The sequence below is a fragment of the Delphinapterus leucas genome, chromosome 7 (assembly GCF_059928025.1).
Source record: "Delphinapterus leucas isolate spDelLeu-1000000601 "Yukka" chromosome 7, BTC_Dleu_Yukka2, whole genome shotgun sequence".
NCBI classification, from domain to species: domain Eukaryota; kingdom Metazoa; phylum Chordata; class Mammalia; order Artiodactyla; family Monodontidae; genus Delphinapterus; species Delphinapterus leucas.
Genome location: NC_143135.1, coordinates 46639089 through 46783267, shown reverse-complemented (window position 1 = coordinate 46783267; position 144179 = coordinate 46639089). Strand labels below are relative to the sequence as shown.

The 144179-nt window shown below is 41.7% G+C and overlaps 1 protein-coding gene and 1 long non-coding RNA gene across 2 annotated transcripts in view; both read right to left on the bottom strand.

Moving 5' to 3' along the window:
- LOC149748724 (uncharacterized) overlaps positions 1–12051 on the bottom strand; it is an 80031-nt gene extending 67980 nt beyond the window's left edge. The window contains exon 1 of the long non-coding RNA XR_016393822.1: positions 11765–12051. This is a non-coding gene — a long non-coding RNA (uncharacterized LOC149748724). The remainder of the gene's footprint in view (positions 1–11764) is intronic.
- A 30746-nt stretch (positions 12052–42797) lies between these two features.
- STK33 (serine/threonine kinase 33) lies at positions 42798–122353 on the bottom strand. The gene is made up of 12 exons (XM_022563195.3): positions 122129–122353; positions 120945–121058; positions 117087–117200; positions 114327–114431; positions 109480–109618; positions 107143–107231; positions 105200–105284; positions 94294–94369; positions 90126–90238; positions 89585–89670; positions 62224–62418; positions 42798–45305 (listed from the first exon to the last, which is right to left on the bottom strand). The coding sequence occupies exons 1-12, from the start codon at positions 122351–122353 to the stop codon at positions 45087–45089; spliced, it is 1560 nt and encodes a 519-aa protein (XP_022418903.1). The 3' UTR covers positions 42798–45086.
- Positions 122354–144179: the final 21826 nt, after the last annotated feature.

Genomic DNA, 144179 nt, shown 5'->3' with positions numbered 1-144179 from the left:
TGCCCTCAGCTTTGAAGGCCCTTCCACTCTCTTGTCCTCCGTGGGAAATTGTATTAGTCCTTCAAAGCCCCAACCCATTGCTCCTTCCATGAAGCCAGTTCCAATCTCCATTTTTCCTCCCTTGAGCTTCCAGACAATAAGTACAAAAGTGACAGCAACCACTTCTATGGCACTTACTCTGTGCCAGCACTATTCCAAAAGCTTTACCCCACTAACTCTTTTCACCCTTACAGCTGTATGAGGTAAATATTACATCAGTCCCATTTCACAGATTAGAAGACTGAGCACAGAATAGGTTAAGTAATGCACCCAGGGTCACACAGCTTGTATGGAGTGGAGCTGATATTCAAACCTCGACAGTCTGGCTCCAGAGTCTTAACCATTATTTGAGACTCATAGGTTTGGGTGTTGGTTATAGGCTTTGTTTCCTTCTAGGGTATGAAGAGGAGTGCTTGGGCCTATGTCTACTTTACTGCAAAGCCCTTTGCCTGAGAGTGGGATTGAATCCCACAGTTGGCTGATGACCTGGCTGGGCAGGGGGCTCTGATCCCCACCCCCAAGGCCAAGCTGCATCATTAGGAGCATCCCATAAGGGCAGGTCCCCCCCACAGGGCACCATCTTCAGCCTCCATCCCTCTCTCCCAGCACCTGGCTTTTCACAGCATTTCCCGTGTGTCTCTGGAGCTGCCTGGCAAAGACCCCCCAGTTGGATCCGACAGTCCTCAAATCAGCTCAGGCTCTCTAGCAGAAGGGTCAGTCCAGAAACTTTCCCCTCCAAATCCCTTCACTCTCCCACCTCTACCCTCCACCATGTTCAGCCCCAGACAAGGGTGAGGTTGGAGCCCAAGACAACAGGCATCTCCAGAACTTCCCTAAGAGGCCTTGCAGAGTTCAATTCAAATTCTATTATCCTGCTCTAGTCCTAATTCCAACTATTGACAATCCCAACCTCGTAATCTTAACACCCCTTAGAAAGTTATGGCTAATATTAGTCATAAAACCACTACATCTATGTTACCACTGTTAAAGGCCAGCAACTCTTATGCCAACAGCAGGTAATGTGCCCAGGGCCTGGCACAGAGAAGATGCCATTAAACTTTAGTCTCCCTTCCTTCCTTCCACAATTATATATTGAGCACCTGCTGTGAGCCAAGGCCTGTGCTGGCTGCTGGGGGAAGGGCTGAAAGCCAGACCACTGATATTTGCGGTTAACATCCATCCATGGCATGAGGTTTGAGAACACTAGCAGAGGGAAGCCCAGAGAGCTGAGGACACAGTCCCCCACCTGGAGGTGGTGTGTGTGTGTGTGTGTGTGTGTGTGTGTGTGTGTGTGTGTGTGAGAGAGAGAGAGAGAGAGAGAGAGAGAGAGAGAGAGAGAGAGAGAGAGAGAGAGAGAGAGAGAGAGAGAGAGATGGGCAGGGACAGGCAGGAAGGGTCTGTGGGCCAGGCTGAGCAGCTTGGACTCCACCAAGGTGCTCAAGGAAGTGCTCTGTTCTAGGAAGGAAGTGCTCTGTCCTAGGAGGCAGGCAGACCAAGGAGGACAACTAAAATGGTCAGGAGAGAGATAATGGCCACCTCTCCTAGCGAAGTGGCAACCAGGTCGGAGAGAAATGACTCTTTGACAGAGTTTAGTAGGTTACGGTTAATTATAGCTTCTAGTTATCGAGCGACAACTGTGTCCTCGGTGTTAGACCTTTGTGCCTTATATCCATTACCTCCATCCTTATAGAAATCCTTCCACCAAGGATCTATCAGCCACACCCTGGCAGAAAGCAGATGGCACCCTCAGACTCAGCACCATGAGAAGAGTTTAATCAACGGACTGTTTCACAGATGTGAGCAGGGTGAAGGAAAGCTCTAAAGAATGGTGTCGTACCCTAGAGCTTGGAACCATGGGGAGCCATTACTAGCCCAGGTCAGAAAGGAGATGGGGAGGGAGCAGCTACTGGGACCCAGAGAGAGGAGAGCTGTGGGGTGCCACCATGGAGGTGGGGTGCTTCAGCTGGGGGACACAGTGAGCCCGTGGTGACACTGCAGGAAGGAGAACTAGGAGAAATGTAACAACCACATGAAGGCAGACCAGGTGACGAGCCTCCTGGGCATGGAGTGGGAGAGGACAGGCCTAGAGGGCTGGAGCACGTGGCCAAGGCCAGAGGGCCTGGGGACTGAATGCAGAGTCGAGGCTGACCCAGTTTCTGGTTGGACGTTAGTGGCAGATGGTGGTGTGATGCTCAGAGACAGAGTCAAAGGGAAAGGAGGGCAGGACCTCTGTGGCGGGAACGCTCCTGCCTCCACCCCGAGGCTCCCACGTGGCCTGCACTGGCTCTGTGGCGTGGAGGACCTGCCTCGTCTTACCCCTGGTCTCCTTCTTTCTAAAACAAAGCACTTAACCAGCTACTTGAAATGGCCTCCTCATGTCCCCCCACCCAGCTCTCATCTTTCTTGCCGCCACAACTCTGGGCTGGCACATGGCACTTGGAGCCATGTTTTAGGGAACATGAGCTATCTGGGGAGAGTAAGGCCCAGCCTCTGGAGTCGGGAAGAACTGAGCTGGGCAGGCACAAAATGGCAGAATTGTATACATTCAGATGTGCAAAAGCACAGACCTTTATTTTCTATGACTCATCTCATCTTGCTCTTGCACTTATATTCCCACCGATGCCTGGGAAAGGAGTGGGGGAGATCCTTTAACTCATCAATTAAAGATAGCTCAGCCTTTTCCTGTTTAAAACAGTCTCTTTCAGGTTAACTCAACATCTTTTGCATAAATACTCAGTCTTTCAAAATTCAAGCTCTCAGGACGCTCTCCTCTTTCATTATGTCTTCATTCTACTCCCTTCTTGCAAAGACGGCAGCCAACTGCAGGGGGCAGCTGGCACCTCTCATGGGGGCACAGGGAAAGGCATTAGGAACCCATGCTGCCCGTTGTGCTCTCACTGGTCTCAGACAGTGTGACCAGCTCCTGGTGTTCACCGAGGTGCTGAGTCCTTGAGTCCCATCTTGGCTTCTAGTCATGAAGCCTGCATCAGCCAGTATAAGCTAGGTTATGCCATGACAACAAACAGCCCCCAAATCTCAGGGACGTATTTCTCACTGTGTTACGTGTCCATCACAAGTCAGCCACGGGCTCTGATCCATATCATCACCGTCCTCCCTCCAGGACTCAGGCTGATGGAGCAGCCGCCATCCAGAACATCGTGAATGACGCAGCAGAGGGAAGCAAGGGCTGCGGAGGGTTTCACTTCAGTGGCTAAGTGCTCTGTCCTAGTAGAGGCACTTTTGCTCGTGATGTTTTGACTAGCACTAGACACGTGGTCCCACCATGGAGCCAGGATCTCAGACCTGCCCCATGCCAGGAAGGGGAAAGAAAGAAACTGGAACGCTTAAGACCCCTATTCTGTAGCCTCCAGTACGTGACCAACACCAGACCTACTTGAATGTGCCATCACTCTTCCCAGCATGCCCTCTGTGGGCTGGGAACACAAACTGCCTTTCTCTACCTCCCCCGCCCCCCCATGACAGAGTGCTGGAGGTCCTGTGAGGCTGTCTTTCGGCTTAGTCACCCGGGTACCTTCCTTGGCCATTTTTAAAAAAAATGTACGTATGTATTACTTTTATTGAAGTATAGTTAATTTACAATATCGTGTTACTTTCAGGTGTACAGCAAAGTAATTCGGTTATACATGTATATGTATACATCTATATTCTTTTCTTCTATTCCTTTCCATTATAGTTTATTACAAGATATTGAATACGGTTCCCTGTGCTATACAGTAAGTCCTTGTTGTTTATCTATTTTATATATGGTAGTGTGCATCTGTTAATCCCATACTCCCAACTTCTCCCTCCCCGCCTTCCCCTTTGGTAACCATAACTTTGTTCTCTATGTCTGTGAGTGTGTTTCTGTTTTGTAAAGAATTTCATTTGTACTACTTTTTAGATTCCACATATAAGTGATATCACATATTTGGAAAAGACAAAAGCTGCAATTCAAAAAGACACATGCACCCCAGTGTTCATTGCAGCACTATTTGCAATAGCCGGGACATGGAAGCAACCTAAGTGCTCATCGGCACATGAATGGGTAAAGATGTGGTGGGGCTTCCCTGGTGGCGCAGTGGTTGAGAATCTGCCTGCTAATGCAGGGGACACGGGTTCGAGCCCTGGTCTGGGAGGATCCCACGTGCCGTGGAGTGACTGGGCCCGTGAGCCACAACTACTGAGCCTGCGCGTCTGGAGCCTGTGCTCCGCAACAAGAGAGGCCGTGATAGTGAGAGGCCCGCGCACCGCGATGAAGAGTGGCCCCCGCTTGCTACAACTAGAGAAAGCCCTCACACAGAAACGAAGACCCAACACAGCAAAAATAAATAAATTAATTAATAAACTCCTACCCCCAACATCTTCTTAAAAAAAAAAAAAAAAAAGTAAGTCTCCCCAGCCGTAAACCAGGGACAATAGCGCCTACCTCATAAAGTCACTGCACTCAATAAAAAATATCAGCCTTCTAAAAAAAAAAAAAAAAAAAGATGTGGTACCTATGTACAATGGAACATTACTCAGCCATAAAAAAGAATGAAATACTGTCACGTGCAGCAACATGGGCGGACCTAGAGATTAGCATACATGGAGACTCCCAGCCCCATCTGGGTGACCAACTCCACTTCCCTGGTGCTTACTCTCCGGGAGCAACCAGGGTGTTGACACTTTGCCTCTCTTCCTACTCGCCATTTCAGTGGTGCCCGTCCCTTAACTTCCTCTGCCTGTGGAGGGGAACTTCCTCTGTGTAACATCCTCCAGCCTCCGTCCTCCCCTCCCACACACCAGCTTGGCTTCTCCCTCCTGGCCCTCTGCCCCCTCCTCCGCTTCACAGGCTTGTCCTGGGAACACCTACTTCATAAACCACTTGTACACGATTTCTCATCTCAGGGTTCACTGCTGAGAACCCAGCCTGAGACAGCACAGGCCCCACAGAGCTGTAAGCAGGCACAGGTAAGGCTGAGCGTATCAGCTACTTACTGAGCGCCTACAGTGTGCACGGCCCTTCACGTGCGTGTCTCATTTAATCCTCGCAACTGAACTTCCAGCTAGGAGATATTATTATCCCCATTTTACAGATGAGGAAACGGAAGCTTAGAGCAGTCATGTGACTCGCTGAAGGCCATCTGGCCAGTACACGGCAGAACGGGATTTGGATCCAAGGCTGTGGGACCCTGTAGTCAACCTCCCTAACACACACCCCACCCCAGGATGCACAGTGGGTGAACACAGCCGAGAGTCCCGTGACAAGAGGTAAGGTAGTTAGTGTGAGGGAAGACCAAGATCCTTTTTGGAGGAATTATGGAAGAGCAAAACAGAAAGAGCTCAAAGTGGGGATATGGGTGGAGAGGCAGACCCCAGCCAGCACATGGGATTGGGAAGGGGCTGGGCTGAGCCAGCCCACGGGCACTAGAAGAAAGAAGCGTCAGACTGCACACTGCTCCCTCTCCCGCCCACACCGACACACACGGCCCCACCAGGATACGCAGTGTGGCACGTGCACGCGCTACTGTGACACAGACACACCAGGGACGCCCGGGGGATTACAGCTCACACGTCACCATTCCCTTGCAGAGACCCTGGTTACACCACGTCACTCTCCTGATTTCGGCCACCTCCTCTTGTACTAGAACACTCCAAGCATGGCTCCAGCCCCCAGGGAGGAAGGGATAGGCCCACTGGGAGACCCAGGGCAGGAGGGTCTGCTCAGAGAGGGTCCTGGGTTGAGCTTGGAAACACAACCCCTACAGGACATGTTTGGATCTGAATTGGGAGAGGGATTACCCTGATCCAGCCCCTGATGAGGGAGCCAGGGGAATAGCATGGACCTCAGCTGGGCAGTGAGGGTCAGGAGGGGAAGACAGGAGTGGCCCTGTGTTCCCCTCCTGTGACAACAGGACCTGTCACAGAGCAGCTTCTGCCTAAGACCTCGGAGGCCGCAGGAGTGGCTATAAGTCAAGTGCAGCCAACCCGGGAGTTCAAAGTTCCCCTTCCTAAGATCTGGGGCCAAGCTTCCACCTGAGCTGTGGACAGGGCTTACAGCTAATGGCAGGTGTGGGTGGGTGGCCATGGCTGTGGGCAGGAGAGAGAGAAGAAGGAAGCCCAAGATCACTGTCCTTTGGAGATGGTGCCGCACCGCCCACACCGGCAGCAATGGAAGTGACTGGGGACCTTCAGTTTCAGGGCTTCCATGGCATCACCAGCCCCTAATACCCTTAGTCTCAGAAAATGGTTGGGGCAGGAAAGGGGACAGGGACAGGGGACAGAAAGCACAGAATACTGGGCTAGAAGCAAGAGAAGGAGACTTCTGGGTGTTCCCCGAGGGTGAGCTGGAGTGGACTCTGGGCATGTCATGCCTGGTCTTGGCCTCTGTCTGGGTCCCTAGATGGTACCCCCCAAATGAGGAAATCCTACACCCTGACACATACATAATCCCAACTGCACCCTCATCCAGGAAAAGATCCTTTCCCCCAAACCAAACTCCAGCTCTATTCCCTAACCTGACCTCTCTCCTAAGCTCCCATGGAAGCCTCTCTTGACCCCTGACCTGAATCCAGCCTTACGTCCAGCCTACCCTGACTGAGCGCAGACCCAACTGGAAACCTCACTCTTGCTCTGCCCCGACCTTGAACATCCTCCACGAGCCTACGACCTCGGTCCTGACAGCTCCACGCTTGCCTTGGCCTGTGCACGTCCAGGGACGCAGCTTTGTTACAGTAAGCCCCCTACATACGAAAGAGTTCCATTCCATTCTGAGAGCGCATTTGTAAGTCCAATTTGTTCGTAAGTCCAATAAAGTTAGCCTAGGTACCCAACCAACACAATTGGCTATACTGTCCTGTACTGTAATAAGTTTATAACACTTTTCACACGCATAATACATAAAAAAGAAACACAAAAAATAAAGAAAACATTTTCAATCTTACATACAGTACCTTGAAAAGTACAGTACAACAGGTGGCATCCAGGGGCTGGCTTCGAGTGAACAGGCAAGAGGAGTTACTGACTGGAGGAGGGAAAGGAAGTGGGAGATGGTAGAGCTGAAGGATCATCCGTAGGGGACTTACTGTAGTTTAAAAGGACCGTGCCCGGCACCTGGCGGCTGCCAGCCTCTGCCCGCCCCACCCTGAGCGCCGCAGGGAACCACCTTAGAGCGGTCGGGGCTCTGAATTTTTCCGGCCATGCCTGCGCGTGATGGATGAGCCCTGGCATCACCAGCACCACGGGAGGGATTCACCCATTTCCCCGCCTGTCACCTCGTCATACTTTCTAAAGCACAGTAAGCTGACGCCATCTCTCAACATCACTTGACTCCGTCCCTGCCCCAGAGGGCTTCCTTGGGGCCAGGACCTAGAAGGGATAGCCTGGTGCGATTATTTCGCAGACACGGACGGGCAGGCTGCATCAGCTGTCACACATTCTGCTGGCCTCCTGGACGGATGTCACTCCAGGCCCCCTCTGCCTCAGCCCCAGCACTCCCGGCTCATCTGAGGCCTCCGTGTCACCATGAGCATCCCCATTGCCTTGGAGCGTGAAGGAGGCAGGTGAAGCAGAGACCTTTGTGGCCCCTCTCCCATCGCCTTCCCCACCTGCAACTGTCCCAACAGACTGACCGTGAGCTGCCCCTACCGCTGTCACGGGACCCCACAGGCAGTGGGTGGTTGGTGGCTGCATGACCCATTGCAGAGTTGGGTGCTGGTGTGGCGGAAAGTGGTTCAGGAAGAAGCCTGCAGGTAACAGGGAGGAGGGATGCTGTGGCAGAGCCTGATAGGATCACCCCCTGGGACCTGAAAACGTTGAAGGCACAGCCCCCCGGAAGATTGGAGTTAACCACAGACAGAACGCTAGGGTTGCAGCCCAGGGCTCAGAGGCAGAACCCTGCCAGGGGGAGACGGAGAAGCATTTCCAGACCTGGGGCCCCAGCCTGTGGGGTTGTCCGGTGGTGTAACCCCCAAGGTGCAAGGTAGGTGCTAGGGTGCCCCCCAGCCGCACTGGGTCCACAGGCTCTCACAGGGCCCTGTGCCTGACCGGACCACGTGCCCCAGCCTGGCATAGTGGGAGGAAAGTAGGGTGTTGACGGGAAGGTTTCTCCTCAATATAAGAAATGACTTCCTAACCATCACAGTATCCAATTTAAAAGAAAATCTAAAAAGAAGACATGACATCAACTCTCTGATTGTTTGTGGGCTTTGAAGACTGACTGTAAAACCTCCTCGGTAATTAAGTAGAATGACTCCATTTTGCCACATAAGTATGGTTATTGCTCCTGGGTGGCTGCAGTTAATATAAAAGCAGCTTAAGGAAGCCATCATCAAGGCATAATGAGTTTTTAAATATTAATTCATATGTTAATAACCATTCTAGGTTAAGGGTGAGGTTTTGTGCTGTTAGCTTACTGCCAGGGACCCAGGAATGCCTGCATCCTACCCTACATAACCTCCACTTCCTGGCGGGACTCCTGGGGGAGCGAGAGCACAGCACAGATCAGAGCCCTGCTTTGTTCATAGCTACGTGACTGACGTGTGATGCCTAATGCCCAGCACAGCGCTCTGAGTGGCCAGAACCTGGAACATGGAGCATCGGCATCAGTGGGCCCGAGCACTTCCCCAAAACTAAATGTGGCATCAACACCTCCCAAGGAAAGAGAGTGAGGCCCCGGGAGAGGTTCTCAGTCCACTTCTCCTCCCAGGATGTACAATCAGAGGGGATGCTGAGGAGGGGTGGTCGCAGGACCCAGGGCTCACGCCCTGCCTGGGTCAGCGAGATGCCGTGAACTTAAATCAGGGTCCACTAAGGCCATGACCTTGGCCCAGCCGACGTCCTGAGTTCTGACCATGCAAGTTGGCAGAGCCCTCCTTCGGTGGGAGGTCAGTAGTCAGAGGAAGGTCTAGGAAGGGGAAAGTGGAGGGGTGAAGCACCCTGTTTTTATTCTCTCTTGACTTTCTGGTCTACCTAGTGGGGTGCGTGACTGCCTCCTAAGGGAGGGGGCCACAACCAGTAGCCCATTGGTACAGTTCCATTCCCAGCTCACGAAGGCCCCTTGGTCAATACCTACTGGAGGGATTTCCCTGGCGGTCCAGTGGTTAAGACTCTGCGCTTCCACCGCAGGGGGCACGGGTTCAATCCCTGATCTCACATGCCGTGAGGCACGGTGTGGCCAAAAAAAAAAAAAAAACCTACGGGAGAGCTGCAGGTCCAGAGGTCTCTGAATAGGTTAGAACAGGACATTAATTGATAATTGAATAACCCAAGGTTGTCCCACACACTTAAGTCAAAAATTCACACACCCTTCTATTTCCCTACCTTAAGTTCTGACCAGCCCCACTGCCCCAGCTAGTTCAACAAAGGGGGCACCACAGACAGCACAGGCGGCAGAAGTCTAAGTGGCAGCAGAAAAGTCCCCCCAAGTCTGAGCCTCACCTCCTCATTAAGTTCTTACAGAGAAACTAACGTCCAAAATGAAATCCCTTTCTATGTGTTAATCCATATTCAAAATTCTCCCTTCCTATCGTTTTCCGGCTGTCTCAGAGAGAGGGGGCCTTCCTCGGAGGCCTGGGGGGTGTTGAGGGTACCTCTTTACCGTTGCAGCCTTGACCAAATTTCTTGGGAGTGGTTTTCAAAGTTATGTAGAGCGAATTCAAACTCTCTCATCTGTGCCATTTTTCCTAAAACTCCTAAAAAACTTCAGCCACAGCCCCAGTTCCAGGCCATCTGGAAACAAATGCAGCCACTTCAGCAATAAATAACATTCCCCAAGGTAAGTGAAGTGAAGGTCTGACATTTCTATAGTCAGCCATGGACCACAGCCCACATTGGAGCCCTGGGCTGGGGAGTGAGAGGACAAAGGTCAGCTTTCAACTCCAGCTCTGACCCTGTGTGGCCTTGAGCAAATCAATTCCCCACTGTGGGCCTCAGTTTTCCCCTTCTGCAGAATGGGAATGACAGTCCCACCTCACTTCTTTCCCAGAGCTGTGGGGATAAACCAAGAGGAAGCATTTTGGAACTGTAAAAGGAGATGCAAGATGAGGATGGTCTGTAAATGTATCCCCTCCTCCCTTCCTTGGCTTTCCTCCATGTGGATCAGCTCCAAGGACATGGTGGCATCAGTGAGGAAAAACCCCTGCCAGGCCCAGCCTGAGCCAACTCCCAGAGGCTTCCCACTCCTGCCCCCATCTCCACTCTCACCCTCAGGCCTTATCTCCCTTCCTAATCCACCCCCACCCCCCATCTTTGCTTTCCCTGATAGAGTATCCTAAGGCACAGGCCTAAGGATACCTAGTTGTCAGGGTCTGAACTCAAACACAGAAGCACACCCCTCAGACGCCCCACATCGAACCCAGCCCCGCCCAGGGCAGTGCAGGTTACATCTTGTCAAGGAGCTTTCTCTCCCAGCAATCTGCCCGGGGGCGTGAAGAAGTCCTGAATGCTGTGAACACGGGTCTCCCACCTTCTGTCCAGATGGTTTCAAACTTGCTGGGACAGAGGGCTGAGCCCCTTTCTGGGGAGGAGCGGCAGCTGGGCCCACGGAGCAAGGGGAGCACTGCCGAGCAACCCCTGCGTCAATTAGGACCTGATTAGCTGGGAGGGGGCCAGGTGGGCTGCTGGCTGGGCGCCGGCCCCTCTGTGGCCGCAGCCTAGCTTCCCTAATTAGAAGCGGAGCCTGGCAGGGCTGGGCAGACTTCACGCCGAGAGAGAGGAGAGCGCCAGGCAAGGCCTGAATGCTTCTGTTTCTGATCTCTTCTTGCAGGTAAAAGAGCAAAGCTGCTGCAAGCTGCTTGCCTTTGGGAGGAGGGGAACGAATGGCAGGTTTAAGCAGGGGCCCCTGTCTGCTAATTGCAGCTCCTGATGCTTGCCTGGGGGCTGCAGAGGCAGGTGTAAGGGTAGGGCTCTCATGCTTTCCCACACAGCCCCTTCCCACTCTGTCCCTGCCAGGTGTTCATGCTCTGAGTCCCTGACAGGCACCCGGGAGAAGATTCCTGAAGGTTGCTGACTCTGAGTTCTACCCCCAAGCTAGGAAGGCCACTGGCATTCTGTATGGGGTGACTGATAACAGGGGAGGTTAATATTCCACATCTGACTACTGAACACCGAAATGCGGCTGGCATGACTGAGGAACCCAATTTGTAATTTTATTTGAGTTCATTTAAATAGCCACATGGGGTTAGAGGCTACAGCACTGGACAGCACAGATCTAGACTGAAGAGAGGAAAATGTTGCCCAAATTCCTCCCAGGTTGCTTGGGGAACCTGAGGAATGGCATGACTGTCCCCCGACCCCATCTTCTCCACCCGCCAAAGGACTTTCTTTTCTCTCCATGTCAGCCTGGGTCCCTGCCCCAGGAGCTCCAGGCCCTGCTGGCTGGGCTTCCAGGAGCAGTTGAGGATTGAGGTTAGAAGCACAGGCTTTGGGGCCAAACAGACTGGAGTTCAAATCCATCCCTGCTCTGCCACTTACGAACAAACCACCAAGCTTTCCTGAACCTCGATTTCCTCATCTGTAAAATGGGTATCATAAACAATACTAATATCCACTTCGGTTACTGTGAGGATTGAATGAGTTAATACATGTGAAGCACCGAGACTAGTGCCTAGCACACAGGAAGCACTCAAACAAGTGGGAGTTTTTGTTGCTATTACCACCACCACAATCATCACTAGTTAGCATGCAAAGCAGCAGCTGGAATTAGAAGGAAGTACGGACAACTACCTTCTGGAGGGAGACCACAGACCTTAAAAACGCAGCTTGTGGGCTTCCCTGGTGGCGCAGTGGTTGAGGGTCCGCCTGCCGATGCGGGGGACATGGGTTCGTGTCACGGTCCGGGAGGATTCCACATGCAGTGGAGCGGCTGGGCCCATGAGCCATGGCCGCTGAGCCTGCGGGTCCGGAGCCTGTGTTCCGCAGCGAGAGAGGCCACAGCGGTGAGAGGCCCGCATACTACAAAAAAAGAAAAAGAAAAACGCAGCTTGAGTCACAAGCTTCTCCTTGAGCAACAGAGAGTAAAGGCCGTCAGGAAAAAAACCCAAACACCCAATAATGGGGAGAGGGGCCAACACCTCTTGCTAGTTGAGGAAGTGGTCAGAGTATGGATTCAGACCTAACTATTGCTACCACCTGGGTGGGGCTGGGGGTGGGATGCACCAGCTGAATGGGATCTGTCAGATGTTATAGGTACAGTCAGGCCTGAAGCTCACCCTGGTGGGGACAGAGACAGGACAATGCTCCCAGAGCTCCCACGTCCACTTTTGACCATGGGCCTAGCGCTCTTCCTGCCCACAGCTGTCCTGGGAGACCTGGGTGGCACTGGACCTTAAAGGGGAGGGTGGGGGTGGAGGAGTGTCTCTTCCCCCTCCCCCGCAGGTGCTCTGAAATGCATGACTGATGTGAGACTCTGCCCCGGGCCACAAGGACAGACGCCAGCTGGTAGTGGTGAGGCTTCCCTGAGAGAGGTGGGTGGGATTTCAGGCGGAGGTTTGCAGAAGACCCTTGGTGGCGCCGTGGCCTTGGAGCTGGGGGAGGCAGATGAGGACTGAAGGGCACCCAGGCATCAACGCCTCCTCTTAGGGTCTGAGGCCTGCGGTGACACGCCTGGGAAATTCTGGAGGAAGTCCTGTTGGCAAGGGCTCTAAACCGCGGCCCCCCCACCTCCATGTGGCACAGCTCCTGTCAGTGCCAGGCCGGGTGTCTGGGGGAGCCTGAAGCCCTCCATCTCCTCTGGCTCCGGGAAAGAGCGACAACAGCTGTCAGGTGGCTGGATCGTTGACCCACCGTTCTGGGCTGGCTGTCGGGGAGAGCCAAGGCCCTGGGTGGCGCTGGGAGCGCCCAGGGACGACCCGCCAGGCCAGGGGAGCACTCTGGAGAGACAGGAGCCCGAGCCCAAGGTGACCCCGAGGGAGAGGAAGCTGTCCCGGGAGGGGGAGGGCGAGCGCGCACAGCTTGATTGCGTTGAACAAAATGAGGGCGGCGCCCCGCCTCCTGGGCACTGCGGAGGTTTGGGCCAGCGGCTCGCTTCTCCCTCCCTCCCACCCCCGCCGCCCCCGCCCCCGCCCCCGCCCGCCTCCGGGCAGGGCTGTCATCAGACTCATTGGCTCCCAAGTTCTGAAATGAACTCTGCTCCAAGTAATTACAGCTCTTCAAGTTTCCCGTCCTCTGTTTAAAGAATTCGTCCTCTCGCCCTCAATGCCCCATCGGCTCCCTAATTAGCAGCGCGCGGCGCGATTACACATTCTCCGCAGCTCGCTGGGTCCGGCCCCTAATGAGTGTTTGTGGACAGCTGGGAGCCGGGCCGCCACCGCCGCCCCGCCGAGCCAGGAGTCAGGGCCCAGGAGTGCGAGCTGTCAGCTCCGTGATGGGGCTGGAGCTGGTCGCAGCCCCGCGGGCCTCCGGGAGGAAAGGCCTTGAAATATAAATGAAGATGAATATTCATATTTGGTTCAATAAGTGCCAACTATTAATATACATGTCTGTCGGGAAGAGGCGGCAGCGCGGAGCCAATTCTGCCGGGCATAATTGGGCTCCTAATTCACAATTAGCCTGGAGCTCCAGGCCTGTGCACCGCGGGAACCCGGGCTCTAACGGTGACAGGGGCAGGGACCGGCCTGCAGGGAAGACCCTGCACACTCCAGGGTGCTTCTGCCCTGAGACCCCTCCCCGCTAGAAGAAGGCAGCCTGCAATCCCCTCCAGGAATCCCACAGGAATTAACGCGAACTGCGATCTTCAGGTGGACCCCAGAGTCACATTTGAACCACACACACTGCTCCTCTGTGAGGCTGTCAGCCCAGAGGGCTCACGCCCAGTCTGTAACCAGAGCTCCACACCAGGAAATGTCTAGAGATGCATGAGAATTGAAGCCAGAAAATTGTAGGGACTCAGCCCAGCATGGCTGTTGTTCACCCTAAAGGCTGGCTTTCTGGGGGTCCAGCCTATGTAGCCAGAGGGACTCCAGGCACCGCCCCACCCAGGCTCCTGGTGTCACTCAGCCTCTCTTCTTCACCCTCTCTCGTTTCCCCAGACTCTGCTCAGATGTCCTCCATTATGACACAGTTGCCACCAGGCCTTCTCTGCATCCTAAAAAATCATAGACCGCCTGCAGGTGGCCGCAGAGCCATGCTGAGCATTACCCTCGCCTGCAAAGTATCCTCAACTCGGAGACAACAGGGAAGAAGACCTCAGGGCCAGGGACTGGGCGGAGTCACAGCCCAGGAGGAGGGCATGTCTGAGCCCTGGGAATGAGCCCACACCAGCGGCAGCTGTGCAGAACCCCTTTGAGCCAATAGCCCATCCTGCCTCCAGCACACTGGTGGGTGGGGTGCCAGGAGGTCCCTGGCTCAGCCCCAGATCTGCTTCAGCCAGGGTCAGGGGCTGAGGTCTGCCACCGGGCTAAGGGCCTGCCTCTGCCCTCCAGCCAAGATCCAAACCTGCCCAGATTCAGCTCCAGTGGGGGTGAGAGATGGGCGCTCATCATGCCAGCCTGGGAGTGAATGCAGGAGGGCGGAAGCTTGGACTTCAAGCTTGTCCAGGGACATCCTGGGCAACAGCCAGGAACAGGTTGGAACAGTGAGGGGGAGGTGGGAGCTGTGACAAGGCCCTGGGGCAGGCCCCCCAGAAGGCCTGGTATGATCAGGGCCTGGAGCATTGCACCCTCTCAACAGCGTGTGAGGTGGATGCTGCTGTAATCTGCATTCTACACATGAGAAGGCTGAGGCACAGAGAAGTTAAATAGAGGGAGTAGAGAGGAAGGCTGAGCACAAGCAAAGCCACTCACCAGTCTGATTCCCAAGGTCTGCAAAATGGCAACGCCACATGGAGCCTGCGGGGAAGGGGGTGGTTTCCCGTGGCAGGCAAATGAGAATGATTTTAAATGGATTTTCTACTCTTTCTCTTCTTCTTCCTCTTTCCTCCCTTCCCCTCCCTCCCCTGCCCACCCCTTCCCTTTCCTTCCTTTTATGAACAACTCTGCCCCAAAGCCATTAGGTGAGGCCAAGCAAGGTCACTGTCTGCACCGAAGGCCAGGGGAGGCCACAGTGGCCCAGAGCAGGATGTCATGTTGGAGCCTGAGCAGATGAGCCGGACTCCCATGTGAAGGGGAGTGTCTACCTCGGTGGGTCAGAACACAGGGTGAGGAAGTCACCTGGGAGAGTGGTGCAACAGGGGGAGCCTGACTACATACAGGGTATCAAATGCATAAATATACGGAGGCTAATGGGATCCATGTTTCACGCTATGGGGGAAGGGAGTTACAAATAAGGAAAGAGAGAAAACTAGAATGATCCTGGGTCGGAGTTGGAGTTGGCAATGGGAACTCACAGTTCTCGGTAAAAACAGATGAGACAGATAGATGATAGATAGATTGATAGATAGAAGCAAAAACATAGACATAAACATGATCTGTCAATCAATTGACCTATATTCATCTATTCCTCTGCTCAGTCCACCAGGAGGACCTGCGAACAGTGACACACCAATAGCAAAGAGCATACCTTGCACCCAGTTCTTGCATTCTAAATATACTTGTCCCCTAAAATGAACCAGGATTTCTTGGAGGAATGCCCGACTCCAGGGCGAGAGCAGGGAAAGTACCAGATGAACCTAGGACATCTTATTGTGCCAAAAAGCCAGTGTACTCAAATCCTGATGTGCATATATCAAAAGGAAACAGAAGTCAGCTTGAAGGGGCTCCCATGGGCCAAATCTGGGGCAATTTGAACATCAAAATAAATAATGATGGTAGCAGTTTACAGCCCATTGAATAAAATAGGAAACCATGAATCCATACTGACATGAATAAATGAATAAATGGAAAATTTAATGCGGAATGGGATATTTACATAGTCTCAAAGTACCTTCCCACATAGTTATTAATTACAAAGGGAAAAAGAGTGATTTTGCAATGGAGGAGTCCAGCAGACACCATCTTAAACAAGTGATCAAAGTGAATGTCAGTAATGGAACAAATCAAAACTAGGCACCACCTGACTGGAGACAATAAGAACCTTACATCACGTCTGTCGTATTTCTGCCAAAAATGCTCCGTCTGAACTGAATCTTGAAAAACGTTGTACAAACCCAAACTGAGGGACATTCTACCAAAGAACTAGCCTGTAGTCTCAAAAGTGACAATGCAAGCAGAGGTTGAGGAACTGTTTCTAGATTGAAGTAGACAAAAGAAATATGACAACTAAATGAGACGTGATCCCCAAAACCTGGATCCTTTTGCTATAAAGAGCATTACTGGGACAACTGGTGAAGCTTGAGTGGGATCTGAAGACTAAATGGTAGTTAGGTGTTGATGTTAACTTACCGATTTTGCTGGCTGGCTGGTGGTTATGTAGGAGAATGTCCCTCTTGGTAGGAAATGTACTGTAACCCATGGGGATGGGAGGTGATGGGGCATAATGTAAGGAACTTATTTTCAAATGGTTCAGGGAAAAAGACAGTCATGTGTTCTGTAGTTGCCACTTTTCTGTAAAGTTGAGGTTATTTCAAAATAAGAATTAAACTTTATAACAAATGCTGGAGAGGGTGTGGAGAAAAGGGAACCCTCCCACACTGTTGGTGGGAATGTAAATCGGTGCAGCCACTAGGAAAAACAGTATGGACTTTCCTTAAAAGAAGCAAAAACAAAAAATAGAGCTACCATATGATACAGCAATCCCACTCCTGGGCATATATCTGGAGAAAACCATACTTTGAAAATATACTTGCACCCCTATGTTCATAGCAGCACTGTTCACAATAGCCAAGACATGGAAACAACCTCAGTGTCCATTGACAGATGACTGGATAAAGAAGATGTGGAAGATACATACAATGGAATACTACTCAGCCATAAAAAAGAACGAAATAATGCCGTTTGCAGCAACATGGATGGGCCTAGAGATTATCATACTAAGTGAAGTAAGTCAGAAAGAGAAAGACAAATACCGTATGATATCACTTACATGTGGAATCTAAAAAATAGGACACAAATGAACTTATCTACAAAACAGAAATAGACTCACAGATAGAACAGGCTTGTGGCTGCTGGGTGGGCATGTTGCAGAAGGGAAGGTCTGGGAGTGCGGAGTTAGCAGATGCAAACTAGTATATATAGGATGGATAAACAACAAGGTCCTACTGTACAGCACAGGGAACTATATTCAATCTCCTGTGATACACCATAATGGAAAAGAATATGAAAAAGAATATATATGCATGTATAACTGAATCACTTTGCTGTACAGCAGAAATAAACGCAACATTGTAAATCAACTATACTTTGGTAAAATAAATTTTTTTAAAAAGAATTAAATTTGAAAAATGTGGGGGAGGTCCTGCTCTGGGCTGAGGCCCAAAGCTGGACGAAACAAGACCACAGTTGCCCATGTTCTAGGGGAGGTGCTAGATGCTCCAGGCAAGGCTTGCCAAGGGGAGGCCCAAATCGGCCCAGGTGCCTCGCCCAGTCACTTGCTTCCAGATGGTCGGAGGGAGAAGCCAGAGACCAAAGAAAGATTTGGGAGCCAGGAATTCTCTGGAGAGATCGCGTATTGCTGCTTACCTTCCACCTGCCCCAACGGTGGGAAAGGGCTGCCAGGCCATCGAGGGGGTTCTTGAGGGAACATGGCCTGTCCCCTGAGTTTGAGGGCAGGTTTCTGACATCTTCCAGGAAAGTTTGAAGGTCAGAGGTCAGCTGCAGCCACCTGTGCTGCAGAGAGAAGAGAACTCACCACCCCGGGTGGTCCAGGCACGCTGGTGGAGTTTGGCTGGACGAAGGTGAGGGTGTCCCTAGGAGCAAGGGAAAGGTCACAGGGCTCAGCTTTCTTGGAAGAATCCTCCCCAAGGAGACTGTCTGGCAGGGCACAGCACGGTGACTTCAGGAGGTGACTCCAACAAGAAGGGCACACAGAAGCCCAGGGTGGTTGAAAGGACACAGTGAGCTGAGTTCTGAGTGCCCTAAGTCCATGGGTCAAAGTGAGCGCTTACTCAGCACCGGTCCGCAGCCTCCAGGGCTCATTTTGCATGAGAGTCCTGCTCCAGAACCTTAACACAGCCCCTGCCTCCTACCCCAGCTTGTTCCAGCTGCTGCTCAGATACAGATGCTTGTAACAGCCAACAACTGCTGTGACATCACTGTGACAAACCCCTCCAGAAGTGCACGGAGACAGCAGCATTTCTTTCCTCTCTCTCAGGTCGACAGGTGAGGTGGGTGGCTACTTCAGGATGCAGACTGGCTGGGTTGGCTGCAGGTCGTTGTTGGCTTTAAGCCTGCTCCTTGGGCCCAGCAGAAGGGGTAATAGCTCCCTAGGCATGTGCTTGTTACCCCATCAAAGGAAACAGGAGGCTGAGCAGAAACACAGGGCCCTGTCCCAGAGCCCACACACTGTCGCTTCCACTGTCCAGACAACTCACAGGATGTGTTAGTCTTCTACTGCTGTGTAACAAACTACCATAAACCCAGCCACCTAAAACAACATCCGTTTATTAGCTCGCAGTCTGTAGGTCAGAAGCCAGGCTTGGCGTGACGGGTTCTCTGCTCAGGCTGATATCAGGGTGTGAGCTGACTGTGTTCTCATCTAGAGCCCGGGATCCTCTTCCAAGCTCATTCCTGCTGTTGTGGTTGTAGGATGGTTCCTTGAGCCTATTGAAGTCCCCACTTCCTTGCTGGCTGGCAGCCAGAGCTGTTCTCTGTTTCTGGAGGCCGCCCACATTCCTTGTCACATGGCCTTCTCCATCCTCAATATAGCAACGTTGCAGCAAATTCATCTCGCGCTTTGAACCTTTCTGACTTCCCTTTCTGCTGCTGACCAGAGAAACTGCTCTGCTTTTAAAGGGCTCACTTGACTGGGTCAGGCCCACCTGCATAATCTCTGCCTTGTAAGATCAGCTGACCTGGGACTTTAATTACATCTGCAAAATCCCTCCATAGCAGCACCTAGATTCATGTTTCATTGCATAACTCGTGGTCAGGGAACTCGGGGGTTGGAGGGCATCTTTAGAATCCTGCTTAGCACACGTGGCCAAGTCCAGCATCTATGGGTGGGAGAACATGCACCTCCCCAGAGAGGCAAGTGAAATGTTACTGAACCATTATCTCATCTATCACGTGTTCCGGAAAAACCTTCTCCAAATCCACTCATCTGACCACTAGACAATCTTCAGCAGTACCTGGGCAGAACCCCACAGAAAGGGAGGGCCCCAGGCCTGTTCCCAAGATGCTCCATCACTGTTCTCTTCCCAGGATGGACTTGGGTGTCTGAGCCCCACGCAGGCCCCGGGACCCTTCTGAACCCCCTTCCTCTGGCCCCCTATCCTGTCTCACTGCGGGCGGTTGTCCAGCCTTCACTTCACCTGGGTGAGCCAGGCCCTCCAGTCCTGACTAGGCCCCTTGATCTCCCAAGACACTCCCCCCATGCTGGGACAGAGGCTGAGGTGCAGTCCCTTCCTCCTGGTCCCCAGGCCATCTGCCTCTCTCCAGCCTTTGCTCTCTGCAGTGCCCTTGTGCACCAGGCTCATGCAACCTCCAGGCCTTTCATCACGCTGGCTGCCCCTCCTGCTGAGTTTCAGGGCTTTTCCTCTTTGATCCCTTTACCCACATCCTTCCAATCCTTCAAGGCCTAGTTTACTCACTCTTTCAGGAAGCCCTACCAGACTACCCCCTGGACCCTGTCTTACTCTGCTCCAGGGCTGGGTGGAACTCCTTCTGGAAGGGTCAGGACAGGGTGGGGGGAGCCCTGCCCAGTGGTAGCACAGTTACATATGGGGGTTGTTCCTTGGAAGGGAGTAAGCACCCTAAAATGCCGGTGTTGCCCTACGTGATACTCTGCCCTTCACGAGGGGGTGTCCAGCAGGGGCAGCTGCCCTCAAGCCCACACGGCCCCATAACCACCCCCCTCCAGTGTCCCACACCACCCTCTCACATGCCTGCCCGGGCTGCTGTGCTCTCTGTCACACACTCTGGGACCCCCGCCCAGAATGGTTCAGTATTTGGGCTGCCTCTGTTTCCCTAGGTGTGACGTGTTTTTGAAGAGTGTCTATACCTCCTGGGACTCAGGACCTGGACTCAGTTTGAACAGAGAGGGTGAGCTAGCTCCCTGGGCTCTGGCTCTGACCATTCTCTGGCTGGCAGAGTCTTGGGAAGGGAGGGCCTGGCGGAGCAGCTGAGGGGCCTTGAGCACAAGGTCACAACTTGGCAACCGAAAGCCAGTCGAGCGCCTTCCATCAAGTTTTTAACTAGAAAAATAGTGTGCCCATTTCTCTGTAATACACCTCTGGGCCTTTTTATTATGACTTCATTTCCCCTTGTAATATTGGAACGTCTCTATAATTGTAAAAGTGTAATAGAATCTAATAGAATTTCATTTGGCGCCCGGAATGCTCTGTGCCATGGCCGCTCATTCAGAGTGAAATAATGATGTCTAATGCCCACACATGGCTCCCCGTGACCTTATTCAATCTTGGGGCTGATCGGGAAATACATTGATTCAATTATACACTCATGACAAATGAACTCAAAGAAAGAGGAAAAAAAGGTCAGCATATATTTGAAAATGTAAATCTTAGCAATGTCTTTGGGGTTCGCCCCAAAAAAAGAAAAAAGCCATTTCAAAATGCCATTTGTGGCTAATAGTGTGGAGTTCCAGGCTCAATCAGTGAGACGCATTGGGTGGCTGAAAAGGCATTAAGGGGGTGCTGCTTCTTTAGAGCAGGGATCAGGCCCAAATCCACCTTGAGCAGCTCTGCCTGCACAACCTCTCCCGGCACTCCCTCTTCCCCCAGAGCCAGACCTCCCTCCTCCCTCCCTCCTCCCTCCCTCCCTCCTCCCTCTCTCCTTCCTTCCTCCTCCCTCCCTTCCTCCCTCCCTCCTCCCTACTCCCTCTCTCCTTCCTCTCTCCTCCCTCCTCCCTCCCTTCCTCCCTACTCCCTCTCTCCTCCCTCTCTCCTTCCTCCCTCCTCCCTCCCTTCCTCCCTCCTCCCACCCTTCTTCCCTCCTCCCTTCCTCCTTCCTCCCTCTCTCCTCCCTCCTCCCTCTCTCCTCCCTCCTCCCTCTCTCCTCCCTCCTTCCTCGCTCCTCCCTCCCTCCCTCCCTCCTCCTGCCCTTTCTCCCTCCTCCCTCCCTCCTTTCCTCCTCCCTCCTCCCTCCCTCCTTTCCTCCTCCCTCCCTTCCTCCCTCCCTCTGGGGAGAGGGTGAGGAGGCAGGGTGGCAGGGTCAAACCACCGGCCATCTGGACAGAGTGAGGGCAGGGAGGGTTCTGGGTGTGCTTGGGCTCCAAGGTGGAGGGTGGTGCCCCCCAGCAGGGCAGCACAGCAGACGAAGAACAACACCCACAGCCAGGTAGTGGTGGACAAGGAGTGCCCAGAGGAAGGAGGAACACCAGGAGAGCTGGATCACACGAGTCAGGCAAGGGAAGAGTTTGAAGCAGGAGAAAAAGACCAGTCATGTCAAATACTGTCAAATTCTAGAAGATGGAGACACATAAAACTCCAAGGCTTTCACAGAATTTCTCCAATCAAAAAAATTTTAAATTACGACTGTCTTACAGCAAAGTACATAAATATGAAGTGTGCAGCTCGATGAGAGTTTTAGAAATTTATATATGCCTGTAACCACCACCCAGATGGACATATGGAATACAGTTGGCCCTCCGTATCCATGGCTTCTGCATCCGCAGATTCAGAATATTTGTGCATTGACAATATTTGGAAAAAATAATTCCAGAAAGTTTCAAAGAGCAAAATTTGAATTTGCCACATGCTGACAACTATTTATATAGCATTTACATTGTATTTGCAACTACTTACATAGCATTTACATTGTATTAGGTATTATAAGTAATCTAGAGACAATTTAAAGTATACGGGAGAATGTACATAGGTTTTATACAAATACTGCACCATTTTATATAAGGGACTTGAGCACCCTTGGATTTTGGTATCCAAGGGAGGGCCCTGGAACAAATCCCCCAGGGATACCGAAGGACGACCGTATTTCCAGCACCCCAGCGGCCTTCCTCATGATTCCTCAGAATTAATAACCCTGCATCCCCCTAGGTAAACACCATTCTGGCTTCTATCCCCATACGTTAGTTTTGCCTGCCTTTGCACTTCTTATAAATGGAATCATAAAGTATGTACTTTTCTGCCACTGGCTTCTTTCCTTCAACGTTGTATCTGTGAGATTCATCCATGCTGTATGTACCAGCAGTCCTTGCTTTGCACAGCAGGACTGTGAAATGAATATGCAGGCTGAAACCATGCAAAGCAATCTTGATGATCAATGGGGAATATTATGATTGCTCTGTGACTTTTAAAATTTTTCATCAAAACATTAAAAACTCTCTTCCTGTTGGTTATAAATGTATAGGGAAATGAAAAAATAGGAACACTAATATTTAGTAACCTGTCGTTTAAAGCATTAAAAATTAAAGTGTTGTATTTCTTTGTAAAAAAACTTATCAAGAGCCGTTTGAACAGTCCTCGCCTCCTTCTGCTCGCGTTATGTAACTTACAATACAGAGCGAGCGTCTTTTCTGTGCCTTGGCAGACTGTCCTGCTGTTTTCTAAGTCTGGATCAGCTTCCAACGTTGTGCCTTTGTGCTTTCAGTGTGGTGAAATATCTCTGAAAGTTCCTTTAATTCGAAGTTTTGTGTGAGCTTCACTTTCTCTGGGCCATCTTCATCCTTTCAGTCACAATCAGGTTCCAACAGTGGCTATGTCAGCATTCTCATGATCAGCTATTTCTTCTGTAGCTCCACTTAACATCTGATTCAAATTTCAATTCCATCATTATCGATTTTCGTTTCTTTGTTGCACTTTCATCTTTGTGACTAATTCCTTCTTTCACTTAACGAGTTTTGTAAAGTGTTGCATGTATTTATAACTTGGAGATGAGGAGGCAACACAATGGCACACTTTGCTGTCTGTTCGTGAAATAAACAGCAGATGCCCAGTGGCTAGTCACCCACAGACACCCAAAGAAGTGACATGGCTGGTCACAGATCGTGATTTGCAGACTGAAGACCAGGTAGGGAAGTTTGTATTCTACGCGGTTACAGTTAATATACCATGGTAACTAAAATTTGAACTGTGTTATTGGGAAACTGGTATTATCTAACTAAACTGTGGTAACTGAAATTTGTGCATATTGGAACCGTGTCAAAGGAAGCCTGCTTGTATAAATAGGTGGTTCTTTTTCACTGCTGTGTACTACTCCATTGTATGACTATGTCCCAATTTATTTGTTCCTCTCGCTGTTGATGGACACTTGGGTTGTTTCCAGTTTGCCTCTATTATGAATAAAGCTGCTATGAATATCCTTGCACCTGTCTCTGTCAACATATGAACTCATTTTGGTTGGTTAAAGATTTTTCTACCCAATTATTTCATGTGTCCCCAGGCAAGTCCCCATCCCCACAGAGCTGGGGCATCTGAGCAACATCTGTAAAGAAAGAGGAATCACAGGGTCGTAATTGCACTGAGATGGGAGGTCCTTCCCCTCTTCCAGACCCATTTTACAGATAGGAAGATAGACTCTAGATCCAGAGGGACTTGCTTGAGGTCACTCAGAGTCAGATCTATGGGGCCCCATTCAACCTGCCCTCCAGGAGGCCGGCCTGCCTGCCCTGCCGAGGGCTGCCCTTGAGGGTCAGCCGTCCCAGCTGTGGAGCTAGAGTTTGCCTTATTCTGGGGCTAGTGGGACTCTCTCTATCTCAATGGGAAAATACCTTCATCCCATCCGCATGGGGCTGACGTCAAATCAGGTGTATGGGGCCGGGAGGCCCAAAACGGGAACCTTACCTTCTCCTGATACCCCAGAAGCTCTCAGTAAAAGCTCAGCCGGCCTGGCTGCCCCATTTAATTTTCATAATTAGCTGACAGCTCATTAGCAGCTCATTAGAAGCCCTGAATGCAGTGACAGTAACAAATTCGGTGCAACCAGGCAGTCCGGGGGTGTCCCCAGGGGAGTGACCCAGGCTGGGCTTCAGAGTGGGGGGCCACTGGGAATGAGCTCAGCCACTGTGCCCATGTCTGAATCCTCAGTCTGAATCCTAGTCCTTGGATACCATTAAAATATTCCCTCCCCCAACCACCTGCCCACTGACACTTTCCAGCCCTGCCCCCAGCTTCAGGACCCTTAGCTACCCTCCCCTGCGCTCCTCTCCTGTGAGGACCACATAGGAGAAGGCAGTCTGGCTCCAAGATAGGAAGGGGGACCCCAAAGCTGTGAGGGACCCCAGAGAGCCCAGACTCTCTGCCCAACACTGGGCACCAGGCCAAGCCTGGGAGACTCAAGTGCCCCCTGTCCACTCACTGAGTCCTGGGGCGCATGCTCTCTAAACCCTTCTCCACTCGTCCCTCCAGCTCCGGTCGCAGCTCTGTCCGTTGGTCTGTCTCAGTCTATCTCCATTCATTCAACATTCACTAGGCACCTATGATTTGCCTGTTCTGGGCTAAGTCTGAAGCAGCTACAAAGCTAGGTTACGTCAAGTCCCTAATAAAGGACTCATGACACAGCGGGAAGGAGAGGAGTAAACAGACATTACAATCCTGTGAGGTAAAGGCTGGATAAAGGCTGGAGTAAAAACTGCAGACGCATCAGAAGAGGGGACTCCAGGACCCCAGGGGTTGGACCTGTCAGGGGAGGCTGCCTGGAGGAGGCAGCATCTGAACCAGGAGCAGGAGTTTGCTGCTTGCTCTTCAGACCACCGCCTCTGTGCCTTCACCCTTCTCGCTGCAGCCCAGGCCTCCCCTCCTTACAGCTGAGCCCCTCCACCACAAGGTCTCGGACCCACTGAAGGCTCCAGGGGCAGAGGCCAGAGACTGGGGATGGAGCCAGCCCCATGGGAGACAGCTAGAGCCTGGAAGGGGCAAGGAGAGACAGAGTGACTTTTCCTATGGAGAGCATGGGAGAAAGAGAAGAGAAAACGGGGTGGGAGGGGGTGGGAGGGGGGAGGAAAGTCAGAGGGGAAGAGCCCAGATGGTCCCAGGCTCCCACAGCCCTGTGACCTTGGGCAAGTTGCTTCTCTCCCCTGGATTTCAGTTCTGTCTCCCCACTGCGCTCCAAGGGAACCTTGCAAGGTAGGGCCTCACCATGGCCTGGGTGAGGCCAGGGCTGCCTGGTGTGGCCACCAAAGGTCAGGGCTCTGCACGGCCGGCCTGCCTCCCGATCCTGAGTTCCCAACTCCACCTCAGGGTAGCCATACGTCTGCCACTGGGATCAATGGGAAGCCATTATCATCACCACATCTTAATGACACCAATTAATTCCCCATCTGTGGGTCCCCTGCAGCCTTCAGTGCTGAAGGTTAAAGGGAGGGGCACTGGCTCAGGGTGGCTCTTCTCCAGGATGAGTTACAGGCTGGTCTGTGTGGCATGTGTGTATAAGCATGTGTGTTCATTACCCTTGCGTTGCCTGTGTATAAAGGCAATGTTCATCTTTTACTGGTTTATGTGTGTACACGTGTGCACTCTGTATGTGTGCATTGTCTGTATACAAAATGTTTATGGGTACAAAGTGTAAATCGTTATATATGTGCAAAGTACGGTATGTTGTTATGTGTACAACGTATGTGCATATAAATTATGCCTCTATATTACGTTTGTACATAATGTAAGGTTTATCTGTGTGCACTGTGTGTGTGTGAAGTTTCTGTGTGTGAGTCCTATGTTGGTGAACACCAAGAACACAAAGGATTTGCACCTCTGTATCCACTCGGATTGTGTGTAAGGGTGCATTCTGTGTCTGCCTGCCTCACTGTACACGTGCCTGTGAATGTGTGCTTGTACATTCGTGTGCTGACTGTGAGGGGCCCTGGCCAGCAGATCCCCCCTCTGCTGCATGGGCGTGGGGTAGGGGGCAGAGGCTCCTCTCTGCTTCTTTGGGGACTGGGGTTCTGCTCTTGAGCCCAGGGTTCTCAAGGGTAGATCTTCTTGCACTCTGACATGGACCTGATGCTGCCTGAGCTTCGTCTGTGTTTTGAAGGATGAATAGGAGTTCACCAAGTAGTAGAGAAGGGAAGGGGGTTCCAGGCTAAATGTTCTAAGTGTGTTACACACACATTCATATAATCTTCACAGCAACCCTATGGAGTGAGCACTATCATTATTTCCATTTTACAGATGTGGAAAATGAGGCAAAGAGATGTTTAGTAGCTTGCCCAAAGACACATAGCTTAAAAGTGGGACAATCAGGATTCGAACAGACATACACTCACACCCACATTGGCACATATACACAATGCTCATGTAGACAAGACAATGGACACACACTCATGATCACACACACATGCTGGGCACACACTTATGCACCTACACACATTGCACACGCCCATATCCAGGCCGTGTCCAGTGTCCCCAGCTGTCCAGAGTGACCCAGACCAGAGCAGAGCTCTAGCTCAGCCCTGGCTTTGCTGGGGTGGGCATCTGGGGGGAGGAAGGCAGTGAGCATGAGATGAAGGAGGACCAGAGGGAGGTGCCTGGGGGTTTTCTCTGCCTTGTAACCCTACCCATGCAGCCCAAGAATGGAGGGCAGGGTCCTCGCCACGCAGCACACCCGAACAAACACACCTGCTTTGCAGATCTCAGCATGGCCTCACTTTCTCCAGCAGCCATGGGGGAAGAACGCTGCCCACCCTGTCCCTGCCCAAGCCTGTGGAAAGGACTCTCTGGGAAATGGGAACCCCCATCCCACCCAAGCCTCACATGTCCCCAGTCCCCTCAAGGGCCAGCAGCCACCTAGGTTCAAAAAGATAAAAACTAAAGCTGCTGTCTGCCCCGTGCACGATGCTTTCTCTGGCCCAAGGAGGCTCCCTGAGGGCCAGGCTGTCCCTAGCCTGTGCCCTCAAGGTCAAGCAGTGCCCCGGCCGCACCCTCACACCCAGAAGGCCCCGGACAGCTTGCCCTGCCTGCCTGTGCCAGAAAGCCGGCTTGCCATCCCTCCCCTGGGCTCTCTCTCTTCTTAATTAACAGGAAGCCATTGTGAATACTAAAGAAGAAATTAGCACCTGTCAGTCATTTCTGGGTGTTTTTAGATTTCTCAAGCCCTCTTTAATTAACCCCTCCAGTTCCAAAGCCCTGCCCCCCCTTGGATGGGAGCCAGGCCCCTGCCCTTAAGGACCCCAGGCTAGCTGGTCTTGACTCCCTGTTTAACAGCAGCTTCCCATTCATCTCAGGCCCCCAGTGGGGGCCCGAGCCACCCCAAGATGTCGGGCAGTCAGATCAAGACATGAAATATACATGACCTTTCACCTTCCACTCCACATCCGGGAATTTATGGAAAGGAGCTGATCACACAAATGAGCAACATGTAGAAGGAGCTCCATCACAGAGCTGATTGTCACGACCCAAAGTCACAACTACATCCATGGGTATGGGATGGCTTCTTATGGGCAAACAGTCCTGTAGACAGTGACACAATAACAGTGACATAAATCCGTAGTTACTGCCATGGAAACTGTCCTTTATACACTGTTTTGGCAAAGCTGTAGGTTACTAAAGTGCGTTGGTAATATGACATTTACAGAAAATCTTATTCTTTGAGAGAGAGTGAAAGAAAGGAAGAAGGCTCAAGAGATGGATGTTTTGAAGTTCCCAAAATGTTAACAGATATTATCTCTCAGTGGTGAAATCAGGTTGTTTTTTTTTTAATTTCCTTTTTTTCCATTTCTTTGTGGTGAAATATATATTTGAACATGTCTATTTCTATATTTCTATATATACATATATATATTCAAATCATAAAGTCCCGCAGAGGTGCACTGATTTGATGGAGGGCGCTGACTGAAAGGCTGCATGCAGACAGGCAGGCACTCGGGGCCCCAGGGGCGGTTGGTGGGATCTTCTAACTGAAGAGGGCCCGGGAGGAGCCTCCAGAGGGCAGGGGAGCTGAGCAAGTCCTGCCAGAAGAAACTTCTTCATTTGCGTGGAAAGCAAGACTATTTGGGACAGAGGGTGGGGTGGGGGACGGGAGGGGCCTGGAGGAGAGGTCTGGAGCTGGCAAATAGGCCCAGCCTCTCTTTTCCTGTCCCTCCTCTCCCCCACTCCAGCAGGGGAGAGAGTACTGCTGGCTTGTGCAGGGAGGGAAAGCCCCGGGGCTGGAGCTCGCAGGCCTTGGTTCCCATTCTGTTGACCTCAGTTTCTTAATTGGAAAATTCTGAACTCTCAGAGCGTGGAGACTCCTTAGAGGCTGGCCTAGCAAGGCCCCAGGACTTGGGGAGAAGCAGACGGCCCCCTGAACAGCTGAGGGTTTGGGTCAAGCCTGGTCCACCTTGCTCTGGAGGCCTCAAGGGTCATTTAGGCCTGAGAGGCTGGAGCTTTATTTAACCTCAAGGCCAAGCCCGAGGAATGCCATGGGCAGACTTGCAGACCAAGCACCCAATCCTGTGTGTCTGTTTTCTTCAATGAGGACTCAGAGCCCTGGGTGGGGGGGGGACCCCAAGCAGAGGCAGGTGTCTGTTATCTCTGAATTTCTGACTGGGGTCCTTCAGCTTTAGGAACAGAATAGCCCACGGGCTCCAGCTGCAGCAGTGGCCAGTGAAGGCAGGAGGAGGCCAGCCCAGGCCACCTGCCCCTCCCATAGGCCAGGTCTGAGTTTGGACTGGCTTGGGGATGCCTGGAGCAGAGTTAAGGGTCGGGAGGGGAGAAAAAACAGCCTATTCAGGCCCAAGGCATGAAAAGCTGAGCGTTTAGACAACTCTCCTCAGTGCTTTCCCCAAGCGAGGCCTTAAGGGAGAAGCACAGGGCAACACCAGGCCAAAATTCTCCATTCTTGAGGCCGAAGTACCACATCCAGACCTTCAAGATGGGACCTCACAGGGGCAAATGCAACATCCTGAATTTCTGGTCAAAAAATTAACTGCTGGAGGCACATGAAAAGATGCTCAACATAGCTAATCATCAGGGAAATGCAGATCAAAGCCACAATGAGATATCACTTCACACCGGTCAGAATGGCTACCATCAAAAAGAACACAAAAAATGTTGGCGAGGATGTGGAGAAAAGGGAAACCTAGTACACTGTTGGTAGAAATGTAAACTGGTGCAGTCACTGTGGAAAACAGTATGGAAGTTCCTCAAAAAACTAAAAATAGAACTAGCATATGACCCAGCAATTCCACTCCTGGGTATTAAAAAAAAACCAACAACCCAAAACACTAATTCCAAAAGATACGTGCACCCCAATGTTCATAGCAGCATTATTTATAATTCCCAAGATATAGAAGAAACCTAAGCATCCATGAACAGATGAATGAATAAAGAAGATATATATACACACACACACAATGGAATACTACTCAGCCACAAAAAAGAATGACATTTTGCCATTGGCAGCAACATGGATGGACTTGGAGGGCATTATGCTAAGTGAAAGAAGTCAGACAGAGAAAGACAAATACTGTATGATATCACATATGTGGAATCTAAAATATACAACAAACTAATGAATAACAAAAAGGAAGCAGACTCACGGATATAGAGGACAAACTCGTGGTTACCAGTGGGGAGAGGGAAGGAGGGAGGGATAAAGTAGGGGGAGGGGATTAAGAGGTACAAACTATTAGGTATAAAATAAGCTACAAGGATATATTGCACAACATGGGGAATGTAGCTGATATTTCATAATAACTATAAATGGAGTATAACCTTTAAAAATTGTGAATCATTATATTGTATACCTGTAACTCATAATATTGTAGAGCAACTATACTTCAATTAAAAAAAATGAACTGCTGGAGTTGAAGACGGAGGAGACCAGGCAGCTCACGTGAAAAACGGGGCTGGAGAAAGACCCTAGAAGCCCCGGGCAAGTGTGCCGTGGCCACAGGCATCCAGTGCCAGAGTGCGCCCAGCCACGAGGAGTGGCCGGGAGGTTTGCTTCGGTCCCACTGTTCAGCCGTGGCTTCAATGATGGGCTCAGTTTCAAGGACCATATTTTCAGAGGCTTTGACACCCTGGGTGGTCCAGAGTGGGATGAACAGGAGAGTGATGGGTCTGGAGACCATGAACTGGGATGAGGAGAGGAGACAGTGAGAGAAGCAGTGGGGCAGCTTGTTGTGAAACAAAGCCAGGGGCATGGCTGATGTTGTCAGATCTCTGTTGGGCTGACAGAGGATGGACCACGGGGTTGAATTGTGTCCCCCCCACCCCTGAAATTCATGTCCACCTGGAACCTTAGAATGTGACCATATTTGGAAATAGGGAGGGTCTTTGCAATGTAATTAATGAAGGCTCTCTAGATTAAACCATAGCCCTCAATCCTATAAGAAAAGGAGAGGACACACAGAGTCTCAGGGAGGAGGCCAAGTGAAGAGGGAGGCAGAGATTGGAGTGATGCTGCCACAAGCCAAGAAGCACCAGGAGCCACCAGAAGCCAGAGGGCGCAAGGAAGCATCCTCCTCTAGAGACAGCATGGCCCTACCAACACCTTGATTTGGACTCCTGGCCTCCTGAACCGTGAGAATTCTGTCGTTTTAAGCTACCGACTTTGTGGTCATTTGCATCGGCCGCCCTAGGAAACTGATACAGGAAGAATGGATGGGAGGAAGATTTTAGAGTAATAAGGCGGCTTTTCTGCCCTGCAAACCGGTTCATCTGTACCAGTTTTCTGGGTTCCACATATATGCATTAGTATATGATATTTCTTTTTCTCTTTCTGACTTACTTCACTCTGTATGACAGTCTCTAGAAATAGAGACACAGATGTAGAGAACAAACGTATGGACACCAAGGGGAAAGTGGCAGGGGAGGTGGTGGTGGTGGGATGAATTGGGAGATTGGGATTGACATGTATACACTAATATGTATAAAATAGATAAGTAATAAGAACCTGCTGTATAGAAAAATAAATTAAGTTAAATTAAAAAAAAAAAAGTCTTTTCTAACAGCTGGAATCACACAGAAAAGCAGATTGTCCTGTAAGGTAATGAGCTCCCTGTTGCTGTAAGGGCTCAGGCCAAGTTCTGTGAACACCATCAGGCCATTGTAGGGGTGGAGGAGCCCACTCTGGAAAGGGTGGGGGCTTCTGGTGACCCACATAGGTTAATTAGACCAAGATCCGGTATTTCTGACCTGGGCTGATGCTTGGCCTGGGAAGGAGTGGGTGGGAGTGGGGCAGGGGAAGCTTGCCCATACTTTGCATTCTCACTACGCCTGGGCTCCAACGCGAGCAGTAGACACCACGGTCTGTCAGGAAGACCCTTGCCACCCAGTTAGAAACTAGTAGAAATGCAGGCACTCAGAAGAGGGGTCTGGAGACAGTGTGCCTTTCTTTGGTGCCGGGCATTGGGGTTTGAGGCCTGCTCCTCACGCAGCCCGGTCGCTGGCAACCCCACAGGCCTGGGCGAAGGTCAGCCGGTCTTGCGCCCACGGTCTGCACGACTCAGACAGGCGCCATCTCCCCCACTGCCCTAAGCTGCACTCAGGGTCACCCACTGCAGGCTTTTACGATGGCCTCTCACAGCCAAGAGCACCTCTTCACTTTTAACACCTTCCTCTGGAAGAGGCGCACCAAGATCACATCTAACTGAGCTTGCTCTGGTAACTGCAGAGAGCGTGCAGGCCAAGCGGCCAGAGAGGCGGAGACCGTGCCAGACCAGCCTGGGTGCCAGCCCCTCCACATGCTCTGGGACCCTCTCACCGGCCAGTCACTCTGGGAAGCCCTGCACGGCCCTTGGGAAGATGAGGGCCGGCATGGAGGCAGCCAGGAGGGCTCACCAGGAAACTGAAGGTCAGCGGGAAAGATGGCCCCAGAGCAGGGGGTTTGCACAACAAGTGCTCTGACAGCGGCAGAGTCTGTGTGTCACTCCCCCCGCCAAGAGCCCCATAGGCAGGCCCAAGTCTGAGGGCCTCCACTGACCTTGACTGGGCCCTCGGCTTAGATGACTGGGCTCCATGCCGCGTGGTCTCTCATCCTCCAGGAGGCTGATCTGGGCTCGTTCTGATGGGAAGGCAGGGGAGCAAGAGTGTGAATGGAAGCACACGAGGCCTCTGGAAGCTTCAGCTCAGAAATGACATGAGTCACTTCCAGCCACATTCGACTGGCTGAAGCACGTCACAGGCCAGCCCGGGCTCAGGGGCGGGGAGATAGACAGTAAAGCCACGCTGCGAGGGTACGGCTACACGTGGAGAGCCCAGCCACACATGGATGCTGAGAAAGCTTCCCAGGTGATGTTGGTAAGACATCCCTACTGCCACCCTCCCGGGAACCCCGGGGATAAAGGCACAGGGATGGAGGGGGGGCAGTGCCTGGCAGGGGATGGCAGTGACAGTGTGAGGGCCGGGCTGAGGCCAGGCATGGCTGGGAAGAATATGAGGGAAGAAAGGTAGGGAACGGGCGGGGGGTGGGCTTGCCACAAGGAGCCTAGGATGGCCTCAGGTCCGATGGCTCAAAGCATCACCAGGTCACACTGGCTCCACTGCCACTGGGACAGACCCTCTTCGCAGGTGGCTCATCCCAACGGCAGAGGCCCAGGCAGAAGGAAGTGGGGCCTGGAGCCCCTGGAAAAGCACAACTGTCCTGAGCTGGAAGAGCCCAAGCTGCTTCCCTCCTAGGTACATCCCGGGACTCCTACCTTCCAGCCGTGGTTGTCAAGCGGGGCTGTGACTGCAGCCTCGGGAGCTCAGGGTCCTCCTCTTGCCACCAGTCCAAGCGCGCAGGCCCTTTTCTGGCTCTTAGCCACGAATCACATGCATTCCCCTCCTCCCTGTCTTCCTTCACCCCAGGCTTCTTTACCAATGCGAAGCGTTGTAAGCCTTCGAGGTTGTTAATGCTAATACTTATGTGTGCCTCCTGGCTCCCGCCTGAGCTCCCAGCTGCCTCACATTTCAGTTACATGGCCTGTGGGAGGGATTCCAGAGCCCTCTCCAAGTTCCCGTGCCTCTCTCTGCCTCTGGGCTCCCATCACCTCTCACTCTGCTCTTGGGTCTACCTGAGCCCACCTCAGGGGCGCTCAGAGCACAGAGCCCAGCCCATCTGGCTCCATCCCCACCCCTTGCACTAAGGCACTTTGCAAGTTGGGAGGAGGGGGAGATGAATAGAGGCAGGGGATTGAATTAGTCTGCTTGGGCTACCATAATGAAATAACACAGACCATGTAACCCAAACAACAGAAATTTATTTTCTCACCGTTCTGGAGGCTGGGAAGTCTAAGATCAAGGCCCAGCAGGGTTGGTTCCCAGTGAGGGCCCTCTTCCTGGCTTGCAGACTGTGCCTTCTCACTGTGGCCTCATACAGCAGGGAGAGACAGGGAGTTCTCCTATGTCTCCTCTTATAAGGACCTCCATCCCATTGGATCAGGGCCCACCCGTATGACCTCATTTAACCTAATTACCTCCCTCCAGACCCCACAACCACATACAGTCGCATTAGGGATTGGGGCTTCAATATATGAATTGGGAGGGGGGATACAATTCAGTCCATAACAGGGATGTTGACGCAGAGGTCACGTTACAAATGGAGGGTTTCGACCATCTCGTGCTCCTCTCACTTCCTTTCTCAGAGCGATGGGCACGCCTCCCCGACATCATATCTCCCTCAACACTTCCCCCTGATTCAGGCCTGTCGCTCTCTTCTAGTCAAGGACCCACCAAGCAGTGTTTTGCAAACAAGTGGAGGACTTTCAGTGAATAACATCTTCCCCATCACGTAGCCTAAATGAAATTTCTTAGTGTGTTTCCAGAGTCTGTGAAAGATCCTGCTGCCCAGCCCCGCTGAGAGTCCACGGCACCTGAGTGCACTTGCAGGGTCCGAGCTTTCCTGAGTGGTTGTGGTTTTAATTAGCTACAGGCTACTCTTAATTTAGCTTCATCATTATCCATTCAGTTGCTTGTTGGTTAACCCTGCAATGTGTAGGGATATATAGTTGCAAAAACAGGGTCCCCGGCATAAAACTTCCCACTGCCGAGGGCTGGAGGTGGGCATTCACGCTGGTGCAAACATGGAACATTTCCGTCCTGTTCCTACCTTGGAGGTACATGTTACTCACCATCCCTCGCCACATTGCTGCACAGAAAGAAACTCATTACTGGTAATGAACCCCTAGAATCTGTATTAGTTGAATAACTAGCAGTGCACCATCAAGGTAAGAATAACAGAACTACTGCATGATTTTCAAGTTCACAGAGAATTGTTTTATAATCTGTTTAAGCTTATATTCATTAATAGTAAATATGCAGCTCATACATGCTGCCAGCAGCCAGTTGTCTGCAACTTACTTACTTGAGAATTCTCTTTGCCTACAAAATGGAAGCAGGTGGGTGAGCCTTGGAGGGAAATTCAGCTTGGAGAACACAGTCCACTGCCTGGGCACTCGGGCTACTGAAATTTCCAGACTTCCATCAGGACACGTGCACCCCCTTGCTTCCTTCCCAAGCCAGCCACCCATAAAAGTGTCCAGAGAGGCCCCAGGGGGATGAGCAGGGTCAGTGCTGTGGTTCCAGCCCAGGCATCACTGAGTGATACCCAGCTGGGGCAGGGCTCTTGGGAACGGGAGTCTCGGCTGAGTCTCGGGCACCTGGGTCCTGGGCAGGTGGGGCAGACAGTGAATGTGAGCCATCTGTGTCTAAGCCTGTCATGTGAGCAGCTCAAACCCGTTCCCCGAGGCAGTGAGGGTCAGAGATCGCACACGAGTGTGTGTGTTTGTGGGGTGTTATGTAAAACCCTTAGCCCGGGCCAGGAGAAGGCAGGAAGTTGAGGCACAGTTGGGAGCTCCTTCCTCCCACCTGGGTGCTTACGTCATCAGCTGGGATCTCTGCAAGTGGACGAGGTCTGCCCTAACGCCTTGTCTGGCAGCCTTGCTTTTCATCTCTTTTAAATGAGCCACATCACGTCTTCTGGCTGCCACACACTGGCTCCTACAGTCCTTGAAGTTCCCAACACTCTGCCCGGGTAGGAAAGGCCCCTCCGTGGCAGAATCTGAAGCTGTTCTGCTAGCGTCTGTTCTCTCCTCCTTGGTGTCCCATATCCCTCGGAAGGTGGTCCATTCATCAAAATTAGTGACCTGACTGTGCCCTTTCACACCCTGTAAAATCCTCCATTTTCCTTTAAACATGTCAAAGCCAAAGCAAAACCTGGAAGGTAGAAATGGTGTCCTCCTTAACCCAGAATGACCAGTAAATACCCCGCAGCCCTGGATGGATGCAGTTGTCCTGCTGCCAAGGTGGGAGCACTGCAGACCCCTCAATCTTCACAAATCCTCTCTAAAACACATTCAATCTCATTTTAAATCTCTTAACCCCCAAAGGCAGTGATGAGGACCCATGCATGATTGATAAAGGGTATTCCAAGAAACCCAGGTCAGCTGAGAGTCTCCTGCTGGTCCCGCCCCCTGAGGGTTAGGCTCCTGCTGCAGCCTCGTAGGGAAGGAGGAGGGAAGCTGCTGGCTGAGGAGATGCTGGAGCCTCTGCCTGCTCTGGATCTGGAAGGTTCGTCCCATGGGAGACATCCTGAATATAGAGTCCTGAGAGAGCACCCAGCTCCCAGCTCCCACTTCCAACTGGGACACCTGCCTGGCTTCTAATCCAGTGGCCGCCGAGCAGCCAGAGCAGCCCTTTCACTGAGCCTTGCTGTACAGAGAGGGGCTGGACCACATCCTACCCTTTTCACCCCAAAGATGCCTTTTATTATTTCTTTTATGGACTCTGTGTTTTGAAAGATTTTGTCACCCAAAAACTTCAGGTATGAGTGTGGCCAGAGCCGTTCATCACAGACAGAGATGCTCTCTCCATGACGTTCCTTGACATTTGAAAATAGCCTGCAAATCCCATTACCTGCTTTGGGGCCCAGATAGGAAGCGGAGCTGTTGTGTGTCAGGATTACCTGGGGCGCCCTGAGGCCTGGGAGCGGGGAAGGCCTGAGAGGTCTCTGAGGGCTCTCCCACCGAGTCCCTCTGTGCACAGTGACCCTCCTCCCACAAACTCCACCCTCTCCCCGCCCAGCAGCTCACATCCCACATCCCAGGCACCTCGGCACTCATCACCACCCACATCCACCATCATACAGGCTGAGTCCGCAGCAGGGGCTACATAAGGAGGTGCCCAGGCTGCTCCGTCCCACCATGTCTCGGTGGGACACCTGCGATTTGGGCCTGGCTCTCATCACTTTGGACACATAGCGTCTTGCTGGGCAGCTGCTGCCACAGCCCCTGGCTCCCCAGGAGCTGCACAGAAGCTGGGGAAGCAAAAGCCCTGGAGAGAAAAGTGAGGGGCAAGGGCCTCAGAAGTTATGCCCTGGTTTCGAGGGTCACGTCTGAGCCTCTGCTTCAGGCAAAGAGCAGCACGTGAACAAGAACACACGTGAGCAGCCCCAGGAATTTTCACGGAGGTCTGGGGAGGCAATCCTCGGACAAAGACTCAGATTCCTGCTGGTACCAGGGGGGACGGCTCAGAGCCATTTAATTTAGGCATAGATGTTCCTGTGTCCCTGTGGCCAGGGAGGGTTGGGGACATTCGGTTACGCAGACACAGAGGACGCCCTGTGCTCATCCTGTTGGGAGGGCCCGGGACAGGTCCCGTCTGAGGCTGCAAGCCTCTCCTGCCCCACAGTGCCACCCAGTAGTAGGAAGCCACTAATGCATCCTCGGGCAAGCAGCCTTATGATTCAGTTTGCGCCTTCTCCCCTCTCCGTATAACTCAGTGGGTAAATAGACAGACACTTGAGGAAAGTGAGTCTGTCTTCCCGGCTAATCTCAGGGCTCCGTGCCGCGGACTCAACCCAGGTGCACTCTCTGTCGCCCCCTGCTGGCATCCCGCTGGGAAGGGGCTCTTTCGTGGTCACCGAGTGTCTGCCACAAGGACATCGATAGGAAAATAAAATGCTTCAGGGACACATCGTCATTAAAGCCTGTCCTAGTAAACTCAAACCAGACTGCCCACAAATCCTTGCTAATAGGAACATGACGGGCCCCAGGGATGGGGGCCCCGTGTCCAGAGGACTGGGGGTGGCAGCCACACTTGGAGGCCTGGGTTCATTTTGGATGGGCCAGAATGAAGGGCCAAGACACACGTCATCTGAGGAGGAGTCCAAGAGAAGTGGAGACATTTAGACTAGAGAAGGCTCACAGGGCTATGGGGATACCTTCAATTCCTAAGGGGCCGTTACGTGGCAGAAGGAAGAGACTTTAAATAGTTCCCAGGGGGCAACTAAGGAGCAGGTGTCAGTTAATATGAAGACTCTTCTAGCACTTGTGTGTTTCCACGGTGGAATTCATCTGCCTTGAGACACAGGGAGCCCGTCCATCCCAGGGGGCGTGTCCCCTGAGGCTGCAGTCGGGACCCCTCCCCCGGGGAGAGTTGGGCAGAATAAATGGTGCAGATAGCCCATGATTCTGCAAGTTGGGCTTCAGGAAAGTCTCTGGTCCATCACCTTCTCATTTACTGCTGGTGGGAGGCTACCGAATGATGATTTAGCTATTGAGGGTGTTACCTATCACCATCCAGATCCGCTTAATCAACCTATAAGGAGGTGTGGCCACATCCCCTAGGGATACTTCTCCAAATGGCATTCATGTCATCCCATTCCATTCTCATCCTTGTTCTTGTCAAAGCACAGTCACTGCCCAGTTCCTGAGTGAGGGACACAGGCTGCTGGGTAGCCAAGATGGTGCCTTGATGCCTGGGTCTCCCTTGGGCCCTGGGTTCTGTGACCCCTGCCCAGTGTCCAGAAGCCCTTGTGCAAAAACTCACGATTAACTCTGGGTCTCTCTTCACATGCTTTCTCTCCTCTAGGCCACTTTCCCCTCTCTCCATCCACCTTGATTCACTCCAGACTTTAAGTCCATCTCAAGCAGCCATCTCCACTTCAAGGTCTGATGGCATCTCAGCTTAGCCCTCTTCGGTCCACTGCCCAGCTTAGCCCTCTTCGGTCCTCCTCAGTGAGGGAAACCACCATCAGTCTGGTTACTGAAGCCAGAAGTCATTCTTGACCCCCTGCCCCCTTTTCTTCACACTTCACATCTACTCATCATTTGATCCCATCAGTTCTATCTCCAAAACATATTTCATATCCACCTACTTCTCTCCATCTTCTCTGCCACCATCTTACTCCATGTCCTCTAACCAATCTCCCACCTCTTGCTCCACTTGCGTCATTTGTTACAGAGAAGGCACAGAGATCCTTTAATCAGATGCCATTCCCCAGCTGAAAACTTGTTGATGGTTTTCTGCTGTGTTGAGAATAAACAGGTTCCTTCCCGTGGCCCCTGAAGTCATGCAGCACCTGGCCTCTGCCTCTCCCTCACCCGTGTTGTTCTGGCCTTTGGACCAAGTCCTAGAACCCAACAAGCTCTTTCCCCTTTCCTTCTGCCTAAAGCATTCTTCCCTTTAGCCTTCAAGCATCCTCAGAATTGCTCTCAGATAAGGTTTCTATTCCGTTATTCTCTATTACATTACTCTTTCCTTTGCCGCTCTAATCACAATACACAGCTATTCTACTCTTTGTATAGGTCTCCATCATCTTTCCCTCCCTCTTCCAAGGCTGCAAGCTCGTTAAGGGCAATGACCTTGACAGTCTTTTCCATCATTTTCTGTCCAGTGCCTGTCACAGTGCCCGGCCCATAGTAGATGGTCAATAAACACTTCTTGGATGAAGGACTGAGTCTCTCAATCCAATTCTATTGAGTTCTTTGTGCTGGTGCTGCAGAGCGTGGTGCTGGTCAACATGGAGGAAAAGGAGACGTGGGCAGTGCTCAGACTGCTCTTCCCCTCCAGGCAAGCAGAGTGTACTGCGGGCAAGACATCCCTGCTGAGATTGAACACGGGGGTGGGGGACCCAACAACGGTTCGTGGTCAGGGACTGTGTTAAAAAAAAGAGTCAGCTGAAAGTTGCTATAAAATTCAAGTGGCTGAACGACTAAGTTCTCTACTGATGGGAGGAAGGATGTCAAGCTACAACCAGGTAACTGCTTCTGGAGGGAAAACAACGCTTGTAAAAAAATTACCCATTTCAATGGGCTTTGGGATCTTTTCCATTAGAAGCCCTTTCTATCAAAGTTCCAAAACAGCAATGAGGATCTTGTGTAAGAACTCCCTCTCTCCTCCGGGGACCAGCGCCGGCAGCAGACTCAGAGATGGGTGGCGGCTGGCAGGTGGCACCACCCTTAGCTGCTGGGCTTCATTCCAGAGCAGATGTTTGCCTCATCCTGTACCACAGAAGGGGTCCGAGGCTTCAGAAACAGTCTGTGCTCCCTGAAGCAGGGAGCTGTCCGTATGACGAGGAAAATCATCACTCCACCTGGCATTATCTTAAAGTGGTAAGTGATGGCAAATGCTAGAGATACTGGAGAAGGGCGAGGTGGAGAAATGGTCCAGCAGCTGACTTGTGAACTCCATATTTTCACAGCTACACACACTACCTGATGAAGAAATATGGGAAATCAAAACATTTATAGTGATTCTTAACCCCCACTGCCCTGCGATGGGAACTACAGCACTTGGCGCCTGGTAAGCATCAATCTATCATGTTTGCACAGACAGGGCGGCTTGCGTGAATTCCTGAGGAGGCAATGGAGCCCCTTTTCTTTCTTCTGTCAAAAACATATTCAAAGGCTTCTAAAGACTGCTCCTGACAATGACCTGTTAGAGCATTTAGAACTTATTTGTATTATGCAAAGTCCTGCAGAATGCAGCTCTCCCTGGGTGTGGCTGGGTCTTACTCAAATTTATTAGCATGCAAAATAATCCTACTCTGTTCCGAAACCTCAAGGCCCAAACTTCACAAAATTACCTCGACTTTTGCTGGAAGACAGAACGTTCAGGAACCACTTGGCCTTTTGGAACTCTGAGATTGAACTTTACAGCAGTCTCAGGCCTGAACTACAAATGCCTGGAGACACACTTGAGCCTGCTGCCTACGTTCAAATCTTGGTTCTGCTACTTCTTAGCTGTGTGACCTTGGACAAATTTCTCAACCTCTCCGTGCCTTAATTTATTCCTCTTTCGAGATTGTTATAAGGATTAGAAGAATACGTGTAAAGGGCTCAGGATGGTGTCTGGCATGTGGCAAGTGCTCTGTAGATGTTGCTGCTATTATTACATTATGACCCTGAAGAAGGGCTTTAGTTAAGAGACAGTGATTGCTTCCACTAATACAGCTCAAAGTCCAGCTAACAAGGGGACTCTGATCTCTAGTAAACTCAGCGTGAACCAGTGCCTGGACCAGGAAATACTGGCTGCTGCCTTGCCCCTGGTCAGCCTGGAGATGCTGACTCCTGGGACGGCACAGTTGCCCTGGGGATGGAGACAGCTTTCTGTGCTGATGAGAAGTCTCTCCCAGACAACAGGGTGATGTCAGGATCTTGTCTGCAGACCCCGCCGTGGGTGAGAGGGTCAAAGCTGTCTCAGCCCCCCAAGGGCAGGGAGATTTATGTAACCTCCGTATCAATGCCAAGGATATGCCTGCTCTGGAGATGCTACAGAGTCCACTTAGGAGAAGTTCATACCGGGCGGAGGGGTCCGCACTGCATCTGTGGGTCTGTCCTCTGTGCCAGGCCAGGAACCACTGCATGTTTCGCGGAGAAGGGCCTCTGAGGTCTTCACCTTGAGTTCACTGGGTCCCTCAAAGATGTCTGGGGTGGCACCAGGCAGCCAAGAGGGGAAGGCTCTAAGAGAGCCAGTGGTGACATTGCCATAGCCCTATCAACCTTCCCAGTGTTCCACTGTCTCCTGTGTGTTGCTGCTTGAAGTGAGGTCGCTGGGGCAGTGGTGGGGATCCGCGTGGCTCTGGCTGAGGGCTGCTCCGGACAACTTAGGGAACAGAGAGAGCTGGTTATACCAGCAACTGAGGAAGGCAGCCACAAAAAAGCAAGACAGACACTGCTTATGGTCTTCCTTTGAAGAACAAAAGCAAAGAAAATTGGCTCACCCATGAGAGAATGAAGTGATAACCATGTACTGAGCAGAAATCACAAGCCTGAGCCTGCTCACACAGGAAAGTACAGGATCCTGAAGAATAAAAGTGAACTATGTGAGACCTCTGAATAGCGAAAATTTTTACTTTAAAATGCTTTGTAAAGTGACGTTAGCACTTGTAGAGAAGAAACAAATGCACAGCCCAGGGAGACGTCTTGTCTTCAGGCTGCCTGTGCTTGCCCTGGAAGCCTCTGCCGAGCCCTGAGTCCACAGCCAGGAGACGGCGAGGGTAGCTCCCGTCCCAGCCTGTAGGTCCTCTTGGCTGTTACAAGTCAAGTGTGGCTTTCTTTTAGGCTCCCAGAGGCCACGGTTGGAATTTAAGACCTAAATTTCAGCCTTCTGGGTCCACACAATCTCAGATCCACCTGGGCAATGCTAGATTTATCTCACTGGGTCTAGGTTCCAAGCTCAGGAATATCTCCCCTGTCACCCCCTCGCTCAAGCCCCAGTGACCACCCAAGGGCATCAGTTTGTTTCAGGAAGAACCCATTTATGCTCTCTGCTCTTCACTTTACTGTCATTTGGTAGGAGATTGGCAACCATAGACAAAGCTGCCCCAGGTCAAAACAATGCAAAACTGACAAGGGTCTGGATCACCTTGGGTGTCAGGAGGAGACAGATGGTACTCACTCAAACGGGGTAGTTGAGAATCTAACAAAGAGGCTACTTGTAAAGGTACCAGAGAGTTTAGGGAAACCCATGAAGGAAGACACAGTCCCCAGGGCAATAGCCCTGGTCTTAGCCTGAAGGGGCGGGGAACACAGCTGTGAGGGAGCGCTGCCGGCAGGAGCTGAGGTCTATAGAAAGAGAATGCAGTGACTTCCCAGTGGCCCAGCACTGGGGGAATCAAGGCCTAGACCTCTCCGCTCCCTGAGTGCCTGTTGGTGTCCCCCACTGACAGAAGCCCAGCGAAGCCAGAGGCCAAGGGAGCCTGTTAATTCACTCCTGAAAGATCACTTCTCTGAGTGGAGAGGGCAGAGCAGGGCAGAGTGGTTCTGGAGGGGCAGATGGAAAATATCCAGCCCAGGGTCATTTCCCAGAGGCCACAGCTTCTTGGTCTCCAGCCAAGTGCAGCCATTATGGAACACAACTTCCCTGGCCAATTTCAAAGCTCTGCTTACTGCTGGGAATGCATGTTTGAACAAAGCCTTTATTCTCTATTCCAACAGCAGGGCTGGAATTTAAAAAGCTTCATTTTCAAGACTGGCTGCTTTCAATCTTTCTAACCTGGAACTTACATTTTGGAGTCAAATAGAATTATTTAAACAAAGCATTTCAGTGATAAGCACAAAGTGTTTTGAATTTTTTCTCCTTTCCCCTCCCTACGCCACATAACGTTCCTACTCAAAATGTCAGGACCATTCTGTGGCCACCTCTTACAACCGGCCTCTCTCAGCTTCCATTTCCCCAGGTCTTTGTTCTTCAGCCTGTGTCCTCACCCAGGTGTGCTGCTGTCCAGGCCACGAGAGGCCAGTCCTAATGCAGACTGGCCTAGGACAGGGACCTCTCTAATTACCCCAGGAGCACTTTCGTCCTCTGACTCCTGCTTCCGGGTTTGGCAGAACCATGTGTTGTTATCCAACCAGTCTTCCTTATTAATTACACTTTGTTCTCTTTTTGCTCCCCTGACCCCAACCCATTTTCCTGTCTTCTGTGATTTAAGTCCATCTCTGCCATCCTCTTGTTCTCCTCGGCTGAACTTCTCCCCAGCCCCCGGCTGGCATTTATCTTTTATCATATTCCTACTGCCTTGACCTGTCTGTTACTCAAGTCAGAGTGTTGACTGGCATTTGCATTCCTTGGAAATGACACCTGCTCTGCACTGTCCTGGGCAGACTGTGTCCCTGTGGGTCATAACGAAGCCCAGCCCTCCATGCCGTGGTGCACAGGAGGTGTCAGAGTGATTATCAGTGCCTTGGAGTGGGCCTAGCAGTCACTGAAAACACATCTGAAACAGAAGAGTAACTATTTTCACAGCCATGAAAGTAAATGGAGAAATCAAGGCCACAGATCCCCAGATAGTAAAGAGGTACACAGTTGGAAAACAAAGCTCAGATATGGCCTGGCCCAAGTGTGTTCCATACAAATAAATAACAAATAGAAATAATACGAAAATTCTCTTTAGAAAGAGTGAGCTAAGTCCCGGGCAAAATGATTCTATGTAAATCAAGTGAAGGTCTGCACAGAGGACAGCTAATAGAACGCATTTTCTGGTAGATGGACAGCTGGCCTGGCCTGGTGCTGGGGTGGGAAAAGGTACAGATGTACTAAAACCTTATAAAATGACTTCACCTTTCACTTAGTGCTTAGTTCTGGACCTTTGCTCAAGTTTACTGAGCAGAATCACTAATTTAAGACTGAAGAGAATGGTACAGATGAACCGGTTTGCAAGGCAGAAATAGACACAGATGTAGAGAACAAACGTATGGACACCAAGGGGGGAAAGTGGGGGGTGTGATGAACTGGGAGATGGAGATTGACATACACACTCTAATAAGTGTAAAAGAGATAACTAATGAGAACCTGCTGTATAGCACAGGGAACTCTTCTTCGCTGTACAGTAGAAACTAGCACAACACTGTAAAACAACTATACCCCAAATAAAAAAAACAAAAAGACTGAAGAGAAATGTGGATAGAAATTTGGATACTATTCAATTTAACAAGAGTTCTCCAGTACATGATAGAGAAGAAGGTATCACCATGAAAGTAAGAGCAGTTTTGAACACAGGAACTACCCCATTTTCAGGCCCAGGGGAAGGACAGAATCCAAGCCACTGTCTCGGTTGGCTTTTCTGCCGGGAGACCAGTCACCTCACCTCTGCCTCTGGGAGCACCTCTGGGCAACGTAAATCTCCACTCAGCTGAGGCTGGCTTCTCTGTAGGTGAACAGAATACGCTCCTCAAAGATGGCTCACTAATCCCGGAGAGATGGTTTACGGGCTCCTGGCAGGACTGGAAGTAATAGTCAGGAAGGAGAAAGACCCTGAAGAAGCTTCAACTCCAGTTTTAAAGTAAAGCTGGCAGATTCCCCCGGGGAAGCACCTTGAAGGCACTGAGAAAATACTGGCCAAACTACTCAGCCAGGGGCAACATACGTCAGTGTTATCGCTGACCCATTTGGAGGCTGGACGGTGTCTTCCAAATTTATCACTAGAAGCACGTCTACTGCCTTCAGCCATTGAGGGGATTTATGTGCAACTAGTACCTGCTCAGCTGGCCAGGTGTGGGGCATTTTGGAGGCTTAAGTGACAATCCCACGAGGAGCTGGCATTAACCTAGGTTACTTACTTTATAAAGGCAAAAGCAGATGCAAATTGCTTCCTCAGAGTTTGTCTGTGAGGCCAAGGGAAGCATCTCTTCACCCAGTGTGACCTAGAATGACGAAACTATTTGTCCAGCTGCAAAGGAGAGACCTATAATACTAAGAGGAATGATGTACCTTCCCCTGTGTCCAGCCTCATGACCATCCCCAAAGATGTGTGCCTACCTTTGCAGCAGCAGGCCAAGCTCAAAATTTGCTTTTTAGGGCTTAGAGGACCTGATTATAGTCACCTCTTGTTCACGTAAAAATTAACATGCATGGGTGACATCTGGTTTTTTATTGATTCGATCGATACGTTGGGAATTTAGCAGCGTGTTAATGGCAAACAGTTACAAAATCCATTTTTCTACATTTAAAATAAGCTGTCTTAAACAATCTACAGCAACCTAAAATCATAAGAACACACGTGAATGGCTGAAGCACTTCTGCTGTTACGCTTATAGACAAGTTTATTAGTCATTTCCTAACAAATCTTCTAGTGCAAAGTGCACATAATCATTTGGAACCTCCACTGAGGTTCTGGCTCTCAGTTTCCCCTACAAATAATTGCGCCTAAATGTAAGAATCTGAAGTACAACTGGACAAGTGTGCCCACAGCCTTGCTTTGAGGGCATCCACTCCTCTGAACAACTCTCAAAAACACCTTGAGTTGATTTCAGCTGCACAAGCCATCAAGCCTGTTGCTGGCTGTCCTTTAACCCCACTTTGGAGTTGACTGCTTCAATTTTAAAACTGGTGCAAACACTTGGCGGGGCTCAGAGCGGCTGAAACGCTGAAACCTCGGCACACTATTGTCCTTTTCCCCTCCTAAACCCTCATTGCACTAGAAAGAGCAGCTCTGTTTCTGTACTGTTCAGTGTTGTTTGAGTTTCTTTTTGGTTCTAGGCAGGGCAATGGATTTAGCAGTGCCTTTGGGTGCTGTTCCTTGCCCTGAAGTCGTGGGGGGTTTCTCTATTTCTCCCTTGAGTTCAACTGAAGGGAGTCTGCTAGATATGTAACTTGAGTAACTCATGTCCAAGTCATCCATGTTTTCCTTCTTACTGGGCACAGAAGTCTTTTCATAAGCAGTGGGCTAGAAAAAAAAAAAAAAAAAGGCCTGGATTAATTTTGCAGACACGAAGCAATCTACATCAATTCAAAGAAGCAAGGGGCTACAAAGTTGTCTAGGATGTGCAAGTTGGAGCTCTATTCGGATGTGAGATATAAACTAATCACACTGTGAAACTGTTATTGAACGCCAGAGAAAGCTCCTTTAGCATCTTCAAGAAAACGGAATTGTTTAGTGTCTGGGGTAGAGCAGGCTACAGGCACAACTTCAAATCCACTGCCCTGCAAAATGAAAGTAAATACCTGGTACCATTCACACAGGCAAGTCCATCTGGACACAGTTGTAACCATTCACCTTTCCGGGTTTCTCGATGAGCTTTGACATGTGTATGGGTTCCCTGACAAGCACATCATGATTATTCTTTCTAACCTGGGTATAAAGTTGCTGCATGTGGCCCGCTCCTCACATGCTCACCATTCTCGGCATCCATTCCAGGGACTGGCTTCTAACCCCAGTCACACCACTTGGGCGGGTCTGAAGACCTTTTGTAGTCTTGATGCCTCACTGTTAAATGAGGAAAATGGTATTTGCACATTTACTACATGGGCTTATTATGAGAATGAACTAAGGTGGTGGCCACGAAAGTACTCTGTGAGCTTTAAAGCACGAAACAAGTAGAAGGAATTTTAACAGGCAATTGTGTTTTCTCAGGTCACTGCACCCCACAGCGGAGGAAACGGTCTCTAATCCTGCTGTTGTGAGGGAAGCAGAGTCCATTTTGCCCTTAGACCCATTTTAGAAATGCTCACTTCCCATTAAATGAAGCTGGGCATAGAGTTCTAAAACAGCAGAGAACGTCTCAGGAGACCGGCACAAGCAGGATGGGGGATGAGACACGGAGCTATAGATGCAGCCAGCTCTCACGTACACAGAATGAGCTGGGAAAGGACTCGTAAGTTTAATACTCTGGTTGACTGAAAGCATACACACGAGTTAATAATCAGGTTAACAATTTTCAAAGAATGTGAAAAGATTACATGTAACACAAAACAAATAAACCTGGTGTGTGCGTGTGTTGTTGTTTTTTGATCACTCTTGTGATACAAGTGACCATGTTTTATACACAGTAGCAGTACACATTTGTCCAATGAATAAATGAACTCCCAGGGCTGCAGCAAAACCTCAGGTCATTTATGGATTTTTGGTACCTATATTTCGAGAAAAGAGAAAGTTTACCAGATGTTTGCTTACTGCAGACAGTCCTTAAATATGTGCCTCTTCAAACTATCATTCTTGCATGACCTTATAACAGTATATACGCTAATTCTTGAGCTGGTAACTTTGCACGTTGAAAAATTAATTTGTATAAATTTGGAAATGTAAAAAGGTCCTTTTCTTTATAGATTCATTTTCTCAGGAAAATTTCTGGGTTGTTTCTCTGTGTATTCTTTCAAGAAACAGAAAACAAAATGTGTTAGCCTTCAGTAATACAGGTTGTGTCTTCTCCTTGAAAACTCCTTACGTTTAGCAACAGGGTGAGAGTACAACACCCCTGATGTTCCAGCGTCTGGCTAAAGACAAGCTGCTTTGTTTAGTACAGAACTGGTCCCTAGCTTGGACATTTCAATTCATAAAAATTTAAGTCACTTGACATACAAATCCTTTTAAAAGGTGAATCTTAAGTTTAACCTTCTCTCTTTTGACATTTCCACCTCTGGAGTTATCACCTGAGTAGTTGAGGAAATGGTTTTCATCATGTCCACTACAACAAATAATCTATAGAATAGGAATAGAGACGCAGTCATTTTCTTTTTAATGTGTTCATATTCATATCTGGTTTAACATTTCCATTCTTCTTCACTGTTCCATTTGCTAATTAATGTACTTGAGTCATTAAAGTAGACTCAGAAGTTGAAGTCACTGGGAAGAAATACTCAGAAAGTCTCTATGGGCAGGATTAGTGATATAGATATTGTCTTCTTTTTTTCAAAAACACTGAAGGCTCTGATTTCTTCCTGGATAAGATATCTTAAGATAATTTGCAGAATCTTCTGGCGCAGTGGAAGGAAAAAGGAAACTAAACTAAACTGTTTGGTTGCTTCAGTGTAGGAACACATTTCTCAGTTTCATTCTAGAGCAAGATGAGAAAATGATATTACTCAGCCACATTTATCTATTTTATTTACTTATATATAATTTTCAAGTGAATCAGTTTTTAAATAGGTAGTACATCCCCATGACTTAATATTCACAGTGTTCAAAATCTCCTCCTTGCCCCCTAGTTAACTCAGCTCTGCTTCCCATCCAAGACAACGAATACTATCAGTTTACAGTGCACATTTCTGAAGAGATTTTATGTAACTTCAAGCAAATATTAGGTGGAACCAAATGGAAGTCGTCATCATTTTTGCAGGTCAAACCAGCCTAATAATGGCAATTTCATATGGTTCAATCTAATCCATATATTGACGCACTTTACTCTCACTTTTTTACACAAATGGTAGCCCACTGTAAACACTCTTTTACACCTTGTTTTTTTTTTTTTTTTTGCGGTACGCGGGCCTCTCACTGTTGTGGCCTCTCCCGTTGCGGAGCACAGGCTCCGGACGTGCAGGCTCAGTGGCCATGGCTCACGGGCCTAGCCGCTCCGCGGCATGTGGGATATTCCCGGACCAGGGCACGAACCCGTGTTCCCTGCATCGGCAGGTGGACTCTCAACCACTGCGCCACCAGGGAAGCCCCTTTGATCTTTTTAAACTAACAATTATCTTGAACATCATTCCATGTCAATACATAAAAGAGTTCTCATTCTTCTTTCAGCTATGCAGTGTTCTCTTGTTTGAATGTACCATAATTTATGTAGCCAGTTCCTTGAGAATGGACATTCAGGTTGTTTCCAATCTTAACTAGTAAAAATAATGCTGCTGTGAATAACCTTGTACTTGTGTCATTGTGTACATGTGTAAATAATATATCTACAGGATATACATTTTAGAAGTAGAACTTCTGAGTTAAAAGTTGTATGGATTTGTGATTTTGCAAGACATCACCGTATTGCCTTCTACTGCAGTTGTACCAACTTATACTCTTACCAGCGACATTACGAGTACCTATTTTCTTATTTCTTTTTCAGTTTGGTATTTAATACATATTAAAACTAATATAGTCAACCACTTTTTTGTTATTATGAATCTATTTTTTTAATTGAAGTATAGTTAATTTACAATGTGTTACTTTCACGTGTATAGCAAAGTGATTCAGTTATACATATATTCTTTTTCAGATTCTTTTCCATTATAGGTTATTACAAGATATGAGTATGGTTCCTTGTGCTATACAGTAGGTCCTTGTTGTTTACCTATTTTATACATAGTAGCATGTATGTGTTAATCCAAAACTCCTAATTTGTCTCTCCCCCTGCTCCGAGTATCCCCTTTGGTAACCCTAAGTTTGTTTTCTATGTCTGTGAGTCTAATTCTGCTTTGTAAATAAGTTCACTTGTATCATTTTTTTAGATTCCACATATAAGTGATATTACATATTTGTCTTTCTCTGTCTGACTTACTTCACTTAATATGATAATCTGTAGGTCCATCCATGTTGCTGCAAATGGCATTATTTCATTCTTTTTTTATGGCTGAGTAATATTCCAGTGTGTGTGTGTGTGTGTGTGTGTGTGTGTGTGTGTGTGAACCACATCTTCTTTATCCATTCATCTGCTGATGGACATTTAGGTTGCTTCCACATCTTGGCTATTTTAAATAGTGCTGCTATGAACATAGGGGTGCATGCATCTCTTCGAATTATGGTTTTCTCTGGATATATGCCCAGCAGTGGGATTGCTGGATCATATGATAGCTGTATTTTTAGTTTTTTAAGGAACCTCCATACTGTTCTCCATAATGGCTGCACCAATTTACATTCCCACAGTGTGGGAGGGTTCCTTTTTATCCACACCCTCTCCAGCATTTATTATTTGTACACTTTTTAATGATGGCCATTCTGACTGGTATGAGGTGATATCTCATTGTAGTTTTGATTTGCATTTCTCTAATAATTATTAGTGATACTGAGTATCTTTTCATGTGTCTTTGGCCATCTATATGTCTTCTTTGGAGAAATGTCTATTTAGGTCTTCTGCCCATTTTTTGATTGGGTTCTTTGGGGTTCTTTTTGTATTAAGCTGTATGAGCTGTTTGTATATTTTGGAAATTAATCCCTTGTTGGTAGCATTGTTTGCAAATACTTTTAGTCAACCATATTTTAACTGAGGTTCAAAATCAGCCTAAAACTGGCTGCATGGAAACAAATCACAATGTTCGTTCCTTAACTCCCTGGTAACATCAATGCAAGCCTATTTACCTAAATGCAAATATTTACTGCAAATGCTTAAAAGCTTCTGTGTATATGTGTGTACCTTGTAAAATATTATGTGTGTATGTACTTCACCATTTCTCTTTGCTAATTTGCAGTTTCATTAAGTTTAGGGTGCCATTATTTAGGAATCAGAATCCTAAGAGCTTTCCTAAAGACTGAGTCTCCCTTCTTAAATAGCCCCTCACTAAAACCGTTCTCTGATGCTAATAAAACACAGATGAAGGCTGGCCCACATGATGCCCTTCAGGCCAAGTTACAGCTTTCTTCACCAAGAGCCAAGCCTCTCATCTCCTTGGGATATAAACAGCCAAGGCGAATTCCAACTTCCAGGCTTTTCTCTAGGATTTTTAAAAGGATTTCTTCTGTAAGTGTTAGGCTACCTAAATTTTAAGTTTCTATTTTTCTTCTCTCATAGCTGATGGGATTCTTCAGGGATCTATGCTGTAACTGATGCAATTTTACAGTTTTGTAAGAAATGGAAAGTGAAATTTCCAGAGAAATAGAAAGTGAAATTGCCAAGGCTATAGACGTTACTAAGATCTTCCAGGTCATGAAAGGCGTATAGAAGGTGATGAGCTCCCATAAGATTGTACAAAGCGGGAGAAAGATGAGAGAGGAATTTCAATATTCAGTTCTAGGGGGAAAGAGTCTACCTAAATGATCATTATCAGACTGTTGGTCATAATTATCAGTCCAAAAGAGGATCTAAAGAACACTGTAGACTGTTTTCCAAGAGAGGATTTAAAAATCATTGTAAACTGTTCTCTAAAGATACTGTTGTAATATACCATTTCACAGTGACCAAGAGAACCTGGCTATCATCAGAAGGCATCTTAGAAATCAAAGAAAAAAATTCTTCTATCCTTATTTATCATGAAGAATTCATATCTGAAATACTGCAACCAGTCTGAATAGATATAAAGGGACCAGAGAAGGTTTACAGACAGGCTACTGATGTGCTAATGGGTGGAGGTTCTTTATGAGAGAGTTCTTCAACCTAAAAATATAAAGAATAAGAGGATATATATACATATATATTTATACACACACACACACATATATATATATAATCACAATTTTTAAATGCAGAAGGGTAAGATTTCAGCACTGTGAAGCTAGACAGCATCTCTGAGTGCTGCAGTCAGGATGGTTACACCAGGGGTTCCCCCAAGCAGCATTTCAGCTGTTCCTCATCTTTGACAGACTCTTACCATGTGGGACTGCTGAAGAAGAGTCATTCCTACTAGAGGCACAATGATAGAAAAGATGACCTTACAAGGTTCCCTCTGGTTCCATCTTTTTGTAGTTCAGCACCCTGGGCCTGATTTCTCCAGATGATATTATTAATCTTGAGAAGGGGGTTCCATGTGTGCAAGGGGAGATATATAACCAGAAAAAATGGGCTAAATACACATATTTCATTATTCACTGGCATAACTTTAACTTGATGAACTCATCTGGTGATAATGGATGCAAAACCTGTAAGCTCTAGGCATATCCCTGCAAGTTAATACCAGTGCACCATTACTAGAAACTGTTACCATTTCTCTAAATTTTGAGTAAAATACATGCTATTTAAGTCAAGTGGTTTATCACCATAGCAACCATTTCTAGAGTCACACATTCAAATTATAGGCCTGCACAAGGTCCAAGTGACAGAATATTCGGATATAAGTTTTCAGCTATAGTTTTACTTGCAATGGTCACCCACTTTCTTTCACATTCCTGTGGTTTTCGGAAGGAAGAGGAAGGGGGAAAAAAAAGCAAAGGGAAGACGAGAAATTGACTTCCAAACATAGATTTCTTATATAAGCCTACCCATATAAAGAGCAGGGCCTTCTATGGCGTTAATGAAAACAAAATCTAACTTGTAAATTAGAGAAAGATATAAATATCTCTCTTTTCTTTTTAATTAAAGTATAATTTACATACAGTAGAATGTGCAAATCTCAAAAGTATAGTTTGATGAGTTTTGATAATGCATAGAGCTATATAACCAACACCCCAATCAAGAAATAGAACAATTACCCAAGAAGTTCCCTCATGCCACATTCCAGTCAACTCCCTCCCATCCTGGGGCTATAAGTGTTCTGACATTTTTCAACATAAATTACTTTTGTTTTTTCTAAAACTTCATATAAACAAAATAACATATAGTATGTACTCTTTCGTGCCTTGTTTCTTTTGCTTAACATGCTTTTTAAATTTTGTTTTGTTCTGTTTTGTTTTTTGCGGTACGCGGGCCTCTCACTGTTGTGGCCTCTCCCGTTGCGGAGCACAGGCTCCGGACGCACGGGCTCAGCGGCCATGGCTCACGGGCCCAGCCGCTCCGCGGCATGCGGGATCTTCCCGGACCGGGGCACGAACCTGTGTCCCCCGCATCGGCAGGCGGACTCTCAACCACTGTGCCACCAGGGAAGCCCCAACATGCTTTTTTTAATTGAAATTTTTATTGAGATAGTTATAGATTCTCATAGTATTATACCATTTATGAGATTCATCTGTGTATTAGTAGTTCATTCCTTTTTACTGTCAAGCAGTATTCCATTGTATGAATATGTCACAATTTGTTTATCCGTTCTTCTATTAATGAATATTTGGGCTGTTCCCAGTTTGGGGCTTTTTTTATATAAAGCTGCTATAAACATATTCTACTAATCCTTTTTTGAACTTACATTTGGGATTGCTGGGTAAATGCTAAGTAAATGCTTAACTTTATAAGCAGCTGCCCAACTGTAGGCCAAGAGGACCGCACCATTTTGTATTCCCCCCAGCAATGTAGGAAAATTCCGGTGGCTCCAATATTTGCTAAAATTTCGAGTTGTCAGTCCTTTTAAATTTTGGGCATTCTAGAAAGATTGTAGTGATATGTCATTGTAACTTTTCCTGATATCATTTGCATTTTCCTGATAACTAATGATGTTGCACTTTTTTTTATATGCTTATTGACTACTTATATATCTTTCTATCTGAAGTGTCTGTTCAAGTCTTATGGCCATTTAAAAAAATTAGCTGTCTTTTTATTATTGAGTTGTAGGAATTGTCTTTATATTCTGGATACAAGTCCTTTGTCAGATATGTTTATTGCAAATATTTTTTCCCTGTCTGTGGCTTGCCTATTTCTTTTCTTAATATGCTTTAGATGAGCTAATATGTTTACTTTTGCTGAAGTCTATTTTATCCATTTTTAAAGGGCTTTCTGTGTTTTAAGAAATCTTTGACTACTCTCTGGTTGGAAGATATTATCCTATGTTTTCTCATAAGAGCTTTATAGTTTAGCTTTTAAACTAATTTCTGTATACAGTGTAAGCTGGGGGGGGGGTCAAAGTTATTATTTTCCCATATAGATGTACTATTATTCTAGCACCATTTATTGAAAAAACTATCCTTTCTCCATTGAATGGCTTTGAAATATCTGTAAAAAATCAACTGCCCTCATAAGTGTAGGTCTCTTTCTAGACTCTCCATTTTGTTTCACTGATCTATTTATCTACTCTTAAACCAATACCACACTGTATTGATTACTGAAGCTACACAGTAAATGTTGAAATCAGATCATATAAGTTCTCCAACTTTGTTCTTTTCATGTTATTTCGGCTGTTCTAGGTCTTACATATTCCCAAATAAATTTTAGAATCAACTTGTCAATTTCTATCAGAAAAGCAAAAGCCCTAGATTTCACTTGGGGTTGCTTTAAAGTTATAAATCAGTTTGGGGAGACATCTTAATAGTATCAAATCTTCCAATCCATGAACATGGTATATCTCTCCATATATGTCAGCCTTCTTCAATTTCACTCAGCAATATGGTGTGGGGGTTGGTATATATATTTCACATATATTTTGTTAGATCTATCACTAATATTTTATGTTTTACAGTAATATGTTAAGTGGTTTAAAAAGCTTTTGTTTTCCAATTGTTCATTGCTAGTATATAAAAATACAATTCATTGTTTTGTATACAAATCTTGCATCTTGCACTTTAAGTTCAATTTCTGAAGATTCCTGGGGATTTTCTATGTACACAACCATGGCATTTGCAGGTAGCCACAGTTTTATTCTTCCTTTCCAATCTATATAATTTTATTTCTTTTACTTGCCTTGTTGCATTGGCTAAGACCTGTAGTACAATGTTAAAAAAAAGTAGAAAGGACATCCTTGTCTATCTCCTATCTTCAGTGGAAAAGTGTTCAATATTTCACCATTAAGAATTATATTAGCTTTAGAGGGGTTTTCTTTTCTTTTGGTAAAAATCCCTTAGTATGTAAAAGAAAGTTCCCATCTGTCCCTAATCTGCTGAGGGTTTTTCTCATGCTTGAGTGTTGAATTTTATCAAATGGTTTTTTCAAAATTATTGAGATAACTATATGGCTTTTCTCCTTCACTTATTAATATGGTGAACTACATTGATGGACTTTTGGATGTTAATCCAAACTTACATTCCTGGAATATACTTATACACTTGATCATAATGTTATGCCTTCCTTATAAATGAGTTGGGAAATACTTTCTCCTCTTTCCTTCTTAAATATTTGGAAGAACTAACCAGTGAAATCATTTGGGACTGGAGTTTTCTACACCAGCAAGTTCTCAATTACAAATTCAGTTTTTAAAAAATAAGAATAGAACTATTTAAATTTTCTATTTTTGTGTATCTGTTTTGGTGTATTTTAAAGGAATTTGACCATTTCATATAAGTTTTCCAATGTATTAGCATTAAATGATTCATAATATGTTCTTTTAAAAATTATTTCCTTCCTACTATTTTTGTTAGGAGGGTGCTTAATTTGATGTTCTTTTTCTAGCTTATTGAGATGAAAGCTTAGTTCTTATTATTATTGCTACTGTTTTAAACAGTCAACATTATTTTATATTTACTTTTGCCAATGCCCTCCATATTTTCCTACAGTTACTTTCATCTGGGATCATTTTCTTTCACCTTGAAACTTTTCTTTTAGTATTTCTTATAGTAAGATAGGCTGGTAAAAATTCTCTTGTGTTTTACATATTTGAAAACCTTTTTATTTTTATCTTTGAAAGAAATTATCACCAGATACAGAATTCCAAGTTGGCAGGTTTTTTGTTTTGTATTGTTTTCCATTTAGCAGTTTAACAATATAATTCCTTTGTCTTCTGGCTTCCATTATTTCTGTTGGGCTGTCAAAAGTTGCTCCTTTGATGACAACGTGCGCCCACCCTCTACCCCAGATGCTTTCACAATTCTCTCTCTCTGATCTAAAGAACTAAAGGATGGAATTCAAAGCAACCACAGACACCAAAGAATAGTGAGGGAATTCCTAAAAGGAGATAGCCAGAAAGGGGGAATCCTAAATTCTGCTCAGCTAAAGATAAATGAACCAACCTAAGATTTGAACTGCTGGCTAAGAGGCAATTTTCAGTTTTTATCCAATCAACTAATTGCCTGCTAAAACAGAAAGGTCAACACTTTTTGGAGGAACATAGTCAAATCAAGAGCCGGTACAACACAACATTTCCAATGTCTAGGATACAATCCAAAATTCCTCAAATTCCTCAACAGAAATAACAATCAATAGAGACAGACCCTGAGATGACCCAGATATTGGAATTAGCAAACAAGGATTTTAAAGCAGTTATCATCACTATTATCAATGATGTAAAGTGAAAATTTATTTGGTGAATAAAGCAGCACTCCATAAAGAAATAGAAATAACAAAAAAGAACCAAATGAAAATTTTAGAATAAAATATAATATCTGAAATTAAATATTCACCAGATAGGTTTAACAGGAACATGGAGACAACAGAGCAAACAGTAAAACTGAAGACAGATTAATAGAATGTATCCAATTTAAAGAACAGATTGAAAAAAATCAATACAGCCTCAGGGACTTATTCAACAATATCAAATGGTCTAACATACAAGTAATTAAGACTCTCAGAAAAAAATAAGGAAAAAGTAATCACAAGATTTCCTAAACTTAGCAAAAGACAGAAATACAGATTCAAGAAGTTCAGCAAATCCCAAGCAAGATAAATGTGAAGCACATTCCTAGCAACATGATTGTCAAACTGCTGAAAACCAAAGACAGAGAATCTCGAAAACATTCAGAGAAAAGTGACACATTACATATACGAAAAGAACATTTCAAATGACCAGTGACCTCTTATCAGAGAATCTGGATTCCAGAAGGCAGAAGAATAACACCTTTAAAGTGTGGACTAAAATTACCTGTCAAACCAGAACTCTGTAAACAGAGAAAGCGTCCTTCAAAAATTAAGACAACCATGAACATGGAATTTTAGCAATATTCTATGCAAGTCCAACAGAGAAAACGTCCTTCAAAACTTAAGACAAAATAAAGACATTTTTAGATAAAAGAAAACTGAGCGAATTCATAACTAGCAGACATGCAATACAAGAAGTGCAAAGGAAGTTCATCAGGCTGAAGGGAGAGGATACTAAATGGAAGCTTAGATTTTCAGAAAGGAAAGAAGAGCATCAGAAATGGTAAATATCTGGGTAAATATAAAAGACAATTTTCCTTTTAATGTCTTGGAAATACAACTATTTAGGGCAAAAATTAAAACATTGTTTTGTAGGGTTTATAATTACATAGATGTAATACATGTGACAATTATAGCATAAAGGCAGGATAAGAGATGAGTGGAACCAAATTAATACATTTGAAATTGAAGCAATATTTTTTATAACCCAACCCAATGGGTTGGTTCTCCACAGGGGAAAATATACATAGCATATACTAGAAGCTATAATCTCTAAGGGGAGCTGAGCAGAAGCCAGGCTTGGGAGAGCAGGGAAATGATTTGAAAGGATTCACTAATATATCCCTTCAACCATAGACGTCTGGCTAAACCCGTGGTGAAACCTAAGCCTTACACAGGAGATTCTACTGGGAATAGAAGTACAGACAAAAGCCTTATTGTTTACGGAAGCCTATGAATCCAAACTAGCAACGGGAATTGCCAATAGCATTAGATCAAACAACAACAGGTCAAAATTCATGTTAGCACAATGAATAACTAGTACCTGTATTAGTCAGCTATTGCTGCAGCTATGCTACTGTGTTTGGGAGGTCCCCAGGTTCCATTATTCACTAGGAGGACTCACAGAACTCAGCATATAGTTGTACTCATTGCTATGATTTATTATAGTGAAAGGATGCAGAGCACAATTAGCAAAGAGAAAAGACACTTGAGGAGAAGTCCAGTGGAAACCATGTTTAAGCTCCTAAGAGTCCTCTCCCAGGAGTCACATAGGATGCACTTAATTACCCCAGCAACAAGTTATGACAACACATGTGAAATGTTGTCAACCAGGGAAGCTCTAAGAGACTCAGCACCCACGGCTTTTATTGGGAGCTGGTCATGTAGGCAACCTCTGCCTAGCACCTAGCAAAATGCCAGACTCCCAGAAGAAAAGCAGGTGTTCAGCATAAACCATATTGTTTGCACAGTTTAGGCACAATTAATCATTCTTATCAGTTAATGGTAGCCACTGTTCCAAAATCTAAGTTCCCAAAAGCCAGCCAAGGGCCAACCTGGCAAGCAGGCCTTTTCAAGGATAGCAGTTTAGGCCTGCTATGTTAACTCTTTTCTGTACAACTACCTAACAAAGAACTGTAAGAGTCTCAGTATGTTGTAACAATAAACATTAATTTTTGCTTGGTGGTGCTAGGCTAGACTTCAGGCTTTGTACTGGGTTCAAGTCTGTTCACAGATCTTCATAATTCCAGGAACTGTGGCTCCTGCAGTCATGTTCTTCTCACGGCAGGTGGCAGAAATACAAGAGAGCAAGCTAAATCATGCAAACAATTTTAAGGTCTCTGCTTACATCACACCTCTTAACATTTCATTTGCTAAAGTCAGTCATATAGCTAAGATCAACATTAGTGAGGTGAGAAAATATACATCTACTCTAATAAGGAGAAAAACCACATGGCAAAGGGTATGAATGTACAGATCCCTTACAGAGGTTTTAAATAATTGGGAAAAATAATCCAATCTACCACAGTGCCCTAGGGATCTCACCAAACTCAGAGGGCAAACGAGGTTGGAAGCATCATCTTACCACTTTTGAAAATGATATTTCTTAGTTTGTTCATTAGTTTATTCCCACACCTATGCCCAAAGGAGCCTTAAAGCAGACAAGAAAGAACATGGAATTTTAGCAATATTCTATGCAAGTTCTTTAGCAATATAATAATAAAATTAATAATAGCTAACATTAATGAGTGCTTACTATATGTCAAGAGTGTTACATGCATGATTTCATTTAGTCCTTGGTTGATGTCATTATTTTTCCCATTTTAGATATGAGGAAACAGAGGCCTAGAGACTTGCCCAAGGTCCTAAAGCTAATAAATGGTGAAGCCAGGATTTGAATCCAGGCAGCCTAGATCTGGAGCTTGTGCTTTTAACCAGTAGGATATTTTAAATGGAATGCTTGGGCATATATGCTAGATTACAATGCTTCAATATTGGAGTATAAAAGTATGTCAGAAACATGGAAGCACCACCAAATTTTCGCATGGGCTCAGGGAACTAAGATTTAATATGTTAAGAAAAGAAAATTTTTATCTTACTCAACTAAAATACTAAGAAAACTTGACTTTTTCCTTACAGCAACAGGTCAATATACCACATAGTTCAACCGTTTAATTTCAATCTTATTTAAATTCAAATATTCCTTGACTTTGAAGAACTGCTAATGAATACACTTCATTGATCAAAATAATCTTCAAAGTTTCTAAGCCAGCTTGCCTTTCTACTTTCTAGACTAGATAAAGTATCTGCTACACATACCATCTCCTATGATTCTGTAAAGGCCATGTTTTTTCAGTCAAGAAAAATGATCACAAAAATCTTCCATTTTCACTAAACAAGTATATTCAAGACTGTGTTCAATAAACAATTTAACTACTAAGAAGTTTATCCTTTATGAAGCAAGAATTCTGTAATGCAAATATACTTCTATCACATCCAGAGTTGCTAGTCCCTCCCTCTATGGTTATGGGGGGGTGCATTTTAATTACAGACACTCATTTCTCTTCAATTGTTTTCTGAGCTTAATGAACAATGAAAGTACTGTACTACTTATCGGAAATCACTAAGAATCGAACGTCGAAAGGCATGTTCCTGCAATAAGCAATGGTCTGCTAAGTGTCTCATTTGAAGATGAGTAAATGCTGCTGTAGGAATTAAGTCTAGGGTCTGTCTGACAGAATAGATTAAGAACCCATTGTAGGGAATTCAGAGGGTTACCAAGAACACAAAACGTTATCTAGATGTACTCAGCCTGTAAAAAACAAGATATATAAGAGAGAACACTTCTATCTTCAAAAAACACAATTACCTAAAACAGACTAAAGGTTGAAAATGAAAAGAAAAAAAAGGACATTAACAAATGTCAACTAGTCAAAAATAAGTTTGAAAAAGTGAAGTGTGATACCTTAGTCCAAACATGAAAAATGAGGAGATACACACTGTATTTTTCCATAATGCCCAGGGCATTTGGAACTAAGGAACAGTTACTCAGAGAAAGAGGAAGGTACTTAGTTCAACTGTTTTGGTTTTTAATAATTCCTCACTTTCTCTGCTGGTTTTTCAAGTGTTTTGCCACTTATCTAAAAAATATGATGACACTGGCTTGTGAGAAATACAAAATCAGGAGCTCTAAATGGATTTATGAGATTCTTCAGAAGAGAGAACAATGATACAATGGAAAGCAGGAACTGCTGGCAGATTTCCATTTAAAGTAAAGCCAAATTTCAAATATTTTAGTGGAAAAAGAGTCATATACACCTCTTTAATTTCGTAAGTATAAATTATTTATCATATCAAATTATCCATATAATCTAACTTTAACAAATAAATTTTTCCCGTGGGAAATATTTCAATATTCATAGAGTGATTTTTTTCTCTTTTTAAAAAATTAATTAATTAATTTTTATATGTGTTGGGTCTTTGCTGCTGTGCTCGGACTTTCTCTAGTTGCAGCGAGCGGGGGCTACTCTTCATTGCGGTGAGTCGGCTTCTCACTGCGGTGGCTTCTCTTGTTGCAGAGCACGGGCTCTAGGCGCAGGGGCTCAGTAGTTGTGGCTTGCAGGCTCTAGGGGACAGGCCCAGTAGTTGTGCCACACGGGCTTAGTTGCTCCGCGGCATGTGGGATCTTCCCGGACCAGGGCTCGAACCCATGTCCCCTACATTGGCAGGTGGATTCTTAACCACTGAACCACCAGGGAAGCCCTTCATTGAATGATTTTTAATAAAATTAAAATTTCACTCTTAAGAATATTAGTTACTATATGAATCCTGTGTGGACTCAAGACTAAATGGCCTACGCTATTTTCAGTTATCACGTTAGGCCTTATACTCTACTATTTACTGTTAATGAAGATTTGAAAAAAATAAAAGAAGTAATTTCTTAACATAAACTCAACTTCAATATAATTAACAAAGTAACATATTCATTCATAAAAATCAGTGAAAAATTTAATATGGATGAGAAGTCTTTCTTTTAAGGGGTAACACTTTTCAGAAAAATTCCCAAATAAGGTAAGGTATTCCTCCCAAGATATCACAGCCAAAACCTAAGCATAGGAAAGTCCCTTAGAGGACATCCAGGGCAAACTCCTACCCATCTGCGAGAAATTCCTGCTACAGCATTTATAACAAGTAGCTTTCCAGAGTCTGCATGAATGCTTCCAATGATTGAAAGGTAGGGTTTACTATCCATGGCCCAGCCTGTGCTATTGCAGGTGAGCTCTGATTGTGGAAAAGTTCTGCTTATTGATGAGTAGAAATCTATATTCTTAAATTTTCAATCCACTGAGTATAGTTCTAGCATCCACAAGAACCTCAAATTCCAATTCTTCTGTTCCCTAATTGGAAGTAGCTGAGAACAGCATGGCAAGTCCCATCACGCCGTGACTTGCAGGGGGAAGAGGAGGAGGATGGTGGAGACAAGTGACAGAGCAATGAAAAAGGAGATGGAAGACAACCAAACATTTGGTTCACAAGGATATCTTATGTCAGATTCAGTGCCAAACAGAATCCAAGACTACAAAAGACAATGGGCATATGCATGTGTATGTATGGATTTGTGTTTGTGTATATGTGAGTATACAGTAGATGCATGTATGTAATACGTGTAATGTATGTGTATGCATGTGAGTATATATACATGTGTGTATGTATGTGAGTATGTGTACGTATGTGTGCGTGTGCACATGTATATGTGTGTATAAAATGCCAAGTCAGCTAACAGGAAAATTTTCAAACTATATATGAGGAAATGCAAACATCGGGTTTTTAGGATATTTTTAACAAGAATATAAAATACACACATCTGCTAAGCACTGAAGGAGTTGTTAACAGACTAGAGAGGATGAAAGGGAGTCAATAAACCTATGTTTATATTATGGTAAAAATATGGTTATTTCAAAATATCTGAATAATTAAATGTCAAGCTTATTATCTAGACATTTGCTATCAAGTAGACAAAGAAGTTCCCAATGAGTAAATAAAAATCAACCAGATCACTCTACTGGGTCTGTTTCTGCAAATTTCTGACAGGATTCTTAGCATGGCACAGTGTGGACCAGCCACGCTGCACCTTCCTGGCTGTGGGTCAGGATTTACCCTCTCAGTTCCTTTCTCCACTTGCCCGTCTCTAGGCCTCGGAGAACTGAAAGGCAGCAACTCCTCACAAGAAGTCTGGGCTCTCCGGAGGTAAATACAGCCCCCACTGGCAGCATGTTCAATCATTAAAGAAGAGCGAAAATATGCTGATTAGATCTCAAGACAAGAAAGAGAACAAACATGCAGACAATTTTCCCTCAAACACAGAAATGAAAGAAAAAAAAGGGTTTGGGTAAATTGTCAGGATATCAATTTAGCAGAACACAATCTAGAATTAATCAAAATGTTACTAAATTTTATTCACCAAAAATGATAAAACTATATTCAGATCTAATAAGGTAAAATAATAAAACTATACAAACAGTTTTAGCTACCATAAAATTGGAAACGACTAACTGGATAATTTAGTAAGTCTTTTTCTAGGTAATACATAAACCCATTCCAAATTGTGTAGCCTGGTAAAATACAAAAATTATTCATCGTGACTCATTAGGCAAAACTGGCACACCACCTGTCTTTGTAAATAAAGTTTCACTGGAACATGGCCATGCTCATTCATTTGTTGCCTATGCCTATTTTCATGCTATAACATCAGAGTTGAGAAGCTGTGACAAAGACTATTACGGCCCACAAAGCCTAAAATATGTACTATCTGTTCCTTTACAGGAAAAATTTGCAGACTCCTGCCCTATATAATCATGGATCCTAAAATAAGCATGTAGGCCACATTGCTCAATCATGATAGTTTCAAGGGAGGAAAGAACTTTACTGTCTTTATCATGCAGGTCTCCTTTGTTACAAACCATTAAAAACCACCAACAAAAAAGAGTTGCAAAAAAATGTTCCAAGCGTTGTGAAGGTATTTTACAGTTTGGAGAAATGGAACAATTGGTTCTTCCTACTTGTTTTGTTGGTTTTTCCTACCTGTTTTCCTTCCTCTTCATCTGAAGAGTTACTGACATGGATACTTCTCCTGGGTTGGTAACCTTTCAACTTTTCTTGAACGGACCAGTTGTTCTTTTGGTCTGTTGTACTTTCCTCATCACTTCCTGGGTTATTTTTCCATTCTTTCATCATTTCTAACACATTGGTTGGTCTCACCGAAGAAAGTATATTGCCCTAATGTTAACAATAAATTTTTGGTGTTATAAACAGTTTAGAAAACGGAAGACTCTTACATATTTTAGTAATATAGTCTCACAAATTCAGTAAGTCACATGGAAAAATTATAATGCTGAATAAATAGCAAAACTTTGGATGCCCTTTTGAGCATACTCCTTGTACTGGCACGTCTCAGACCTCTTCACTAATACTTTTACAATATGACAAAATTTAGGGATGGGAGAATATTCTGGTTTAAAAGAATAGTGCAGCATGCTTGTGTGAAAGAACCACTAGATAGGGCAAGTTCCTGGAATCCAAAGACCCCCTTACAGTGCCGTTCCTAGAAAATTAATAGGGAAGCTGAAAGAATGAAAGAAGTTGCCCAAAGTCTACTGGGTCCAACACTAAGGGTAAGCCTATATAACATCAAAATGTCTAGGTAAAAAATCTAAATTCAGTTGATTAGTCCGGTGCCGTGTCCAAGAATACAGATGTTTGACTTGAAAGCTCTTAGTTGACTGGAAGATTTCGATATAATGTGGTCATTTGATTACAATGGATTCCGTGCACTGTTTTAACCCCAGATGTGGCTATACCATACTAAAATTGACCATTTTATATTAACTATATTTTTCTCAAATATAATATTCCATTTAATGCCAAGAAATGCATGAATGCATTCTTAAATGCCTCCTGCTAGACTAGGTATGCCTTAAATAGTTTTGCTCCTAACTCAGACTAGTAGAGAAAGTTTGGACAAGAAGTTTGGATCACATTTAGATTAAAACAGGACGTTTAGGTGTGGGAACAACTATGGAGTGATCTAAGTTAATTTGATATGTGGGTGGATTGAAGCATTAAGCAACAGTGATACAGAATAGTACAAGGCCAGGCATCTTAAGGGCAGCCATCTGAGTACACTGCTGAGGATTTGTAGAGTTCAGTATGTTCGTGGTTAAAGACACAGACAAATACTAAGCATGGGGAATAATTAAATGAGGCTCATTATGCTATTCGTTCCCTGTGGTTCTTCTACGTCATCCTGTTTTTAAAAGGTCTATATTCTTACTACTTTCATAGCATCCTACTTTTGGTTGCACTTCTGCAGCCTCTACCCATTTACTCCCAGAATGCCTTTACTATGCCTTCTGCCAACCCGTAGCCGACATTTCCGTCAAGGCTCAAGTTGACAGTCATCTCCGTCAAGTATCCCAGAACTTCCAAAGATGTTGTCAACTTAAACGAAGCACAGATGAAGTCTCAGAGAGCAAAAAGGAGTTGAAACTGTTTAGAACGGCAGATAGTCTCAGAGCTCTCATCTCAATGAGTTCTGATCTTCAGGGCTCTGTCAACAGCCCTGCTTGACCCCAGTGACTCATCTAGCCTCTATTACAACTTCCTGGCTTCATCATGACCTTGAACACTAACCCACAGTGTCCAGGCTCCTGGAATACTAGTACACACAACTTTGCCTCAACTTAATTCTTTCATTAGAAAACAGAGACAATCTGACATCTATGTCTGTAATCCCGGTCCTCAATTGCTCTTCCTTGATAAACTCTCTACAAGTTAACTCTTTGGATCTAGAGTCATTTCTTCTAGGCACATAGTAGAATTTTGCTTCTCCACCTCTTTTGGAACATGATGATATGACTTGTTTTGACCAGTAAAATGTGATTTGAAATAGTGTGTATCACTTCTGCGTAGAAACTTGAAGAGAGAGCATGTAATTTACATGTTCTCAATTTCTGCCTTAGTAACTATAGAAGCACAGAGATGGAGCCTCCCTCAGCCTGGGTCCCTGAGTGAAGACAAAGTAAAACAGAGCTTGCTTCCCTCCTCCCAGCCAATGTGCAATGGAAGGCATAAACAGCACTGAGATCTGGGGGTCACTTGTTACCACAGCATAATCTAGCTGATGTCCTGATATAGACAGAAGATTAAATATTTACACTCTGTAAGTCACCTCCAAAAAGCTTTATAAAGAGTGAGCCCACTATATAATCAGCATACCCAACAAAGTTGTAATTACTACCCAAATCATATGCAATCAGTACCATGTGATAGCCAATTTATTTAGGCAGTCTTTGCTTTGCACAGTCCTGATATGCATGAATTTTACTCAACATGACTTAAATAATATCAGTCCCTCAGCAACACAGTTCAAATTTCAGTCACCATGGTACATCAACTATAATTGCATAAAGTTCAAACTTCACTGCTAGCTCTTCAATCCACGATCACCAGGTAAATTACAGATTTGCATCACAATCAGTGACCAATCACATCACTTCTTTCACAGTCTGTTGGTGATTGGACACTGTGCATCTGCTATTCAGTTCACACACAGACAGCAATGTGTGCAGTTGTGCTGCCTCCTTGTCTCGCAGGGAACTTGCCAACAAAAATGAAACTGCAACAAACAAATTAAAAGTGATAATACTGGGAGTAAAATTTGAATCAAATGTAAATGGAGTAATAGAAGAAATAGCTGACCATGGGAATGCTGCCACTGCCACTGTGAGAATCTAGATGTGCAACCAAAGGAACTTAGTGAAGGCAAACTTATCAACATAAATGAGGAAGGATGAAGATGCTTCAGAGAAAATGACACCCACAAAAAAACTTGACATTTAAAGAATTTTCAGAGATATTCAAGACATTGAAAAGACAAAGGATACAATGTTGGAAGTTGATCCAAACTTGTAAAACAGTATGACAATTCACCAAGGCATAAAAAAGATGCTCCCCTCTGTATGATAAGAAGAAGGCAAGCACTGTTTAAAGTAATCTTGATAAGTTTTTAACCCCAAAATAAGATACTTTAACTCTCAATATTAAATTACAGTGCCAAAAATTTAGCTTTACTTTTATTTCATTCTCTCTCTATATTTAGAACCAACAGTTAGGGAGTTTTTAATGTTTAACAAAAAATTTTAAAGGGCATGGAAAAATCACAATTTTTCCCATTGATTATTAAAATCATTTTGCACAGCTTCAGTCTGCACTATTTTTATGGCTCTGCACTCCTGTGCAAAGCAAGGATTACCTGTACTATCTTGAATCTGCATTTCTAGCCAGCTTTCAAGTGCTTGGTTCACATATATCAATATATACACACAAAAGCATGGTGACCGACACGCTACAAATGACTCTATTTCTTATTGCAAAGAGACTGGGGAGAAGAGCAAAAGATCTAGAATAGGGTCATTATCCCATCAAAAACGCTCTACCATTTATAAATTTTTAACTATTTGCTTCCTATATTCCCTTGTGATGTCAAACAGGGCACAAATGTTGGTATAGATTCCAGACTTTCCCTCTTGTCTGAAGTCCAGCCAATAACTTACCAGACTAGCCCCTTCTTGCCTGCTAACAGTTGGAGGAAGAATTGCATCAGATACTTGGACTGACCAATGAATAAGTGGCCCAGAGCTGTGTGTCATGAACCTTCTAGGCTCAAGAGAAATTACACATGAACCAACCAAACAAAAATGGGTGGAATTGTTAGGGTAGACACTGGAGATTGTGGAGACACCTCACCACCAGAACAGTAACCTCTTAACTCCCTTTACTGGCTGTTTTAAGAGGGGTCACACCCTGAACTCATCAACCATGAAGCAGCAAATGGCAAGAAGGCAGCAGTAACAGGCTGATAATCTGAGGCTATCATAAGTAGAAAACCAACCTTTTTGTTAATAAATTTCCACTTGTTTAACTAACAGTTTGAGATGACTTCATTTTGAAAAACTGGAAAAATGAACACTCACAGAGGAGAAGCATTGGTCAAATACTAAGATTTGGATCTTAGTAGACAGGTCCTGCAAATAGGAACCCAAACATACATCCTCATCTAACAAAATCTGCCTTTTCAAGGACAGTGCCTATCAGTATTCTGTAAACAATAAGTCTTTTACAAGTATTTTTTAATGAACGAATGAATGATATGTATGAGTTGGGATAAGATAGTATGAAACATAAAATCAGCAAACCGAAAAGGAAACATTCTGGGTCTTTAACTTACGGTCATCACTTTCTACTTTTCGTAAGTAGCTAGAACTCTTTATTTTGTAATGTTCCGAGGAATAAATTTTTTTAATTAGAAAATTTTTTTATATCTTTATAAAAAAGATATAAAAGGATGCTCAACTTCACAAAATTAATAAAATCCAAATCAAAAACAATGAGTTGGCAATTTTCACCTAATAGATGGACATAAATTTAAGTTTGATAAAACTGTGTTGGTGAGGGTATGGGGAAACAGGCTCTCTCATTTACTTGCTTTTTATGGGAGGATAAATCGGCAATAAACTATCAAAATATATAATGCACATTCTCACAAACCAGTAATTCAACTTTTAAGAATTTATTTTATAGATATGCTGACACAGTATGCAAACATATACTTACAAGAACATTTGTTGCACCATTGTTTGTAACAGAAAAGACCTGAAACAATTTAAATATTCCATATTCATAGGGGCAAAATAATAGTGTATCCATAGTTTTGGATACAATACTGTTTTTCAAAAAAAATAAGCGTATCTTCCCAAAATACATTAGATGAAAAAGAACAGTTTGCATAATATAAACCCATTTGTGAAAGTGAATAATAAAAATATTCAGAATGTATTTGAAAGAATACATAAGAGACTTAACAATGGTTATCTTTAGTAATTGGGAATGAGGGAATAGAGGGAGAAAGTTATTTTTCCTGCCTTGTTTACCATTTAAATCATTTACTAAGGGTAATGGCAACTATTATATGACTAAAAATTAATATAAACTATGTAGGAAAAGAAATAATGTAAGTTGCAGATACTCACAAAGGACTGATAGCACCCAGTAAGATCACCAAACATGCTCTCATGGGTCTCAGTGAGGCCAAGGTAGCAGCATAGAAAGGTAGTAAGGGTTGCTGAAGTAAGCAACTCTGCACCACTTTAAAATTTTTCCTCACAAAGTCATCTCAGTGATTTAGTTTTCACAAGTATAGCAAATAATGAGAACAGAGAAAATTGGTGTTGATATTCCTATTCTTTAAGAGGAAACAAACTGAGAAATTTAGTAATTTACCCTTATTCCAGAAGTGCATTTCCATTGTTTGCTAAGAATTTCTAGGTAGAGGTGTTGCTGAGCCTTCAATACTGTAATGTATATTTGAAAACTGCTCAATGTATATTTGTAATGTATATTTGAAAACTTTCCCACCACAAGAAAAAAAATTTAAACTATGTGAGGTGATGGATATAGTAACTAAATTTATTGTGGTAATCATTTCACAATATATACATATATTAAATCACTATGTTGCACATCTTAAATTTATACAATGTTATATGTCAAATTATGTCTCAGTACAGCTGGAAAAATAAAAACAAAATATATTCCAAACCAACATTCTTCAAACGGTTATGTGTACACCTCGCTGTACACGAAGACTTCTTAAGGGCTGTATGGGCAGGGATGGTTTGCAGGGAGTCAATTTCAAGACCCTCAATTTCCAATGACCTACTCTTTTTCAAAAGTCACCTGCTTGAGCAAGGATCTGCAGTAATTCTTTCCATGTTCTTTTCTTAAGTCAGCTTCTTACAATGCTTGTTATTGTACATATATTTATTTTTATGTGTGTGTGAGAGACAAAAGGCTCATATCTAGAATATACAACAAACTTCTACAAATCAATAAATTTAAAAAAAAACTAATAGAAAAATGGAGGAAAGACTTGAACAGACATTTCATAAAAGAAGATATCCAGAAGGCCAATAAGGATAAGTAAAGTAAAAGTGACCAATTTCATTTGTCATTCGGAAATGCAGATTAAAACCACAATGAGATACCATTATATATTACCAGAGTATCTAAATTAAAAATATTAATAACAAGCACTGGAGAGGATGGGGAGCAAAACTAGAACTCTTACACATTGCTGGTGAGTGGCACAAAGTGAACGGTGGAAAAGGGAACAAAGGAACTTTCTTGTAGGGGGTGGAAATGTTCTGTATTTTGTTCTGGGTGGTGGTTACACAAATGTATAAATTCATAAAAATTCATCAAGCTATACACTTAAAATCTGTGTATTTTACATTAAGTAAATTATATCTTAACAAAACTATGATTAATTTAAAATTAAATTTCATAGATTTGTACATATTATTACATGTAGCTTAATCATTTTCACTGCTGTACAATATTCCATTGTTAGACTATACCACAATTTATTCATTCTCTAGTCAGAGGGAATTTGGGTTGATTCTGGGTTTTTGCTCCTATATACACTTCCACAAACATTATTGTGTATATCTCCATGTGTATATGTGTAAGAGTTCCTCGGGTATATTATTAGAAGTGAAACTTCTTGGTTATAAAGTATGTGAATGGTTAACTTTAAAAGATAACGTCAATCCCTTTTTCCAAAGTAGTTGTACCAATTAATACTCTCACCAGCAATGATTAAACTTAAAGGCTTTTGCACAGCAAAGGAACCATAAACAAAACGAAAAGACAACCCACAGAATGGGAGAAAACATTCGCAAATGAAGCGACCAACAAGGGATTAATCTCCAAAATATACAAACAGCTCATGGAGCTCAATATCAAAAAAACAAACAACCCAATCAAAAAATGGGCAGAACAGGCTTCCCTGGTGGTGCAGTGGTTGAGAGTCTGCCTGCCGATGCAGGGGACACGGGTTCATGCCCCGGTCTGGGAAGATCCCACATGCCGTGGAGCAGCTGGGCCCGTGAGCCATGGCCACTGAGCCTGCACGTCTGGAGCCTGTGCTCCGCAACGGGAGAGGCCACAAGAGTGAGAGGCCCGCGTACCGCAAAAAAAAAAAAAAGGGCAGAAGATCTAAACAGACATTTCTCCAAAGAAGACATACAGACTGCCAAGAGTCACATGAAAAGATGCTCAACATCACTAATTATTAGAGAAATGCAAATCAAAACTATAATGAGATATCACCTCACACTGGTCAGAATGGCCATCATCAAAAAATCTACAAACAATAATGCTTGAGAGGGTGTGGAGAAAACAGAACCCTCCTACACTGTTGGTGGGAATATAAACTGGTATGGCCACTGTGGAGAACGGTATGGAGGTTCCTTAAAAAACTAAAAATAGAACTGCCATATGATCCAGCAATCCAACTCCTGGGCACATATCTGGAGAAAACCATAATCCAAAAAGTACATGCACCTCAATGTTCATTGTAGCACAATTTACAATAGCCAAGACCTGGAAGCAACCTAAATGTCCATCAACGGAGGAATGGATAAAGAAGATGTGGTACGTATATAGAATGGAATATTACTCAGCCATAAAATAGAATGAAATAGTGCCATTTGTAGCAACATGGATGGACCTAGAGATTGTCATACTGAGTGAAGTCAGTCAGACAGAGAAAGACAAATATCATATGATAACACTTATATGTGGAATCTTAAAAAATGGTACAAATGAACTTATTTACAAGACAGAAACAGAGTCACAGATATAGAAAACAAACTCATGGTTAGCAAGGGGGAAATGGGGGGGAGGGATAAATTGGGAGACTGCGATTAACAGTACACACTACTATATATAAAATAGATAACTAATAAGGACCTACTATATAGCACAGGGAACTCTGCTCAACACTATAATGACCTATATTGGAATAGAATCTAAAAAAGAGTGGATATATGTATATGTAAAACTCACTCACTTTGCTGTACAGCAAAACTAACGCAACACTGTAAATCAACTATACTCCAATAAAAATTAATTAAAAAAAAAGATACTATTTACCCACATCTATTCCAACACCGGCTACTGTCAGACTTCTTTTTTGCGGTACGCGGGCTTCTCACTGTTGTGGCCTCTCCCGTTGTGGAGCACAGGCTCCAGACGCGCAGGCTCAGTGGCCATGGCTCATGGGCCTAGCCGGTCCGCGGCATGGGGGATCTTCCCGGACTGGGGCACGAACCCGTGTCCCCTGCACCGGCAGGTGGACTCTCAACCACTGAGCCACCAGGGAAGCCCCAGACTTCTTAGTTTTTGGTTTATCTCACTGAGGTCTTGGTTTGTATTTCCCCAATCACTAATGCGACTGAACATCTTGTCACGTGTTCATCAGCCAAATGTGGGTCCTCTTCTGTAAAAATGCCTGGCCCTAAAGCAACTATACTCCAATAAAAATTAATTTTAAAAAATGCCTGGCCCTGTCTCTTTGTACATTTTCTACTAGGTTGTTTGTCCACTTTGCATTGATTTGTAAGAATTATTGAGATTTCATGATATTAACCCTTTTTTGGTTTTTTGGGTTACAAAAGCCTTCTCCTAGTTTATAACCTATCCCTAAAGTGTTGTTTTATGAACAGAAGTTCTGAAGATTAATATTAAGTCAAGTTTATTCACCATTTCTTTTATGTTAGTGCCTTTGGTATCTTGCTTATAAAATCCTTTTCTACACAGTCCAAGGTCCAAAAGATTTTCACCTATATTTTCTACTAAAAGTTAAATATAAATTTTATTATTTAAGTCCTTGATTGATTTGCAGTTGACTTTTGTCTGCAGTGTGAGATAGGAACCCAATTTCTCTCTTTTTTTCATATGGACAACCATTTATTCCAGCTCCAGTTATTGAACAGTCTCTCCTTTTGCCACTGATCTGCCATACTACCACTGTCATAAAAGTTCCAGATATGCATGGATATGTTTCTGCACCTTCTATTTTATTCTACTGGTCAATTTGCTTATTACTGCAAATGATCACACTATGCTAACTAATACAGCTTCATAAGTCTTAATATCTGGTAGAGCAAAACATTCAGAAATGTTTTGGCTATTTTCCACCCTTAAACTTTGATACAAATTTTAGGGTCAGGAAAGCTTGTGGAATTTTGATTGGATTTGCATCATGTATGTACATCAACATGAGGAAATCAGTTTTTATGATATTAAGTCTCCTGACCTATGATTATGGTATACCTTTACACTTTTCTTCAATGTTTTCCAATAAAGTTTCATAATTTTCCCCAAATCTTATCTTGAATTTATTTCTAGAAATGATATATTCTTGAATATTATTTTACATCTTCCTTTTTTTACATTTTATATTGTTGCTTGCTAGTGAAAAGAAATACAATGTCAATCTCTTTTTTCCAGGTTTACTGAGATATAATTGATATATAACATTGTGTAAGTTTAAAGTGGACAATGTGTTTTGATACACTTATATATCGATGAGTATCAACCTTAAATCCAGCTACCTTACTCACCTCTTCTATTATTTCAAATAGTTTAATAATTTGTCTAATAATTTGTATATTACTGCAAATAATAAAAGTTTTCTTTCTGTTTTCCAATTCTCATGACTTTATTTTCCTTGTCTTAAGTTGACTAAGATCAACAGTGTTGGGAAAAACTCTTGAAAGCTGATTTCCTTGACTAGCTCTTTATTTTAAAGAAATGCTTCTCACGTTTCCCATTTAAAACGATATTTGCTGTAAACTTTTATCAGGTTAAGGAAGTTTTCTTCTTTTCCTAATTAAATTATGAATGTATACTGAGTCTTATTACAAGTGTTTCCATTAAATTATCATATGCTTTTTCTCCTTTAATATATTAATGAGTGAATTTATATTTACAGATTTTTTTTCCAAAATTAAACCATCATTGTATTTTTTAGGGAAAATCCAACTAGATCATGATCTTTTTTATAAACACAGTTGGATCCAACTTGCTAATATGTTGTTTAAGGTTTTACATCTATATTAATAAGTAATATGGATCATTTTCCTTTTTCATAGGTTTGGTTTACAATGGTCTAATTTTGTTATACGAGAGTATACAGAATTAATGCTAGACTCAAAATAAATCAGGAAAATTCTCTCTTTGGGGGCACAGGAGGAGAGTTATAAATTTGACATAAAAGTTTGGTAGAACTAATCTGTAAAATCATCTAGGCTTGGTGTTTTCCTGGTGGAAGATTTTAAACTACTGCTTCAATTTCCTTAGTAATTATATAGGACAATTCAAGTTTTCTATTTATTCTTTTTTAAAAAATTTTTTTTTGAGGTGGACCATTTTTTAAAGTCTTTATTGAATTTGTTACAATATTGTTTCTCTTTCATGTTTTGGTTTTTTGGCCACGAGGCATGTGGGATCTTAGCTCCCCAACCAGGATTGAACCTGCACCCCCTGCATTGCAAGGCAAAGTCTTAACCACTGGCCCGCCAGGGAAGTCCCTTCTATTTATTCTTGAGACAATTTTATGAAGCTGTATTTTTTGAGGAAAATATTTTTTATGAAAAGAAATTCTGTCCATTTTTCCTAAGTTTTCAGATTTATTAGTATACAGTTGTTGGTGGTATTCCCTTACCTTTTAAATATTTATCCTTTTAATTTCTGCTTTATCTGTGCCTGTATTCCCTTTTTCCTATTAATACTATTTTTGTCTTCTCTATTTCTTTCTTATTTTTGCCAAAGATTTATCTATTTGTTGGTCTTTTCAAAGAATCAAATGTTGGTCTCATTGATCTTCTCTTTTCTACCTTTCCTTTCCATTTAATTTATTTTCACTCTTACTTAGTTTTATTTTTCCTACTACTTTATTTGGGTATATTCTGTTGGGATTTTTTCCTGAGATTTTAAGTTGGATATGTAGTTCCTTTTTTAGCCTTTCTTCTTTTTTTTTTTTTTTTTGCGGTATGCGGGCCTCTCACTGTCGTGGCCTCTCCTGTTGCGGAGCACAGGCTCCGGACGTGCAGGCTCAGCGGCCATGGGTCACGGGCCCAGCCGCTCTGCGGCATGTGGGATCTTCCCAGACCCGGGCACAAACCCATGTCCCCTGCATCAGCAGGTGGACTCTCAACCACTGCGCCACCAGGGAAGCCCTTTTCTTCTTTTTTAATGTGAATACTCCAGGTGATAAGTTTCTGCTGAAACACACTTTTACTGCATCTCACAGGTTTTGATATATTGTATTTTTATTACCATTCAGTTCTACAAATTAAAAATTTGTTCTCATTAGTGTTTATTCTTTAACCCATGACTTATCTAGAAGCATGTGATTTAATTTCCAAATATATACAGATATTTAATCTTATTGGCATTGACTTTTAACTTAATTGTGTATTGTTAGATAACATAATCTGTGTGAAATTTATTGAGACTTGCTTTCTTCCTGGCCAGTTCAATTTTGGTAAATGTTCCTTCCACATGTGGTTAAGAAAAATGTATATTCTCTAATTGATGGATGCAGAATTGTATACATGTCCACTAAAATAAGCTTGTTACCTGTGTTGTTAAAATACCCTTGTTTCTGTTTTCATTTGCTTTACATATTAATAATTGAGAGAAGTGCATTAAAATCTCCCACTATGATGGTGAATTTTCCATTTTTCCATGTAATTTTGTCATTTTTGATGTATATTTTTGAGGTTATCTTATTAGTTGCATACATGTTTAAACTTATATATTTTGTTTGGATTGAACTTTTATCATTATAAAGTGACCTTCATTATCTCTAACGATGATTTGTTTGTGGCAAGGTATATTTAACTGATATTAATTCAGTTACTCAGGCTTCTTTTGGTTAGTGTTTGCCTGGTATGTTCTTTTCTATTCTTTTTCTTTCAATATTTGTGTCCTTATGCTTCAAATGTGCTTCTTGTAAATAGCACTTAGCTAGATTTTTAAAAAGTCAACCTGACCTTATGTCTTTTAACAGGTATTTCTTTTTTAAAAATATTATTTTTTTCATGTTTATTTATTTTTATTTATTTTTTTATTTATTATTTTTGGCTGTGTTGGATCTTAGTTGTGGCATGCGGGATCTTTTGTTGTGGCACGTGGGCTTCTCTCTAGTTGTGGTGCGCAGGTTTTCTCTCTCTAGTTGTGGCACGTGGGCTCAGTAGTTGCAGGACGCGGGTTTAGATGCCCTGCAGCGTGTGGGATTTTAGTCCCCCAACCAGGGATCAAACCCACATTCCCTGCATTTGAAGGTGGATTCTTTACCACTGCACCACCAGGGAAGTCCCTTAACAGGTATTTCTAACTCATTAACTTATTTGAAACTGTTTCTATCATTTAAGTTTATTACTACAACTGTCTCACTCTTTGTATCTTTGTTAATCCTTTATTACTTTGAAAATCCATTGTCTACATCTTCCATTTTAGCCCCCTCTTGTGTACCCATGTTCTCTCTCCGTTCTCAACACTTGTCATGTGTATATTATCTCACATTTTAAGTCTGGGTTATTATGAATATACTTTCTCCTTTTCTTCTTTGGTCTTTTTCTCTTTTTTTGGACACCAACACACTTTACTAAGGTATTTGAAGACTCTCGGTACACATAGCTCTTTCAGTATCTACTGGATTTCTTTGACCTCCTGTTTAATTACTTTTATCAAGTGTTTTAAATCTAGGACTTGTGTGGCAAACCTGAGGCCTTGTATATTTGAAAATATTTTTATCATTCCCTTTCAGTTGAATGACAATTTGGATGGATATAAAATTCTAAGTTTAAAGTTGTTTCCCCTGTAACACATTTAGAATTATTACTCCATTTACACTTGCATCCAATGTTGCTGCTGAAAAGTAAGATGTCAATGTGACTCTTGTTCTTTTTTATATGATATTGCTCTTTCTCTCTGGGAACATTTAGAATTTCCTCTTTGTTTTTGATGTTCTTGAATCTCATTATGTCTATTTTGTCAGTTTTTTCTTCTCTCTCCTATTTGGTAGTCTATCATCTATTTAGAGCTGAAGTCTTTCTTCTTTCTTTAATTCTGACGAATTATCTCTATTATTTTTTAAAAGATTTCCTTCTCTCTCTTTTTACTTTTTTTCCTGAGACTCCTATTATATGGATTTTGTAACTTTTACTTTCAATTCCTTATAGCTTTTCTTTATTTTTTCAATTTGTTGATCTTCACCTGTTCCCTTCTATAAAGTTCTATTAAAGTTCCATAATCTGATCATCTAGTTTTTTTAATTCATTCTTCAGCTGCACCCATTTCACTACTTATCCTATATAACTGTATCTCTATTTTAACTATTATACCTAAATGGTTCTACCTGGTTTTGCTTTATCATTTCTTGCTTCATATTATTAACATCTTCCCTTATCTCTTGTAGCATGTTCATTTTGTTGACTTCTAAATTCTTGAACTGCCTATTCTAAACTCTCCTAATGGTGTGTGAAATGTGGCCTGTTAGCTCATACTCCACAGGGAGTACTGGCTCCTCAGAAGGACAGACCAGAACGAGGCCTTCAGCCCCAGGAGCTCAAAATCCCTAGGCACCAAAGATCTGCCCCCACCAAGCAACTCCTCAGTTCAGGGTTTCAACCTTTTCAAACTTCTCCTCCAAGGAGGAACAACCCAAGGAGGAGGCACTTCTAAAAGTATAACCCACCTGTCCTAGGGTGTGGAGGCCAACAGGTAAGTCAATGCCTAAATCCAATTCCCACCCATTTTCCTTAGCTTCTCACTCATGCAGGGCCTCAGTGCTGCTCTGATTTTACTTTCTATTCCTGTGAGAGGACAGGCAGGCATCAGCGTCCCAAGGCAAAGGGGAACTTGGGTTGTTTTTGTCTTCCTATTTTACTTCCTTCCCTGGCTGTAACCTCACTCATCATACATGCCAGCTCAGAATATCCCCTTATCTTCCCAGGGATTTTGCACACTATTCTCTGAATCCTGGTATCATGAGGTTTCTCTCTAAAGTTACTCTAGGTTTAATCTTCAGAGAACATGCAGAAGTCTGTGCTAATTCAGTACCTTGTCAGGAACCAGAGCCTCCTCCAGCTGGCCTTTCACTAGGTGGTTTTTGACATATAACCCAAACAGATTTAAAGAAATGAGTGACACTGCTACATCAAAATTCCTTCTACTTGTTTATAAGGTTCTCAGTGCTTACATCTATGAAAACTGAAAACAATAATACAATTGATGCTGAACACTGTCTCTCTCTAACATTAAGTAACATTCAATCATGGATGGATGGCTATTTGGGGGGAAATGTAGCCCTATCCATCCACTAAACAGATATTTTTCCAATACAATTTGACTTATGTTTGATAATTATTAACAATTATAATTACATTCCCTTGATCAATTATAAACAAATAATTAAAGTCACTCTTAAATAATTTTTAAAAATTTAGAGCCCTAGGGTCACGAGAAATAAAAACAAAAATATAAATATATATTTGAGCTGTTTTTTGCAAAATGAAACAAATGATAGGGTGATTAGTAAAAAGTCTTTCATGCAAAAATATATATTACATTGGGATAAATGCAGTGGAAGAAATGCAATACAAAAACAAATTCAAAGAAATGAATGAATAATCTAAAGTTTCTTTTTTAAAAAAATTTTATTTATTTTTTTATACAGCAGGTTCTTATTAGTTATCCATTTTATACTTATGAGTGTATATATGTCAATCCCAATCTCCCAATTCATCACACCACCCCCCTCCCCGCCACTTTCCCCCCTTGGTGTCCATATGTTTGTTCTTTATGTCTGTGTCTCTATTTCTGCACCGCAAACTGGTTCATCTGTACCATTTTTCTAGGTTCCACATATATGCGTTAATATACGATATTTGTTTTTCTCTTTCTGACTTACTTCACACTGTATGACGGTCTCAAGACCCATCCACATCTCTACAAATGACCCAATTTTGCTCCTTTTTATGGCTGAGTAATATTCCATTGCATATACGTGCCACATCTTCTTTATCCATTCATCTGTCAATGGGCATTTAGGTTGCTTCCATGACCTGGCTATTGTAAATAGTGCTGCAATGAACATTGGGGTGCATGTGTCTTTTTGAATTATGGTTTTCTCTGGGTATATGCCCAGTAGTGGGATTGCTGGGTCATATGGTAATTCTATTTTTAGTTTTTTAAGGAACCTCCATACTGTTCTGCATAGAGGCTGTATCAATTTACATTCCCACCAACAGTGCAAGAGGGTTCCCTTTTCTCCACACCCTCTCCAGCATTTGTTGTTTGTAGATTTTCTGATGATGCCTATTCTAACTGGTGTGAGGTGATACCTCATTGTAGTTTTGATTTGCATTTCTCTAATAATTAGTGATGCTGAGCAGCATTTCATGTGCTTCCTGGCCATCTGTATGTCTTCTTTGGAGAAATGTCTATTTAGGTCTACTGCCCATTTTTTGATTGGATTGTTTGGTTTTTTGATATTGAGCTGCATGAGCTGCTTATAAATTTTGGAGATTAATCCTTTGTCAGTTGCTTCATTTGCAAATATTTTCTCCCATTCTGAGGGTTGCCTTTTCGTCTTGTTTATGGTTTCCTTTGCTGTGCAAAAGCTTTTAAGCTTCATTAGGTCCCATTTGTTTATTTTTGTTTTTATTTCCATTTCTCTAGGAGGTAGGTCAAAAAGGATCTTGCTGTGATTTATGTCATGGAGTGTTCTGCCTATGTTTTCCTCTAAGAGTTTTATAGTGTCTGGCCTTACATTTAGGTCTTCAATCCATTTTGAGTTTATTTTTGTGTATGGTGTTAGGGAGTGTTCTAATTTCATTCCTTTACATGTAGCTGTCCAGTTTTCCCAGCACCACTTATTAAAGAGGCTGTCTTTTCTCCATTGTATATTCCTGCCTCCTTTAAAAAAGATAAGGTGATCATATGTGCGTGGGTTTATCTCTGGGCTTTCTATCCTGTTTCATTGATGTATATTTCTGTGTTTGTGCCAGTACGATACTGTCTTGATTACTGTAGCTTTGTAGTATAGTCTGAAGTCTGGGAGCCTGATTCCTCCAGCTCCATTTTTCTTTCTCAAGACTGCTTTGGCTCTTTGGGGTCTTTTGTGTCTCCATACAAATTTTAAGAGTTTTTGTCCTAGTTCTGTAAAAAATGCCATTGGTAATTTGATAGGGATTGCATTGAATCTGTAGATTGCTTTGGGTAGTACAGTCATTTTCACAATATTGATTCTTCCAATCCAAGAACATGGTATATCTCTCCATCTGTTTGTATCGTCTTTAATTTCTTTCATCTGTGTCTTATAGTTTTCTGCATACAGGTCCTTTGTCTCCCTAGGTAGGTTAATTCCTAGGTATTTTATTCTTTTTGTTGCAATGGTAAATGGGAGTGTTTCCTTAATTTCTCTTTCAGGTTTTTCATCATTAGTATATAGGAATGCAAGATATTTCTGTGCATTAATTCTGTATCCTGCAACTTTACCAAATTCATTGATCAGCTCTAGTAGTTTTCTGGTGACATCTTTAGGATTCTCTATGTACAGTATCATGTCATCTGCAAACAGTGACAGTTTTACTTCTTCTTTTCCAATTTGTATTCCTTTTATTTCTTGTTCTTCTCTGATTGCTGTGGTTAGGACTTCAAAAACTATGTTGGATAATAGTGGCGAGAGTGGACATCCTTGCCTTGTTCCTGATCTTAGAGGAAATGCTTTCAGTTTTTCACCATTGAGAATGATGTTTGCTGATCATTTGTCGTATATGGCCTTTATTATGTTGAGGTAGGTTCCCTCTACGCCCACTTTCTGGAGATTTTTTATCATAAATCGGTGTTGAATTTTGTCAAAAGCTTTTTCTGCATCTGTTGAGATGATCAAGTATGGTTTTTATCCTTCAATTTGTTAATATGGTGTATCACATTGATTGATATGCGTATATTGAAGAATCCTTGCATCCCTGGGATAAATCCCACTTGATCATGGTGTATGATCCTTTTAATGTGTTGTTGGATACTGTTTGCTCGTATTTTGTTGAGGATTTTTGCATCTATATTCATCAGTGATATTGGTCTGTAATTTTCTTTTTTCGTAGTATCTTTGTCTGGTTTTGGTATCAGGGTAATGGTGACCTCATAGAATGAATTTGGGAGTGTTCCTTCCTCTGCAATTTTTTGGAAGAGTTTGAGAAGGACGGGTGTTAGCTCTTCTCTAAATGTTTGATAGAATTCACCTGTGAAGCCATCTGATCCCGGACTTTGCTTGCTGGAAGATTTTAAATCACAGTTTCAATTTCATTACTTGTGACTGGTCTGTCCATATTTTCTATTTCTTCCCAGTTCAGTCTTGGAAGGTTATACCTTTCTAAGAATTTGTCCATTTCTTCCAGGTTGTCCATTTTATTGGCATAGAGTTGCTTGTAGTAGTCTCTTGGGATGCTTTGCATTTCTGTGGTGTCTGTTGTAACCTCTCCTTTTTCACTTCTAATTTTATTGATTTGAGTCCTCTCCCTCCTTTTCTTGATGAGTCTGGCTAATGGTTTATCAATTTTGTTTATCGTCTCAAAGAACCAGCTTTTAGTTTTATTGATCTTTGCTATTGTTTTCTTTGTTTCTATTTCATTTATTTCTGCTCTGATCTTTATGATTTCTTTCCTTCTGCTAACTTTGGGTTTTGTTTGTTCTTCTTTCTCTAGTTCCTTGAGGTGTAAGGTTAGATTGTTTATTTGAGATTTTTATTGTTTCTTGAGGTAGGCTTGTATTGCTATAAACTTCCCTCTTAGAACTGCTTTTGCTGCACACCATAGGTTTTGGATCGTGTTTTCGTTGTCATTTGTCTCTAGGTATTTTTTGATTTCCTCTTTGATTTCTTCAGTGATCTCTTGGTTATTTAGTAACACATTGTTTAGCCTCCATGTGTTTGTATTTTTTACATTTTTTTCCCTGTAACTGATTTCTAATCTCATAGCGTTGTGGTCAGAAAAGATGCTTGATATGATTTCAATTTTCTTAAATTTACTGAGGCTTGATTTGTAACCCAAGATGTGATCTAACCTGGAGAATGTTCCATGTGCACTTGAGAAGAAAGTGTAATCTTCCGTTTCTGGATGCAATGTCCTATAAATATCAATTAAATCTATCTGGTCTATTGTGTCATTTAAAGCTAGTATTTACTTATTAATTTTCTGTTTTGATGATCTGTCCATTGGTGTATGTGAGGTGTCAAAGTCCCCCACTATTACTGTGTTACTGTCGATTTCCTCTTTTATACCTGTTAGCAGTTGCCTTATGTATAGAGGTGCTCCTATGTTGGGTGCATATATATTTATAATTGTTATATCTTCTTCTTGGATTGATCCCTTGATCATTATGTAGTGTCCTTCCTTTTCTCTTGTAACATTCTTTATTTTAAAGTCTATTTTACCTGATATGAGTATTGCTACTCCAGCTTTCTTTTGATTTCCATTTTCCTGGAATATCTTTTTCCATCCCCTCACGTTCAGTCTGCATGTGTCCCTAGGTCTGAAGTGGGTCTCTTGTAGACAGCATATATATGGGTCTTGTTTTTGTATCCATTTAGCGAGCCTGTGGTTTTTAGTTGGAGCATTAAATTCATTCACGTTTAAGGTAATTATCCATATGTATGTTCCTGTTACCATTTTCTTAATTGTTATGGGTTTGTTTTTGTTGGCCCTTTTCTTGTGTTTCCCACTGAGGGAAGTTCCTCTAGCATTTGCTGTAGAGCTGGTTTGGTGGTGCTGAATTCTCTTACCTTTTGCTTGTCTGTAAAGCTTTTGATTTCTCTGTCGAATCTGAATGAGATCCTTGCCAGGTAGGGTAATCTTGGTTGTAGGTTCTTCTCTTTCACCACTTTAAATATATCGTGCCTCTCCCTTCTGGCTTGTAGAGTTTCTGCTGAGAAATCAGCTGTTAACCTTATGGGAGTTCCCTTGTATATTATTTGTCATTTTTCCCTTGCTGCTTTCAATAATTTTTCTTTGTCTTTAATTTTTGTCAATTTGATTACTATGGTGTCTCAGCATGTTTCTCCTTGGGTTTATCCTGCCTGGGACTCTCTGTGTTTCCTGGACTTGGGTGGCTATTTCCTTTCCCATGTTAGGGAAGTTTTCAACTATAATCTCTTCAAATATTTTCTCGGGTCCTTTCTCTCTCTCTTCTCCTTCTGGGACCCCTATAATGCGAATGTTGTTGCGTTTAATGTTGTCCCTGAGGTCTCTTAGGCTGTCTTCATTTCTTTTTTCTTTATTCTGTTCTGCAGCAGTGAATTCCACCATTCTGTCTTCCAGGTCACTTATCCGTTCTTCTGCCTCAGTTATTCTGCTATTGATTCCTTCTAGTGTATTTTTTTTTTTTAAGACTAGTCCTTTGTTTTATTAATTAATTAATTTATTTTTGCTGTGTTGGGTCTTCTTTTCTGTGCGAGGGCTTTCTCTAGTTGTGGCAAGCGGGGGCCACTCTTCATCATGGTGCGCGGGCCTCTCACTATCGCGGCCTCTCTTGTTGCGGAGCACAGGCTCCAGATGCACAGGCTCAGTAGTTGTGGCTCACGGGCCTAGTGGCTCCGTGGCATGTGGGATCCTCCCAGACCAGGGCTCGAACCCGTGTCCCCTGCATTGGCAGGCAGATTCTGAACCACTGCGCCACCAGGGAAGCCCCCTTCTAGTGTATTTTTCATTTCAGTTCTTGTATTGGTCATCTCTGTTTGTTTGTTCTTTAATTCTAGTTTTTTGTTAAACATTTCTTGCATCTTCTCGATCTTTGCCTCCATCCTTTTTAGGAGGTCCTGGATCATCTTCACTATCATTATTCTGAATTCTTTTTCTGGAAGGTTGCCTATCTCCACTTCATTTAGTTGTTTTTCTGGGGTTTTATCTTGTTCCTTCATCTGTTACATAGCCCTCTGCCTTTTCATCTTGTCTATGTTTCTGTGAATGTGGTTTTTGTTCTACGGGCTGCAGGACTGTAGTTCTTCTTGCTTCTGCTGTCTGCCCTATGGTGGATGAGGCTATCTAAGAGGCTTGAGCAAGCTTCCTGATGGGAGGGACTGGTGGTGGGTAGAGCTGGCTGTTGCTCTGGTGGGCAGAGCTCAGTAAAACTTTAATCCGCTTGGCTGCTGATGGGTGGGGCTGAGTTCCCTCCCTGTTGGTTGTTTAGCCTGAGGCAATCCAGCACTGGAGGCTACAGGCTCTTTGGTGGGGCAAATGGCGGACTCTGGGAGGGCTCACACCAAGGAGTGCTTCCCAGAACTTCTGCTTCCAGTGTCCTTGTCCTCATGGTGAGCCACAGCCACCCCCCGCCTCTGCAGGAGACCCTCCAACACTAGCAGGTAGGTCTGGTTCAGTCTCCTATGGGGTCACTGCTCCTTCCCCTGGGTCCCGATGAGCACACTACTTTGTGTGTGCCCTCCAAGAGTGGAGTCTCTGTTTCCCCCAGGGAAAAGTCCTGCAATCAAATCCCACTAGCCTTCAGAGTCTGATTCTCTATGAATTCCTCCTCCCGTTGCCAGACCTCCAGGTTGGGAAGCCTGACGTGGGGCTCAGAACCTTCACTCCAGTGGGTGGCCTTCTGTGGTATAAGCGTTCTCCAGTTTGTGATTTGATTTTATTGTGATTGCGCCCCTCTTACCGCCTTATTGTGGCTTCTCCTTTGTCTTTGGATGTGGGGTATCTTTTTTGGTGAGTTCCAGTGCCTTCCTGTTGAAGATTGTTCAGCAGTTAGTTGTGATTCTGATGCTCTCGCAAGAGGGAGCACACATCCTTCTATTCTGCCATCTTGAACCTATCTCTCAACTGCATTTCTAAACACTTCAATTCCTGGCTGTGCCTCCCTAGGAGGATCCTGAGCAAACCCAGGTCCTGTCCACATGGATGTAGCCCCAGGTTGTCCTGAAGCCCAAATCCCAGCAAGTCCTATGGAGACTGAACTCCTGTTGCAAGGACACTGGCCCTTCGAGTCCCAAAGCAGAGGACCTGGTGGTGCTTGAGGAGACAGAACTCTAAAGTTTCTGTTAAAGGATAATTTGTTCATAAATTTTTTAAATTGGATGAGATGGAGGTGTTATATATGTAAAACAAGTTAGATTTATTTTTAATTACCAACATTTACAATATATAGGAAATTATATCCCTTGTAATTATTTACATTTATGATGAAAAACTTTTAAGCTCAACCTAAAAATATCTGAAGAGATTCGTTGCTTTTCAGTCTTTCTGAAATTATTCAAGCACAGACGTTTGAATATACTGTTCCAAAAAGCACCTCATTCTTCTTCCAATCTACAAAACCAGTAAGTCTTCTATACTTTTGTCTTACCCCATTTTCCTAGTCACCTGAAAAAGTTTTTATTCCTTTTACTCTTTTATCTAACATTTCTTCTTAGTTGAAAAATTGTGTTGATTGTCTTTCTAATGTCTATTTCTCTCCTCTCCCCTGTTCCGTTCTCACTGCCCTCGTTCCAATCTTTATTATCTCACCTGAGTCCTATTTCAGTTCTCCAACTTTACTTGCCACTCTGCAAACCATATCACACATACTGTTGCCAGATTATTCTTCCTGAAGTTCTGTCTGCCCTGGCCAGCAATACATCCACCAACCCACTAACTGATAGAGTTGACCTGTGAAGAATCTTAGACACTTGCTACTTGTTCCCAACCTGCTCCAATGCCTATCCTGTTCTATCTCCCCATTAAGATCCTGTTTCTGCCCTTCAGCCATGATCTGTGCATAAGGATCCCTCAAATTTATTCCTAGGGCCCTTCTGGCTTCACACTATTTCAGCCAGGATACTGCATTAGAAGAGGAGCTCCCCCCTCAGAATAGCCCACAGACCCCATCCAAGTCCACTCAAATCACTCCACAAGGGTTGAAGGGACAAAGCAGAAAACAAAACTCACCTAAGTTCAGCTATGATCTGGTACTTCAGTGCCTTTCAGTAGCAATCCATTGTCAAACAAGTCAAATACAAAGTCTTCTCTATGTAGGCCAAGGTCTAGAGCAAAATAGCCCTAATCTGCCTTTACAGTTTAATTTCCCACTACTTCCCTACACGTCTTCTATGATTCTAAAAAACCAGAACTACTAATATACTTCATTTTTTCTTTCTCTATATCTTTGTAAAGTTCTTTCTATCTAGAATCCCCTGCCTTACCATGACTCCAACTTTAACTTCTACTTTTACCCATTTATTTAGAGTCAGATCACATATTACCTTCACTTTAAGTGGTTTTTGTAACCCCCTAAAGGGAATAATAGCTCTCTTCTTAAAAACCTAATAGTACTACTACTATACTATATACTATATAAATACATGTTTTATATATTAAATATAATATATATTTAATATACATTAATAAGTACAAATATGATATAAATATATAATACATATTTTATAAAATATATGTTTTATACAGTATATATTTTATATATATATATATAAAATATGTATACACACACACACATCATATACTCATTCTCTGCCTGTGTTTTTGTTTTAAACTTTCCACTATGCTTTGGGCAACCTGTAGGAAGGGACTATGCCAGACTCATCCTTGTGTCCTCCACAGCACATAGTAGTTATTCAATAAATATTTGTTTGAATTATTAAGTATATATCAATCACTGACTTTTGAGTAAATGCCCAAGGTTCCTGGTTCATGAGCTTCCAAACATAATTCTTATTTATTAAAAAACCTTCATTAAAGAGGGCTTTCAAAGCGTATTCATATATGTAAGATAATTCAGAATTTAAGAATAAGTAAATATATCAATAGTAAAATAAAGGTAAGAGACTTAATATATTTAGGAAGAAAATATACAGTAGGAAAAAAAATAGTTAGGTATTAGAAAAATTACCAATAATTAGTTAGGTATCAGAAAATTCCAATTCTTTTACATAGAGTGTACAGGCTAAAGGTTAAAAGCTAATGACCAAAGCCTAAATAACAGTTTGTGAATTAGTGAACAAGGACCCTGTTCACACATAGGAAAGAGTGTTCTGAAGTTAGACCCTACAGTTCATTACAAGAGCATTTGTAAAGTGTGACTAAAAAGCAAAGTACACTGTAATTTGTGGTAAATCACTCAATGGGAGAGACTGTGTTTTATTCATCTTTGTACCCACATAGTGCCCGATGAATTAAAATCAAAAGACAGTTGTTACAATCAACATAGACGTTTAAATGACTGTTGTCCCATTTAAAATAAGCCACCCTGCAAGACTGACGCACTATAATAATAATTTCCTTCCGTCAAAGAGCTTGCAATTGTTCCCCACTATCTATGGCAGGAAGTTAAAACTCTTTAGCCTGGGACTCAAGTGCCCTCACAATTTTCTTTCCTCTTCTAAAGTCTTATTTCCCACTTCTTTCCTTCAGGCATCTTATTTGTCAGTCAAATTGAACTCCTGATTTCACACTTGCTTGCCTCTGTATCTCTCTGTTCATCTGGTAATTTCTTATGTCATTTATCATTTTCTTCCTTGCTTTGTATCTTATACATAGCTTGTTTTCCTTATTATATTGTAAGTTCCTCATGTCAGAGACCAGGTCCTATATGTCTTTAACTATATTTTATTACCTAGCACAGGGCCTGGCACATGGTAGGCACACACACAAAAAATCTGTTGAATGAATTACTGAATAATACCAGTAGAGCTCAACTCCGGAAACTACTTTTTGACAAGCCGTAAAAGAAAAATGCTTTTGTTACTTTATGGCAGAGTTCTTAAATATAAGCAGGCATTAAAAATACTGGGGAAACTTGTTAAATACGCAAATTCTTGGTGTTAGTTGTTACCAGGGGACTTAATACCAAGGGGCAACTGTAACTATCTTAATAAGGAATGAAGTCCTGAACCACTGCTGAGAATGAAAAGAGGAAAAAAGAAGAAAAGGATAAAGAGGATAACAGGCACACTCTTGGCAGTGGAAGTCATCATCAAACTCTTCCTTTGTAGTGAAGTCATTATTGGCTGTTTTTCCTTGCATCTGATCTTTGACTTTTTTTTTTTAAATACCTGGTTTTTTGTTTTGTTTTTTTATAAATTTATTTATTTTTGGCTGTGGTGGGTCTTTGTTGCTGTGCACAGGCTTTCTCTAGTTGCAGCGAGCGGGGGCTACTCTTCGTTGCGGTGCGTGGGCTTCTCACCGCGGTTGCTCCTCTTGTTGCAGAGCACGGGCTCTAGGTGTGCGGGCTTCAGTAGTTGTGGCACACGGGCTCAGTAGTTGTGGCTCGCGGGCTCTAGAGTGCAGGCTCAGTAGTTGTGGTGCACGGGCTTAGTTGCTCCGCAGCACGTGGGATCTTCCCAGACCAGGGCTCGAACCCGTGTCCCCTGCATTGGCAGGCGGATTCTCAACCACTGCGCCACCAGGGAAGTCCCGATCTTTGACTTTTTAAATCAGGATGACAATATCTGTTTAAGACCCATTCACTTAAATGTACATAGCGAAGCAATGATTATTTTTCTCAGAATACTTTTCAGATATGTACTGTATTTCAAAATGTACAATATATAGGTAAACCATAGAAACTTTTTATCCAATAAAGCTCTTTGAAAAGAATGTTACTATTTGTTCGGTACTGGAAGATCAGTTCTGCTTATAAAGCAGTAAGGCACTGAGAGAACTAACGTGATCTCTTTAGATTATTTCAAACAGGATATGAATTACAGGAAGCAAGACTTCAAGTGGTTAAGAAGAAAAGAGTTTTGCCTTTCAGAAGTTTACAAAATGCCAGTATTCTAAACTTCATACACTGAACTCCTTAGGATAGTCTGATATAGTACACGCTATCTGTCACTTCTCTATCCATTTGGCAAAGACTAGATAGAGACAAATGTTACAGAGGCTCAAAAATGGAGACTTCTGGAAAAATGACCAAAGCCAGAAATAAAGTTGTACTAATTAGAAAACAAATAATTAAATGGCCAAACCCGAATGTTGTGTGATGCTGAAAAGAGATAGATTTCTAAAGCATACCATCTGTTTTACAGTTTTTATTTTGCTGTACTGCAAATCTACTCAGTAGTTTTGCAATGATCTAGCTGCTAACTCATTTGCACAATTACTTTAGGCCAGAAATACTTATTGCACAGAATCATTTGAGAGTTCAACACATTCACAGAAGAGGGCAGATATAAACCATTTTTGAGTGAAGACAATTTCTTTAGTCCTTAAAGAAAATGTTATTCAAAAAAAATGATTAGAAATTGCCAAAAGAAAATCAGAATGCTATCACTATAAATTTATGGTATCTAAACCTATCTAGGCCTTCAGGGTCACCATCAACCCCTCTGTTGGCCATTCTAATGAAAACTCATTCTCATCTTGACCCCTCGGCAGCATTTACCTGGGAGCTGACTGCTCCTGCTTTCTCGAACACTCTTCTCACTCAACTTCCTTGGCACCACCCTCCTGACTTTCCTTCTTCCTCATCAGCTATTCCTTTTCAGCCTCCACTGCTAGCTTCTCCTCTTCTAAATGTTGTAGTGTTTAAGGCAGGGTGCTGAGGCCTCTTGTCCTTGCTATCTGTATTTTCTTCCTAACTTATCTCTTCAGCCCAATGGCTTTACATGGCATCTATATACTCAGGAATCACAGATTTATATCTCCAGCTCATTCTTCTCGAGTTCCAGGCTCATACATTCAATGATCTATTTGAAATCTCCACTTGAATGCTACATAGGCATCTCAAAGTTAGCATGTCTCATATGGAACTCTTGACTCACCACTCTTCCCCCAGAAAAAAAAAAAATCTATTTCTCCTACAGTCTTCCACATCTCAGCAAATGGCACTACCATCCAACCAGCTGTTAAAGCAAAATCTAAAAATCATCCTGATACCTCCCTTATCCTTATCTCTTATCTGATCCATCACCAAGCCCTATCAAATATACCTAAAAAATATATTACATTTATTTCTCTTCAACTCTATTGCTACCACCCTGTCCAAGCCACCATCATCTCTCAACATTACTACTGCATTACAAGCACATCATGTATCTGCGGTACCTAACACAGTGTCTCGCAAGTCACAGATGTAAAATAACTTTCTGCATAGATAAATATTACTTAGCAACCTTCCTACGTCTCTAAGACAATCTCTAATTTCCATTCTCAGACATTTTCTGACATACCTACAGATATTCATTTACTGAATCATCTACTCATCCAGCAATTATTTATTATTGTATTAATTGGTATTAGGTTTAACTGCATATTTCACAGTATCTCAAAGATGACAGACATGTGTCTCCTGCTCATATAAAAACGTCTGGAGGTAGGCAGTCAAGGGCTGGCATAGCAGCTCTATATGCTAAGAGCCCTGGTTCCTTGCATCTTGTTGCTCTGCTATCCCGTTTATAAATTCCACTCTATGATCTAATATGGCTACTTAAACTCCACCCATCACAGCTGCATTTTAGTCACTAGGGAAGAAGATGGATGTGAGGAAGGCCATACCCCCTCCATTTAAGGACACTTCCCAGAAATTGCTCCTACCTCCACTTAGATCTCATTGACCAGCACCATAACTAGCAACGATGAGGAAGAACTAGCAAAGAAGACAAGATAGCAATGTTACCAGCTAAAAGCCAGGATCCTCATTTCCACAGAAGAAAGAGAAAATAAATACTGAGAGGTAGTAGCATCCTCTTCCAAAGTTCCTGTTGTGACCAGGTAATGTTCTGGGTACAGGGATACAAAGATCAGTAAGACATAGGGTCACAAGGGCTTCCCTGGTGGCGCAGTGGTTGAGAGTCCGCCTGCCGATGCAGGGGACACCGGTTTGTGCCCCGGTCCGGGAAGATCCCACAGGCCGCGGAGCTGCTGGGCCAGTGAGCCATGGCCGCTGAGCCTGCGCGTCCGGAGCCTGTGCTCCGCAACAGGAGAGGCCACAACAGTGAGAGGCCCGCGTACCGCAAAAAAAAAAAAAAAAAAAAAGACATAGAGTCACTGCTCAAGGCATTAGTCCAATGGGGGAAAGCAATATGTAAATGAATCATTACTCAAGATTTCAAGCCAGGCAACAGGCACTGTTAGAAGACCTTGGCTTTTCTGAATCCCTGAAGATTCCTTGCATCCAAAGAGTTGAAAGAGAAGTAGGTGGTTCCAGTGCTTTACATCACTAAACTATACAGACTGCTTCAATATTCCACAGCTTTAATAATGGACATTTCTCAGCTCTATTTTACTGGATTTGATACAAAAGAAAAGTTCATTTAAACCTCTATAAACATATACAAACAACTGTGGTAGTAATTTTAACAGTTTGAAAATACCCATTTCAGAAATGTGGCAACACTCAATAATTTTTTTAACTTGTCAGAAGATGAAACTAAATGACTGTTTTAAGAAGACTATATATAAACTACAAGGCCAGATGAGAAGAAATAAGCAATGACAGCATGCCAAAAAGAAAAAAAAGAAGTAATACTGTAACTTACCGTTAACCACTGGTTATCTAGTAGTTCCTTAGCTGTGATTCTATGAGCAGGATCTACTTTCATAAGTTGTTTCAAAACACTTTTAGCTGCAAATAAGGGAAAAATCCTGAAAGTCTTATTTATCTCAACTATAATTAGTACCACACATTTTCCAGTTTATTTAGGATTAGGTCTGTATGATATGAAGGAAACTTCTCAGTTATAAAATAAATATCATCAGTACCAGTGGCTAGTATTAAATAAAGTTTAAGGCCTAAAGTGAGGTTTTATTGCCTGGATTACCTGGTTTATGGTCTATAGTAAAAAATTAGCTAGATGATCAGCAAATTTCCTCTTCAATTTTTATTATGCATTTTCTGTTTTTGCTGAAAGTTTCAACTATAACAAGCACAGTGAAGATACCACTATTACCACAAGTAAGTAGTGTATTTCTACAAGTAAATTTAATGACTAACCAGAGATCTAAAGTATCTGAATTACTGGCTGCCTTTCTTATATTATGTATACTTGCTTTAGTAAATAATAACAAATCTGTACTTACCAGAATCACTTATGGAATCCCAGACTGAATCTTTAAAACGTAGTTCTCCCTTTCTTATTAACTCAAAAAGCTTCTCTTCTGAGCTTGCCATAAAGGGTGCTTCTCCACATAATCTACAACAAAGACAGTTGTTTTGTTAAGATTTTTTAAAAAATAATCAGAATGAGGCTATTAAAAATTAAGTTTCCACAGGACTTGGAAGTAGTGGTGCTTCATATTTAAGTAAAGGAGAGAAAGAGGTGGGAACTTCTCTGGATGTAGAAATGGAAGCGAAGGGCTTTTGCAAGATCTGTGCTAGGCTCTTGTATACATTGGAACTTCCACATTTGCAAATGACCCAAAGCTCTTCCAGGTGGGGAAACACTAAAGGGTTAAAATACAGAAAGGTGTGTGAGTTTAAGTGCACAGTAATAGTGGTGGATGATAGAGGAGAAACACTTCAATGTGAGCAAAGGTAAGGTAACACCTTAAGGTACATAATTCACATTGGACTTACAGAAAGATAGACAGAGTTATCAGAGTCTAACGAGAGTTATCAGACTCTAATGACCATGTAAGAGTTTTATCTGTGGTAAAATGCTACACGAATGTTAGTGATAGTAAGAATAACCCTGGGGTCTACAGGCTCTGAGTCAAAAGCAAAAATCCATTAAAATGGCCACAACTCTTCAAAAATGATACATAAAATGAAGAAAATCTGAATGAGGAAAATCAGTCTGGAAGGGTGAAAGCTGAGTATATGTAACAACCAATATCAGTAAAGCCATGTGTATACAGTAAACATGGGCTTATTTGTAAATTCTGTAGTACGGGGACTATGAGTCTTTAGAATCCTTTAAAGGAAGCACCGTGCTATACTTTACAAAGAGCATGGCAAGCCTATGCTTCAATAGGTGATCTAGTCCAAAACTACAAGAACATGCTTAAAAGTTGCAAACGTTGGCCATCATCTTTATCATCAACCCCAACATCTGAGGGCAACCCTGTAGACAACAACCAGATTTTCCCAATGACAACCAGAGAGAAGCTGGACCTGGACTCATCACAGAGGCAACTCTAACTCTGTATGTCTATTCTTCCACTCTCAGGATTATACTTTTCCACTTTATTATGGAAACAGTAAAACGGCAGAATTCCATTACACTTCCCAAATGCTGGTCTATTATGTACATAAGTATAATGTATAATGATCTCCAGGTCTCTTAACAGATTTTTACTGATTTTTGTTTTTAGTCATATTTTTCTTAAAGTTCTTTCAAAGCCTTTCCCATGAATATTTTTTGAAGAAGTCTAAATTTGGTAAATATCTTACATGACAATGATTTTCTGGGGGGGGAGGGGGAGAGCTGTTCTCGTCCTAGTAATTTATCAAACTAGGCTGGATAACACAGCTTTTCATTTACCAATAGGTTCTTGTTAAGTGATAAATGTTTATTAAATTGTTCTGCAAACTCTCATTTTAATACTTTTTATTTCTCCAGCTCATTCTGACCCTCCTCTCTCTGATCTTACTTGCCTTACTACTGTTTAGTTTTAAAATGCAATAAAAAAAAGCCCAAAAAAATGGTCTTATGGACAATTACAATCTATTATAGCAAGTACAGGCCAGCAAAAGCCTGGCTCATTGAGTCTGTTAACAACCAGTGATATGCACATTCACCAATTTCTTAGCTGCTCCCACACTGCCTGACTAGCATGCAACTATATAGCTCAAGGGCTACATTTTAAAAATTCCACTTTTTTCTGTCCTTTACAATTTTATTCACACAAAATGTATCTAATGGTTGGTCAATCAGCAGCGTATGAAATTTTATGATAGCAATTTTCTGCACATCCAGAAAAGGGAATCCAAGACATGAAAAATGCCTCTTAAAGCCTTCCGATTATTTTGCTTCATAGGAATCAAAACAGCAAAAGATAGTGCCCATAAAGAGTATTTATGTCAATTTCACCTTGAGAAAGTATGTTATCATTGTCCAATTAAGTAGCAATGAAACAGGGGTAATTGATAAACAAGAAAATAACCCCCCTGGAGAAGGTAGTATGTTTGCGCCCTTGTTGAAGGAAATTATCTGTAGGACCACTGGGCTCAGGCAGATTAATGAACAGGCACTGATTAGCTAAGTAAGAGTCTACTGTAAAGAAAAAAATATGTCATTATTATGATATGCAGTCACACTCAGAAGCAGAAAAATTAAAATTACATCTTTAAGTAGGAGAAAAAAATTTAAGGTATGTAATACGCTATCACTTCCCTTAACACCAAATTCAAACTAAGAAGGCAGCAAATACCACATGAATGGTGTAATAATAGTTCACATGTATTATGTTTGACTTGTGTTGTCCAGGAAGTCGTGAGAGTATAAAACACTAATTTTAAATAGCTGTATTTTTAATTTAAAACTAAGGCTCAGAATTTTAATATGATTCTAATCAGCACAGAACAATGATCAAAAACTTTGTGAATACATTTATACTTTATGCAATCTAAGCAGTGATATGTCAGCTATCTGAGTTACAACTACGATCACAACATCCAATTTCTACTGCCCGTGTATTCCATTTCACAGGACTGTGAAAATATAACTACTGTGATGTCAATATTTAGAAACGATCTGGAAGAGGTAGTGCACAGTGAAATCTTCAATATGACCATAAAACTAATGTTGCATCAACATAAAAATGTTCATATTCACCAGCAGGCAGAACAGTGACCACTAACTTTTCAGAACATCTCTTAGACAATTCACTTTAATTCAATTTAACAAACAAATATTGAGCACTGACTACATGTCTACTATTGTACCAGATACCAGGGATGCAAAGATGAATCATATCTCTGTCCTTCGTGGAATTTAGAGTAAGAAAAACAGGTACAATACACATAATACAATAATTATATTCCATTATAATCTAGCTTTTAAAAGTGCAATGAGAACACAGAAAAGTGAACAATTTATTCTATCATATTTACACATGTGCAAACTTTCCTAATTAAATATGCTTATTATTTTGTTTTTCTTTCTACATTACTGTTTTACATGCATCTTCGTCTACTGCCTTAAATTCCAAAAAGTATACACATAATGAATGTAGTAACTGCTGGGGTAGAGTAGGACTTAGGGAAATAGAAGTCTTTACTGTGTGAGCTGGACACACCCAGGAAAGAGCTTAGTAGAGAAGAAAAAAGAACATCTAGGCAGAATGAGCTGCATGAGCAAAGACCCAGAAGCATGCAATACAGGGTGCCTGAGTCATAAGGAGTGGCCTAGAGTGTCCACCAGCACAGGGTAAGTGAATGGGAACACATATGCAGACCAAGATTAGAAAGGCGCTCTGGAGCCAGGCAGTGGAAGCTTTGTGTTACGCCATGCGGGGATGCTCTGAGATTTTTCTACAGCAAGGGAGAATTACCAGAGGTTGTTAATCAGGAAAGTAGTACAATCAGATTTGTGATTTAGAAAGACAACTCTGACAACCGTGTGAAGGGTGAACCCGAGGCAGGAGAACCGACAGAAAGACACTGTAATCTTCTAGAAAGGGATCGTAAGGAGAAATGATACAAGTGAAGAGAAATGAAATAATAGGTGAGGACACTTGAAAGGAAAAATACAGGCCATGGGGTTTGACTGAATCTTCAGAGTGAGACAGAAGAGAGAGCAAGAAAGGCCAACATTTTCAGTAGCATGAAGAGAAGTAGAAACAACAGAATACTCCCTGGACCCTGGGCTGAACCTTTATCTGGTTACTGCCCGCTCCTCACACGTGCCCTGACCATCAGGTAGCTCTAGTGCCAGGTCCCAGGACCTCCCTCTACCTGATGCTCTATAAGTGAATCTCTTGAGAAAATACAAAGAAGCTTTTGTTTTGTAGCAAAGGATCAGGGAGGTGCTGAGGCAAGTTTTTCACGTGGCTCAGATCATACAGTGCATTGTAGCATTTATAGATCAATGAAAAGAAAAGCTGAAAGTTATAAATTGATTGTATTAAAAAAATACCTAATGGATGCACCTGACAACTAATAAGACACCTTTTAGAATGACTTCCCAACTGTTTCTTTAGTCGCTTTCTTAAAACTATATTGTTTAGTTTTAATTTAAAGTCTATGTAATTCTACTGTTAGGGATCATCCATTCATTTTAAGTTGTACATTTAGCAGGGTACTTACAAAATGTACATTATGACACCTATGCTCCAAATGTCACACTGCTGGCTATAGTCGTGGGCATTGATAACTTCAGGGGCTGCCAAATAAGCAGAAATAAAATAATATTAATAATACAATAAATGACTTTTAATGCTTAAACACAAAGCATGAAAAATGTGCTGATGTGCTGTAATTTATTCCCCCACAGGGAAAAAGAGAACCAACAGCAGATGTTAAGTGAATAATGTATAGGCTTAACAACTGACGTCGCTGTGTCCTCACCCCTGCTATTTAGCTTCTAATGGAACAGTGGCACACACTGTATAGCTAAATGCACAACTCTTCATCTCTTTCAAATTGTTAAGAAATGATTTTGCAAAGATTGTGTAGTTATAGTAGAAGACAACAATATCTCAGTCCTTTGCCAAAAATAGAATTGAAAACATACCTTAAGTAGATACAATTTAAAACAAGCCCAATAGGTAGAAATCTGGATTTACAGAGAAACTAAGATAAACGGTTATAAATCACTTCAGTAAAATAACAGTAGTAATAATAACATCATAGCACTCCTATGGCGGTATGAATTATCTTCCACATTTTCTAAATGAGAAAACTAAGACAGAGGAGCTCCTAGAACATAACTTGATCAAAAAGCCAATTAGTCCCAGGATGATGACTAGGATGCAGGCACTCCTGACTCCCCAGCTCTGGGCTACTTACTTACAATGTGTCCACAGTAGGGTTCCTTTAAACAATCTTCTCAAAGTAGAACTTTTTTTTTTTACTTTGAGGTAGCACATTTTTTAATGATTAGGTTTTTTATAATGGCTGGCTTTCTAAAAAGTCACATATGATATTCCAGGAATATGTCTATTATACTTCTACAGCTAGGTAGCACCACACAGGGCCGACTGTAAGTTATACGTGGATTCACCCCTGCGTCGTTCAAGGGTCGACTGCGTGTATTTGAATAGAACTTTAAAATTTACAAAGTACTTTTGTATAGATGATGTTATTTGTATAAATTATGTTGAAAATCATGTGAGACGGGTATGTAGCCATGACTTACTTTGCCAGCGAGGAAATTAAGGTTCAGGTACACATATGAAGCGACTCACCTAAAGCAACACTGTTACACAGCGCCTCCCATGTAAAAGGTGTTTTTACTTTAGAAAACAGTTTCAATCACCCCCCCCAACATACACACAGCTTTTATAACTACTAAAAGCAAATGAAATTTCATTTCCTCTGCTTATTGTTAAAGGAACTAAAAAGCAACAACAAAGGAGTTAAAAGGTAAACAGAAGAGAACAGGCTCAACCGTAGATAATTAACAAATTGAATAATTCTTCTCTAAATCACTGAAAATTAAAATTAATATTTTCCTTTAAGCAATTACTTGTATTCTTTAACTCTACTTAAACTTTTAAAATATGGAATCATTAAAGCTCAAGTTGCTCTATGGCTGCATGTCTACGACAAGGGCAGATTCCGTGATCCGATTCCCTGACAGATCTCCATGTAGGTGCATCACACAGCAGGGGCCCGGAATTTGGAGCCCTCACTCCCTCTTTCGGAGTCACCTTAATTATCAGGGGCATTTCTACTTGCACTGTCATCGCAGCTCTCACAGGGAGGCAAAGGCCAGGCTGGCTGGGCCAAGAAGCCATTTAGGAAGTCAGCAAAGCTCCACAAACCATCTGCCTTCTCTCTTGTTCTCTCACTTGTCTCACAGTGCAGACAACTAATAAGCAGGCATAAAACTCAGGGTGCTTGGATATATTTTCCCCATGTAACTACAGACCAGATGTCTTTTGCCAACAGGAGGATATGAACAGAATCTAAAGTAGCCTCTTCCCAAATAAGATAAAACAATTTAGAAGCTTTATGCATCAAGTAGACAAAGAAACAATGAACTAGGTATACTGCTCAGCCATAAAAATGAATAAACTGCTGATATAACAACACGGGTAAGTCTCAAAACCATTACATGGAACAGAAGAAGACAGACACAAAAGAATATATGCTTATGATTCAATTTATATAAATTCTAGACAAGCAAAACTAAACTAAGGTAATGGAAATCATCAGTGGTTGCTGGGGTCTGGGTGAGGAATCGACTGAGAGGGACACAAAGGAAATTTCTGGGGTGATGGAAATGTTCTATATATTCACTGGGGTGGTAATTGTACAAGTATAGGTATTTGTCAAAACTCATTAAACTTAAAATCTGTGCATTTTATTATATGTAAATTATGTTTCAATAAAGTATATTTTAAAGAAAACTACTAAAAGTACAAAAAGAATCTATCAAAGCCCTGCGCTGGTGAGTGACTTTAATAATTCTCTTAGAAATCAACAGAGGAAGCAAGCAAGATTAAATTAACAATATTGACTGGGTGGCCGAGATGGCAGAGCAGGAAGACCGTGAACTTCCACAGACACACCAAAATTACCACCACTTACAGAGCAACTGTCTATAGGAATGACCTGAAAACCAGCAGAAAACAATTTCCACAACTAAAGACATAAGTAGGAACTACAAGAAGATGGATAGGAGGGGCGCAGACACAGTAGAGTTAGGACCTACGCTCTCAGATCGGCAAGCCACAGACAGGAGGAATGTCACGGTCTTGAGGTCCTCCCCAGGGAGTGAGGGCTCTTGGTCCCACATCAGGCTCCCCAGCCCAGGGGGTCCTGCACCAGGAATACAAAGCACCCAGAACGTCTCCCTCTGAAAACCAGCAGGGCTTATGTCTGGGAGAGCTGGAGCGCTAGAGCAAACAAGAGACTCCACTCTAAAAGGGTGCACGCAAAATCTCATCCACTCTGAATCCCAGCTCAGAGGCAGCACTTTGAAAATGAGTCAGACCCACTTGCTGATCTTGGAAAACCTCCCAGAGAGGGAGGGAGCAACTAGGACTCCCCCTGGGGACTGGCAGCAGCCATTTTGGGGAGTTCATTGTAACACGTGGACACTGGTGCTGGTAAGCACCATTTTGGATGCCTCCCCCTAGCTTATTAGCACCGGGACCTGCCCCACCCACCAGCGGGCACACACCAGCCCCACACCCCCGGTAGACAGCTGCCAAGACCTGGCCCGCCCACCAGCAGACTTACACCAGCACTAAGGCCCCCATACCATTCAGACGCCATGTGGGAACCCAGCCTTGCCCACCAGCAGGCCAGCAGCAGCCCCATGCAGTTAACCCTGCAGTAAGCCTACCCCACCTTCTAGCAGGCCCAGAGCCACTGGACATGACACAGCCTCAAAGCCAACCAGGCTGGGGGCCAGTCCCACCTACCAGTGTGCTCAGAGCAGTCAGCCCCACCATAGCAGAAGGGTGCATGCAGCCCACATAGGAGTTGCCCCGAGAACATATAGCTCCAGTGACCAGAGAGGAGCATGCTGCTGGGCCCCACAGGACATCTCCTATATAAGGCCACTTCTCCAAGATCAGAAAACACAACCAACATACCTAATACATAGAAATAGTCACAGAGAATTGGGCAAAATGAAAAATAAAAATGCAAAAAGCACAAACACATGAAGTTTAAATAATATACTACTAAACAACCAGTGGGCCATTGAATAAGTCAAAGAGGAAATCAAAAATACCTAAACAGAAATAAAAATGGGAATACAATGATCTAAAATCTGTGGGACACAGCAAAAGTAGTTCTAAGAGGGAAGTTTATGGAGACACAAGCCTTACCTCAGGAAACAAGAAAAACCTCAAATAAACAATCTAGCCTTACCCCTAAAGGAACTAGAAAAAGAAGAACAAACAAAACCCAAAATTAGTAGAAGGAAGAAAAAATAAAGATCAGATCGGAAATAAAAGAAATAGAGACTAAAAAGATATAGAAAAGAACAATGAAACTAAGCGCTAGTTCTTCAGAAAGATAAAATTGATAAACCTGTAGCCAAGACTCATCAAGAAACAAGATAGAAGACACAAATAAAATCCGAATGAAAGAGAAGTTACAACCAACACCACAGAAATACAAAGTATCGTAAGAGATTACTATGAACAATTATATAACAATCAAATGGACAATTTAGAAGGAACAGATAAATTCCTTGAGATGTACACTCTCCCAAGACTGAATCAGGAAGAAATAGAAAATATTAAGAGACCAATCACCAGTAATAAAATTGGATCAGTAATTTAAAAACTCCCAACAAACAGAAGTCCAAGACCAGATAGCTTCACAGGTAAAGTCTATAAAACTCTTAAGAAGAATTAACACCTATCCTCATCAAGCTATTCCAAAAAGCTGAAGAGGAAGGAGGATTTCCAAACTTATTCTACAAGGCCAGTGTCAGCCTGCTATCAAAACCAGGTAAAGATACCACAAAAAAGAAAATTATAGGCCAATATCACTGATGAACCAGATGTAAAAAATCCTCAAAAAAATCTTAGCAAACCAAATTCAATAATACATTAAAAGAATCATATACCATGAGTAAGTGATATTTAGTCCAGGCACTCAGGATGGTTCAACATCTTCAAATCAATCAATGTGATACACCACATTAACAAATTGAAGGGTAAAAATCATATGATCATCCTAATAGATGCAGAAAAAGCTTTTGACAAAATTCAACATCCATTTATGACAAAAACTCTCCAGAAAGTGGGTATGAGGGAACATACCTCAATATAATAAAGGCCATAGTGGCAAACCCACAGTGAACATCATACTCAATGGTAAAAAGCTGAAAGCATATCCTCTAAGAGCAGGAACAAGACAAGGATGTCCACTCTCACCACTTTTATTCAATATAGTATTGGAAGTCCTAGCCATGGCCATCAGATAAGAAAAAGAAATAAAAGGAATCCACACTGGAAAGGAAGAATTAAAGCCATCACTGTTTGCAGATGACATGATACTGTATACAGAAAATCCTAAAAATGACAACAAAGAACTATTAGAATAAATGAATTCAGTAAAGTTGCAGGATACAGAATTAATATTTAGATATTTATTGCATTGCTATACACTAACAACAAATTATCAGAAAGAGAAATTAAGAAAACAATCCCACATATGGATCAATGGAACAGAATAGTGAGCCCAGAAATAAACCTACACACCTAAAGTCAATTAATCTTTGACAAAGGAGGTAAGAATGTACAATGGAAAGAAGACAGTCTCTTCAACAAGTGGTGTTGGGAAAGTTGGACAGCCACATGTAAACCAACGAAGTTAGAACACACCCTCTCAACATACACAAAAAATAAACTCAAAATGGCTTAAAGACTCAAATATGAGACATGATACCATAAAACTCCTTGAAGAGAACATAGGCAAGACATTCTCTAACATAAATCATACCAAACTGTTCTTAAGTCAGTCTGCCAAGGCAATAGAAATAAAAGCAAAAATAAACAAATGGGACCTAATCAAACTTACAAGCTTCTGTACAGCAAAGGAAACCATAAACAAAATGAAAAGATAACCTACAGACTGGGAGAAAATATTTGCAAATGATGCGACCAACAAGGGCTTAATTTCCAAAATATACAAACAGCTTATACAACACAACAACAAAAAACCAAACAACCCAATAAAAAAGTGGACAGAAGACCTAAATAGACATTTCTCCAAAGAAGAGAGACAGACGGCCAACAGGCACATGAAAAGATGCTCAACATTCCTGATTATTAGAGAAATGCAAATCAAAACTACAATGAGGTACCACCTCACACAGGTCAGAATGACCATCATTAAAAAGTCTACAAATACAAATAACAAATGCTGGAGAGGGTGTGGAGAAAAAGGAACCCTCCTACACTGTTAATGGGAATGTAAATTGGTGCAGCCACTATGGAAAACAGTATGTAGGTTTCTCAAAAAACTAAAAATAGAGCTGCCATATGATCCAGCAATCCTACTGCCAGGCATATATCTGGACAAAACTCTAATTCAAAAGCCTACATGCACCCCTATGTTCATACTAGCACTATTCACAATAGCAAAGACATGGAAACAACCTAATGTCCATTGACAGATGAATACATAAAGAAGATGTCATACATATATACAATGGAATACTTTGCAGCAGTAAAAGAAAGAATGAAATAATGCCATTTGCAGCAATATGGATGGACTTAGAGACTATCATACTAAGTGAAGTAAGTCAGAAAGAGAAAGACAAATACCATAGGATATCACCTATATGTGGAATCTAAAGTATGACACAAATGAACCTATCTACAAAACAGAAACAGACTCACAGACATAGAGAAGAGACTTGTGGTTTCCAAGAGGGAAGGGGAGTAGGGGAGGGGTGGATTGGGAGCTTGGGGTTAGCAGATGCAAACTATTATATATAGAATGAATAAACAACAAGGTCCTACTGCATAGCACAGGGAACTATATTCAATATCCCATGGTAAACTATAAAGGAAACAATATAAAAAAGAATGTATACATATGTATAACTGAATCACTTTGCTGTACAGCAGAAATTAACACAACACTGTAAATCAACTATACGTCAATTAGAAAAAAAGACAACAATCTCATTTACAATTGCATCAAAAAGAATGAAATACCTAGGAATAAATCTAACTAAACAGGTAAAAGACCTGTGCTCAGAAAACTACAAGACAATGATGAAAGAAATTGAAGATGACACAAATGGAAAGATATACCATGCTCATGGACTGGAAGAATTAATATTATTTAAATAACCATACTGCTCAAGGCAATCTAGAGATTCAGTGCAATCCCTATCAAAATAACAATGGTATTTTTCACAGACTAGAACAAATAATTCTAAAATTTGTATGGAAACACAAAAGACCCTCCTGAATAGCCAAAATAATATTGAGAAAGAACAGAGCTGGAGATATCATGCTGCTCAATTTCAAACTATAATACAAAGTGACAGTAATCAAAACAGTATGGTACTGGCACAAAAATAGACACATAGATCAATGGAGCACAATAGAGAGCCAGAAATGAACCCACACTTATATGGTCAATTAATCTATGACAAAGGAGGCGAGAATATACAATGGAGAAATGACAGCCTCTTCAATAAATGATGTTGGGAAAACTGGACAGCTGCATGGAAAAGACTCAAAATGGACTAGTTTCTCATACCATATACAATTTAAATAATCTCAAAATTGATAAAAGACTTAAATGTAAGACCTGAAACCATAAACCCCCTAGAAGAAAACATAGGCAGTACGCTCTTTGACACAGGTCTTAGCAATATTTTTTGGATGTGTCTCCTCAGGCAAGGGAAACAAAAGCAAAAGTAAGCAAATCAGACTACAACAAATTAAAAAGCTTTTGCACAGAGAAGGAAACTATCAACAAAGTGAAAAGGCCACCTGCTAAATGGGAAAAGATATTTGCAAATGATATATCTGATAATGGTTAATAACCAAAATATACCAAGAATCATACAACTCAACATCAAAAAACCAAACAACCCGATTTAAAAATGGGCAGAGGACCTGAATAGACATCTTCCAAAGAAGGCATACAGAGGGCCAACAGGCACGTGAAAAGGTGCTCAACATCTCTAACCATCAGGGAAATGCAAATTAAAGCTACAATGAGATACCACCTCCCACCTGTCAGAATGGCTACCACCAAAAAGACAACAAGTAGCAGATGTTGGTGAGGATGTGGAGAAAAGCAAACCCTCATGCACTGGTTGGTAGGAATGGAAATTGGTGCAGCCATTCTGGAAGATAGTATGAAGATTCTGCAAACAGTTAAAAATAAAATTGCCATACGATCCAGCAATTCCACTTCTGGGTATTTTTCTGGAAAAAAAACCCAAAAAACAAAAAACCAAGAATTTGAAAAGATGTCTGCACCCCTATGTTCAATGCAGCATTATGTACAATAGCCAAGATATGGAAGCAACCTAAGTGCCCATTGATAGACGAATGGATAAAGAAGATGTGGTTTACATATACAATAGAATACTACTCAGCCATAAAAAATTCAACCTTGCCATTTGCAACAACATGGATGGTTCTTGAGGTTATTGTGCCAAGTGAAATAAGCTAGAAAGAGAAAGACAAATACTGTATGATCTTACTTATATGTGGAATCTAAAAAACAAAACAAACGAACAATATAATACAAAATGGACACAGGTTCATAGATTAGGAGAACAAATGGGTGGTTGCCAGGGGGGTGGGGGGGTTAAATTTTCTAGGTGGTTGGGATGTGTTTGATGCTCGTGTGAATGTGTGTTAATTTATCTAGCCTTTTGGTTTTTCTGTCTAGCTTTCTTCATTATACTAGGTAATTGTGACTTAAAGGTTTCCAACTTTTAGGAGTGTTCTCTGTGAATGAACACAGGATTCATTTTTGCAAATGTTACACTGGATATTTTGCAATTTTCTGAAAAACATAAATTATCAAAATAACTCAAGAAGATGTGAAAGACCTGAATAACCTAATATAAATTAATAATAGAAACTTTATCCCCCAAAGGGTATCAGGACCAAAAAATGTTAAGGGGAAATTTCATCAAGTAATTAATGAACAGGTAATTTCTATTGCTTAAGTGGTTCATGAGCATACAACAAGTGAAAATATTTTATTTTTAAAATGAGGATATTATAACCCTAACATCAAAAAAGACAAGGGCAGCTGAAAGAAAGAAAGCTACATTCAAAATTCCTAAATAATTGAACTATTTGTAATGAGGTGGATAGACCTAGAGTCTGTCATACAGAGTGAAGTAAGTCAGAAAGAAAAAGACAAATACCGTATGCTAACGCATATATATGGAATTTAAGGGGAAAAAAAAATGTCATGAAGAACCTAGGGGTAAGACAGGAATAAAGACGCAGACCTACTGGAGAACGGACTTGAGGATATGGGGAGGGGGAAGGGTGAGCTTTGACAGGGTGAGAGAGAGTCATGGACATATACACACTAACAAACGTAGTAAGGTAGATAGCTAGGGGGAAGCAGCCGCAAGGCACAGGGATATTAGCTCGGTGCTTTGTGACAGCCTGGAGGGGTGGGATAGGGAGAGTGGGAGGGAGGGAGACGCAAGAGGGAAGACATATGGGAACATATGTATATGTATAACTGATTCACTTTGTTATAAAGCAGAAACTAACACACAATTGTAAAGCAATTATACCCCAATAAAGATGTTTAAAAAAAAAAAAAAAAATTCCTAAATAAAGTGGTGACAAATTGAATATGGCAGTACATTAAACCAAGTGGGGTTTAATCCAAAAGTACAAGGATGGTTCAACATTTTAAAAATCTATTAATGTAATTATTTCATTAATAAATTTAAAGAGAAAAAATATATGATCATCTCAGTAGGTACAGACTTGAATAGACATTTCATCAGAGAAGATATACGAATGACTAATAAGTACATGAAAAGATACTCAACATCATTGGTCATTAAGGTAATGCAAATTAAAAATCACAATGAGATACTACTCCATAACCACTAGAATGGCTATAATTAAAAAGATAGATAATATAAAGAGTTAGCAAGGATGTGAAGAAACTGGAACTCTCATACATTGCTAGTGCAAAGGAAAATATTAGAGCCACTCTGGAAAATTGTTTGGCAGTTTCTTACAAAGTATAAACATAAATAATATATGACCCAGCAATTTCACTCCTTGGTAGCTACCCAAGGAAAATGAAACCACATGTCCACAAAAAAAACTTGTACACGAGGGACTTCCCTGGTGGCGCAGTGGTTAAGAATCTGCCTGCCAATGCAGGGGTCATGGGTTCGAGCCCTGGTCCGGGAAAATCCCACATGCCATGGAGCAACTAAGCCCATGCGCCACAACTACTGAGCCTGTTCTCTAGAGCCTGCGAGCCACAACTATTGAGTCCACGAGCCACAACTACTGAAGCCCGCACGCCTAGAGCCCGTGCCCTGCAACAAGAGAAGACAACGCAATGAGAAGCCTGCGCACCACAACGAAGAGAAGCCCCCCTCGCCGCAACTAGAGAAAGCCTGTGCACAGCAACAAAGACCCAACATAGCCAAAAATAAATAAAATAAAATAAATAAATTTTACGAAAAGCTTAAAAAAAAAAACAACTTGTACACGAATGTCCATAGCAGGATTATTCATAATAGCTCCAAACTGGAAACAATCCACATGCCCATCAGCTAATAAATATATAAACAACATACAACGGACAACTGTTCAGTAATATAAAGAAACAGACTGCAACAGGGATGTACCTCAAAAACATCATGCTATGTGAAAGAAGCCAGGCGTATAAGCCTACATATTGCATGATCCTATGTATATGAAATGTCCAGAAACAGCCAATCTAGAGAGATAAGGATTAGTGGTTACCTGGGGTTGGGATAGGAATGAGATTGAGTGCAAACAGGCATGAGGCAACTTTTGGGGGTAGAACTGTTCTAAAACTGGATTGTGGTGATGTTGCACAACTCTGTGAATGTATGAAAAAAATCACTGAATGGTACATTTTTATGGTATTTAAATTATACTTCAGGAAAGCTGTTAAAAATCACATTTAGAAAAATGGGCAACTTTGTTTATAAAATATATTTAATCAGTACTCTATGAAAAACCACTGGATGACAATGAAATTGGATAAAAAATGGAAAGAAGCAAAACATACTCATGATTTTAGCATGAATTAATAAAACAATAATTAAGTTTGGGTGTATGATTACCTAAGAGACATAAACAGCTATAAGAAGAGCCCAGAGAAATAATGAAAACTATAATCTTTGAAGATAAGAACTATGAGAAATCTGCTAAAACAACTAAAATTATTTGACCTAAGAAAAGGTTAGCTTGCTCAGGGCCATTAAGTCATGACGTGAAATTGAACTGCTCAAGTTTTAATCCATACTAGTTGTTCTACTTTTTCATATAGAAAAAAAATCATTTTAAGTCTACTAACTTACCCATATAGATAGGTGTCCCACATGTGGTCTGCAGCATGGCTTCACTCCTTCCTTGCTTCTTCACCGCTAAACCAAAATCAGTCACCTACAAGAAGAAACTCATATGGAGTTATTCTCATTCTGCAAATAGGACTTTCACCGCATTGTATTGCATTTAATTCAGGGATTCTTGAGGACGGAGGGGCTTTACTTGTGTTACTAATAAGGACCTTGCTTCCCCTCCCCACCCACCCGTCCTTTTGAAGAAGAAACTTGGTAAAGAGAAGCTTGGTTTGTCGAATCTTGAGAAAACACCCATGACGTTGATTGTTCATTCCTTCTAATTAAATTCACCAGTTCAACATAGGAAGTTGTTCTTGCAAGAAGGCATTTAACTTTTTTTCAAATAAAAAAGTTATTTTTATAAAGTTCTTTCACTGTAAAATACATTCTGGCCTTAGTAAGTTTATCATCTATTTTTCTGATGCTCAAGCTATGTTCCAGTTTAAAGCGCTGTTATAAATGCAAATCATTATCCTTGTCAGCACTCAAGGAAACTCCCCCCTTTAATAATTATTTACAAAACATTATCTCTAGTAAATGCTGTCTTTTCTTTACTATTATTTCCTTTGTGTTTCTAGAGTATACTAATTTAAAAAATTATTACACTATTAAAAACTACGAGAAGCAAATTAACAGGAAGAAAACCACAATATAGCTACAAATACACAGGAGGCCTACTGCTGCAACTGCAGGCTTTCTGCTCAGTCCTAAATCTTGGTCATTAAACATTTGGTTATTAAATATTCAGTACGTGCCCTTGGTCTTGTCTCCCAAGTTGGAACAGCCTTGGGCTGAAAGCAGAAAAACAGGCACATTTATTGATCACACAATCAAAGATAGGCTTTTGGTCCACAGACACTGAATGGAAAGTTTCCAGTACCGCATGGAGTAAGAAAATATTCCTATCAACAATGTAATATCACTATTTTTCTAAAGAGATTAATCAATTTCTCCAGGAGTGTTCACAATGATCCTACTTGGAGCATTAAGATACATATCTTCCTCCACAGAAAATTTATACAGATATCAAATATATAAAAGCTTTCATGATCCAATTCAGTTCTTTGGAGAGCATTTATTCCTTTATGCACCAAATATTAATTGAGCACATACTATGCTTCAGGCACTACTCCAGGTACCAACAGTGAATGAGACACACAGAATTCCTGTTCTCGTAGAGTTTACAGTGGAAATATTTAAGAACATTTACTTTACTTGGGTAAAACAACAATGCTGTTAAACCTATTTAAATGCAACAAAGCAAGTTATTCACAGACAACATTTTATTCCTAAATTAACACATTCATATATTTTGAAAGCAGCCACTTTTAAAGTGCTAAGTAATAAATAATGTATCCTATCATTTATTTGACATTAAGGGACACTTAATTTGAATAAAGTCTTCAAGAATAAATACTTGGCACATTAATTTTTCTTAGGACATAAATATTAATACCCAAATTATTAAGTTTGGGTATTTTTAAATGAGAAATACAGACTTTATTTTTAAATGAGAAATACAGACTTTAGCATTAATTTAGTATCAAAGGCACAGCCAAGGTGCACTTTTTCTCTAGATCTGTAACACATTTACATCAAATTACCAGGCATAATTTTGAAATTAATTAGAATTCAGAGCATCTGTTTGTTTGCTATTAACTAATGATTCAGAACTATCAAAATGAATATGTACTTTAGAAAAAGTCAATAGCACCACTTAACTTGTAAAATTATTCTTGTCAGTCACAACCTCTTTTGTGAAATTTTAATTTTTTTAGCACAAGCACTTAGTTTTGGCCGTTTAAAAGCTTTCAAAATGTATCTAAAAAGAGGATGTACTTTGCCACTTCGCTATCAAACTGTTTATAGGCAAATAATTATGACCATTTCTAATATCTTACCTTTATGATTAAGTTCATTTCATCATTAGCATCAATAAAGCTGCTTTTAACCATTATGTTTTCCAGTTTTAGATCTCTATGTACTATATCTACCAAGAAAATAAACAACAAATCAAATGAAATGGATAATGAAAAAATAGAGAGGACACAAATAGAACAAATAAATATACTTGACCAGTTAACATCCACCGTTGAAAAATTTGAGGAGGGCCAGGTGTAACCCTGCCCTCTTCTATTCCCTGATATTCAGATCCCTTTTCTCCATGTTTCTAACCTTAAGGAGCCATTTTCTTTGGCTCCCTCACCTCTCCCCAATCCCCTGCTGCTCCAACTGGCCGCTCTTCATGACAAGTGGCCTGGTAAGTGTGGAAGAGGATCCTGTCCAAGGTTAGGTATTCCCTGGAGGAGGGAGACACGTGTACTTACAAGCCTGGGAAGGTTTCCCATGTCCTTCGCTCTTCAAATAGAGGATTACTTCTTTACTTCTATGCATATCTTATTGCCAGTATAAACAGTTAACATACTGCAACCTGGCAACACGTATACAAACTACACTTATTTCAGTATATTTTTCTACAACATCAGTACCACTTTCCTACTCTATACATCAAAATTAAAAACAAAAACCCCTGAGACACAAAATCTCCAGTTGAACATGTCAGAGCTCAGGTAGGACTTTTATGTACATGCAAATACTCTCATGTACCAAATATTTCCTTTGCAAATAACTGATTCAGTTCATATCCATAGCAATCATTTCCCTAAACTTAAAAAGTTATAGGCATAATTTCTGGAAAAATGAAGCTGAATGAGACCTGGACTGGCAATTATACCTAATTATTTACAGTTCCCTTACACAGTTCCAGCCTGTGTTGGAATTTTTATTGTTTCCATTGTTCTCCTTATCTCTTCTTACATAAATACCACAAAATTTTAATATTAATTTATCTTTATGTTTTAGTAGTTGGCAGGGCAAGTCTCTCTGCTGCCTCCGCTGTTCTTCTTTTTCATTGTTTTCTTTACTAGTCTCACCCATTTCAAAATAATTTTATCAAGTTCCATGAAAAATCCTGTTAAGATTTAGTTTGAAATTATACTGAATTTACAGCTTAATGTGGGAGAATCGACATTAGCATAATATTAAGCCTTTGGTTTCCTGCCCTTGCAAAAATTGTTGCCCTCTGCCTGGAAAGCCCTCCCTTTTTCGTCTGAGTTTGTATTCCTCAGCTCAAGTTTTGCTTCCTCTGTGAATTCTTCCCTGACTTTCCAAACCAAATGAGGCACTTAATATACCTATGCTCCTTGCACTTTATATGGCTTTCAGAAATTATCATGTTGCATTACAGTTTGTTTTCTGTACTCCATCTCCCATCTGCCTCTCAATTTCCTTGAGGGGCAGCTGCCTTGTCTTTTAACTTCTGTAACTCTAGAACTAACCACAATGCTGTAGGTGCTCAAGAAATATCTGCTGAATGAACCCCTGGGTTCCAGTACCGGCTCTGCCACACCTAACCATGTCACTTCACCTCTCTGGAACAAAGCTTTTTCTCACCTATAAAATGAGAAGTTTCTAAAGTCACATATAAGCCAAACTAACACTGAAGGAAAAAAAGCAGGAGCACGAGGAAAAACAGTAGCAATAACACCAAAGAACAGTAAAGCCATTAGAAGAATTATGGATTTAAATGGATTTAAAATGTGGATTTTAAAGTAGTGAAACGATTCCCATATGGTACTATACTGGGGGATATGTATCTTTATACATTTGTCAAAATCCATAGAATTTTGGATTCTATGGATCCAAACTATGGATTTTGGGTGATAATGATGTGTCAATGTAGGTTCATCAACTGTAGTAAATGTACCACTCTGATGGGGGATGCTGATAATGGGGCAGGATGTGCATGCACGGGCAGAGGTATCTGGGACTCTCTGTAACTTCTCAATTTTGCTGTGAACCTAAAACTGCTCTAATAATTAATCTAAAAATTTTTAAATGCCTAGAATATATAGATTTTAAACATTATTAATATGTGTTTTTAGAAATTTCACTTTTATTATTGATTTTCTATTTTTGATTTGATAATATTAGCTTCTTTTCAAACTGTTCTGTAGAAACATTCATAATTTCATCTTGTCTGTGTACAATGTAATTGCATACCTGCCTTGCTTCTAATTAAAATATATCTATAAAGTTAAAAAGGAAAAATGTTTTTAAAAGAAAATCTTCCATATTAGTAGGCATTATTTCTGTGACTATGAACCCTGAATACAATTGCCCTTAAACAAAAGTGGTATCTGCGCTCATGGAGTCAGTGAGCTGGATCCTCTTCTTACCCTTATTGTGAAGATAGGCTATAGCTGAGGCGAGACTTCGAATGATCCACCTGGTCTCATTCTCTGAGAAATGACCTTTCCTATCCAGAATTTCTTTGAGTTCTCCATCCTCACAAAGCTCCATCACAAGGTACATTTTCTGACATTATAAATTTAAAAAGAGAGACAGAGAGCACAAATTATTTAGCTGAGGATCTTTAAAATGTTATATATGGTATATGTATAGCAGAAATATGGTTACAATCGATCTTTTCATTCAAAACTATTTGTTATCTATCATGTACAAGATACTATGCAGGATACTAGAGGAAAAAGGAAGCATAAGACACATAGTCTTTACCTTCAAGGAGTTCAGAGTTTAGCTATAATCACAATACCATGGGGTAATGGCTAACAGAAGAGGAATGTCCGAAATGTGATGAGGTTACAGAGGAGGGGAGCCTTTGCCTAAAGAATGCTCACTGAAGAGGCAACATACAGGCACGTCTGGATGACTGAATAGGGATTTATGGGTAGAGAATATGGGCAAGAACAGGCATAGCACATGGCATTTGCAGACTCCAAAGCTCAAAACAGCACTGGTGGGACTCCCCTGGTGGTCCAGTGGTTAAGACTCCGCCCTTCCACTGCAGGGGGCGCGGGTTCTATCCCTGGTCGGGAACTAAGATCCCGCATGCCAGCGCTGCAAGGCTAGAAAAAAAAACAGAAAGAAAGAAAGAAAGAAACCAGTGCTGGCAGTTAAAGAATAACAAGTATCTCAGTGTTAATAGCACTGGGAGTTTGGTAAGTCAGAGAAGACTGAGATGGTGAGGGGTGAGGCCAGAAAGAACACGTTGGTGTCAGGCTGTAAGGAGTCTTGGATGTCACACAAAGGAGCTGGGATTTTTTTTTTTTTCCCCATGTGCAATAAGGAGCCACTGAAGATTTTTTTTTTTTTTTTTTTTTTTTTGCGGTACGCGGGCCTCTCACTGCTATGGCCTCTCCCGTTGCGGAGCACAGGCTCCGGACGCGCAGGCTCAGCGGCCATGGCTCACGGGCCCAGCCGCTCCGCGGCATGTGCGATCTTCCCGGACCAGGGCACGAACCCGCGTCCCCTGCATCGGCAGGCAGACTCTCAACCACTGCGCCACCAGGGAAGCCCGCCACTGAAGATTTTTAAGCTGATGTCTGGAGTGGGGGGAAAGGTATGTGCTACTATCAATTCTGCATTTCTAAATGAACACTCTAACAGTAAAGAGGAGCAGAGCTCAACAAACTTTTTTCTGTAAAGGCCAGATCCAGGCAGTAAATATTTTTGGCTTTGAGGAACATACAATCTCTTGCAACCACTCAACTCTGCTGTTACAGCATAAAAGCATCCATAAACAACACAACAAAACTTTATTTATGGACTTTGAAATTTAGCTTCATATAATTTTAACATGTCATGAAATTTTACTCTTTTACGTTTTTTCCAACCATTTAAAAATGTAAAAAACCTGGCTTATGGGCCATAAAAAAACAGGCCACATGCCACTGGCTCACATGCTGTGTAAGCTGACCTCTGATTATAAGAGGGTAGATGTGAGGCACAGAATGGAGAAAAGAAGGAAGAAGAAAAAGATGTGAAAATACCCGGAGGGAGAAATAGTGGGACTTAGTGACTAATTGGGTATAAATCGTAAAAAGCCACAAATGAAATGCCTCTTCCACATTTGCTGTTTCTGTGCATACATATTAAGATCACCTTAGGTATTCCGATAGCCAAGTCATCTATTAAGTCAAAAAGATTCACAGTCAACTAAAATGCGTGTCTTTTTCATACCTATGCTATTCAGACACAGACTACCCTCCATGTCTCCATTCTATCCTATACCACATTTTCACTGCTGTTTTTAAGATTCTGGAATCTGATCCTATTCTATTACCACTACTAGTGCAACTTCTGTGTTCAGTCAGCAAGCACGAATACAGGAGGACAAGGCTAACAACCTTTCTTCCTATAGTCAAAATTCTGACTCACTCAATCTCAAGATGTTTAGAACTTCAAAAGTAACTACAGAATGCTGCAAAGTCTAACACATAAATAAGCTTTTGAACTAGGCCGTAGTTTTTCCACTGACAACACCGTAGGATCATGAAATGAAATGGTAAGTGAACTATTTGGAAGGCAAAGTTATACTAGCAGTGCTTACAATATAAATTGATGTCATTTTAAAATATGTACGTTGATAAAAGTTATATCAACAGAAGTTTTTTACAACTCTTTATACAATTATTAAAAGTAATTGTGTAGAACATTTGGACTCACAAGAAACCATACACAGTCAAACTGCATGATCAGCATTACTATCTTAGCCTAACCCTTCAGGTAGCAATTTCCATTCATCCTTAAGATGGCTTCAACGGAAGGTCTAGGCATTTGTGTGAGTTGGGAAGATGGGGAGTCAGATGTGACCTGTGTGAATCAAGGGCAAACAATACATAAAAAAGACAATCACAGATGATGGTTTCTTTGGCCTTCAAATTATTCTAGATTTGGACTCCCACTTGTGCCCAACATGAAGTAACAGATCAGACTTACCCTCCCTCCTGAAACAACTTAAGAAATGGACAAAGTACATAAAATAACAATTTTCAGACATTAGACATCAGACAGCCTAGGGCAGTGATTCCTGAGAGAAGGGAAACCTGAGACCAGCCCCGTGATTATCCTAGCTTACTGTCTGGAGAGTTTCCAAGCCACAGAGAAGGGAAAAGGAATCCAAACAGAGCCCAGCAGTCTACATGAACTGAGGAGATGGTGCTGGGAGTCCCTGAAGGCCAAGACAACTGAAGTTCACAGAGAAGATTACCAAAGAGGAGAAATCTATGGAGAGAAGGCTCCATAGATTTGCAGACAGCACCCCTCGACTCTTCAGCAAAGTACCAACTAGCACATATGTATGAGGAAACTACCCAAAGTTGGGAGAAGAACCATGTGAAAAGATCAGAAGAAACAATCACTGGCGCTTACACATGGCCAGGAAGGGTTTGTATTCCCATTAGCCAGAGTGGAAAATCTCATTATTCATGGGGTAGAATACTCAAAAGGGTCTTCCCTCATTAGTCTGGAAAAATTAGCCCTAGACCAAAGGCTGCTCTGGTGCCACCTAACAAAGCTTAAAGCAAGCTTGGAAAGTATCAAACTATTTCCAATAACTTAACTATGTCCCAGAATAAAGCTCAAAAATAGTTGTAAGAGTATTAAAAATAGCCAGCACCCAATCAAAAATTAACAGGCATCTAAAGAAGCAGGCATATAATGAAGGGGAAAAAATCAATCAATTAAAACTGACCTAGAAATGGCACATATGATAGAATTAAGAGAAAAGGATATTAAAGGTTATTGTAACTATATTTAAGGAGGAGGAAATAGTGAGCATGTTAAGTAGAAACATGGAAGATAGAAAAATGATCCAAAGCAAATTTCCATTGGAAGGGATAAACAGCGCATACGATGTTACAGAAAAAGAGATTACTTAATCTGAAGATATCACAATAGAAACTCTGCGAAACTAAACAGGGAGAGAAAAAAGATTGGAAAAAAAATGAATAGAGCATCAGTGAGCTTTGTACAATGTCAGGCAATCTCATGTGTACTTGAGGTCCTAAAAGTAGGAGAAGGCAGAAAAAATATTTGAAGAAATAATGGCCAAGATGTTCCTTAATTTGATGAAAACCATAAGCTCACAGATTCAAGAAGCTCCATGAACCCCAAGCCAGGATACATGAAGACAACTATACCAAGGCACAACATAATGAAACTGGTTAAAACTGATGATAAAGAGCAAAACTATTCTAAGCAGATTTGAGGATAAAATAAGTCACAACTCTAAAACTGAAAAGGTAGAGAAGCCTTCTGGCACCACTGCCATATACTGCTCCCATAAAAGGTAACTGTGGTCTCTAACATTTATCAAGCACTTCTAATGAATCAAGCATAACGCATAACGCAAGCTGACTATTGCTGCCTTAGAGACTGTCAAAGGAAACAAAGAACAATAGCTAACAGTCGATGAGACGTATGCTTTATATTCGCTTTCCCGTTTAATCCTTCAACAACCAAGTGAGTTTGATACTATCATTAAACCAATCTTACAGATGAGGAAACTTAAGTATAGAGAGGTTGAGTAACTTGTCCATGGTCTCAGAGCTAACAAGTGTTGGAGCCAGGATTATATTGCACAGGCAATCTGATCCCAGAGTCCACGTGCGTAACCACTGTATCATACTGCCTCCGAGCAGAGAAATACCCAAGCCCACGTGCATAAACAACTTGAAGGCAGAATGGCAAATAACCCAGGCTTCAGAACAACTCTAAATGGAAATTACAAGCATTGAAAGACAAGAATGAAAACATCTAGGAAAGAAGGAAGATTAAACATATTAGCTTAAGACACAGATGACAAAATATCTTCTACATAGTGCCAAATATGCCCATACCAACTCTACTATGAAGCTAGACTTGCAAAATTATGACAATATTCCAAGAGACTCTAATGGAGAACCAAGGACCAAAGCAAAAAGAAAGACACTTCTAAGGAAGCTCTGGTCACAAATGGGTTATATCTGAGGTTGTTTCAATTTTAAACATTTGTTTTCAACATGCCACCAGAAATTTCACTAAAAACGTCAATCTAATCGTCAGACACCTAACTATAAAATCAACAATAAAAAGTCCCCCAGAATGCTCTCATCAATCTCCAGTGACAGACTCATGCCAAGGACATGAGCCACTGTGTCCCAAAAGGATTACTTCCCAAGGGAATGATGTTCATTTTGTAATAATAACAATTTTCAAAATGCAGCACCTGACAAAGCTTTACCTTAGGCGTCTCAAATACTTGTTCTAGATGTATAATGTGTTCGTGTTTCACACTTTTTAGGATAGTCACTTCCCGTTCAAGTAACTTCACAGCAGAGCTTCCAGCCTTCAATGATGAGGAAACATAGATTTCACATATGAATTTCATTACTGCATACCTCAATATAAAAGTTAAAGTTATTTAATATTTTTCCTACATTTTCTTTAGAAGTTCCTTTTTCAAAAGATAACATGCAACTAACCTATGTGTTAAGATTAAAGTATGCCCCATCTTATCCTTTGTCCAATTTTAAGAGATATATAATTTGGCCTCAAACCACATGTTTCTTGGACTGTTTCTATAAATTAGCTACAACATGGTCTCTGTCATGTCACAAAATTATTGCAATTTTTAATAGCCTTTTTGGAATTTCCTTCAAAATCGTATTGATCCTTTGATGTTAGCATAATAAAAACAAAATCTACTTTCCCGGGACATCAATTAGAAAACGGATATAAAGCATCTGTCTCATTAAATGTTACAATTGTTAAAATAAAATGTTTTTGTTTTATTGTTGTTTTGTTTTGATTATATTTATATACATATCAAAAGAAACAACAGGCAGTGAGACTCTACACTTAGCCCTGCATTATATTACTTCCTAGTCCCCCAGCCTCAAAAATTTGACAGAGAGAGAAAGAGGAGAGAGAGCACGCTCTATCAACATGGAGATGGAGATTTTGCCTTCAGACCAACCTAACTCCAATTTATCTCCTTACATGTAACCCTTAACCACACCTGACCAGGCCTTCATTCAGGATATAAGTAACTGTCTACAATGTCATCTAAGAAATTCCAGAAGGGCTTTCTCCACCCTAAGCACCACTACTACCATCCCAGTCATCACCCCTCTTGATATCTAAATTACCATCATTATTCAAGGATAAACATTGTCCTCATTCACATGAAAATATCCCTGAAAGGGATAATAAAGTTCTTATTCCTCCCTCCTTACCCCTAACCCCTGCCCCCGCCAAGTTTGGGAGAGACATAATAGTTCCTGAAGGACTGGAAAGGGATTGATCATAAGGCAAATTTTACCTAGTTAAAATTTTTCCTAGTGTCATCCCTGCTTCCAATTACCTTTACCCTTCAACCATTACCATCTCAGGAGGGACAGGAAACTGCCCACCCTCTGTGCCTCACCCATGGAGGATGAAAGTCACAGTTTAAGGTTATCCTAGAGGGTCAAGAGAAATAGTGATTGTGAGGAGTGAATTCCTATACAGACTAGATATGGAGAGTTATCACAATATCCATCTCAATCCTCTTCCTACCTCCCTCCACAAATGATCTGACCTGTATATAATGCAGTAATATACTGTCCAATTCATATATTGACTATATAACTTTTACTTAGTGTCCTGAAAACTCTCAGCATCAATAGGTATGTGCAAGATTATGAATTCCTAAAGTTGCAAGCAGGCATCCTGACTATATAACCCTAAAACCTAACCCCTAACCCAATCTGGGATAGGAGCAAAGCAAAGGAAATAACATCCCATTTAGTTTTTTTTTTTTTTTATAAATGTATTTATTTAATTCATTTATTTTTGGCTGGGTTGGGTCTTCATTGCTGTGCGCAGGCTTTCTCTAGTAGTGGCGAGCAGGGGCTACTCTTTGTTGTGGTGCGTGGGCTTCTCATTGCGGTGGCTTCTCTTGTTGTGGAGCACGGGCTCTAGGCGTGTGGGCTTCAGTAGTTGTGGCACGTGGGCTCAGTGGTCGTGGCTCATGGGGTCTAGAGCATAGGCTCCGTAGTTGTGGCGCACGGGCTTAGTTTCTCTGCGGCATGTGGGATCTTCCCGGACCAGGGATAGAACCCGTGTCCCCTGCATTGGCAGGCGGATTCTCAACCACTGTGCCACCAGGGAAGCCCCGACAATTCATTTAGTTAATTCTAAAGATTTCTAGAAGGGCTCTGGATCTCCCTTTATTAAGATTTAATGTTACTGTATTAAACTTTAGGGGGAAATGGTATATAATTTCCTATGGCTTGTTTTAAAGAATACATAAAACCTACTATTTCCTTTTGTAAGTGTAATATTTATCATCGCAAATCCAAGGGGAAAACACCTAATGTTGTCTTTTGTTTTTCCTCGGGCATAGAAAGTGTTTTAAAGTTGATGAAACGATCAGATATAAAGCTTGAGGCCTTAGATTCTCCCTTAAAAAGAAGCCCAGTTGTTCTTCACTCCAATGAAATCTTGTGAGACATACAGTGATTACAAGTAAACAGTACAGAAGAGAGTTGGGGGAAAAGTGGTTCAAACTGAAAGAGTAGGTAGGATGAATAAACAGAGTTAGCTACCAATGAGGAAATAGGGAATCAAAGGAAAGGCAAAGATAGGGACAAAGTATATCAGAACCACATCAGGAGAGACCACCGAGACCCATTTCTCACTAAGACATCGCTAGCCCACAGCCCTACATCTACACATACTGATGATCAGCCCTCACCTTCAGCTCACTCTGGTAAACTTTACCTATATTTGGTTATGCTGGTTATGTTAGGTAATCCTTTCACTTGCTTTTTAGTACCTGTCTACTTGAGTTTAAGAACTGGTCCCGTCCCAGAAGGCTAGAGAAATATCCACATTTCTCCAAGGGAACAGCCTAGGCCCTGGCCCTCAGGGTCAGCTGTGTTAGTGTGAAAAACTGTACTGCCTACCCCACCCTGCACTGGCACTGTGCCCTCAGTAGGACGCTGCCGATATGCCTTACCTTTTCTTTGCTCACTTTTTTAATTGCCCACTTAGTTTCTGTCTCCTTGTCAATAGCTTCAATGACCATTCCAAAGCTCCCTTTTCCCAGTATTCTTCCAAAGGTATAGATTTCCTGGATAAAAAACATGAGTTCCTTTGTCTCTCTCTGCCATTCATCAGGATTACAAATAAACATATAATACTGACAGATATCCACCCAAGGGAAGAGTGATTCTGCTCCAGGGTAAAATCAAATAGAAGACACCCCATATTTGCTTCAATATTAATAAACGCATCTTAATTAAACAAAAATAAGTTTTGATGAATTTTATTAAATATCCTTTAGAGGAAAACCATAAAAATCCTTACAAAGAAATGTAAAAAACTTCAAAAGCATAAAAAATGAACCTCTTATAAACTACAATATTAATGAAATGTCTTCATAAGAAAAAGGAGGAATGGAACATTCATACATGCAAATATATATGCGTGTGTATAAGATACATTCAACCAAAAAATTATCACCAAACTCTGAGAGCTACACTATAAAATCAGCACATATTAACCACTGAACAACTGCTCTCCTGTTTACCAAGTAACACTTTTTCTTTATCTTCACTGTTTCTATTAAAAAAATCACTTTTGTTGTTTTAGGAAAAGGAATATATGACCAAAATATTAATATAAATCAGCACTGTAAAAAAAATAAAAACCTTCCACAGTAACACTATCCAGACCAAGGATCCTTCTGCTTATCGTTTTACTCCTGCTTACAAAGACAGAATGCGTGGGTCTTGACAACACCAGCATTCCACTTCATGTCGTAAAATAACAAGCGGGTAACTCATTTACACTTTCATTTCTTGTGAATTTGGTTGCAGGGAGTCAGTCTCCTTGATCTGAATCAACTCCAGGGCAGTAGCAAGAGTTTCTCGACCCATGATGCACAGGGACTAGAACAGGGGAGAACACCTGAGCTAATGCTGCTCGGGGGAGCCTCTGTTGGGTTAGTCAGCCAAAGCCTGCCTTAGAGACGCCACGTTCCCTCTGCGTGACTACTTTCATCTTCACCATGCAACAGGTAAGTTACTGCTAGACTTTATGTTTTCTACTGCTTACATTCCTTTCTTAACTTTTGTAAAAGAAGATCCGTATCCAACTAATTACTTACCTCCTTATGAAGGGCTTCTCTGCCTAACTCTGCACAATGGTAATTGTTCGTTTGACTTCCTTCAACATGTATGCATTGGTCCTCAAACACTATTATTACTCTTGCTTACAAACATTTTGGCTCATTCTTTTCCTTCCAAGATGGTCTAGAAACACCTTATGAAGCTGTTTCTTTTGTATCCTTTAAAAAGCCTGCCTGAAACCTTGTAGGCAAAATATTCATGCTTAGTGCATGGGAGGAAAAGGGAGAAGGAAGAAGGGAAGGGAGGGGAGAGAAGGGGAAGGGAGGAAGAAAGGAAAGAAGGAAAGGGAAAGAAAAAAGAGACAGAGGGAAGGGCAGAGACAGAAAGGAAAAGAAAGAAGAGAAGAAAAGGAAAAGAAAAGAAAAATGTTCAGCTTCAACATGTTAGATTTTCCTTGGATATTTCCTTGTGATACATACTTTGGGGGCTACAAAGATGAATAAAACATAATTACTGTTTTCTCATAATTTGTAGTCTACTCAAAAAGACAAGATTATTACTTAAGTCATAAAATCTTAAGTTAAAAAAAAATACAAAATGACACTGGGGCCAGAGACCAGAGCTAAAATACTGGGAGAATAAGGGAAAACGTTATTAAAGATATGGCTTCTGAGGTAGGCATGTGAGGGAACAAAGGCAAAAAAAAATAACTGAGAATATTTTTCTATAATCCAATCACAGCAAGGAAGGCATTTCAAAGGAACAGCAGTGCAAATGTGGAATGAATGAGTGAGCTGATAAATGAACTGAATCAATAAATCAATCTAGTCAGCAAGCCAGCCAGTCAGGAACCTTCTATACATATGCATATTTGAGAGAAGTGAGAGACTGGGTACATGGAGTTGAACCCTGGAGAAGGAGCTCCAGATCTGAGGTCTTGAATGTTGTGAATGGTGACTCCCACTCAGGCAGGGCACATCCTGTCCAGGCGATTGTCCTCAGGACACTGCCTTCTGATGACTTATAATTACTTTGGCTTTTCCCTCTTCCCATTACCACTTGATAGTGAGAATCAAAGTCAAAACACTAAGATGATTAAAATAAGACAAAACATTTTATTATATGTACCTGCAACTCCCAACTATACACTATGTAAAATGAGTTAAATCTCCACTTAAACCTTTTATTCCCACAGAACAAAATAATCTCAATAATCCCTAACCACTTCCCCAACTTTTCTTGTCCTTTAAAAATTAACCTCTCATTTCATCTCTAGACATATAGAACCACAATTTGGACAAGGTATTTTAATACTGTTTATAGGATTTTTTAAATGAAGAATGGATAGAAAAGTAGTCCAACTGCCCAACTAGTTGTTTATAAATTAATCTTTTTCTTCAACTAACTGCTTTGGCATCATTACATAGTGATGACAATAAGGAGAAAATGACTTCTTGTTTGTAATAATTTTAAGAGGATGCTATTACAATAGTAACGTAGATCTCTTTTTATTGACATATAAGAAGTCCATGATATAGTATAGAGTGTGAAAGCATGCATGATATGATCTCATTACGAAAAATCTGTATATGTGGAGGTGCTTACATTGATGTCTGGAAAGTTGTTCATCTAAATATTAAGAATAGTTATCATTAGGTAGTAGAACTTTGGATGACTGTAGCTTCCTTTTTTATACTCTTCTGAAATGTTTGATATCTTTAAAATGAGCCTGTCTATTTAATAGGGGAAGAGAAACTTCCACTATACCATTTAATGTTATTTCTTAAAAATATGTGTACATTTGAAATATTTTACAATTTAAACCAGGAAAAAAACAAAAACAAAAAATAGGGTAAGACTTATACATGCCTAGAAAAATGAAGTAAAGACAATAAATGTTAAAACTGGTTATGTCTGGCTCATGATTTTTATCTTCTTCACTTTTCTATCTATGTTTTCCTAATTTTTCAAAACACATACATTTTGCTTTTATAAAAGCTCTTATGGTTAAATTTAAAACTCAGTAAATTTGTGGATTTTTTAAAAAATTCAGGTCTTTTGTTTACAGGGGAAGATTTAAACTTTTCAGGTCAGAAGTTCTCAGAAAGTTTTTCTGATTTCTTCAAGTAAATTGCCAAATATTTCTTAAAGTAATTTTTTAAAGTTATTTAACATTAACACAATTTTCTTCTTGTTGTTCTTGTTGCAGTTCCTTTAATCTGGCGTTAAAGGAACACATTTTAATTTCTAAAATGGTACTAAAATTTAAGTCATATTTGTATATAAGAATTAGAATCCTGGGAAGAATAATATTGGTATTCACTCAGTCACAGGCTGGAAAAATATGGAGGGGTCCATGAGGGAAATTCTAGCCTCACTACTGGTCATCAAAGAAGTGAACAGCCAAACCATCCAAGTCACCTGGTCTCTGTCTGCATCTTGAATAGGTCTATACAAAGACTCCACAACTGCCCTCAGCAATGGGCAAGACCTGGAGACCAAAATGTTCTCATTTTGTCTAATAAAAATGCTCTCCACTTTAATCAGTAAAGTCCATTTGCACCTCTATGAACAGAAAAAATAATTAATCTGCATTTTCTTTAGTAAAGACTTTGACATACTTAAAAATGGTAAGTTTCCTCTTTCCTTTCCTTAGAGACTTACTTTTAAATCATTTTTGCCATTAACACTGACTTAGAAGAAACTGGAAAATTTCTAGTAGCTTCAGTTTCCTCTCTATATACCTGAATAGCAGCTCCATTGTCCATCCTTATGTGAGGAACTTTTCCTTCTGTAAAGTTGCCTCGACCCCACTGTTGTTGAGATGATTTTCTCTCTACATTTGAGGTTTTTGAGGGCTTGGACCAAAAAGAAGTTTTAACATTAACTTTAAGATATAATAATCTGACAAATCTTTAATGTGTGTCAAGATATTTATTGTGTACAAGATAGTTTACTGTTTTTTACAAATTCTAAGGCCTATATAATTCATTCACTCATTAGGCTAAAAGAGGCCTTAAGAAATTATTCAATCTAATCTCCTCTATCCAGGCAAGTCTACATGATGGCTTGCATAGAAGATAAATCAGGACTTAAAATCTTTAACATCACAAAAGAAGGCAACTTCACAGCTTTCTCAATCACCCTTGTTTCAAGACATAACAGTCATCTCAAATAGGTTATACACAAAAAATTACTGGCCAGACATTCACAAAATATGCTTTGAATGAAGACAACATAGCAATAATTCACTCAGAGACACCTATGTGGCAAAAACTATACCATAATACAAATCAGAAATAACAGTTTCGGGTGAAAATGTGAAAAAGGTACAAACTTGAGGGCTGAGAACCTAACTTTTCTTAAACTTACTGCTCTCTGTCTCCAAAGTTCTGCTATATCAATGACAATCTTCCATAGTGCCTCTCCTCTATAAAGGCGAATATACCAAAACCTATCCAACTGGGTAGTCATAGATTGTAACTAATGCAAGTCAATTTTGTAAGGTATACTTGATATTCCATCTAGATAACCAGGAACTGTCTTAAGTAATAACCACCCTATATTTAACCACAACCATAAATCTCATTCTGCATCAGTTGAAGAAAATGCCCCCAGATCCAGATTGAATTCAATTTGAAAACCAATTCATTTCCATATAAACCATTTTTAAAAAAAGAAGCTGGAATAACATTCTGAATTATTCATAATCCTGAGAAATCATTAATTTGGGCAGTCGTTGGAAAGAGCGTAAAAGAAATTACCAACCAACTTTTCTCACCTCTTATGTAAGAAAGAAATGTTACTTTAATAGTTAAGAAGGCAATGAATTGGCTGACAAGGGTCCATGGGATATGGATGAATCTAGGGATGGGATCAGGGAATGGGACACCCACTTGTGTTGAGATGTACAATCTTCAATATTTACCAAATCTTTTCCAGAGGTAGTATCTTTGCTGGCTTGTCTTTCTTTTTTTCTCTCTGGTGAAACTGTAAATTCTGAACTACCAATGCTCGATGTCTGTGACATTTCCACCACTGACACTGGAGAAAGCTTTGTTTTACAAGAACATACACAAAGCACATTTTTCTGAGAAGCAGATGAACAGTTGGGGCATTTTGTGGATTTTTTACCACAGCTGCTATTAGCCATTTGCTTAACTCTTCAACAAAAGCAACTTGAAAGAAAGATGTTTCCACTGTTTGAGGAAAACAACCAGACCAAAAAGGATAAGGTAAGCTGATGACGAAAACTGTAACTTCCAAGTGGTGAGGTCCTTAGGTTAATGATGCACTAGACTTACAGTCACACATGAGAGCTGCAGGAAGAAAAGAAATCACCATTTAGAAAATTCTTTCTTATCCAATCACCCTCCTAGAAATCAAAGAAAAACTAGCAACTAGCACCAAAAGCATCCTGCCTATACATGAAAGTTAATATTTACAACAAAATTAGAACATATTTCTAAAAACCAATACATTCTCACCTTCCAAAATTGAATTCTTGAACTCCAGACATTTTATTTACTTAAGAGTCAAAAGAATCATCCTCTGTACAGAATCATAAAACTGTTAAAAAAGCATGGTCTAAGGAAATTTGGTGGGTTGATATCAATTTTCTTAATGAATTAGAATAGAATAGATATATATGAGAGTATTTTGCATAGATCCTTGGTAAGTTTTGTGAAACTTAAAAAAAATTATAGATATGAATGTACAGAATGTGCGTGTGTGCGTGTGTGTACACTTGGTCACAGCTTAAAATGTATTTCTTAGTGTGGGTTGTGGTGAAAAGAAAAAAGACTTTAAAATACTGATATAAAACGTACACTACTGTGGTTTCAGAAGTTAATAAGCCTTAGTCTACTTATTACCAGAGCAAAGCCATATCACACACTTTACAAAGGAGTAGATAATTTGATTTTATAAAACTATCTAATTCTAAAAGTTCAAAGGCAATATTAGAAGTATCCTCATTTTTATTCTCAAACAGAAAAATAGGAACGAGTGGGTACTATTTTCCCCTGAGTGAAGAACAGGTACGCCCATCATTCTACCTAACTAGAGTTACTGCAGCTGTATGGTGGCAAGTCAGAGAGATGTGAGCTGAGGAGGGAGGGGGATGTGTTCTGCAGCACATGAAAGAGAATACTTTGAGAAACTTCCAGAAGGAACTGGGAGTACATCGTTATGGTTTTGTGCCATCCTACTTCAGGTATTACTTAAAAGTGTATTTTGAAGTCACAGATTGATAAGGCTGGGGTATATGGACTATACCTTTGTTCTTTGTACTGGAATAAACTTGACCAGAATAGGAGTTAGATATCTTTATTTCATTAAAGAAACATATTTCTAGTTTTAATTGTCTAAGACTGATTTTCTAATCAGAAACAAGGGCTAACGTTGATCAAATCTTTATCTATTGCGATTACCATATTTTTTATTAGATCTTTTGATATGCTGTATTGTATTAAAAGCTTTCCTAATATTAAAGCATTCTTACATTTATAGTATGAACCCTACATGATCATGATGGATGATTCTTTCAATGTGCTGAAAAGTTGAAATGTTTGTATCTTGACTTTTCACAGTTATATTCATAAGTTAAACTGGTCTATAATTTTCCTTTTCACTCATCTTTGTCAGGTTTTGATACAAGATCCTGGCAGCTTTATAAAATAAATTGGGTATCTTTCCATCTCGCAATGCTTTGTAACAATCTGTATAGCATGGGAATCTACAGGAAAATCTCCCAGGCCCTTAGGACTTTATGAAAGATATTGCTAGCAGTTTATCCAATGTTTATTCCCCCACTCTTCCTTATTAACAGAATCCTGACTTTTGTCTGGGACAGCAGTATGCTAATTAAAATCCTCCATTTCCTAGCATCCCTTGCAGCTTGCAGATGGCCATGTGACTTTTGACCATGAACCTTACAGAATGAAACCAAAGTTGTACTTAAAAGAAAACTTTATTAAAAACAGAAAAAAACTTTATTAAAAACATCAAAAAATAGTTATCTTTTTCTTAGCTCTGTTCAGAAAGCATTTCCTTTAGTTTTTCTCTCAATTTCTCACTAAGTCATATTGTCACTGTATCACTGACATTGACAGACTGCCGAGTACTTTTTTTAATACTGTCCATTTTATTATTTTTTAACATCTTTATTGGAGTATAATTGCTTCACAATGTTGTGCTACTTTCCACTGCACAACAAAGTCAATCAGCCATATGTATGCATACATCCCCATATCCCCTCCCCCTTGCGTCTCCCTCCCACCCTCCCTATCCCACCCCTCCAGGTGGCCACAAAGCACCGAGCTGATATCCCTGTGCTATGCAGCTGCTTCCCACTAGATATCTATTTTACATTTGGTAGTGTATATATATCAATGCTACTTTCTCACTTCGTCCCAACTTAAAATTCCCCTTCCCCGTGTCCTCAAGTCCATTCGCTACATCAGCATCTTTATCCCTGGCCTGCGCCCCTGGATTCATCAGAACTTTTTTTTTTTTTTCTGATTCCATATATATGTGTTAGCATATGGTATTTGTTTTTCTATTTCTGACTTACTTCACTCTGTATGACAGACTCTACGTCCATCCACCTCACTACAAATAACTCAATTTTGTTTATTTTTATGGCTGAATAATATTCCATTGTATATATGTGCCCCATCTTCTTCATCCATTCATCTGTTGATGGACACTTAAGTTGCTTCCACGTCCTGGTTATTGTAAATAGTGCTGCAATGAACACTGTGGTAAATGACTCTTTTTCAATTATGCCCAGGGTATATGCCCAGGGTATATGCCCAGTAGTGGGATTGCTAGGTCATATGGTAGTTCTATTTTTAGTTTTTTAAGGAACCTCCATATTGTTCTCCATAGCAGCTGTATCAATTTACATTCCCACCAACACTGCAAGAGGGTTCCCTTTTCTCCACACCCTCTCCATCATTTATTGTTTGTAAATTTTGGGATAATGGCCATTCTGACTGGTGTGAGGTGATACTTCATTGTAGTTTTCATTTGCATTTCTCTAATGATTGGTGATGTTGAGCATCCTTTCATGTGTTTGCTGGCAATCTGTATATCTTCTTTAGAGAAACGTCTAATTAGGGCTTCTGCCCATTTTTGGATTGGGTTGCTTGTTTTTTGATACTGAGCTGCATGAGCTGCTTGTATATTTTGGAGATTAATCCTTTGTCAGTTGCTTCGTCTGCAAATATTTTCTCCCATTCTGAGGGTTGTCTTTTGGTCTTGTTTATGGTTTCCTTTGCTGTGCAAAAGCTTTTAAGTTTCATTAGATCCCATTTGTTATTTTTGCTTTTATTTCCATTTCTCTAGGAGGTGGGTCAAAAAGGATCTTGCTGTGATTTATGTCATAGAGTGTTCTGCCTATGCTTTCCTATAAGAGTTTTAGAGTGTCTGGCCTTACATTTAGGTCTTTAACCCATTTTGAGTTTATTTATTTTACACCCCCCATCCCCGCCGCTTCCCCCCTTGGTGACCATATGTTTGTTCTCTACATCTGTGTCTCAATTTCTGCCCTGCAAACCAGTTCATCTGTACCATTCTTCTGGGTTCCACATATATGCGTTAATATACGATATTTGTTTTTCTATTTCTGACTTACTTCACTCTGTATGACAGTCTCTACATTCATCCACGTCTCTACAAATGACGCAATTTTTTTCCTTTATATGGCTGAGTAATACTCCATTGTATATATGTGCCATATCTTCTTTATACATTTGTCTGTTGATGGGAATTTAGGTTGCTTCCATAACCTATATTGTAAATAGTGCTGCAATGAACACTGGGGTGCATGTGTCTTTTTGAATTGTGGTTTTCTCTGGGTATATGCCCAGTAGTGGGATTGCTGGGTCATGTGGTAATTCTATTTTTAGTTTTTTAAGGAACCTCCATACTGTTCTCCATAGTGACTGTATCAATTTACATTCCCACCAACAGTGCAAGAGGGTTCCCTTTTCTCCACATCCTCTCCAGCATTTGTTGTTTGTAGATTATCTGATGATGCCCATTCTAACTGATGTGAGGTGATACCTCATTGTAGTTTTGATTTGCATTTCTCTAATGATTAGTGATGTTGAGCAGCTTTTCATGTGCTTCTTGGCCATCTGTATGTCTTCTTTGGAGAAATGTCTATTTAGGTCTTCTACCCATTTTTGGATTGGGTTGTTTGTTTTATTAATATTGAGCTGCATTAGCTGTTTATATATTTTGGAGATTAATCCTTTGTCTGTTGATTTCTTTGCAAATATTTTCTCCCATTCTGAGGGTTGTCTTTTCGTCTTGTTTGTAGTTTCCTTTGCTTTGCAAAAGCTTTTAAGTTTCATTAGGTCCCATTTGTTTATTTTTGTTTTTACTTCCATTAGTCTAGGAGGTGGATCAAAAAAGATCTTGCTGTGATTTATGTCAAAAAGTATTCTTCCCATGTTTTCCTCTAAGAGTTTTATAGTGTCTGGCCTTACATTTAGGTCTTCAATCCATTTTGAGTTTATTTTTGTGTATGGTGTTAGGGAGTGTTCTAATTTCATTCTTTTACATGTAGCTGTCCAGTTTTCCCAGCACCACTTGAAAGACTGTCTTTTCTCCATTGTATAACCTTGACTCCTTTGTCATAGATTAGTTGACCACAGGTGCATGGGTTTATCTCTGGGCTTTCTATCCTGTTCCATCAATCTATATTTCTGTTTTTGCACCAGCACCTTGTCTTGATTACTGTAGCTTTATAGTATAGTCTGAAGTCAGGGAGTCTGATTCCTCTAGCTGTTTATTTCCCTGGTTTGGCTATGTGGGGTCTTTTGTGTCTCCATACAAATTTTAAGATTTTTTGTCCTAGTTCTGTAAAAAATGCCATTGGTAATTTGATAGGGATTACATTGAATCTGTAGATTGCTTTGGGTAGTATAGTCATTTTCACAATATTGATTCTTCCAATCCAAGAACATGGTATATCTCTCCATCTGTTTGTATCATCTTCAATTTCTTTCATCAGTGTCTTATAGTTTCCTGCATACAGGTCTTTTGTCTCCCTAGGTAGGTTAATTCCTAGGTATTTTATTCTTTTTGTTGCAATGGTAAATGGGAGTGTTTCCTTAATTTCTCTTTCAAATTTTTCATCATTAGTGTATAGGAATGCAAGAGATTTCTGTGCATTAATTTTGTATGCTGAAACTTCACCGAATTCATTGATTAGCTCTAGTAGTTTTCTGGTGGCATCTTTAGGATTCTCTATGCATACTATCATGTCATCTGCAAACGGTGACAGTTTTACTTCTTTTCTGATTTGGATTCCTTTTATTTCTTTTTCTTCTCTGATTGCTGTGGCTAAAACTTCCAAAACTATGTTGAATAATAGTGGTGAGAGTGGGCAACCTTGTCTTGTTGCTGGTCTAAGAAGAAATGGTTTCAGTTTTTCACCATTGAGAATGATGTTGGCTGTGGGTGTGTCATATATGGCCTTTATTATGTTCAGGTAGGTTCCCTCTGTGCCTACTTTCTGGAGAGTTTTTATCATAAATGGGTGTTGAATTTTGTCAAAAGCTTTTTCTGCATCTATTGAGGTGATCATATGGTTTTTATCCTTCAATTTGTTAATACGGTGTATCACATTGATTGATTTGTATACACTGAAGAATCCTTGCATTCCTGGGATAAACTCCACCTGGTCATGTGTATGATCCTTTTAATGTGCTGTTGGATTCTGTTTGCTACTATTTTGTTCAGGATTTTCGCATCTATGTTCATCAGTGATATTGGCCTGAGGTTTTGTTTTCTTGTGACATCTTTGTCTGGTTTTGGTATCAGGGTGATGGTGGTCTCATAGAATGAGTTTGGGATTTTTCCTCCCTCTACTATATTTTGGAAGTGTTTGAGAAGGATAGGTGTTAGTTCTTCTCTAAATGTTTGATAGAATTCGCCTGTGAAGCCATCTGGTCCTGGGCTTTTGTTTGTTGGAAGATTTTTAATCACAGTCTCAATTTCAGTGCTTGTGATTGTTTATATTTTCTATTTCTTCCTGGTTCAGTCTCGGAAGGTTGTGCTTTTCTAAGAATTTGTCCATTTCTTCCAGGTTGTCCATTTTATTGGCATATAGTTGCTTGTAGTAATCTCTCATGATCCTTTGTATTTCTGCAGTGTCAGCTGTTACTTCTCCTTTTTCATTTCTAATTCTGTTGATTTGATTCTTCTCCCTTTTTTTCTTGGTGAGTCGGGGTAATGGTTTATCAATTTTGTTTATATTCTCAAAGAACCAGCTTTTAGTTTTATTGATCCTTGCTATTGTTTCCTTCATTTCTTTTTCATTTATTTCTGATCTGATGTTTAAGATTTCTTTCCTTCTGCTAATTTTGGGGGATTTTGTTCTTCTTTCTCTAATTGCTTTAGGTGTAAAGTTAGGTTGTTTATTTGAGATTTTTCTTGTTTCTTGAGGTAGGCTTGTATTGCTATAAACTTCCCTCTTAGAACAGCTTTTGCTGCATCCCACAGGTTTTGGGTCGTCGTGTTTTCATTGTCATTTGTTTCTAGGTATTTTTTTATTTCTTCAGTGATCTCTTGGTTATTTAGTAGTGTATTGTTTAGCTTCCATGTGTTTGTATGGTTTACAGATTTTTTCCTGTAATTGATATCCAGTCTCATAGCATTGTGGTCGGAAAAGATACTTGATACAATTTCAACTTTCTTAAATTTACCAAGGCTTGATTTGTGACGCAAGATATTATCTTCCCTGGAGAATGTTCCATGAGCACTTGAGAAGAAAGTGTATTCTGTTGTTTTTGGATGGAATGTCCTATAAATATGAATTAAGTCCATCTTGTTTAACGTGTCATTTAAAGTTTGTGTTTCCTTATTTATTTTCATTTTGGATGATCTGTCTATTGGTGAAAGTGGGGTGTTAAACTCCCCTACTATGATTGTGTTACTGTCAATTTCCCCTTTTATGGCTGTTAACATTTGCCTTATATATTGAGGTGTTCCTATGTTGGGTGGATAAATATTTACAATTGTTATATCTTCTTCTTGGATTGATCCCTTGATCATTATGTAGTGTCCTTCTTTGTCCCTTGTAACTTTTTTTTTTTTTTTTTTTTGCGGTACGCGGGCCTCTCACGTTACAGAGCACAGGCTCCGGACGCACAGGCCCAGTGGCCATGACTCATGGGCCCAGCCACTCCACAGCACGCGGGAACCTCCCAGACAAGGGCATGAACCCGCGTCCCCCGCATCAGCAGGCAGACCCTCAACCACTGTGCCACCAGGGAAGCCCTCTTGTAACATTCTTTACTTTAAAGTCTATTTTATCAGATATGAGTATTGCTACTCAAGCTTTCTTTTTTTTTTTTTTTGCGGTACACAGGCCTCTCACTGTTGTGGCCTCTCCTGTTGTGGAGCACAGGCTCCGGACGCGCAGGCTCAGCAGCCATGGGTCACGGGCCTAGCTGCTCCACGGCATGCAGGATCTTCCCGGACCGGGGAACGAACCCGTGTCCCATGCATCGGCAGGCAGACTGTCAACCACTGCGCCACCAGGGAAGCCCTAGAGCTTTCTTTTGATTTCCATTTGCATGGAATATCTTTTTCCATCCCCTCACTTTCAGTCTGTATGTGTCCCTACAGTCTGTATGTGTCCCTAGGTCTGAAGTGGGTCTCTTGTAGACAGCATATATATGGGTCTTGTTTTTGTATCCATTCAGCCAGTCTATGTCTTTTGGTTGGAGCATTTAATCCATCTACATTTAAGGTAATTATCGATATGTATGTTGCTATTACCATTTTCTGAATTGTTTTGGGTTTGTTTTTGTAGGTCCTTTCCTTCTCTTGTGTTTCCTGCCTAGAGAAGTTCCTTTAGCATTTGTTGTAGAGCTGGTTTGGTGGTGCTGAATTCTCTTAACTTTTGCTTGTTTGTAAAGGTTTTAATTTCTCCATCAAATCTGAATGAGATCCTTGCTGGGTAGAGTAATCTTGATTGTAGATTCTTCCCTTTCCTCACTTTAAATATGTCCTGCCACTCCCTTCTGGCTTGCAGAGTTTTTGCTGAAAAATCAGCTGTTAATCTTATGGGGTTTCCCTTGTATGTTATTTATTGCTTTTCCTTTGCTGCTTTTAATATTTTTTCTGGTATTTAATTTTTGATAGTTTGATTATATGTATCTCGGCATGTTTCTCTTTGGGTTTACCCTGTATGGGACTTTCTGCACTTCCTGGACTTCACTGAGTATTTCCTTTCCCATGTTAAGGCAGTTTTCGACTATAATCTCTTCAAATATTTTCTCAGACTCTTTCTTTTTCTCTTCTTCTCCTGGGACCCCTATAATTCGAATTATGGTGTGTTTAATGTCATCTCAGAGGTCTCTGAGACTGTCCTCAATTCTTTTCATTCTTTTTTCTTTATTCTGCTCCCTGGCAGTTATTTCTACCATTTTATCTTCCAGCTCACTTATCCATTCTTCTGCCTCAGTTTTTCTGTTATTGATTCCTTCTAGAATTTTTTTTTTTTTGGTACGCGGGCCTCTCAGTGTTGTGGCCTCTCCCGTCGTGGAGCACAGGCTCCGGATGTGCAGGCCCAGCGGCCATGGCTCACAGGCCCAGCTGCTCCACGGCATGTGGGATCCTTCCGGACCAGGGCACGAACCCATGTCCCCTGAATCGGCAGGCGGACTCTCAACCACTGCGCCACCAGGGAAGCCCCCTTCTAGAATATTTTTAATTTCAGTTACTGTGCTGTTCATCACTGTTTGTTTGCTCTTTAGTTCTTCTAGATCCTTGTTAAATGTTTCTTTTATTTTCTCCACTGTTTCCAAGATTTTGGATCACCTTTACTATCATTATTCTGAATTCTTTTTCAGGTAGGCTGCCTCTTTCATCTTCATTTATTTGGTCTTGTAGGCATTACCTTGCTCCTTCATCTGTAACATATTTTTTTGTCATTTATCTATTTATTTTTTTTGATGGGTGGGCCTGTATCCCTGCCTTACTGGTTGTTTGGCCTGAGCCGCCCAGAACTGGAGTTTGCAGGCAGTTGGATAGAGCTGGGTCTTGGTGCTGAGATTAGGACCTCTGGGAGGCCTCACTCCAATTAATATTCCCTGGGGTCTGAGGTTCTCTGTTAGTCCAGCAGTTTGGACTCAGAGCCCCCACCATAGGAGCTCGGGTCCAACCTCCGGCCCGGGAACCAAGACCCCGCAAGCTGCGTGGCGCGGAGAAAAAAGAAAAAAAAAAAAAGAAAAGAAAAGAAAAAAAGGAGCAGTACAATATCAAAGAGTAAAAAACAAAATAAAAGTTGAAAGATAAAGAATATATTAAGAAAAGTAAAAGTATAATCGAAACAACTGCAACAAGGTAAAATAAAACCACAACAGAAAAAAGAAAAGAAAAAGGGGGGCGGGGAGTGGGGGAACAAGCCAAAAGGAGAGAACAATAACAAAGTATAATGAATAAAATAAAATTATAAAAATAAAAATTTATTAGGAAAAATAAAAATATAAATGAATCAACAACAATGAATCAAGATAAAACAGAACCCCAATCTAAGAGGAAAATAGAAAGAAAAACAAAGTCTTGGCTACGGGGGTGGAGTTTAGGCCGGGGGGTGGAACTTAGGCAGGGGCAGGGTTTAGGGTGGGGTGGGACCTAGGCCGGGGTGGGGTGGGGGGGGGTTGATAGATGAGCTTGGGGCGGGGCCTAGGCTCAGGACCCACGCAGCCAAAAAGGCCTTGGGGGCAGCGCCTAGGCGGGGCAACATTGAAGCATGGAGCCGGGCCTCTGCCTTGGACCTGCGAGGAAGGGGAGAGGCAGCCTGTGGAAAGGAGGGCCTCTGGAGTGTGGAGTTCCGGAGTTTGGAGGTAGGGCCCTGGGTGAGGGCGTAGGGGCGGGGCTTGGGCTCTGCACGGCAGGAGGGAGGCTCTGAGGACAGAGGATTGGGCCCGGGAGCCCAACAGGCTCCCCGGTGCCTAAGTGGACAGGGAAAGCACTGGCCCGTCCCCTTCCGTTCCTCTGCGCCCCTCCTGCACCGTCTCCCCCTGGGTCTCCCCCTACTTCACTGGGCCCCTAACCGTGGGTGGGTCCCGCTGGCCATAGGAACTCCTCCCCTCCCCCAGCCGCCCCTCAGGGGTGCTGTCCCAGAGGTCCGCCCTTTACTTTTGCTCCCCCTTCACTCCCTCCCACTCCCTCAGGACGCGTGTGGCTGAAAGGGGCCTAGGTGGTCAGGGGAAACCTGGCCACGTTCCCTTTTGATCCTCTGCCCTCCCAGTGGTTACCCAATTTCCCCCTTCGGGCATGGGATCCCTTCCCCTCCCCCAGCCGCCCCTCAGGGGCGCCAGTCCCATCCCGCCCCCACTTCTCCTCCCCCTTCACTCCCCCCACACCCCACATCCTACCCGGTCACTGGGGTTTCCTCCTGTCCCCTTAGGTGTCCGTGGTACCCCACTGGTGCCTGGTAGGTGCCCTAGTTGTGAGGAGACGCAAATTCCGCATCCTCCTAATATGCCATCTTGACTCCGCCCTCTGACGAGTACTTTCTTGCTTCAGTTTCTGACATATCCATTGCCCTAGAAGTATTTGGTAGCTATATTCAGAAAGCATAGGAGTTCCTGGTACTCACTGACAAGCTACATTTCTACTCTCCAACTTACTATTACATTTGCCAACATAATGTTCTACTCTCTTACCCCAGCAGTTCTAAAACAACAGGTTGAATAGCTGCATGCAAAATTTCTTGACAAGGATTGGATTTCGAATTTAATTTCTTTTTGGCTGGCTGAATTCCAATTATTTTAGCTTAAAAACCAAAATAGAACAAACGTTTACTCACATTTCTTTCTTTTTCATTTATGAATTTATCTGAAAGATTTGTTACTAAAATAAATCTACCGTCTAGCAGGCCAAATGATGTCATTCATGTTTTAGGGGCATAAAATGAATCAGGTATTTCAAACCTAGCATATCTTTATGTAAACACAAAGATGAATAGCTCTTCTTCTATAGAATCGTGGAATTACATTTAAACAGGACTTTTGATATAAAAAATATATCAGAAAACCAAAGAAACTTCTAACATAATAGTGTTTCTTTGTGTCTCCAAAGACTGGACATGCATAGGTATTAAACATATGCAAATAAATAAAATAAGGTCAAATCATGTCAATGCTTGACTAACATGTGAGCTCTCCTTTGGCTAAGGTTTTCATTTTATTTTCAGGAGTAAGACAAGTCAATGGAACAACTCTGATATGGAAACTCTCTGAGCTTTCATTTAAGCATAAAAAGGTCTCTTATGCACTGGCCCTCTAAGATACACTTACAGTAATTTCCTCAAGAAAATGAACACAAGAATGGTTTTATGAGATATAACTAGCTACAATTTTCTTCCCCAAAAGCAATTTTTTAGTTTTCTTTGCTAAGACTGTGTCTACAAGGAACCTAACGGTCAGTCAATTCAGTAAAAAATGTGTTCTATTCAAGTGAAGAAAAAAACTTTATGGATTGTCTGACAATGCAGACCAAGCAGAATGACTGTATATTCACTTTTCAACTACTTGTTTTCATAACATGCTTACAGAACCTAAAGAGGGCCCAAATGAGCTTTCTAGATCATAGTGTTATTAATTTCAAATGAGACCAGCACTTGTTTACTATTTCCATTAAGGTCATGATTAGGGAAACTGGTCTGTGTTGTCTTATGAAAGGATCTACAGTATGTTTAAATTTTACATTATTTCAGACATTTAAAAAATGTTTAACAGCTAATGCATGCTATCAGTTTTTAAATTTTAATTTGCATAAGGCTCCTCACTGATTAAGCTCTAATCTGAAGGGACAATCTTAAATGTGGTCCCCACGCTGACAGTTTAAGAACAGAGATTTTACCAAGAAAGTTTGGCTTAAAGAGGCTGGAGAGGGCTTCCCTGGTGGCACAGTGGTTGAGAGTACGCCTGCCGATGCAGGGGACATGGGTTCGTGCCCCGGTCTGGGAAGATCCCACATGCCACGGAGCGGCTGGGCCCGTGAGCCATGGCCGTTGAGCCTGCGCGTCCGGAGCCTGTGCTCCACAACGGGAGAGGCCACAACAGTGACAGGCCCACATACCGCAAAAAAAAAAAAAAGGAGGCTGGAGAGACCCTCTCCCTGATTCTTTCCTGTTATTATCCAGTGTCTTTTCCCAATGTATTGATACATTATAAGCAACCTGAAGTCAGGGACATTTATGCCAGCTCAAAATTATCCTTGTACATAATAGGCACTCAACGAAAATTTCTGAGTGTTCATTTTGTGGGGAAGAGCCAGAATCACAAATCACTTAGGCAGAAAAATAGGCAGGTGTACAGAAGAGTTATCAAAGAAAGGAGGGGGTCATGTGGAGGAGGAAAAACTCAAAGGGAATGTCAGGGCTCCCTTCATAGATGTGAAGAGGGTTAGGCACAGGAATTAGAGTTCTGCATGATTCAAAGAGCCTGCATGCGAATTTAAGGCTGATACAAAGGACTTCCTAACATTTAGAACTGTCAAAGATAAAAGGAAAGACTATCTCCATCACTACAAGTGTCCAGGTAGAGGTTGGAAGGTCAGCTAGCAAGAAACCATAGATGATATTTAAGCATAGACTAGGATGTCTTGAGGTTCCTAGTCCTAAAAATCTACGAAGATGAATCACTCCTTCTAATGATCAACTGAGGTGGATGGAGCAGACATTTAAAGGAACCGAAGTGATAGTTGACCTCACCTCCACTGCGGAGGTTTCAATTTTATAATGGGGATCCCGCTTTCCTACCGCAGAGCAGGCCAAACTGGTTACAGCCCCAAAACCCACCTCGGCCAATCTGAATTTCACCTTTAACAGAGCAGCGCAGCCAAGCTCTACCACAGGCGCAGGGTAATAGTGAGGAAGAGGAAGGGAATGAGGCGCCAGGCTGGAGGAGTAGTGCTCGGCTAGAAAGGAAAAAGCTAAATTAAGTGAGAAAGAAAAGACACTGTAAGAAAACAGAAGTAAGTCTATCTTCCCACTCATTAAATCAGAGGATAACAGGCGAAGAGTGAGTAAATGGGCCCACATGTAGCTAAGGCAGCCAGAAAACACAACATTGCCAAGAAACTCTAGGAGAGAAGAACCACTCAGAGAACTGTGGCATGAACACTCAGCAGTGCTCCATCCAGGATGCTTAAAAGAAAATACTCCTCTTTTCCCACTTTACTGAGGAAAAATTGATAAATAAAAATTCAAGGTACTTAAAATACACAACATGATAATCTGATAAACGTATATACTATGAAAGGATTCCCCCTCATCAAATTAATTAACACATTCACCATCTCATGTATCAGATACAAACTTTCAGTTATAAGATGAAAAAGGTCCAAGGATCTAATATATAACATGGTGACTACTGTTAACACTGTATTTATTACATAGTTGAAATTTTCTAAGAGACTAGAATTTAAATGTTCTCACACACAAAAGGAATCTTAATCCAATTAGCAACAGATCAATAAGTTTAAGAATTTGATGGCAAATCTGAAAGTTATGCTAGCTTCATTTATCAAGCACCAATTAATAATTCTGGATTAATAAGATCTATTAATGTAAAACCGTGTGGCCAGAGATCTTTCTTGTATGTCAAATATTCGCAGGAGTATTGAAAGAGAGGAACTGTCCAAAGCCAGCAACTTCCATGAAACTAGTTAGTTAGCTCAGCAAAGTGTGATATAATGCTCCAACCCAGATGTTTCATACCATATGAGAAAAGGCATTCTGACCCCCAAGGTCATTGCAAATACTGGGAACACAATTTTGAGGTATCCAGGCAACCTTCGTCTTGTGGCCAGATGTCTGAAAACTTGACAACTCCAAAGAGTCGGCAACAAAACACCAACAACAGATTCCATGATCCCCGTTTTGAAGTTTCTGTGTAAGTAATATTAATTTAAGAAAACAGAAAACAAGAAAAGATACTTCTCTTAACTGTGAGCCCCTCCAGGGCAGGAAGTATGTTCTATTCACCTTGTCGTCTTGTATCCAGTAAAGGCCTCCATTATTAAATAAGGATTACTGATTGAAAATCATTCACTGATTGATAGAAACAGTATTTTCGAACCTACAAACATAATATGCAATATAATTGCCTAGAGTAAGAGAGCCAGTGGTTTATCATTTAAATAAATAATATCCTTGAGGAAGTCTCCTGGCCAAAAAACTGCACTACAACCCAACCCTCACCCTATCTTGAAGCTCTCATTCTAGAGCAAAACACCAAAACCCCCATAACCAAGCCTGACCCCAATCCTGTACTCTAAATTTCCACCTACTTCTGAAAGTTTCCCTATCAGACAAGATGTTATAACTACACTCCCAAACTTATGTTCTATTCCAGACTTTTGGTTTTCAGGAATCTCAAAGGATGCATAGACACAAATATTTATTTCAGTGATAAACCATATTGTCAAACTCTAAGGGTTTCTGCTCAGTCTCCAACAACTACAGGCCTTGGTCATAAACCTTATTATTACTCAGATCCTCATATTCAACAAAAGGTCACTATTTTTGGCAGATTATGTAACCAGCAATAACTGGTTCATGTTTCTTTCATGTAAAACATGCATGTCATAGCCAAGACCAAAAAAATTCACGTGATATATATGTTAACTTTCTCAGGCTCCCTAGTCAAACCACCTCAAGTAAGGATACTTATTTTTGGAAAGAGCCTGTTTTCTTCACTCCTAATGATGAGCCATTTATCTGCAGCACACAAACCCCAGACTTATAGCCAGAACAAAAGCATTTAGAGTGTCATACCTCAGGCGTCAATGTGGCATGCCTGTTAATTACAGCAAGACAGGAAAGACAGGGGAAATAAGACCTAAAAGGCACTTACTGGCAAGAGTTCTGTACGACTGGCCAAGAAGAGTGTCCAGAGGGCAGTAATGAGTTAAGCAAACAGCACAAGAGGTCGAAGTAGAACAGACCAACTAAGAATCCAGCCATCTAACCGTGTATGTATGTATCCAGCAAACATTTTCTGAATACCTGTTATATACCAAGGATTGTATTGGGTGCTGGGAATAAAGAGATTATCAAGACATGGGCCTTACTAATAATGATTATGATAAAGATAATGATCAGCATATACAAAGTACAAAAGTGATATAAAAGAGGAAGTAACCAGGGAAGTAATATAATCAGGTGGGAAACAAAATTTTAGAATGATAGAGATTAGGATTCAAATCCCACCTCTACTAACTAGCTCTGTACAAATCGGGATATGTAAAGAGGAGCTAATAGTAACTATCTTAAATGATAATTGTGAGGACTAACTACAAAACATTTGTAAAGTGCCTAGAACTTTGCCTGGTACATATTATTGCTTTAAAAATCATTATCCCTCACTTGCTGAGGGAACGGTCACAAGTTTCATGGGATAAGTGATATTCAAACTAAGTCTCTTTTTTCGTTCTTTTTTTATTGAGGTATAGTTGACTTACAATTACTATAATTAGTTTTTATAATTATATTAGTTTCAGGTACATAATGATTCAAAATTTTTATAGATTACACTCCACTTACACTTAAGATAAAATATTGCCTATATTTCCTGTGCACTACAGTATATCCTTGTAGCTTATTTTATACATAGTAGTTTGAACCTCTTAATACCCTAACTATATCTTGTCCCTCCCCTCTTCCTTCTATATCTGTGAGTCTCTTTGTTTTGTTATATTCATTCATTTGTTTTATTTTTTAGATTCCACATATAAGTGATAAAATACTGTATTTGTCTTTCTCTGTCTGACTTTTTTCACTAAGCATAATACCCTCTAGGTCCATCCATGTTGTTGCAAATGGCAAAATTTTCATTTTTTTATGGCTGAGTAGTATTCCATTGTATATATGTGTCACATCTTCTTTATCCATTCATCTGTTGATGGACACTTAGTTTGCCTCCATACTTTGGCTATTATAAATAATGCTGCTACAAACATTGGGGTACATATATCTTTTCAAATTAGTATTTTCATTTTCTTTGGATATATACCCAAGAGTGGAATCACTGGATCATATGGTAGCTCTAGTTTTAGTTTTCTGAGGAACTTCCATACTGTTTTTCATAGTGGCTGCACCAATTTACATTCCCACCATCAATGTACAAGGATTTGCTTTTCTCCAAAACCTCATCAGCATTTATTATTTGTGGCTTTTTTGATGACAGCCATTCTGACAGGTGTAAGGTGATACCTGATTTTTTGAAGACAGCCATTCTGACAGGTGTAAGCCATTCTGACAGGTGTAAGGTGATACCTGATTTGCATTTCTCTGATGATTAGTGATGCTGAGCATCTTTTCATGTATCTGTTGGTCATCTGTATGTCTTCTTTAGATAACTGTCTATTCAGGCCTTCTGCCCATCTTTTAATCAGATTCTTTTTAAAAAAAATTTATTTATTTTTGGCTGCGTTGGGTCTTCGTTGCTGCGTGTGGGCTTTCTCTAGTTGCGACGAGCAGGCGCTACTCTTTGTTGCGGTGCTCAGGCTTCTCATTGCGGTGGCTTCTCTTGTTATGGAGCACAGGCTCTAGGCACGCGGGCTTCAGTAGTTGTGGCACACAGGTTCAGTAGCTGTGGCTCGTGGGCTCTAGAGTGCAGGCTCAGTAGTTGTGGCACACAGGTCCAGTTGCTCCATGGCATGTGGGATCTTCCCGGGCCAGGACTCGAACCCATGTCCCCTGCATTGGCAGGATTCCTAACCACTGCGCCACCAGCGAAGCCCTGTTTTTTAGATATTGAGTTGTATGAGCTGCTTGTATATTTTGGATATTAACCCATTATTAGTCATATCATTTACAAATATTTTCTCCCATTCAGTAGATTGTCTTTTTGTTTTGTCAGTGGTTTCCTTTGCTGTGCAAAAGCTTTTAAATTTAATTAGGTCCCATTTGTTTATTTTTGCTTTTGTTTTCTTTGTCTTAGCAGACAGATTTAAAAAAAATGTTGCTACAATTTATGTCAGAGTGTTCTGCCTATGTTTTCTTCTAGGAGTTTTATGGTTTCCAGTCTTAACATTTAGATTTTTAATCCATTTTGAATTTATTTTTGTATATGGTGCGAGAAAATGTTCTCACTTCATTATTTTCCATGTAGCTGTCCTGTTATCTGAGCACCACTTATTGAAGAGACTGTCTTTTCTCTATTGTATATTCTTGCCTCCTTTGTCACAGATTAATTGACCATAGCGTGTGGGTTTATTTCTGGGCTGTTTATTCTGTTACGTTGATCTATGTGTTTGTTTTTGTGCCAGTACCATACTGTTTTGATGACTATAGCTTTGTAGTATAGTCTGAAGTCAGGGAGCATGATACTTCCACCTCTATTCTTCTTTCTCAAGATTATTTTGGCTACTTGGGGTCTTTTTTGTTTCCACATAAATTTTTTAATTATTTGTTTTAGTTCTGTGAAAAATGTCATTGGTATTTTGATAGGGATTGCACTGGATCTCTAGATTGTCTTGGGTAGTATGGTCATTTTAACAAAATTAATTCTTCCAATCCATGAGCATAATATTTCTTTCCATCTATTTGTGTTGTTTTCAATTTTTCATCAGTGTCTCATAATTTTCCAAGAGCAGCTCTTTTACCTCTTTAGATAGGTTGATTCCTAGGTATTTTATTATTTTTGATGTGATGGTAAATGGAACTGTTTCCCTAATTTCTCTTTCTGATAGTTCGTTCTTAGTGTATAGAAATGCAACAGATTTCTATATATTAATTTTGGATCCTACAACTTTACCAAATTCATTGATGAGCTCTAGTAATTCTTTTGGTGGCATCTTCAGGGTTTTCTGTGTATAGTATCATGACATCTGCAAACAGTGGCAGCTTTACTTCTTCCTTTCCAATTTGGATTCCTTTTATGTCTTTTTCTTGTCTGATTGCTATGACTAGGACTTCCAATACTATGTTGAATAAAAGTAGCAAGAGTAGACATCCTTGCCTTGTTCCCAACTTTACAGGAAATGCTTTCAGGTTTTCACCATTGAGTATGATGTTAGCTGTGGACTTATCCTACATGGCCTTTATTATGTTGAAGTATGTTCCCTCTACACCCACTTTCTGGAGAATTTTTATCATAAATGAATGTTGAATTTTGTCCTTTTTCTTCATCTATTAAACTAAGTCTTAAAGAATGAGTTGGAGTTCACTTGGTGAACAAGTCAAGGAAAGGCTCTCTAGACAGGGACACCAGCACATGCAAGGGCCCAGAACCTATGGTTCAAGAAGAGTGGAAGAAGGTGATTTCCATTTAAAGGCAAGAACAATGGGAGAGAGAAAGCCAGGTCTGTGCTAAGATAAGAAGAGGGAAGAAGCACTTCCAGGAAGTATCAGGGTTAACAAGAGCGTCTTCACTGAAGAATAGTGGCTCCACTAGGCACAAAAGACAGATGAAGGAGCGTGAAACATGAGGTTCTCGTTCTGAGAGAGCTGCCAGAAAGAAAGGGCTGCTGCAAGTAGTTTTAGGTGAGACTTCCAACCCTGACACTAATTAGCCACAGATTTGGAGTGAAGAGAGAGTAGCCACCAAACTGCCAATACTAAGTCCTCCAGCAAGCATTTGCAGCTTAGGCATGGAAGGGACAGAGGGCTTTTCCAACGTATGCTGAAAATATAAACTGTAAAGTTCTAAAGTATGCAGAATAAGACCTAGACAGTACAATCAATCCAAATCTACTGCCGTATGAACAAATTAGAATTTAGTGACAAATTAACTACAGTCAGTGTTTCAATGTGATGGAAATACATGGCTTATTTCTAATTAGTTCCAGAATAACAAAAAATACCAAGGGAACCTTCCCACTATAACTTCCACAGAAAAAGAAAAATATTAAGTTATTATACACACACGCATACATCCCTACTCCAAATTCAGCACTACTGCAAACAAAGCTACATCAGTCCCAAAAAACAGAACAGCAGTGTTCTACCATTTGGGTATAAAGACCCCAAATTTCTAAACAATTTATGAGCATTTAAATCTCAGAAGTCTTCTCAGACAATGGTTCCATTTTACACGTACAGAATATTTTAAATGAAATTTGCTTGCCCTTGGTAGTCAGAAAGAGCCTGAGCTTTACCATTAGACCAAGGTTCAGATTCCTCATCAGTGACTTAACCTATGTGGTCTCACCTTCCTTATATGCAAAGTATATAGATGGTGTCTATATACCTACATGGCAGAATCGTTATAAGGATAGGATATAATGTATGTAAAATCCTGATACATTGTAAGCTTTTAATAAGTGGAGGTTTTTATGATTATTATGAAACTCTGCCAAAACCCAATAGCAATAGATGGTAGCATCAGAAAATTATTTTATCAGCCATAATCTCTCAATCTAATGCTCCAAATATTGTTCTACATGGTTTCCAAGATACAAATTGCCATCAAATCAGCTCATAGCTAGCTTAGAATATAACCTCATGGAAGCCTGCTCTAGATATATGCAGTTGAGTTGTAGAGGGAATGGCTTGCTAGATTAGCCTACAGGCAGCTTGTTAAATGTTAAATTCTGAATGCTACAGGCACTCAAATATCACATTTATAAGAATTTTATTTTTAAAATATGTAGGGCTGAATATCAAGAACGTTTTAGCCTAGCCAAGACCACAGCCTCTCAAAATATTACTACTCTGTGTTATACCTTAGCAACTGATCAAGAAGGAATAATATATAATTGGTTAGGTTTTCAGAGAAAAAAAGAGGTGTCTGTATCCACAGATTTATTTACTTGGTGAGTTTCCCAAACACTGCAATGGAACTGTAAAAACAATGTGATTAAAATCGATAGAGCACATCATTTGCTGATACTGTTGCCCAAGAAAAGGCAATAAGCCTTAGGCATGTTATTACTAGATTACACAATTTCACTGACAGGTTCAAGATTTTTAAAAGCAACTGAGAATACAGAGTATTTCTTTTTTGGAGCCAAGGGATTTTTTGTCTTCAATTAAAAGAAAATAATCATTTCTCTCTTTTTTTATCATGAAGATTTTAAATGTCCTCTATAACATTTAAAAAATAATATTAATATTAAATTTTCATTTATTTCCAAAAATAAAAATAGATTGATGATCCTGATTAAAATTAAACTGAAAGCTACTTTTATTTAACAATACCATATCCAACCACACATCCATTTCACAAATATTAGAATAGTTCAGGGAATAGTGGTTATAGGAGGATTATTATTTCTTCAAAGTCCATGCAGAAGAATATGAACGTCCAAATATATGAATTTCCAAACCTCTTCTGCAAAAATGATCAATGACTCTTTTTTCAGGTCTTAGTGATGAAATGACAAACTTTAAAACAGGCCTTCAAATTCAAAGAATGCTACATTTCAAAGTATGCTTTTTAATCAGATAGCAAAAGTTAGTCATGTAGACATAAATTCATTTGGTAAAAAGTGACCAAATAAAACTGAACCTAAAATCAGTAAGACTTTTACTCTAGTCAGATGTTCTACTATACTACAAACAGAAAGTTGCAAAAGTTTTTGATTGCTTTATACTGAAAATTCCAAAGTAGAAACATTCTTCTGTAGCATGGGAAAGCTGATGGTATCAACTATGTAATTTTATCCTTATGACTAAAAAAAAAAAAAGTTGACCTGAAATGTTGAGATAATTTTAATCATGAATCCTGATAGGATATACAGTGCTAGGCTCACAGAAATAAATTGACCAGGCATTAGGTCTACATTTACTAGCTTTTACCAAGTGAACAGTAAAGTCTATTCAGGGGAGCTTAGGTCTTAGACTTATACCAGATGTAGATAATTTTAAGAAGAAAATCTACAAAACACCACATACGTTCTTGTCACTGAAGTGCATACATATATAAAAGCTTTATGTTCTAAGGTACATTAAAAGATGCTCAGTATTGCTAATTATTAAGAAATGCAAATCAAAACTACAATAAGGTATCACCTCACTCTGGTCCAAATGGCCATCATCAAAAACTCTACAAATAACAAATGCTGGAGAGGGTGTGGAGAAAAGGGATCCCTTGTACACTGCTGGTGGGAATGTAAATTGGTGCAGCCACTATGAAAAACAGTATGGAGGTTCCTTAAAAAATTAAAAATAGAGCTACTATATGATCCAGCTATCCCACTCCTGGGCATATATCCAGAAAAGATGAAAACTCTAATTCAAAAAGATATATATACTCCAATATTCATAGCAGCACTAGTTACAATAGCCAAGACATGGAAGTAACCTAATGTCCTTCGACAGGTGAATGAGTAAAGAAGATGTGGTATATATATAATGGAATATTACTCAGCCATAAAAAGAATGAAATATTGCCATTTGCAGCAACATGGATGGACCTAGAGAAAATATCATACTGAGTGAAGTCAGACAGAGAAAGACAAATATTATACCACTTAAATGTGGAATCTAAAAAATAATACAAATGAATTTATTTACAAAACAGAATCAGACTCAAAGACATAGAAAACAAACTTATGTTTACTTAAGGGGAAAGAGGGTGGGGAGGAATAAATTAGGAATATGGGATTAACAGACACACACTTCCATATAAAGAATTGATTAAAAAAACCAAGGATTTACTGTATAACACAGGGAACTATACTCAGTATCTTGTATTAACCTATTATGGAAAAGAATCTGAATATATACATATATATATATATATATATATATATTCATATCAGAATCACTTTGCTGTACACCTGAAACTAATACAATATTGTACGTCAACTATATTTCAATTTTTTAAAAAAGCTCTATGTTCTAAATAGCTATTGGAATAGATAGCTTTATTAACTGAATAATACAATTTTCCTTAGTTCCTCTCTCTCCCTTGGTCTCCACATTCAACAATTCTACTTCCAAAACACTTCTCAAATCGATCTGACTTTCTCCATTCCAAATGTCTACATCAATA

Coding starts and splice junctions, on each gene's coding strand:
- STK33 (XM_022563195.3), bottom strand. CDS start 122,353: ATGGCTAATAGCAGCTGTGGTAAAAAATCCACAAAATGCCCCAACTGT. Junction 109,619..114,326: donor AAGTATTTGAGACGCCTAAG/GTAAAGCTTTGT, acceptor TTATAATGTCAG/AAAATGTACCTTGTGATGGA. Junction 94,370..105,199: donor TGGGACACCTATCTATATGG/GTAAGTTAGTAG, acceptor CTTATTTGGCAG/CCCCTGAAGTTATCAATGCC.